Source organism: Cyprinodon tularosa, unplaced genomic scaffold (genome assembly GCF_016077235.1).
Source record: "Cyprinodon tularosa strain WSP-4 unplaced genomic scaffold, ASM1607723v1 ctg12, whole genome shotgun sequence".
Lineage (NCBI taxonomy): Eukaryota > Metazoa > Chordata > Actinopteri > Cyprinodontiformes > Cyprinodontidae > Cyprinodon > Cyprinodon tularosa.
This window is the reverse complement of record NW_024038003.1, coordinates 218,512-328,336: the sequence shown is the minus strand read 5'-3', so window position 1 is coordinate 328,336 and position 109,825 is coordinate 218,512. Positions and strand designations below refer to the sequence as shown.

Sequence of the window (109,825 nt, the reverse complement as noted above, 5' to 3'; positions counted from 1 at the left end):
GGTGAGGTCACTGGGGCATTGGATGTGGGGTCAGGTACTTCTGCCAGGGGGGTGATAGGAGCTTTGCCCTGTGACTTCTGCTGGCTGGGTGCAAGGTCTTAGTGAGTCTGTATCAGTGGGAAGGGGTTACCAGGTTGGAAGCAGTGTCATCCTAGGATAGATCTGGGGTGGGCTTGGGGAGCCTGGGGTTTTATGGGGGGTACTCCCCCATAAAACCCATACCCCCCACGTTACTGAGGGTTAGGGTTAGGGATTTGAGCTAGATGGGAGATTCTAATGGTTAAATACAGGTATGGGCCTAGGTATCAATTCATGGTGGGGAGGCGAGTGTGCCACCTGGGACTGGGCATTGCCTGAGTCATTGCAACTCAGGGTCAGGTTCTGGTACTGTACTGCCCCCTCTGGTTGGGAATGCATTCCTTCAATGGAGTGGGTTTTACGCGTCTTAGGTTTTGGTGTGGTCTGTCTTCTCATCCCCCAGATGTAGGAATTGGCCCATTGAGCAGCCTAGTTGACTGCCAGGCTATTGCTGGCTCTTCCAGTCCCTTTGAATGTGATGGGTATGTGCTCATTACTGCTGGGTTTTGGGAGTCAGTTTGTCCCACTGTTTTATATTGGTAGTGGTTTATCGTCCACCTTGGTGTATGTGTGGGGTCACTCTGGTTGTCTTCTGATCTGACCGTGGCTGCTCTCGGGCCGAACTGGGGATATTGGGGGCAGGGGCAATGACAAACATTGTTTGGGGGCACCCTACAGTTTGCCTTTACCCCTAGTGTGACTCAGAGTTAATCTGCTTAGCTGCTTATTTCTAGGACGAAACCTCCTTTTATACAGTGCTAGTTTATTTTTGTCTTTTGTAACAGAAATTGTTTATGGTCAGACTTATTATGTTCCTTTTGTGTGTCTGCTTCTGTCTTCTTAAACTCCTTGGCTGAAGATCGCTACTGGAGGTTTCTGCCTGTTAAAAGTGAGTTTTTCCTCTCCACTGTTGCTGTATGAATAATCAGTGTGGGAATGCTGAAGAGTCAACAACATAAAGCAGGTGAATATCTAATGTCACCACATCTTCATCCAGGAGGAAAAAAGTCTGCAAAGTCAATTCCTCAATGCAATCCATTGGTTTTTTCATTTTAAACCAATCTGTCAGGAGGATTTGATGTAATGTCTTTGTAAGGTGCCCAGTGGCGTCAGAGGTTTGTTGTTCCCCCAAAAAAACTATGAAGCATTTTTACAACACCAGGGACATATTGGAGGAACAAAATTATCAGTATAGTAAAAAGATAATCCATCCATCCGTCTTCTATCACATTTATCCCAAGCATGGTTGCGAGGAGTGTTGGTGCCCATCTGCAGCTGTCTACAGGCGAGAGGCGGGGTACGTCCTGAACAGGTCACCAGTCCATAGCAGGGCAACACAGAGACAAACAACCATTCCCACACACGCTCACACCTAAGGAGAATTAGAAAAGCCAATTAACCTAACAGTCACATTTTTGGACTTTGGTAGGAAGCTGGAGTACCAGGAGAAAATCCACAAATGCTCAGAGAGAACATGAAAACTCCATGCAGAAAGATCCCAGGGTGTGATTCGAACCCGGAACCCTCTTGCTGCAGGGCAGCAGCGCTACCCACTGCCTTACTAAGCAGCCCATAATAAAGGATAATATATGTTTAGGGAATTCTTTGTCATGCTGTGACACATGTACTGCAATACACCAATCAGCACCAAGTCTAATGACTGGTGCTAACTCCCCCGGTATCCTTCCTCTTTTAATTCAAAAACTGTCACTAGAAGACCCTCCAGCACCAAAGAATTTATCATCATTGGAGTTTAATCCTTTTAAATCTTTCTTGGCTAAAAAGTTTAGTGTAAGCACAAGATGTCACAGTGCTGCAACAACTGATCAGCAATAAATCAGCAAGCCTTTTGATCTGCGCTCTGACCTAAGCGACAGGACAGTTTTATAAGTCACTTTGATGTCAGTAGCAGGCTTGTTCCTTTTTTCTTATTCCAGGAACAGGGACGTATAAATCCATGGAGGGGAGAACCGCACCTCTGCCAATAATAGTTTTAAAAAACTTTATTTGCAGCTTAATTTTTTTACATACATATGAAGCTTTTTTTTTCTTCTTTTTGTGGGGTTAAAGACATATGATATGTGATTGGTGATTTTTCTGGCAAATGCTACAGTGAACGTGACCTTCTTCTCATAGATTATTTAAAAGTCTTTAAACTGTTGGCACACATTCATTTGGGAATACACATGTGAGAAGGATGTACATAAAATGCAATGACAGGGTTAATATTAACCTAATTGTTTGAAACCCAAACAAAGAGACTTGTGACATTTAGCTTTGTGATGCAAAAACTTTATTGTTTACATCTGTCAAACAAGCATGAACACATCCAGTGAAAGCAAAGATAACACTGAGTCTGTCTCCAGGCATTTGATCAGATGTATCATCCACTTGACATTGCACGAATGACTCCGAGCGGATGGGACTGATGCCATCTGTCCCAGTTTCAAAGTCAGGGCCTCAGACCAGAGACCCGTGGTTCTGCAGCCATGTGGAGGCCTTCTACTTGGAGAGGTCCTAGCAAATCTTTTTGACATATATATTTTTACACACCTTAAAAAATTATCAAATTGTTAGAGCAATATTTAAAAAGTAGCACTTAAGATATGAGTGTTGGGAGAATCTTATAATTTCCAGTTTTTAAGCTTTTGATTTCTAGTGTTATCATTATATGTTTAAGGAATTTTGATAGAAAATTACAGCTCTAATATGTAAAGGTTAAGCAAACATACCTTTCTATTCAATCAACAAAATGATAACTTTAATTTAGATATCCTACAAAGATTTTCTCACAGTCAATTTCGCTTTGAACTCCTCATAATTGTGTGTCGTATGGCTTTTTGATACTATTACACTATAAAGTACATTCCTTATCTATGCAGATTTTTGTTTTACAACAGTTTCTCTGAGGTTTTACATTTTTACTAATTTTACAGTCTCAATGAATGTAAACAAAGGCGTTTGTCGTGTGATGGCGTGAGATGATCTTCCCTGTGGACGACAGACAGAAATATTCTAGGTAACTTCAGGAAAACATTTTTTCCTATAGATAATTATTTTCACTTGTGAGAAACAGTCATGATAGGACTGGGAAAAAAACTACTTCAAGTATTGAAAAAAAAAATAATCCACAGGAAAATACACAAGTCTGAATCTGTAAAAATGTAAAATTCTGTTACATTCTGTAAAATTATTTTCTCTAATTTAAACTGAGTAAAACTTTACAAAGAGGGTCAAACATTTGTAAACTCCCCCACTAATACCTGGTTAAATCTCCCTTAGAAATGTGCACCGCTGATAGCTACTTGAAGCATTCTTTATTTTTTGGTTAAACACTGTAATGTTCTTGTCAGAATCATTACAGTTTATGTAAACTAATTGGTTTCCGGGTAATTACTGAGGCTTGTCAACTCAATTACCAAATATATAATGTCCTACCTGTTTTGGATGTGTTTGTTCTCCAATGCACGTTATCCAACTGTTGGATTACTTTCTCAACGTGTCACCAGGTTCTGCAGGAATTTGCCAATACCTCATCTGATTTAGGCCTTTTGGACCAGGGGCAAATCTAAACTTTGAGGGATCTCAAGTACTATTTTTTTATGTTTTAATCATTTAGCTTTTTTATTTATTTTTTTACTACTTTTATACACCAATTTATTTATTGTTTTTATTATTATTGTTTATGCTGCTGCACGTCTAAACCATTGTTCTTCAGGTTTAAGGTCAGGACTTAAGGAAGTCTTACTGATGCTTAATGTAGGCCCATTTCCTCCTTCTTTAAACCAGTTTGGATGCATGTTTGGGAGTCATTTTCCTGTTGAAATTCCCAAGTCTTAACTATCTACGTATTGATGTGCAGTGAAGTCTTTTTATATTTTGTGCTGCTACTCATATCGTCCAATTCAGCAGTATTATACCAAAATGGACCCATAGTATGATACGGCTATAACCATGACATTTTGTAAAATATTTTTCAGAATTAAAGCCTTGCTCTCATGGGCTCCTCTCTTTGGTGGCACCTTCTCAGTGTATAGTTGTGTGGAACTGGGCTCAGTGTGGACAATGACACTGAGGATTCAACGGTTCCCAGTCTATGGCAGGCTCTAGTCTTGGTGGTTCCTGGGATCTTTCTGAATATCTTAACTGATTTGCTTTTATCTGAAGTTGACAGACGTCTGATCTTTGGATCTCAGATGGTCTTAGCATAGCTCAATATCTCATACTTAAACTAAACCATTAAGGCACCACTGACTAAAAGATTTAAATTAGTTCATATGAATATCTGGATTTTGTGATTAATTATTTTCTGTTTTTAGAAGTCATGAAAGTTTGTGCAGTCGTTAAAATCTGGAAACAATTGTTTCACATAAAGATGAGCCACCATTTAATATGACATTAATGCTTTGGAAGAAGGCATGTAAAGCTTTGACTGTAGCTGTAAAAAAAGAAGAATAAAACAGCTTTTCTTCAAGCAAAAGAATTTGAGAGTATTCTACAAAACTGCAGAATTGTACATTCTATTTTACCCTTTTAGGACCTTCTAACCATTCAGCACAAATACAAAATAAACTGATGTTCTCTTCCTACATGTTTAATGACATGATCCTGTTTTAAAACAGGCATCAAACAAGTTTCAGATATAAAACGAGGCTATGCTGCTTCTCTGCCTATGCTCTGTTTTTCACTATTGTTCGCTTGAGTCAGTGACACCTGCCTTGTTCTTGTAAAGCTGGTTTATGTCTCTATGAAACTAGGAATGGATATCAGGTTTCTTCTGTACTTTCTTCATATCAGGCTGTTGTAATCTATGCCTATTTCTAAGTAAAATGGTTATAAAATGTAAGTCAAAAGGCACTGTGGAACCCTTAACTCACCCATGTTACTTCAAACTTCGTCGTCTCCGAGAGATAACTGGAGAAACAGAAATGACTGGTGAGCATAGTTTTAGATTTTTCAGCAGCTTAGTTTAACTGAATATTTTTTTTGAAAAAAGGGATGTCTGCTGAAATGATACTCACCCATACCGGCATTACTTCCTGGGCAGGGAACTAAAAAGTAATAAAAAAGGCAAGTTCTAATAAGAATCTTGAACACACAAATAAAACAGGTTTTAAACTCAGTCCCTAAAGGTCTGTTTGACCTCATCGTCTTAGAAATTATCATTAGTTGAACCAGCTTGACCAACTTATTGATTTCCTGAATTCATACAGAGGGATACTTATATACAAAAATATATATATACAAAGACATCTGATTTTAATACAGCATTCAAGCCCATGATGAGCAGGCAGTTAGTCTTTCGCAGGTAATGTTGATCCCACCTGAGTACGTTCTAGGGAGGCAGAATGTCACTTGGACCCCGTACTCTCCCACTGGTGCTACGACGACCGTGTAGACGTCCCCGCAGGTTCCCTCCTGGATGTCGCAGTGCATGCTGCCTGCAGCTGCAAAGCAGGTATAGTTGGCTCCCGTCCCATACAGCTCCACTGTATGGTTATACGCCTGAGAGTTCGAAGAACGCCAGTACACCCTGAGCGAGTTGTTAGTGCGGCGATAGAGCTTTACACCTGTCGGACAGCAGGCACCTAAAAGAAAGCGACTTTGTTTGAATTGTTTCATTGTATGTTTTATTTTATGTCATTCTGTGTGTGTTTCTCCTTACTGGAGGAAAACCCTCGATAATGGCACTGGGACTTGTGTCCCGTGCTGCTGATGGCATCCAGTTGGACGCTGTAGTTGGTGCCACAGGTGATGCACCCCATCAGGCAGTGGGCGTCCAGGGTGTGACATTTGGCTTTCCCACGCGGGGACATCAAGGAGGCTACGTAGGAGCGGGCTCCGGTGCTGGGCGACCAAGTTACATTGGTCATGGCCTGGGTGACCTGGGTCACGTTCACAGTCGAAGGGCAGCAAGGACCTCAGGCAGAACAACAGAAATCAAGTGTTTATGCTGGAACATTTTTATGTTTATTTTCTTTTCTTTATTTCTAGAGTTTAGAAAAGTTCAGTCAGAGAGAAGGAAAACGATTTTACAGGCTTCTTTTTTTTTTTTTTTTACATAAAACCAATGCAGATGTTAATGTCAGACATTGCTGTACCTGTTTCCAGAGCTTGGCTGTATCCAGGCAGACTTTTCCCGACTGCGGTGGTGGCCACAGCTGTCACCTCGTAGAGCGCGCCACAAGGCAGCTGTGTGAGCTCACAGGAGTCATTTCTGGTCTTGCACACGTGTTTGTCATATCGTCCTGTTGCTGTGACGGTGTAGTTTGTATTGGGGGAGTTTGGGGTGGTTATCAGTACTCGGTAGGTAGAGTTAGAGGTTTGAGTCATATTCAGGATCTCTGGAGCACAGGGAGCTGTAGGAGAAAACACAAGTTTTATAAGTGGCTTTTGGTCTCTACTGAAATTAGTTTCTCAGATTAAAAGTCCCAATAAGGGCCCTTCATTCAACAATTCACCAATATTATTTCTCTTTATGTTCAGAATATATTCAGTTTTAAAATATTTCATAATCTCCCATTAAAGTCACATAGAGCACATCATACTAGTGAAAGCGGACATTAAAAAAAAATAAAAGTCTGAAAAAATTGGCTTGCCTCTTTGAGTCACCAATCTGTAATACTATTCTTAACTTCTTAAAAAAATTGCCCTAGCTGCCTCCACCAGGAATTTTGTTTTCAGATGAATGTGCCTTAGCCTTTTTCTTACCATTTTCCAGAGGCTGGAAGATTTGTGAAAGGAAACAATATTATCTGCATGGACAAAATTTTGATTTCAAAGTGGGAGGGATGCAAGTAACTCTTAATGTAACTACCGTAACTTCAGTGTGTTTCACCATCCAATCACAGATTCCGATTCAGATGTTTGTAAAGTGAGTTTCTCAGGAGTAACAGTGGTGACAGAAAATCACACAAGAAAAGACGATGGGCCAATCAGGAGCTTGCTGGCGGTCTAAACTCAGGGAAGAGAGCTTCAGCTTGAGCTGCGGATTTCCGTTTTGGTACCAGTGTTCAATGAATGTCTGCATACTGTATTGTAACAGTTTGGACAGTAAAATGTGCAGGGGATCAAAACGCACGTTTGAAAAAGTGTAGGGGACATGTCCCCCCGCCCCACCCCCCAAAATGATGTCCATGATTATCTGTCTTGACGTTTTTTTTTTTACGTTTGCCATGGATTTCTACTACATTCTGAGTAATTCCTCCATTCTTCACTAATAATTATCAAACTTTACATCTGCTTCAAAATGCAAAAACATTGTTGAAAATTAAATGCTTCCATAATCCGCTCCTTATGTATCACTTTTATCATTATACCTGTCTCATGTGTGTGTGGGGTGCAGGTGCGGTTGCATCCTCGTAACTCGCTGCAGGGGGTCACTGTCACAGAGTAAGGCGTGTTGCACCTCAGGTCAGAGAGAGCACAGACTGGCGCTGTGTCGTTGCAGTGTAGGACGTTGTTAGGCTGCGCCGCTGTGGTCTCGTACAACTCGGCCCCCTTGACCGGCGACCACATGACCTCCAGTGTCTCTGTGGATACCAGCTCTACGGTTACATCCTGAGGACAACAGGGAACTAGAAAGGATGGAACATGAAGGGGGAGGAGGAAACAACTTGTTAGTGGCTTTTATTTTTAATTCCTTCAGTCTACATGATTGTCTACAATACTCACTCTACAATAGATTACAATGGAATAATTTAACAGATTCCAAATAAATATTTATTGCTTTGTGTGTTTTTTTTCATCTGATATGCATGAGTAAGATGGTCTCAAAAGCTGAAAATGTATTTCTGTGTGGAGGTATATGGATGTGTGCATCAATAAATGCACAATTATCTAGTTTTTTAATCTATTCTTATGAAACACAATGCAAAAGTCTTAGCTTATCCTATTTCTCTATATTTTGCCCATGGGGAAGCAAGATTTTCAGCAGTGTTTTAAGCTGTCTGGGTTTGCTTTCTTTGTGGAATGGTGTGTTTTTCCACGTATGTTCGAGAATCGTAATGGCTTTGTTAATGAAATAATGATTTCAAATTTGTAAAGTGAGGTTCTGTTAAAAGTATATAAGGAGTTAACATCTCCCCTCCAGGTGTCTTCAATTAGTCTAGAGCCAAATTAGGTAGTCCCAGAAAATAAAGCTAAGGCTTAAAGAAACACCAAAGCAAAAAGACACCTACTCTTATTTCCACATAAGCTGATGAGTCTATTGGGCAAGGGGTAAAGGTAGGACACTATGTGTCAAAAATTATCTTGCTATGGAAAACGCCATGAATATAAAAGTAAAGGGGTGTAAAAATGTAAAAAACAATTACAACAAAAAAAGATTAAAGATAACTTTAGAAAATGTATTTCTTTGCAGGTAGCTACTCTAATAAGAATTGTACTCCCAGTGCAGTACTTTTCTTACACTTCCAGTGTTTGTATAAATGTCCTCTGACATGTTTGAATTCAGTTCTTCTATAATGGAAGAAGTCCACTTTGGTGTTTGCTCCTCTGACTGCTCAATTGCTTAATTTATTACGAACTGAAGCACCAGCTATCCGACCAAATAAGATAATAACTTCTTATAAACTCTTAAAGGAACTCGATTTATACCACATAATCCGACCTTTGAATGACTTTGGCTGTGAAATTGAATAAACAAAGGTTTGAAATGGTAAAAAAGGACCAAAGACACTTTGTTTCCCTCATCTATTAGTTGAATATTTTTAAATATTTCTTTTAGCCCTTGCATACAAACTTGTACAGCCATTTTTGTCTTAAATTTTCCCAGTCATGACCTTCTACCCTTCACGTGCTGTTAATACTTTTCTTATTTGTCCTTGTACCCATGTCAATTTTCCTGTCTGTGAAACAAATATTGCTGTGCAAGTTTAAGAAATGCCAGGTTAAAATTAAATAATATACAGCCAAAAATGTTTATCAGATTCCTTGTTTTCTTGAACAGTTTCATGGATGGAGCCTATACTGTCCCAGTAGACTGTGGTCTCACTGGTTGTGTAGTTGCGGACATGTGCGAAGAGGCTGGTGCCGGCCTGGTTGTAGGGAAACACGCTGGTGAGGTACGTGTAGCCACACATGCAGAAAAACGGGCAGGTCGTCTCTGTGGTGTTGCACGACTTCTCATTCCCATCATCCCTTTTTATGAAAGCCACATAGTACTCCACCAGGGGCACATCCTCCCACACCACCGAGCAGTTCCCAGGGGTGGACTCTTCCACCCAGATGTTCTCTGGGGGACACGGGTCTGTCAAGGACACAAAACAATTTAGAGCTAAACAATAAGATTTGGTGATACTAGGCTCTTCTGATGAGCCTTTTCAGTTAAAAAATGCGAGGAAGCAATGTTTTCTACTTGATCATGGTTGCGTTTGTTGAACCCACATGTGATGTACTTAGCCGGTTGTGAGGGGCTGCTGGGTCCAGCGTCGTTGTAGGCTACGACATAAACCGTATGGTTCTGACCGCACTCCTGCGGTACGATGTAACAGTAGCTATTATCTGTGGTACAGTTTTGGCCATTGGAAGTAAAGGCGAAGTAGCCGGAAGCCCCCTGGACCATCATCCAGTAAACAGCAATTCCAAGAGACCGTCCCTGAGTCACCTGGACGTGGGTCACATCTGGGCTTAGAGGACCTGGTGAAGAAACCACACTGATTCTTTTAAGGTTGTAGAATTTAGGATAAAAAACTTTATCCTGTTCATACTCCAAAGGGTTTTGTTCGGGTTTCTTGAATAAAGATGATAGACCAACACCATGGTGCAAATCTTCAATGTTTTGATTGTTAACTGAATTTTTTAAAGAATTTTCCTACATTGCTGCCAGCAGTTTTGTGTTGTTGGGGATTTTCAACTCTTTATCTCCTATCTCCTTGTTTTCCAAGCTTTCCAAAAACTCTGGTATAGCCTTATCAAATGACCCTTTTCTCTTTCCTTACATCAATTGCAGGAAGCTGAAAAAAATTATTTTGACTTTCAGTGCAGTAGCTTTGGTTCCGCCTGTCCTCCATTTGTAGAAGTCACAATCACTAGTTGTGAACAGATTCTTCAAAATGAGATGTCTCTGCAGCTCCCTCTGTTATATTTTTTATGGTAAATCATATAGTGATTCAAATATTTTTTTATCTACTTCTGCTATAAACTCTTTCACAACTTTATTCCTTACCTGTCTTCCATGTTTCGAGTAATGAATAAATAATTTAACTTTATTGATATCACATTGGAGAAATTATCTCTCTGCATTTAACCCATCCTTTTGGGGAGCACTGGGCCACCATTGTGCAGCGCCCGGGGCATAGTGTGGGGTTAAGGGTCTTGCTCAGGGACCCAGAGTGCAGGCTGTGGGGATCAAACCGGATACCTGAAACCTTCTCAGAGCACAAGGGCACTAGTCTAACCACTAGTCCAACACTCAATGTTTCTAGATCTTTGCAATGCTTATGCTAACTAATGTCCTCTAACCAACACAGGAAGTTTTTGGCTTTTTTGTAGGAATGAGTATAAGATATTTAATAGCAAATTATTTTAAAAAATAGTTACTTCATAGGTGTGCCACTAGTTTGTGTTGGTCTGTCACATTAAATTATGATAAAATACATAGAATTTTTGTTTTGTTCATTGACAAAAATTGGAGAAAATGCTTACGAGTTATCTGGCAGACAGTCAGGTCGTCACCGGCCTGACCCTCAGCGTTCCATGCCATGCCCTTGATGCAATAGGAAATTCCTGATTCAAGGTTGTCGAACGTCACCGTGGTGTCAGTGGTGTTTAGGACAAGGCGGTTGCTGGAGCCCTCTCGGATCATGATCAGTGTGTAGAGGACGGCATGCTCCACCAGGGGCCAGGTCACATGGATGGAGTCATTGCTAGGAGAGGATGTGTTCAACTTGGGGGCGATGACGACTACAAAGGACGGGGGGGTAAAAAGCAAAGCGTTAAAAAAATTAATAAATCAATGATCATATTTTCTCACTGTGTCTCTCCATTTGCCCTTTTTGTTGTTAAGTGTGAAGATTTTTTTAAGCAATCATGTTACATCCCCTTTTTTTATTAAGCAGGGCAACCTAGTTCTCATGGTTTCCCTTTTCAAGGAAGGAAAACTTTACGGTACAAAGAATAGATTAAGTTTCCACCATCTTGCATTTGTGACAGAGAGAAACTCAGTGACAATGGGCAGTGAAATGATAAGGCCTTATTGTCATGGCGGAACAAGTTATTGTTTGGGTGGAACAATAGAAGGTCTGCATTTCATGCATCATACTGTACAATGATTATACCAGCCCAACGAAACTCATAATATGCTTAAACAATCCCTACCTGTCTTGGCCTCGATGGGGTATGATGGCTGGCTCCTCCCTCCTGAGTTGACGGACATGACGCTCAGGATGTAGTCCGTGTAGGGCTGGAGGCCGACCACGGTGCCCGGGGAGCCTGGCACGGAGGTTTCAAAGAAGAAATCGCCAAACTTTGACTCTGCTCTCAGGATGTAACTGGTGGACCCAGAAACTTCTTCAAACTCAACAGTGATGCTGTCGCTGTTTTTGGAATATGCCTGATGAATGCTCGGAACATCAGGAGCTGAGGAGTAAATGAAACCAGAATAATTAGGTGTAACCCCTTAAGCCCGAGGGTCTTAGGAGCAAATTCTGCCTGAACATACATATGTGAATTAAAACAAGTACAGCTCCAAAACAATAAATCGGAAATACAATGGTTTGAATTTATATGACAGAAAGACATTGAAGAGTATTTTTCAGGTGGAACCACTATTTTAAATGTCACCATATCTGATTTATAGATGATTAAACATAGATAAAATGAAATATATTTAGCCTCGCCAAATTTTCTTCCAAAGTAAACACTAAAAAACACCATGAAACCCCATTTGAAACTCTGGATGAACCTTCAGACTTTATAGACCCACATCTTGACTATATCAAAGGTTTCAGTGGGCAGTGTGCTAGGTGGAAATGGGATTTTGGCACAATGCCAAATGTGCAAAAATGCATTTTTCCTCTAATACAAGAGAATCTGGCTAGACAAATATGCTGATTTACATTATTGGAGACATCCTGCATAAGACAAAGCCTTGGCTCCTAAGATTTAGCCTTTGTTTCAATAAAATTTACCAATAATATAACCAAACTGAATAGATAATAAGAATAACAGAGCAATCTTATGTAACGCATGCTGGTTACATTAACAGAAATGGTCGCACAATTACCTGCGACCCCTCTTTGCAAAGGTCTGAGCCTCTAGTTTTTAATGATGATGGCCATTATGGGGTGGGGCTAAAAAGGAATACCTGTTGTTGCATTACTCCCGTAGAGTCAGAAATCTCCGGTGAAATTTTAAATCTCATGGTATGTGTTTACACATCTATAAACCATAACGTATTTGGGACAAAATAATTTTGAAACATGTTTTAGTAATTTTTAAGCCCCATTTCAAAGGCGTGTGGATGAAACACCATGTGACTGTGTTTTGGCCATTTCTATAAATAGATGAACATGACCAGGTGTCAGATGGGGCTAAAGCGGTTTTAATCAGATTCAAAATTATAGGAACACAGTAATCAATGTTATAAATAACGTAAAATTTACTTAAGAATAAACTGAATGTTTTTCAGAACATTTATGTTTTTATTGTTGTTTTAAAAAATGTTGCACTGCACGTAAAGGTCCCATAACATGCATGTTAAAAATAGGATTTACAGAACATTTTTAATCCTTTAATTTCAAATGTGAAATATCTAGATATTTAGATGATCTAAGCTTTGTATATTTGAAATCAATGAAAAGATTTTTTACCAAAAGTATTAAACAAGTAGCCTCGTGAGAACATCCTGATCTCGCGAGCTGTCAAAATTTCACTCGCTAATCAGTCTGAAGAAAATTTGGAGCCGTTCACCAAACTAACGTCCAATCAGCGTTGGCTTTGAGGCGGGTTGAGGTGTGGCGCAACGAGAAGCGCGACAGTTCACTCTAAAGAACATGGCGGCTTCAGCCGATGAAACAAGAGTTAGCGTGGCTATCGAGCAAGTTTTATCGGAATTACAGAGTATTTCTTCACTGAAAGAAGAGGTAAACACTGCTCTGGAGGCTTTTCTCAGAGGAAAAGATGTTTTTGCTCTTCTCCCGACTGGTTTCGGCAAGAGTTTGATCCATCAATTGGCTCCTCTTCATCGTCGCTCTGTTACGTCATATGCTTCGTTGATCTGATTGGTTTATTTGGCCCGTCTATCCCCAACATAGGCCAATCAGCTAACCAGTATTTTCGCCCCTTCCCAATATTACTTCTACTGAAGGTTTCCAGATGGATATGCGGAGCAAATCCATCTGGCGGAGTCAGGTTATCAAACAAGTACTTTTGGCTATTAAACAATTTATTTATTTTATTAACAGGGGCGTCAATAGTGAGTGTAGAAGACCTGTCCACAACAAAAACAACCTGACACCTCTTCCTGTCGGACATCAGCTTGGTCACACACTGCTGTGGGATGTCATCCCATTCTTCAGCCATCATATGACTCAGGGCATCAAGTCTGGTTGTGTTGGTTGTCTAAGTTGATCCTATAAGGTCTCAGTGCGACTTAGTTCAGGAGGAAAGGCAAGTTGTTCAATCCTCTACAGCCCCATATTCTGAAGGTAGTCAGATAAACCCGGGTCTGATTGGCAGAGCTATATAAAAATAATAACAAGATAATAATAACTGATATTGATCTCACATTGGAGAAATGTACCCCTGCATTTAGCGTATCCCCTTGAGGAGCAGTGGGCTGCCATCATGGGGTGCCCAGAATCAGTGTAGGGATAAGGGTCTTGCTCAGAGAGCCAGAGTGGCAGTCTGTGGGAGTGGGGCTCGAACCCGGAACCTCAGAATTCCAAGTTTTATGCCCTAACTACAAGACAGCCACTCCCCTTTATATGCCTTTGATTATAGAGTTCATCCTCCAATAAAGGATCCCATTTGGATATCTCTCTACATTTATATTTACTCTATTATGTACAACCTTTTTTTTCCCCAATGAGAGCATTGCTGCCCCACAGCATGAAACTGCTAGCCTGGGTGCCATTCCGAACCTAGTCCCGCCCACAAAATTTGAGGTCGGGAAGTTCGGTCTGGCTCTGCTCCATAGTAGCGCGAGTATGATCGCCCACCCTCTGGCGATCCAATCAAATTGTCAGGGCGGGCTTTATACGATGATGGACAGATGATCAACAGTAACCTAATCAACCACATGACCAATGCGCGCTAGGGTGACAACAATAATGGCTGCCGCTGGAGAGTTTAGGTGAGTAGATTCTGCTATTAGGTCTGTTCTAGAAGATATCGACAGCAAATTAATTTTAAAAGAGGAACAGAGAAATGCGATCAAGTCTCATCTTCTTATTATAGGCGTGCAACTGCACGCTTTGATTTTTGTGGACAACAACTATGCCTTGCTTAACATACGTCACGCACTCCGTTGCTCTTATTGGTTGTACTGTAGGTCTATCCAATTGGGTGCAGAGGCCTTTTTTTTTCTGGTTCGTTCGAAACACGCCCCATAATCGCAGCTCTATGGAGCAGTATCAGACTCATATTCTGACTAGAATTGAGTCGGACTACGTCAGGCTATGAAACTGCCTCCATAAAATTGTTTTTGACAGAATTAAGCATCAGACCTACATAAAACTTTTGTCTTCAACCCACAAATCTATTTTCCTCACAGGAAAAAAACTAAGTTTTTAATTCCTACTTGTTAGGACTAAGCTTTATTTCCTCTTGGTATCAACCTTTTCGTTATAAGTCATTATTTACTGCTTAATAATTGAATTAGAATGATGTTATTAACATGTAATTTTATCAAACCCAATTAAAGAAGTTAAATTCGCATTAGAGATGCACCAATCCATTATTTTTTAGATCCAATCCTAAACCAGGATTCTTTAAAGTTTTCCAGGCCAAAACCCCCAAACTGATGGTGAGATGGAGCGGGGACCCCCTAATTAAATATATTGTATGGAATTGCGTTATATCAAACTGGTCCTATAGTCACTCTATTACAGATGGTGTCATGTAACAAAAGTCATTTTGCCCTGGGATTATTAAAGTATTTCTGAGTCTGATTACTCGTTGATGGGACAGGTGTTGTGAATGAAACGGTGCTCAGCTTGACAGAGCTCCTGTGTGTCGCTGAATGTGTGCATTGATGACATCAATCATCCATTAATTTGTTTCAAACAGGGTGTTGATTTCATGTCAATGTGGATTTAAAGACATTTCAAATCGTGGAAAAAATTGCAGGGGGGAATATAAAAAAAGTCTAATCAACCAAAACTTTTGCGATGCCCATGCGGTATCTCCGTGGACCCCCTATGGGCCGCGGACCCCCTATTGAAGACCTCCGCTAAACCGATAGCTGGCCTGACTGTATCGGCCAATATCCGATACCAGTCCTATTGAACTGTTAAATGCATGAACCATATATCTTACCATGTGAGGGAAGGCTTTAGCCTTGACATATTATTAAATACAAATAAGCGGCATGAACAAAGAATCAACAGTTCTAATAGTTCCAAGTGAAATCCACTGGATTGGATCTCTGATACCCGATATCAAATCACCGATATCCAATCCAGCTGATTAGTCGATATCTGAGCGAATATGTGATCCACATATCTTATTGGTGCATCTCGAATCTACATGTATAATTCATGATCAGACATTTCTCAATCTATGTATTTAAGTATAATTATTTATTTTCAAATAAAACTCTTTTTCTGCTTAAAACAACTTGATCAATATCATAGAAGCCCTTCTTCCATCGTTGAAATGGAAGCAGTTTTTTCAGAATGTTTTCTACTCTGAATCCTTGTAACTTTTCCGTTTTATTGTGTTCGCTATAGGTTGCCACTGACCCGTTGTCTCCTCCGTCTCTGCGCTGCTCAGGACATTGAGAGCATTGTCCATGGCCTCCAGCTGCATGGTGTACACTGTGTTTGGTGACAGCGAGTTCACTGAGCCCATCACCATGTTCCCGCTGAACTGGGCAAAGACCGGCTGCTGGGGAGAGTTCTTGGGGGTGGCTGTGATCTTGTAGGAGCTGGCACCCGAGTGGCCGCTCCATTGCACCGTCATGCTCTTTGATGTCACCGTAAACACTGACAGCGTGATGTCTGAGAAGTAGAAGGAAAGAAAGGAAAACATACCTTATGTTATGAAAATGTGCAGAAGTAAGCATTCCAAACATCCTGTGCATAAATTCTTCTGCCAAAATAATTTTGAGATAACATACCATTTTGAGCTGTGCATACCTGAAAAAGACCAAATAAACTGTTTAATGAGTTAAACAAGGATATATCTTGATGATTAATGGCAAGGCATAATTCAAGGAGCAGCAAGCCGTTGGTATTTCACATTGTATCCTGGGGCCATTTATGCCCTGGATCATATTCAGGGAGCATGAGAGGCAGCAGGCTGCACATTACCTTCACTCATCACAGATTTCATGCCTTCTCAGTCCAGGTATTTCTTTCAGGTTGGAATGAATTTGGCTATTGAGCTAAAGAGGGGCCTGGTGCATGCACTTGTTGAAAGCAGGGACACTCACAAGAACCTGTGTTCATCGATTTTAAAAGTTCCTTGCCTTTACAGTTTATCTAGACGTAAATTAAAATTCAGAAATGGATACACTTTATAAATAATGGGCTATAGTATTTGTTCTATTGATAAAATTACTTTGATAAGACAAATGATAAAATGTCAGCACTTACCCCTGTTAAAGTAAATAGAAGCAAAAGTTTGATCCTGTGTAAGCGCGTCGTTCCCATGCTGTCTGTGATTTCCTGCCTGAAGCAGAGACGTGTGATGCAGTTTCTCGGAGTGACTTCAGGGCAGTGGCTCGGGCCTAAATTCAGTATTTTTTTTCTCCCTCGCAAATGAGACGACAGGTGCTTTATTGTTTCAGCAAATACCAAAAACCCCAAAGGCTGTAACTCCACCCCTCAGGGGGTGTCAAAGTGACCTATCAGAGCAAGAGATTGGACTCATCTTTGTCAGATGAGGATGTTGAAGATCCTTATATTACAAAATGAGTCCTCAGCAGCTTTGCACTCTTTTTGTTGGAAAAAACACGTCTGGCAACTATATCCTGTATGTTTGTTGTGAGCTTTTTTGTTTCTCCCAAAGAAACATGGGTATTATGAATACAGCGATAAGCTGAGACAAAGTATGACCCACATGTCCTGATTATGTTATCTTATCAATCCTTGAGACTTTCTTTCTGATTAAAAGCAATGAAGTGTTTTTCTTTAATGTATTTGTTCTAATGCAATGATACTTTTACTTTACTTAGAAAATGTACATTTGTGTGTAAAATTGAAACTTAAATGGACTGACCATGTCTATGTATCTGCTTCATGATAAAATACAGATTAATAAGCTCATAATAAGTGATAATATCATGTTTCCAAGTTTCTGGGACATTGTCAAGAAATAGCTGCAGTGACTATTATGTGTTTAGAATAAAAACCTTTTACCGTCAGAGGTTATCTGTAACCGATGTGTATCCAATGAACAGGGTGGGGATCCCGTAGGACCAGCATAGAAAAAAACACTATGTTCACAAAACTGTAGCTCAAAAAAAGATTACAGGTTTGCTTTGGATCAATGTCCTGCTTAATAAAGGCTTTTTCAATGTAAGCTTGTGAACTTATGGCTGGATACTTTTCTTAAGAATTGTCTAGTAAAGAGCAGAATTCATGGTTCTATAAAAGCCAATAAGTAATTCAGGTTTCAGAACATCAAGGCGCCAACAGAGAACTACATTACTGCTTAATGTGGAATTGTCAGTTTCATATTTCCTATATTTTCCTGGTAATTCTTCACCATGTTTTGGGTGTTCTGACCAAAACAAACACACGCAGGAGAAAGATCCATGGCAGATCATGTAAAAATCTGTCAATTTACAAACATTGCTGATTGACCTCTGCAAGTCTAATTTACGTAGATAATTTTATAAATAATATTTTATTAGTCTGTCTAGGACATATATTGTATATTGGCCTAACATGTCACAGCCATAGTAGTTATCTCTACAGTCACCACTTTGTCAGATCTGTGCTGCCGAAGATCAAAAATGTCTGCCTCGACAAAGGCAAGACCCTCTCCTATGTAATTATATATAGTAATTTCTTAGGCAACAGAAACATAAATAATGAAACTTTCAGTTCGTATACAGTATCCTAATAAATAACATACTTTTGTATAATATTTTCCTGTAATTATTATAAACTGTATCTTTGAAAATGGCTTTGTTGTACTTTTCAGGTTAATAGATGTAAGGGACTATGTTAACAAGGGAATTTGCAGACATCCCAAGTTCCAAAAACTAATTTCAGGGAGAGGTATAGCCCCCCCCCAACACACACCCACCGTGGGGACCCGCACCGTGCCCAATGTATACACACTTAACTTTGCAACAACTGTTTATTAACTAACAGTAATTTCTTACACACAAAACAGAACAGTATTGGTCTTTTATTTTTAACACTTTCAATCTTGTAGCCTTGAACATAAGTTGTGCTTTGTTTTTCATGGGACTTCAGCATACAGTGCACCTCGCCACGGTGTCATCATTCCTCACCATGGCCGGTTCTAGACAGGGGCCAATGGGGGCCGGTGCCCCTGTAGATCATGTCCTGGCCGCTGTTATGGCCCCTGTACTGAAGACATAATACTTAAAAGAAACTCTAATGATGATATGCGCAGGAACATAAGGCAAGGCAAGGCAAGGCAAATTTATTTGTATAGCAAAATTCAGCACAAAGACAATGCAAAGTGCTTTGCATGATTAAAATATAGGAAAATAAAACAGAATAAAAGCAGGTAGGAAAAAAAAAATGCAGAAACAAAAAAGTTAAAAATATTAAAAACAGTTGGATTAAAGAAAATCAAAAAGTTGAACTAATAATGTTTCAGTTGAACTGTTTAACTAGAACAGTCAAAGGCAATCCTAAACAAATGTGTTTTTAGTCTTGATTTAAAGGAACTCAGGCTTTCCGCACTTTTACAGTTTTCTGGAAGTTTGTTCCAGATAAGTTGAGCATAGGAACTAAATGCTGCTTCTCCATGTTTAGTTCTGGTTCTAGGTATGCAGAGCAGGCTGGAGCCAGAAGACCTGAGTGGTCTGGAGGGTTGATACACTGATAGTTAGTCTGTGATGTATTTAGGTGCTAAGCCATTCAGAGATTTATAGACTAACAGAAGTATTTTAAAGTCTATTCTCTGGGATACAGGGAGCCAGTGTAAGGACTTTAGAACTGGGGTGATGTGCTCTACTTTCTTAGTCTTAGTGAGGACACGGGCAGCAGCGTTCTGGATTAGCTGCAGCTGTCTGATCCAATTTTTAAAGCAGACCTGTGAAAACACTGTTGCAGTAATCAATTCGACTAAAAATAACAGCATGGATTCGTTTTTCCAGAACATTAGTCCTTTAATCCTGGAAATGTTGTTCAGGCGATAGAAAGTCAACCTTGTAATTGTCTTTAAATGCTTTTGGAGGTTCAAGTGTGAATCCAGTGGTAACATAGTAACTGATAGGTCCTTTGGATCTATTTCATTTTTTTTCTTTACAAATTCTGTTTTACTAATTATTCAAAAACCATAAGGTGATAGCTTTAGTGGTACTGAGATAGGATCCCAGATTTCATCTGCTAGATGTTTTTTCACACAACAAATAGAAAAAAAGTTCTAATTTTTACAGATGAATTTAACAATTTTTCTTGAATTCTAATCTAAATTTTATAGAAAACGGCGGTTTTAACTTAAATTAAGTCAAAAATATAAAAATTCCTAAATTATAAATGTATATTGACCTCATAAGAAATAGAATTTTTATTGAACCTCATTGAAAATAAATTTCACTTCATGCAGCTCTCTTAATGTATTTGAATCCCTTGCCCAGTTTTTTATTTCATGCTTTTCTGTGCCCCCATGAAAACACGCTGGTCCCCTCCTGGGCCCCTGGTAAATTTGGTCTAGATCCGCCACTTGTCCTCACCTTCAATAGACGTGGATATACTCTAGTATATTCTGCTGTAAAATTAGTTCTATATTTTCATTTTCACTCGAGGATTCAACCTCTGCCGTTTCACAGGATGCACAGCTTTGAGTGGTAACTAGGTGAGAGTAACCCGAAACTTATCAGACTGATCCAATCAGCTCTCTGACAACCATTCGCCTAGATCACTCACTGAACAGATCACTTTGGACAGATACGCTGCACTATGGCCATACTGCACAGGTTTCACCATCAACCTCCTCCCCACACCCCGCTCTCTGTTGTTTGTGCAATCTTAGTAGTTCTAATCTGCACATGATACATGATTTATTGTGCTGCCTGTTCGCTCTCACTCGCATTAAAAAAACACCACCTCCCATAGTCTGGGATAAATCTGGGATAATTTATCCAACTAATTTATCTGTGAACAACTATCTATGTCAGGGACACTCCCAGAACTTCCGGGAGACTTGGGATGTCTGAATTTGTTAGCATCAAAACATGATGTGCTGATTTTTTAAGCACATAGAATTGTTGATTAGTCTTAGACAGATTTTATTTTGTCATTTTGTACACACAAGTGTAAACAAAAAGGGATGGCCAGGGATGGGCAGGATAGTGAACATTAGTTAGCATGCTAGTTGCTAGTTTTAGCTAACATTGTAACTTTAGCTGATGTAAACATTCAGGTGATGATAGCATCAAAAGATGGTGTTAGCATAGCGGATTGCGTCAGCAGCTTTAATACATTAGGGTGACCATATTTTCATTTGGGAAAACCAGGACACCTTGGAGCAGGTGGGGGTGGCGGGTTGGGATCTCTGTTCCCATGCATAGAGATGTCTGTCTGTGGCATGCACTCACTTAACATAGACCTACGTAATCCTACAATAACATGATATTTACAGTTGATTTATTAAAAATGCTTTTCAGTAAAAGTCAACAGCAATAACTCCAATAACAAACGATAATTTCATTCAAAATGTATTTATTAAAAATGCTTAACAATTCCTGTAATGAATGAATAGCACAATGAAAGAAATAATGTCTCATCTAAACATCCCTCACTTAACAATAAAAGTTAACAATAACTCTCAACTCCCAATAACAGATGATACTCAGCCTCAGCAATGAATGAAATAATGTCTGTTCTGTAGGCTATTGGAAAAAATACATTAACAAATGAGCTAATTAACAAAAAATTTTTGCTACCTCTTGTGTAGCAAAAATTATTCAAAATGTACCAAAAACGAACAAACATATCAATAGACTATCTTTACTTTCGGTGTCCAGGTGGCTTTTCAGATTCCTTGCACCTCCATTGGACACCGAGACATATGTGCCTGCTTTGCACACTGTGCACAAGGCCTCCAATGTGTCTCGACCCGGTCTGAAAGCGGGGAAACTCTTTTGTAAATCGTTGGTAAACATACATTTGCGCTTTTGCATGTTGTTGGCGTACTGACAGCCACACAATCTATATTCTGATTAAGAACAGGGCTGCCCGCACTGACGCAGCTAAGGGATTACGTCACACGCAGCGTCGTGCGCAGTGCCCTAGTGGCTGTAAATTTAATGGTCCAATTAAGGTAATTAAAAAAATTCTTATAAATGTTATTGTTTTTGTTTGTTTGTTTGTTTGTTTTACAACTTAATAATACCCTAAATGTTGAAGGTCAATTATCTTTAACCAGACCTTGCTCAAGCATAAATCATGAGGTATAGCATTTGTGTCTAATTTCAAATAGGATATGTATTTCCTGATAAACATGATAAAAAAAAAAACAACCTATATATTTTTAGACATTATTAGCTCAATTTTTGATTTCTGTGTTGATTGTTTGCAGGTTAAACATTGACATGAACTTGTTCTCGGAACAATCTGAGGAAATAGTTTAGGTGCGTTGTTTGATTTTTATTATTGAAGAACAACAAAGAAACTCAACACCATACTGTAGATTACTTAAAGCAAAATGGAACCAGCAGGATTCAGTGATGACAAAGCAGAAACACTTATCACTGAGCTAAAACTCAGAAAGACGACACTTAGTCGGTAAGACCCAGAGCCCAGCAGGGATAAGCTTTAATGGCATCAAATGCACATATTTGCTAAAAGCAAAGGAGGGTGATATGTAATCAAGGTACAGACGAAGGGTTTTTCCTGAAACACAATATTAGCAGTATGATCCAAGTATAATCATATTTAACTTTATCCTCTGCCTGTGGCTGCATGTGCATCTTCAGTACCTGATGTTATGCAAGCAGGAGATATATTACCATTGTAAAGTTATTAATGTATCAAACAGAGATGGTGGAGCGATGTCCTGCGATGGGCTGGCGACCTCTCCAGGGTGCACCCCCCCTGTCGCCCATAGACAACTGGAGCACCAGCACCCCTCCCGACCCCAGCTGGAATAAGCTTGATGGAAAATGGATGGAGCAATGTTACAATATAATTTATTGTTTTTTTATAAGCTTATTGGTTTTTGTAATGCTGCTATTTGAAGAAATTATTTTAGTTGCTATCAATATCATCATGCCTCCATTTAAATAGATCTCAGATCACATATTTATTTACTTACTGAATAAGAGATAGGAACCTGATAATAATGTACTGTACTTCATGTGAACAAACTGCTGTTAAAAAAAAAAAAAAGTAAGTTCCCTTGGAATTTGAAAAACAAAACTCTTTAAAGTCAAAACCAAAAGAAAAAATTACAATTTTTACAAAAAGTTTAGGCTTTTCAGATTATGTGTTAAGAAACAACTGTTTCACTGATTTAGCACTTTAGTCTTTACGCTACAGTGCTCACTGTTGCAAAGTCATTGACATTGCCTTGTGTTGTTCTTACGGCAGTTTGTCATACTAAGCAAGCATGCAGCAAAAGTACAGAGAATAAACTCCTCTTCCACAGGAATATTAATAAACAGTTCAAAAGAACCAGGCTTAGTGTGAACGGCTTTCTGTCACAACCACATCTGAGAGGACAGACAAGACACATAATTGCCTTTTACCACTGAAAGCCCCGGGATTTAAAGCCCTAGGATTTCTAATATCCCGGTAATAAGAATTCTGGGTAATTCATTTGCGTGATTTACCAATTACCAGGAAAATCAGTCTGAGAGAAACTGCAATAAAGATGGCAGTATCATTAGAAAATTCTGTAATGCCTCTTTAAGGTTTAGGAACAAAAAATGTAGACTCATCTTCATTGGTTACTCACACTGCTGGTGGAACAAAGCACTGCAGCTGTACATAACCCACCCCGTCAACAATCCCTAGGAGATCTAGTCTGTAGTAGGACCAAAGACCCCCGTCAAAGTGAAATCATCCAGATAAATGTGTATCTAAACACCACTTGTGCTTTATAAACGCCCCGCATTTTTGAGTGGGAATGAAAAAGAGTCATAGGAACACAGAATCACTGATATAGGAGTACTTTCTATAGTGCCAATTAGGGATAGAACGGTTTTTGAAAACCGTCCGAACCGTTCGGTTCGACTGTCTCGGTTCGCGTGTGTTTCGTTCAGTACATGCGCTGCTCCTTTTTCTCATAGGGGAAGCGATTACACTCCAGAGCAGAAGGTGGCGGTACTGCGACCAAAGCCAACCCCCAGTAGTAAACAAGAAGAAGAAGCAGCGTAGCTGGGTGTAGCAGAAAAAAATCAGTTGTTGTGGAGAATTATGTGGGTATGGTGCGTGGGAAAGAACAGGAGTTGGAAGACGCGCTAGCAGCACTTTATAGTTCTGCTGTATGGGACCACTTTGCACTTAGAGTGACCTATGATGAAGGCGGAAAGAAAGTTGTGGATAAAAGTGCAACAGTGTGCAAGCATTGTTGCAACACGTTTTGTTTATGCTAACAGCAACATGACCAACATGTCATGCTAACCCCGAAATCCCACATACTCCATCAGCCCTCTGCCCCGCTTCGTCCCGCTGCGCACCAGACCGCCTGGGCAAAGCAAAGCATACAGTCTCCACTAAGGCTCCCGTCCGCTCCGCTCTGAGTTCCTTGGAGATCGTAGAGGCCATGCGCGAGATGATTAAATTCAAAGCAGTAAAACATGTGGAAATGATCCAGGGTTTCCGCGGATCATTAAAAATAATTACAATTCATTAATTTTTTGGGATTTTATTCATTAATTTCATAAATTTTTATTTTTCATAAATTTTTATTATTTTTACTATTTTTTTTATTTTTCGGTATAACAATAAACATATACCGAACCGAAAACCGTGACCACGAAACCGTGAACCGAACCATGGATTTTGTGAACCGTTCCACCCCTAGCGCCAATACATTCTTCCCACTGGACACTGTCAGTCAATATCAATATATATCACAGCAGCCTGAAACAATAAGAGCATAACCACGAGCGTAGCTCAGGATAACCCATATGATAAATTACTGACACATGAAAGTAGTTAACGATAATGTATTTTTTATTTATTTAAAGTTTTTAATTTAATTCAAAATATCACACATATAAAAATTTGTTTACAGGGTGTCTACAAGTATAAACAAGTTAAATGTAATACTTTTTAAGACCTTTTAATACCACTTTTAAATGAAATTTAAGACCAAACGTACAATGGAAATACAAAACAAAATGACGGTTGAGTTTAAGAACATCGGTTAATATGTGTAGGTTAAAAGACAACAAACATAAGCACAAACGCACCGCATTTTTGGACTTTGGTGATGAGCTCTTTTTTTATATATGGCGCCAATCCAAATTTAGCTACGTGTCTGGTTTCGTCTTTTCCACAAGTAAATGACTGTACAAGCCCCAAATCTGGAAACATTGCTTTGAACAGTTCTTAAATCCCGTCATTAGACCTGAATAAAAGGTGGCTTGTCACGGTCCTCAGCACCCAAATCACCTCTGCTCGGAGTGTTGGCGTGGAGCCACAAATTGCTCGGAGCTCAGATGGCACGCTTGTTGCAGGCTTTGGATTTCCTATTGTAACATTCAGCGTTGTACTGTTAACATTGTTGCTTGCGGTGGAAACGGTGGAGCAGAAACTAGCAATTGCAGGCTGCTGGCGTGCTTTTACATAGTCTTTATGTTTTTTACTCTGTACGTGAGATTCAACTGCTCTGATCCCCATTGTCCCAAGCTTGAAATTCTTCCGACAAACAATGCAGCTAGCTTCATAAGTGCTGCCAGGCACCAACCGTAACCAAGAATATTCATTCTTTTCTAGCCATTTGTGATTGAACTTGCATTTCCCCATGTTTAAGTAGTCAAGTGGCTATCGGTGCTGTATTCGGCCTACCTGTAGATGCTTTAGCCTACGCCATCAAGAGCTGCGCGATACGAGCTGCGCAGTAGGCTACGCTCTGATCTAACCATAGACAACGCAGCACAAAGGCTACCGGAAAAAAATATTCAACCTCGCAGAACAGATTGCCCGCATTTTCACGGTGACGTGACACACAAATATTTAAGACCCATGCAAAATTAATTTAAGACAATTTAATACTTTTCAAGGCCTTATTTTGAGGAAAATTGATTTACGACTTTTTAAGACTTTTTAAGGACCCGCGGCCACCCTGTGTTTAATTCCTTAAGGCTTTATATCATAGGAGGAGCATTTTAAATTCTATTCTGGGTTTAACAGGAAACCAATGAAGAGAAGCCATGATAGGAGAGATATGATGTCCCTTTTTAATTTTCATCAGAAAATTAAATATTTTTGGCACAATTAGGGACAGAACGAACAATATGTCTTTTGATGATGTTGATCATTTCATGTGTTTACTGATGAGTAAAGACAAAGCTAAAAGGATGGACTGCATGCTACGCTATGCTATACAGAAACATGTGTTGAGCTGTTGTTGAAGCTTGGACAATCTTTATTTTACTAAGGGTTTAAACACTGATATAACCTAAGTTTTTATGTGTTCCTCATATGCTCATTACATTTCGAATACCAAGTATGACCAAGAGTCATTTAGTGGAATCCTGATGCTATGAATCATTAACTAAAGGTTATTGGTTCAATTAATAAAACATTTTTTTACCAAATGATGTTTTATTCACCTCATGGATTTGCATTGCGAATTGGTCTGAAAACATTCCAATTTCTCTAAATTAGTGAAAAGCTCATTTGATATTATCCTAAATTCGTCCAGGTAAACTTTGGTTTTCGAACAAAAGATCCATCTTAAACTGTAATATGGTTTTCAACCATGCTTCCCCTTCCTCTTTGTACATAGTAGTTTAGTTTAGTTGAGATTCACTAGTTTTAGTTAAGAGTTTTAAACTGAAATATGTTTGACTTGGAGCTGAATGACTTTTGTTAATAAACTCTTATATTTTGAGCCGAAGTTGCGGTGAATTTATTCCATGTATGTGCAGAATTAACTGTTTAACCATGATTTCAGCTCAAATTCCTCTTTCATCTATTGTTCTAACACACAGCTAGTAGGGCTGTGTGTTTGTGGACTTCCTTATAGTAAAGAATTACAGTAGTCCAGCCTTGAAGTAACAAATGCACGGACTAGTTTCTCAGCATCACCCTTGGACAGGATATTTCAATTTTTTTTTTTTTTTGCAATATTCCGCAGATGAAAGAAGGAAATGCTAGAAACCTCTTTGATATGGGATTTAAATGACAGCTCCTGGTCAAAAATATCACCAAGATTTTTACTCTGACTATTATCTGAAATCAGTTTGATCCCACCCAAATTAAGTGACTGACTACTGTAAAGGAAGAAAATATTCTAAAATAGTTAACTTTGGAAAAAGGTTGGCTTTTCATTCTTCCTTTCCCAGGTCCACTCGGCGAGGTGCGTATGGTCACAATGAAAACCAGCAAGGCGTGTTGACGTCACAGAATTAGAGTTTAATCCAAAATAAGACAATGCATAAACTTAGAAATAAGACAATGCACAAACCTACACCAGAAACTGCAGAACAACAGAGACATACATTCAATTACCTGACATGAATGGAGAGAAGAAAAGAAAGCAAAGACGTACAAAGACATCTTTGGAGAGTTGCAAGAGCAAATCTGATTTGTTACTTCTATGTAGAAAGCTTTATCCTCTTGTATCTAATCAATTCAAAAAAGGCTGGCCCTTGCTCCTCCAACCAGGAGCCATCTCTGACACTGCCTAGAGCTTCACCTAATTTACTGCAAACATCTGGGGTCATTTGCTTCTTTGTTTTAACAAGAAAAAGCGGAAAGCTTATCTTGGCCTCTAGAATTCTTAGGGTCATCTGGCTAAGATACGCTTTCACAAACAGCTTGGGGGCCTCACCATAAATCTCAAAAACAAACTTAAATTCAGTATTTTGGTTCAAGGAAAGGTTATCTTCACAACTCAATTTTGCTCTTCTACACCATTTCACCCCAAAAGATTGAATCCTGCCTTAAACCAAAAATAACACATAGAATCAACAGAACATGAGATACAATTCCTTTTTCTCACATGCCATAAGATTAACTGTATTAAAGACTAAAAATAATCATTTTTCTTTAACAGTCCCTCTTTTGAGGTCTGAGACACACAGACCTCACAAATAAATTGATTAAGCCTTCTAATAGAGGAACCAAAAAACTATTTAGTATACAAAAAAACTAAAACATTAGACCAATTATATAACAGTCCCCTTTTTAAACAGCACCTCCTAGTTCCACTGCCAGGTCATGTGTCTGAAGCTGAACTCCATTATCTGAACTTATCAAATGTATCTTGCGCTATCCAACAATTTAATACTCACCTGATGAACCACAAAATTTTAACCAGTAAAAACTAAAACTAAAAATACATTTCACTTATCAAACATGAAAATTCATAAAACTCAGTTATGTCAATAGAAGAAAACACACAATAGAAATACCAGCCCAAGTATAAAATTAGAAAACCAGAGTAAAATATCTCGAAATTACTAAAAAATGCCCAGGAAACTTAAAAGACAATACTCGCCACAAAAATTACAATTTGTCAATACAAAACAATAACAACATAAAAAAAGAAAATAAATCATAAACACATAAAAATTACAAAATACCTTTTTTTTTTTTTCCCCACAATTCAATAATAAGAACTTAGAGTTCGTCTCTATGCTCCTTCAATAGTCCTCCAAAAATGAATATGAATTCTTCGTCAGGAAACGATCCAAAAATACGCGCAAAAAGAAACGAATGTTCTTGAAGAGTTCGCAAAAAACGAAAACACGCAATAAACAGAAGATAAGTTAATGATGATCTTGTAGCCTGATCCTTCACGTGTTCCTCCTCGGTTGTAAACCTCAGGTTTCCACCTGAGTGTCCGTTGCTCACTGAAAATTGGAGTATTATGCCAATTTAACAGTGAGTTTAAGGAGAGGGTGCAATCTCCTTTTCTCAATGGAAGGACACCGGAACAGGATTATTGTGCCTGTCCGGGCCTTTTAAGCCTTTTAATTCAGGAAAATGAAGTAATCATGGCAGGAATCCCTGCCACACTTCTGCCCGGAACCGTAGATCCTCCTCCGCGCTGCGATGTGCCCGCAGACACTCCTCGACCGCAGGTTGAGACTGTAGATTCTCCTGTTTTACATGAGTCACTAAATATCAAAAATGACTTACTTTATTCCAATCATATTTTAAATCCCAAAAATTTCAACCATTTTACCTTTGATCCATTTATTCTTTTAAAAAACTATTTATAAAATATTTAATTGAATAATGTATTACCCTTTTTATGTTGTTTATCAATTATCAATACCTTTTCAGTTTTGGAGAGAGATTCGATACAGCTAAATTTATTAAATGATGTAAATCTTTTGTTTAGACCTTCCTGGATGTCTTAGTTAAACAACTTATTTTAAAACATATGAATAGAGATGCAACAATCCAACAATCACCTTCCTTAGTTTAAGAAACACTATTTTATGTAAATTATTTGATAGGCAATATTTTGTTTAGTATATTCAATTTATAAATTTTACTTATTTCATATCCAAATAGTTAGCTCATCTTTAATGCTGCTAATACACCGTAAAACATTTAATGTATTTTGATTTAACTTCAATAACCTCTTTTTCCGAAAAGTAAAGAGAGATCCAAACTAAAAATTTGCTTATCAGATCAATTCCATTCATGTCCCCCTGTTTCTATAACAGAACAAATGTTCTGTCATAGAATACAATAAAAATCCTATACAACTCATTGAGATGAAATCCGCTATCACCACTAACTTTAGCCTCATGTAACACAGTTGGATGCAATTCAAACATGGTGTCCCAGATGCTGTTACAATCTGCACACCTCAAGCAAAGAATTCTAATGTTTGATTAAATTTATGAAATCAACACAGAACTTGGTGTCATTCGCTCAGTAAGCTCTATAGACACCCATCAATCCACTTTAACACCTTAATTGTAAATTCCATTTAAATTTAAATTTAGTTTTACTGAATGGTAGCCACTGTACTATGCAAATAAAATTTAGATCATCTTCCTTAGTAGATGAAGCGTAACACACAATGCAATTCAGCTATAGTTATGTAATTGCAATAGTTAGTCCCTGCCCATTCTTTGCAGGCAGGAAGGGAAAAAAGACACATTAGCATTTTGTGAGACAAACAGAGTGAACCATGGAGGAAGTTAATGCATTTCCGAGGAATGCAGTGTCGTAACAGTTGGTACACACCAACCCCCAAACTGCATTGTAAAACCTCTGACCCCAGGAGATGGGGTGTCCTCAACACTTAGAATACACTGCAGGGCTTCGGGACGTGAAGACAACAGGGCGCATCAGTGCTATAACTAAAGTAAGAAGAGAACAATGGCATCAAACACTACAAAAATTTAAAAAGAACTTATTCACCACTACCAGGTTTTGTTGGCACCCATTTCGTCTCCAACCTGCAGACTGAAGAGAACCCCAGGAGTGGGCTTTGGCGCCCAGGTCACATGATCAGAGGTGAGAATCCAGGATCAAACATGAGAACACACAACAGGACCACCGCTGAGCGACTTGCCATGCCCCATTCTTTATCTGCTGAATCAGAAGGTGTCCAGAGTAGCAGTCATTCCAGCAGTGCAGAAACATCTGGATACAGTCCCGCTTTGATGAACTTTGGTCAGCCTTTCGTGGTCGACAGAGCAGGACGTAGAAACCAGGAGATCAGTCATCCACTGAAACCCCAGTCCGGGTTTGGACAAAAGGCTATGATCTTTGTGGTCCCGACTCACTGCTGATTCCCAGCCGTAGAAGACTCCCACAGATAACGCCTGAGTCCCTTTTGTGTTCAGCCAGGTATGAAACGCAACACTCAAAGCAGACATCTGTTGCCAGGTCCTGTGAGCAGCACTTTGCCCTCACGTGACAGCAGGAGAACAGTTCGCCTTCACTGACCTTCGTAAACGCTCAACAGCGTTTGGCTTTCATACAGCAGTCCAGCAGAAGATGGGCACAGTTCAGCATCATCATGTCCTTGTTCAGCAACAACAGCGGCCTGATGCGGTAATCAAGAAGATCCCTTCAAATACATCTTCCCATGATCACTGAGCTTATAAGACCCTTCCCCCAAGATCGCCATCAAGTCAGAAGGAAGGAGAACTGCCAGAGAAAAAATAATACAAAGTAATTAAAAAGCAAAACTTATATTTGGCACATTTTGTTACTTTCACTATTATAAATAAAATTTATCTTGTGATGCATCCTCCCGTGTGGCTCTAGATTTGTTGTTGTTATAGCACAAACGGCCAACTGCCCCAAATCCTGAACTGCAAAAAGAATAAACATAGAAATGTGTTAAAATAGTCCACGATCAGATGTGCCAGAATTAAGAAAATAATGACACTTACTGTTCAAAATCAATAAACGTCAATACCTCGATGACATTCACTCTGCTTGTGCCAAATATCAACTACAAATTTTAAAATCACAACCTCACAAAGTCATTAAAGAATTAGAACAAACTCTAGAATGTCCTAATACTGACACTGATAAAAGTTGTGATGGAATTGCACTTTGTCAAATAATTATAAATTTCATATTGTTCTACTAAATACCAAACATCCTTATCATTGTCCCACGCTTCAAGACAAAGTCCTATTTTAAAATTTCAGAAATTATTTACATTTTATTTGAATTCCATAGCAGTTTTAACCAAAATTTTCCTCAAAATTAACAATTTACACCCAACTGTATATAATCAAAGTCAGCAGTGATGCAGAAATCTATCAACAATTTTAAATGTAAATAGACATGGCATAGATGTTATTTGAAACCGTTCAATTTTAGATGATCAAATCTAATTTAGTAGAAGCTTCTATATCACATACACCATATTTTAGCAAAGCAGGAAGGTCATATGACTCTACATTAAAGAAATCCATAATTCACTATTGTTGAATGAAAAAAAAAATCAAAATTATTGATTAACTAATTTACAATTAACCATATCCAAAAATTTACCAGGAATTAGGGTCTACTTCTCCTTCTCCCCCTGTTGATATAATAAAATTATCATTTTGAAAACAATTTAGAATCTATGTCACTGTTATATAATAATTTGCTGAAAAACCAAAATATTATAAGATGTTCCACCATTTTCTCCAAATCTTCCATCTAGTATTCAAACTAGACTGAGATGATGTAAATTTCAAAGTTCCATCCGTAATATCTTATCTTTATAACATCCCCGTGTTTTATTATTTCCAAAAGAAAAACAATTTAGAGGTGGAAAAACAAAAATGGAAGAACTTACTGTACCCCATTATGCTAAAATTTCAACATGTCCAATCAGTTTACCCATAAGAAATATAAACCAAGTTTATTTAGTTAGAATTTAGGTTAGTGTGTTAGTGTTGGTAGTCAAAGTGGATAACACAATTTCCTAATAACTACATCTATCTGCTTTAAGCCAAGGCTGAATTCTCGTTTCATATTAATTTCACTGCACAAGCAGATGATTCAGCCTCAACCAGATTGTGACACCAAAATATGTAATCGTCATTACCTTAAAATTGTCCGTAAAGCAGTAATAAAAACATATTTATGAAACAAAACCTTTACTGTCCCTAAATAGTTTAAAATAAGAAAAATATCACACAGCTACACACTAAACTGAGGTCATATTTACATAGAGCATCCTAAAACCCATCAAAGGCCATCTGCCTACACATTCACTCTCATTCACACTCAAGCAGACTCATCAACACCCCATTGTAAGAAAGATGCAGGATGTTACCCCAGATTTCAAACCAAAATTCGTCCTGTAAAAGTCTTAAACACAATTATTATAACACCATGGTTGAAAAAAAAATAAAAAAGACATAATTATCCAATAGTTCTAATATTGTTCAGTTTTGAGTGAACCTTTTTTAAAAACTCCATATTATTTCAATTCAATTCAATTCAGTTTATGTATATAGCGCCAAATTCACAACACATGTCATCTCAAGGCACTTTACAGTTCAACCAGATCATACAGTCAAATTGATACAAAGTTTTCTATCTAAGGAAAACCAGTTGATTGCATTGACTCATTGACTCAAATACAATCCCCCACACTAAGCATGCTTGTAGCGACAGTGGAGAGGAAAAACCCCCTTTTAACAGGAAGAAACCTCCAGCAGAACCAGGCTCAGTGTGAGCGGCCATCTGCCGAGGCTGACTGGGGTTCAAGGAGACAGAAGCAGAGATACAAAAAGCAGCTGTAAAAGGCGGCCCCGTCCAGGAAACACACAGCCAGGCAGACGAGCTCCAAGGCAGCTCCCATGCCAGAGGACGAAGAGAGCACATCCACTCAGTCACGGTCAGAGAAACAGGACCACACTGGAAAACAGGCCGATCTCCAACATCTATAAACAAGGGTGTTGATAGAAGCAGCACAGCTGATATTTCTTTCCAGGATGACGTCACAGCCAAACAGGAACAGACGAGGCAAAGCTACTCTGAGGAAAAGCAGAGAGAGCAGAAGGTTAGAGATTGAACTAACAGATTCTGCAGAATAGGAGAACAGAGAGAGAATGAAGCAGAATGATGAAATGGGGGTCCCTATGTCCTCCAAAAGTCTAAGCCTATAGCAGCATAACTATAGAGATAGCTCAGGATAACCTGAGCCACCCTAACTATAAGCTTTATAAAAAAGGAAAGTTTTAAGCCTAGCCTTAAAAGTAGACAGGGTGTCTGCCTCACGGACTAAAACTGGTAGTTGGTTCCACAGGAGAGGAGCCTGATAACTAAAAGATCTGCCTCCCATTCTACTTTTAGAAATTCTAGGAACCACTAGTAAACCTGCAGATTGAGAGCGAATTGCTCTGTTAGGAACATAAGGAACAATCAGATCTCTGATATAAGATGGAGCTTGGCCATTTAAGGCTTTATATGTGAGAAGGAGGATTTTAAATTCTATTCTTGATTTAACAGGAAGCCAATGAAGAGAAGCCAGGATAGGCGAGATATGATCTCTCTTTTTAATTTTCATTAGAACTCTGGCTGCAGCATTTTGGATCAGCTGAAGGCTTTTAACTACAGTTTGTGGACTTCCTGATAGTAAAGAATTACAATAGTCCAGCCTTGAAGTAACAAATGCATGGACTAGTTTCTCAGCATCACCCCTGGACAGGATATTTCTAATTTTTGCAATGTTCCTCAGATGAAAGAAGGAAATTCTAGAAACCTCTTTGATATGGGATTTAAATGACAGGTCCTGATCAAAAATAACACCAAGATTTTTTACTTTATTATCTGAAATCAGTTTAATCCCATCCAAATGAAGTGACTGGCTAATCAGTTTCTTTTTCAGAGACTCTGGTCCAAAGACTATAACTTCTGTTTTGTCTGCATTCAGAAGCAGAAAGTTAAGAGTCATCCAGGTTTTTATGTCTTCAAGACATGCCTGTAATCTATGTAATGGGTTAGCTTCATCTGGATTTATAGACAGATATAGCTGGGTATCATCAGCATAACAGTGGAAATTAATCCTATGCTGTCTAATAATTCTACCAATTGGGAGCATGTATAAAGTAAAGAGAATTGGTCCTAGCACTGATCCCTGTGGTACTCCACAGGTAACCTTTGAGCGTGTTGAAGATCTATCATTAACATGAACAAACTGAATTCGATCAGATAGATAAGATTTAAACCAGTCTAGTGCTGTTCCTTTAATTCCAACAAAATATTCAAGTCTTTCTAAAAGAATATTATGGTCAACTGTATCAAATGCAGCACTAAGATCCAACAGGACGAGCACAGATACAAGTCCATTATCTGAGGCCATGAGAATATCATTAGTGACTTTCACCAGAGCTGTTTCAGTGCTATGATGAGCTCTAAAGCCAGACTGAAACTCTTCAAAAAGTTCATTATGGTGGAAGTGATCGCAAACTTGTTTGGCAACTACTTTCTCAAGAATTTTGGATAAGAAAGGAAGATTGGATATAGGTCTATAATTGACCAAGTCATCTGGGTCAAGAGACGGTTTCTTAAGCAGGGGTTTAATTACAGCAACCGTATTTCATGATAGCCCACTGTTATGAAATGGCTACCTAGACCCCCTGTAGGAAAACCCAAAAACCGTTCATGTGGTCATGTAATATGCAAAATGGGCTGCACACGAAGATCGTCCTACAAGAAACAAAGTCATTCATTAGTGTTTCAACATGTTCTACATTAACAGTGTAGAAAACACTGTCAAGCAGAAAAACATCCATATGTTCTCGTTTTTGTTCTCTTGTTCCAATCAGTGAGGGTGTTCCCTCCTGTGTCAGGAAACCTAGAAATTGAAGTGATTGTCAATGTTACAATATTATAAAAAACAATTGGATCATTTCAGTGCTCCAGCCTGGAACTGATGCCACACATTTCTCCCGCTGAGAAAGTAAAAACATCTGTAAATCTGTTATTTTGTACTTTTCATTTCAACACAAAACACAGTTCTAAGAGTAATTCACATCAAAATCCAAGAATCCTGAAAGCGTGAGCTGGAAATGTCAGTGCTAACAGAACTGAAGCACTCCCAAAGTGCAAATAAGGGGGGTCAATCAGTCCCCCTGCTGTGAAACACAACTTGTAACCAAAATGGAGACACCTCTGTCCCACAGAAGCACATTTTAACAGAAAGTTTGTAATACAACATCCAGCAAAAACATTTGACAATATTTCATAACACAATCTTGAAACACAAATCACTTCCACACACTCTCAGCACAATTCAGACACAGACAGACGAATAGACAGTAGCGCGTGGTGGAACATATAACGGGGGAAGATAGACACACAGCAATAGATCAACCCGCAGCCAAGCACGCACACAAACACAAAGAAACGTACAAAACACAGAAACACAGACAACGTCGTAGTTCAGTCAAGAAAAGACAGAAAAGAAAAGGAAATGTCAGGTGCCGGCTAAAAGAATGTATGACGCATCTTTTAATTTTCCAACTTCACTCTTACAAATCCCTTTTATTCTCATTTCAACTTCTCAGTCCTACACTTCAGAGCTGGGTCAAGCTCGAGGCGAAAATAAGCCTCAATTTAGTTTATTCGATCAATCAATCCGCCCAGTGACAAAAGGTTTTTTTTTCTTTTCCAGCTGGGGAGAGCGATTGAACCCGTATTAAATCAAATAATTTATTTTAGTCCTTTATCTTTATACTACAAGCAACCCGATTAAGGGTGCCAAAGAAAGATGATCCAACCTGCTATTAGTCCTGTATTCTCCACGAGTGATACAACTTGGTCCAATTAACCTGCTATTAGTCCTTATTCCATGAGTGATACAACTCGATCCAATTAACCCAAATAATTATAAGTCCACTGGAGATGAGTCGAAATCTCCGGCTGATACAAGCCAAAGCTAACCAATACACAACCACCCGAAATTCTTTTTTAGAGGCACAGTCATGGGTCCTCAGGGTTAAAGAATAAATTAATTTTTATTAATTTATCAATTAATTAATTAATTAATCAATAATTTTTTTTTAAACCCAGCTTAAGTCAGAGTTAACGTAAAGGCTCTGTTTGAACTAGCCACAGTTCCCTGTAATGTGTATTCATTCAAATCCTTAAACAACCGACTCTTTTAGGAGGGATTCTATCTACCTCTGCAGCTTCTGAATTCTGTGAGGCCGCACACAGCAAATCAGCCCCGGTCCAACCAAATGGCGCTTCAGACAACTGAAAAATAATCCAATACTGTCTTACCACAAGCGTCGGGCCGAAACGGATCAATCAGGACCAAACAGCCGCCCGCCGAGATTCCAGAACCGGCACGAGCCCCCAATTGTAAAGGAAGAAAATATTCTAAAATAGTTAACTTTGGAAAAAGGTTGGCTTTTCATTCTTCCTTTCCCAGGTCCACTCGGCGAGCTGCGTGTGGTCACAATGAAAACCAGCAAGGCATGTTGACGTCACAGAATTACAGAGTTTAATCAAAAATAAGACAATGTATAAACTTAGAAATAAGAAAATGCACAAACCTACACCAGAAACTGCAGAACAACAGAGACATACATTCAATTACCTGACATGAATGGAGAGAAGAAAAGAAAGCAAAGACGTACAAAGACATCTTTGGAGAGTTGCAAGAGCAAATCTGATTTGTTACTTCTATGTAGAAAGCTTTATCCTCTTGTATCTAATCCATTCAAAAAAGGCTGGCCCTTGCTCCTCCAACCAGGAGCCATCTCTGACACTGCCTAGAGCTTCACCTAATTTACTGCAAACATCTGGGGTCATTTGCTTCTTTGTTTTAACAAGAAAAAGCGGAAAGCTTATCTTGGCCTCTAGAATTCTTAGGGTCATCTGGCTAAGATAAGCTTTCACAAACAGCTTGGGGGCCTCACCATAAATCTCAAGAACAAACTTAAATTCAGTATTTTGGTTCAAGGAAAGGTTATCTTCACAACTCAATTTTGCTCTTCTACACCATTTCACCCCAAAAGATTGAATCCTGCCTTAAACCAAAAATAACACATAGAATCAACAGAACATGAGATACAATTCCTTTTTCTCACATGCCATAAGATTAACTGTATTAAAGACTAAAAATAATCATTTTTCTTTAACACTACTCAACTTCTGATCCAAAAACTATAAATTCTATTTTGTCTGCATTCAGGAGCAGAGAGTTAAGAGTCATCCAGGTTTTTATGTCTTCAAGACATGCCTAATCTATGTGATGGGTAAGCTTCATCTGTATTTATAGACAGATATAGCTGGGTAATATCAGCATAACAGCGGAAATTAATCCCATGCTGTCTAGTAACTCTACCGACTGGGAGCATATACGAATAGTAAAGAGAATTGGTCCTAGCACTGATTCCTGTGGTACTCAAAAGGTAACCTTTGATCACATTGATTAGATTTAAACCAGTCTACAGTGATGGGCAGTAGCGCCGCTACATGTAGCGAAGCTATTAGTTCAACTACATGTTCCAGTAGCTTGACCGTAGCGTCGCTGCTTTATTTATCAAGTAACTTTCCAGTAGTGACGTTATTATTTTTATCAAGTAGCGACGTAGCGTCCACAAACGCTACAAAATCCAGGGCATAACTAAGTAATGAAAGCAGGTTTTCTATTTTTGAGTTATTCTTCGGACATTCACGCATGAGCCTCTATTCTGCCTCTCCTGTCTGTGTCTACGAAACCTGCGCATGCGCACTGCAGTGGAACTCAAAGAATGACACACACAGACACACGCAGACACACAGAGCCACACACACAGGATGGAGGGGGAGACAGGAGCAGAGCACCTTATCTTCAGAGATTTTGAAACTTGTTGAATCCTCGGATAAAAAGTATGTGTTCAAATTTCGGTTCTTGGCCATAGAGAGCTCATGTGGTCAAGACTAGCCATTTGTTTTACATAGCCAAACGCTCATTAAAACAGTCAACTGCAGTCAATTTTTTAAAATAAAAATGAGAAAAATATATCAGCTTTAACTTTATTGGCGCCTTTAATTTCCAGATAGTTCAATCTGATGTGTGCCACTAAGATACTCTAATTAGAGAGCAGTAGCCAAACTTAGATATTGTATTTTCATGGCCTAATTTACCTGACAGGATGTTTACATAAATCTGTTTTAATGCTTATTTGCACAGATAAGATTTTTTAGGTATGGAGGAACAGCTCTCCCATGTATGAAAATAAATACATAAATAAATACATGCTTAATAAATAAATAAGCATTCAATTAATTACCCCCCCAAAATACAATGAATAAATATGTAGGTAGAAATTAAATTATACAGTGAGACATAAATGTATATATATCTCTTAATTCGCTTCTTTATTTTTTCACATTTTTTGTAAATAGTTTCATTTGTTACTTGAATCGACTGTTTAATTGAGGTCTGAAGAAGTTTTCTCTAAGGGAGACCCTAAAGAAATAAGATGCCTTTTGTAGGGTTTTGTTTTCCCTAGAGATGTCCATTGAATGCAAACTCATAGTCATGTCTCGATGTGTAGAACACTACACCTTTAATTTGGTTCTAATAACAGCAGATTGTTTACTAGTTTGTCTACTAGTAATTACTTCAGGTTTTTTTTATTAAGCTAATCATAAAGCAATTTTTACACTATGTTATGTCATTGGCTGATCTTTAATAAATGTTTTAACCAGTGTGTCAAACTCATTTTGAATTGACATTAGCTTGGTACAACGTTAAGTATCTTCTGATGTAGTTAAGGTACTTTTAACACATTAGTATAACTTAGCTTGCTATAATTCTTTAGGAGGTAGCTTTTGTGTAGTGAAGCTTAATTTATTGTTGAGTAACTGATAGCTTAGCTCACTACACTGGACAAGTAGCTTGCCCAACACTGCCAGTCTAGTGCTTTTTCTTTAATTCCAACAAAATATTCAAGCCTTTTTAAAAGAATATTATGATCAACTGTAGAATAATTTTGCTAACTCTGAAACTTGAAACAACTGGATCAAAGCAGTCTCAATCCGGTTCAGATTCTATGGCTATCTCAGATGCTGCCTCACCTTCCAATTAAACCAATCGTAGATACAAGAGTGCTAATGATCTTATTTTTAATAAGGTCAATCTTATTTATAAAGAATCCCATAAAAAAAATTACTGCTAAGATCAGTTGGAATTGATGGTTCAACAGAGCTATGGCTCTGGGTGAGTTTGGAAACTGTATTAAAAATATAGCTAGGGTTATTCTTATTCTCCTCTATTAATGAGGGGAAATATGCTGCTCTTGCTTTACAAAGGGTCCTATTAAGCGGAGTTTGTATGACGTCATCCGTGTGCCAGACTAGAGTTTTGACACGCAGCCCGGGCCACAGCAGGGCTTCCGCGGGTCCTTAAAAAGTCCTAAAAGGCATTGAATTCTTCAAAATAAAACTAAGGCCTTAATTGGTATTAAATTTCTTAAATCAGTCTTTCGTAGGTCTTAATTTTTAAAACATCATAAATAGTTTTTTTTTATTATGATTTATTTTGTAATCTAAATAAAACATTAAAATTGACAATTTTTTTTTTATAAAAAAAAAATAATGGCTCGCCATTATTGGTTCCTTCCCGATAGCGGAACCAATAAAAGCGTTGCTGTGGCTGGGACATTTGGGTGATGCGCCATTAACTTTTTGTCTGGAAAGTATGAGCAAGTGTAAATGTAACAAAATTTGGTTATCCAGCCAAGAGATTTCTCCATGGCTAAAACCAGGGAACATACATGAGGCACAGTGGATTGTGTGCAAAGAGCGCGATTCAAGCTCGGAACGATGGGAATGAAGGCAGTGGAGTCACACATGCGATGTGCAAAACACAAATCGTCAAAATTGTTTGTGAATTCAGTTAAATAATTATTAAAATATATCTGTCATTTGTGTGTTTTTAGCTTTCTTCCTGTATGGGAAGCTTTTCAAAATTTGAAACAGTGCAGTGGTTTATGTTAAAATAAACCTTTGGGTTAAGTTGTCGCAAGAGGGTTTTTATTGTTTCTTGTGAATTTGGTCTTAAATTTTTATTTCAAGTGGCATTAAAAAGTCTTAAAAAGTCTTGAATTTAACTTGCCTTATGCTGTAGGAACCCTGCACAGGCAGCTACACTCTACCCCTTCTATTCATTTGGCTAGCTAATCTGAGTCGTTCAATTCCATTTCGAGAGCAAGATCATTTGTGGTAGTAGCACTAGACATCTTCCAGGCATGTGAGTAAAACTAGCAGCAGTTCACAGGACAGGATGAATGAATGGTAGCCGATGCGCGCTGATGACATCATATACACTCTGCTTTGTTTTAAAAATATATAAATATAAAAAATATAACCGTGGATGTCTGGGAGACAGTGATTCGCCTACATGTTATGAATGCTGGTGTACCATAAAGAATAAATTATGAACGGTTTAGTTTGTGTTTTCAACTTGTTGCCCATAGGAAGACATTACCTGGATATAATAAAACCGAATATCTTCCGAACAGCTCCAAATGACACAAAACTCATATGGGTGAGTAGAACATGATGTAATAACGTAAAATCAAGGGGCCAATGTAAAAAAAAAACCTCTTTAAGGACCAGCACCAAAAACCAGTCTATGATAAGAAAGAAATGCATTATTACCATGAAGTTAGCCTCTGAAGCTAATAACAGTTAGCTTTGGATCATCAGCTTAGATAGCAGCCATCTATGTTTGGGTGAAATTTTGATTTCATAAGTGGGGGGAGGGACACAAATATTCTTTAAAATAACTAACTTCCAGAGCTAAGATCAGGAATGCAGTGTGCATTTTAAATACTGGTCTCCTGCATGGTGGTTTATAAAACTTTGACCTTTTACATTGTTTTAAAAAAGAAAAGTGAACTCGGTGTTGGACAACACTCCATGATCCAGGGAACCATGGATAAATATGTTATGTGATTTCTTAATGCGGCACAGCAGATTCGCAAGACAAGTTATGTCTTGCGAATCTGCTATCAGTTATGTCTGCACACTGCGCAGTACTGTGCTGTAATTAAGCATTTGTTTCCAAATGTATTTTCAGACTTGTTAAAAAAATGCCCACTACTGGTATCGGTATCGGTGCAACACTGCTTAAACCTTCTACCATCTTCACATTTTTTTTCACAGTCTTAAACTATTTTTACACAGAGGCATAATATAATCAAGTGAAGTTAGATACTGTTGTTGGACAACATGTGGTAATTTATAGATGTTTTAAATCAGATTGGGTACAGATTAGATAGCAGATGGGTCTGGATCCGGACCTCAGTCCGCTGATACGTGACCTCTATAGAGGCTCAGGAGAGCATAAGTTATTCTATCATCTTTTAAAAAAATTAAGTACAAGTCTTAAAAGCAGACAGGGTGTCTAAAACTGGTGGTTTGTTTCACAGGAGTGGAGCATTAAAATAAATCTACACGATGTTAAAGGAAGAAATTATTCTAAAATAGTTAACTTTGGAAAAAGGTTGGCTTCTCTCTTCCTTTCCCAGGTCCTCTCGGTGAGCTGCGTGTGGCCACAAGGAAAACCAGCATTGCATGTTGACATCACAGAAATACAGAGTTTAATCCAATATAAGACAATGCATAAACTTAGAAATAAGACAATGCACAAACTTACACCAGAAACTGCAGAACAACGGAGACATACATTCAATTACCTGACATAAATGGAGAGAAGAAAAGAAAGCAAAGACGTACAAAGACATCTTTGGAGAGTTGCAAGAGCAAATCTGATTTGTTACTTCTATGTAGAAAGCTTTATCCTCTTGTATTTAATTTATTCAAATAAGGCTGGCTTTTGCTCCTCCAACCAGGAGCTATCTCTGACACTCAGAAAAACTTAGAGCTTCACGTAATTTACTGCCGGGCCTCCAAGAATTCTAAGGTCATCTGGCTAACATGAGATAAGGTTTCACAGAATCGGTGTGGAATGCGGGGCCTCTTTCCTGCCATAAAATCTCAAGAACAAACTTAAATTCAGTATTTTGGTTCAAGGAAAGGTTATCTTCACAAACTCAATTTTGCTCTTCTGCACCATTTCACCCCAAAAGATTGAATCCTGCCTTAAACCAAAAATAACACATAGAATCAACAGAACATGAGATACAATTCCTTTTTCTCACATATGAAACATAATATTCAATCCTAAGTATACAAGCTAACATATTCCATTACCCCATTAAGCATAGATCCTGAGCAATTTTCTAATACTAAACAAAACATTTTCATTCAAACAATTTCCATTTGATTCTGATATTGTCACAGTACAATTTTCATTTAAAAAACATGCTATTAATACTTAGAAAAATGTCTTAAAAACTAAATGTTAGTGTTTTAACATTCTACATTGTATTCAGTTTCACACCATCCCAGATGTTTTTATTCTGGAAGACTTTTGGTCTTCTGTAAACCAAGCAGACCTCTCCCCTCGAGGCTCAAATGATATTCGCCCCCCAGGAGATACTCATTTTATGGCCTCCTGTGCTTTGAATACTTACCCATCAATAGTTTATTTTTAAATCATTAACACAACCTTGTTCAAAATTAAGAAATATGGTCAAAATGAGAGTGTTCAACATACATTTTACACATGCCATAAGATTAACTGTATTAAAAACTAAAAATAATCATTTTTCTTTAACAACAACAAGCAAACAAAACTGTGAATGTTTGATCATAATTCACTGATTCACTGACTATCTTTTAATTAGCAGCAGATTAGTATATTCATAAGCTCTTATGGATCCTTGGGAAATGTTTAAATCATATTTAAAATTTTTCTCAGTTTTAAAGATATTCCTCCAGTCTGGTTAAAGTCCTTTATGGGCAGAAAGTTGTGACCCTAAAAACTGAATTTACATCGCCCTGACTGAGACTGAAATTATTTAATTTGAAATGGCATTAGTTAGAAAAATGGATTTCACTCAATTGAAGCCTTGTTTATACCTCATCTTTGCACACTCAACAGTTACACTTGAGATAAGTTAGAGTTGCCAATAAGCGGGAGGAAGCCGGTGCACCCAGAGAGAACCCACGCATGCACGGTGAGAATACACAAACACCATGGAGAAAGACCCTGGGCAAGAAATTTAACCCAGAACCTTCTTGTTGCTAGGTGACATTGCTTCAAACTTCTCCACCATGCTGCCCTATCCTTTGTCAATAAGGAAAAAGCTCTTAGTGAGGCCTTTTTCCAATTCAAAGTTGCTCTACCTTTTCTGAAGACTGACTGAGACTGTAATTATTTAATTTGAAATGAGATGCATTATTTAAAAAAATGGATTTAACTCAGTTGAGTCCTTGTTTATACTACATCTATGCACATTCAACAGTTACACTTGAGACAATTTAAAGATGCCAATTAAGCGGGAGGAAGCCGGTGCACCCGGAGAGAACCCGCGCATGCATGGGAAGAATACGCAAACACCTTGGAGAAAGACCCTGGGCCGGGAATCTTGCTGCCAGGTGATATTGCTACAAACTTCTCCACCATGCAGCCCTATCTTTTGTCAATAAGGGAAAAGGAAAAAAAAAATTCTTTGTGAGGCGGTCTCTGCCTCACCATAAGGAATGCGGCCCTTTGAGGGCTCCTAGGTGTCATGTCTGGTAATTGAAGCAGTGTTCGGTCTCTTGTAAGCTGTGTCTGCACAACGTTTGCAGCTAGTGACATGCCTTTTTTCCAGTTAATAGTTGCTACACCTTTTCAGAAGTTCTCGGTGATGTTTCTCTACCAGCCTTTCAATTTCCCTGTCCTTTTCGATCAGTTCAGCTTGCAAGATGAGGAGTGATTTGTTTTCACGCACCACATCTAATGCGTTTCGCTCAGTTAGTCTCATCAGGCGTTCATTGAGCTCCTCTTCCCTGCGAGAAGCTTCTTCTAGTTTGCTTACATAGTGTTTCTTGACATCTTCCTTTTCTTGGTGATGTTTTTCCATCAAATTTGCAATTTCCTTTTCCTTTGTGGCCAGTGCATCTTCAAGGAAGAATTTTTTGCTGTGGTGCTTTGTAAGCTCCACATCACATTTGTTGTGCTCTTTTAGGGTTCTGAGTTGTTCCGCGAGCTCCACTTCCCTGCGAGAAGCTTCTTCTAGTTTGACAACACAGCGTGCCAAGGCCTTCTCTTTTTTTCGCAGTACCTTTAGGAAGGTGTGCTCTAGTGACTCTTTTTCCTGTTGCAGAGCAACAAGCTCACGGTCCCTTTCAACCATGATTGCAGTTTGAGACGCAATCTCTCTGTCTTTTTCTTTTAGCACGCGTTCCAGGGTATGTTGCTTCAACTCGTCATTTGTCTGTCCCATGCTTGTAAGCTTGTCGGCCTGCTCCAACAGTTCTTGCTGATGTTTCTCCATCAAATTAGCAATTTCTTTGTCCTTTTTGGCCAGTGCATCTTCCAGGAGGAGGAGTGCTTCGCTTTGGTGCTTTTCACGCTCCATATTTAATGCGTTACACTCTTGTAGGGTTCTGAGTTGTTCTGCGAGCTCCCCTTCCCTGCGAGAAGTTTCTTCTAGTTTTGCAACACAGCGAGCCAAGGTCTTCTCCTTTTTTCGCACTATCTTTAGATGGCTCTGCTCTAGTGACTCTTTTTCCTGTCGCAAAGCGACAACCTCACGGTCGCTTTTAATCTTGTTTGCAGTTAGAGTCGCAATCTCATTGTCTTTTTCTGTTAGTATGCGTTCCATGGTATGTTGCTTCAACTCGTCATTTGTCTGCCTCATACTTGTGAACTTGTCTGCCTGCTCCCGCAGTTCTTGCTGATGTTTCTCCATTAAATTTGCAATTTCCTTGTCCTTTTTGGCCAGTGCATCTTCCAGGATGAGGAGTGCTTCGCTTTGGTGCTTTTCACGCTCCATATGGAATGTGTTATGCTCTTTTATGGTTCTGAGTTGTTCCACGAGCTCCCCTTCCCTGCGAGAAGCTTCTTCTAGTTTGGCAACACAGCATGCCAAGGTCTTCTCCTTCTTTTGCACTACCTCTAGATGAATCTGCTCTAGTGACTCTTTTTCCTGTCGCAAAGCGACAACCTCACGGTCGCGTTCAAAATTGTTTGCAGTTAGAGTCGCAATCTCATTGTCTTTTTCTGTTAGTATGCGTTCCATGGTATGTTGCTTCAACTCGTCATTTGTCTGCCTCATACTTGTGAACTTGTCTGCCTGCTCCCGCAGTTCTTGCTGATGTTTCTCCATTAAATTTGCAATTTCCTTGTCCTTTTTGGCCAGTGCATCTTCCAGGATGAGGAGTGCTTCGCTTTGGTGCTTTTCACGCTTCATATGGAATGTGTTATGCTCTTTTATGGTTCTGAGTTGTTCCACGAGCTCCCCTTCCCTGCGAGAAGCTTCTTCTAGTTTGGCAACACAGCATGCCAAGGTCTTCTCCTTCTTTTGCACTACCTCTAGATGAATCTGCTCTAGTGACTCTTTTTCCTGTCGCAAAGCGACAACCTCACGGTCGCGTTCAAAATTGTTTGCAGTTAGAGTCGCAATCTCATTGTCTTTTTCTGTTAGTATGCGTTCCATGGTATGTTGCTTCAACTCGTCATTTGTCTGCCTCATACTTGTGAACTTGTCTGCCTGCTCCCGCAGTTCTTGCTGATGTTTCTCCATTAAATTTGCAATTTCCTTGTCCTTTTTGGCCAGTGCATCTTCCAGGATGAGGAGTGCTTCGCTTTGGTGCTTTTCACGCTCCATATGGAATGTGTTATGCTCTTTTATGGTTTTGAGTTGTTCCACGAGCTCCCCTTCCCTGCGAGAAGCTTCTTCTAGTTTGGCAACACAGCATGCCAAGGTCTTCTCCTTCTTTTGCACTACCTCTAGATGAATCTGCTCTAGTGACTCTTTTTCCTGTCGCAGAGCGACAAGCTCACGGTCACGTTCAAAATTGTTTGCAGTTAGAGACGCAATCTCTCTGTCTTTTTCTGTTAGCACACGTTCCGAGGTATGATGCTTCAACTCGTCATTTGTCTGTCTCATACTTGTGAACTTGTCGGCCTGCTCCCGCAGTTCTTGCTGATGTTTCTCCACCAAATTTGCAATTTCTTTGTCCTTTTTGGCCAGGGCATCTTCCAGGATGAGGAGTGCTTCGCTTTGGTGCTTTTGATGCTCCATATCAAATGCGTTACTCTCTCTTAGGATTATGAGTTGTTCTGCAAGCTCCCCTTCCCTACGAGAAGCTTCTTCTAGCTTGGCAGCACAGCTGGCCAAGGCCTTCTCCTTTTTTCGCAATGTCTTTAGGAAGATGTGCTCTAGTGACTGTTTTTCCTGTTGCAAAGCGACAAGCTCACAGTCCCTTTTCAACATGTTTGCAGTTAGGTTTGCAATCTCTCTGTCTTTTTCTGTCAGCATGTGGTGTAATGCATCAACCTTTTGTCCATCTTGCTCTGTCACTGTATTTTCTTTCAGTCCTTTGTCATTGATCTTATATACTGACTCAAAAACCTCCTGTTTCTTGGTTTGTTGCTCAGGGCTTATGGGTTCCCTTTCATATTCATCACTTTCTGAAGATATTTCAAGTGAAACGTCATCAAAATCTGCCTCCTCATCTAATGTGTCCTCTGATTGCTTTTCTTGGTGTGTCTCACTCACTGGTGACAGACTTGGTTCCTCACCGTCTATGTCACATATAGACGGTTCCCTTTCATATTCGTCAATTTCTAATGATATATCAAGTGAAACGTCATTAAAATCTGCCTCCTCATCTGATGTGTCCTCTGATTGCTTTTCTCGGTGTGTCTCACTCACTGGTGACAGGCTTGGTTCCTCATCGCCTATGTCAGACATCTTATATCCTGACTCTTGTTTCTTGGTTTTTTGCTCAGCAGTTATCGGTGTTCTTTTGTATTCATCCGTATCGGAAAGCAAGTCAATTGGTATGTCATTGAAATCTGCCTCCTCATCTGTTGAGTCATCTGACAGCCTGTCTTTACCTGTCTCACTCAGTGGTGACAGACCTGGTTCCTCACCGTCTATGTCACATATAGACGGTTCCCTTTCATATTCGTCCCTTTCTGGAGATATTTCAAGTGAAACGTCATCAAAATCTGCCTCCCCATCTGATCTGTCCTCTGATTGCTTTCCTTGGTGTGTCTCACTCACTGGTGACAGACTTGGTTCCTCATCGCCTATGTCAGACATCTTATATCTGGACTCTTGTTTCTTGGTTTTTTGCTCAGCAGTTATCGGTTTTCTTTTGTATTCATCCATATAGGAAAGCAAGTCAATTGGTATGTCATTGAAATCTGCCTCCTCATCTGTTGAGTCATCTGACAGCCTGCCTTTACCTGTCTCACTCAGTGGTGACAGACTTGGTTCCTCACCGTCTATGTCACATATAGACGGTTCCCTTTCATATTCGTCAATTTCTGAAGATATTTCAAGTGAAACGTCATCAAAATCTGCCTCCTCATCTGATGTGTCCTCTGATTGCTTTCCTTGGTGTGTCTCACTCACTGGTGACAGACTTGGTTCCTCATCGCCTATGTCAGACATCTTATATCTGGACTCTTGTTTCTTGGTTTCTTGCTCAGCAGTTATCGGTTTTCTTTCGTATTCATCCATATAGGAAAGCAAGTCAATTGGTATGTCATTGAAATCTGCCTCCTCATCTGTTGAGTCATCTGACAGCCTGTCTTTACCTGTCTCACTCAGTGGTGACAGACCTGGTTCCTCACCGTCTAAGTCACATATAGACGGTTCCCTTTCATATTCGTCCCTTTCTGGAGATATTTCAAGTGAAACGTCATCAAAATCTGCCTCCCCATCTGATCTGTCCTCTGATTGCTTTCCTTGGTGTGTCTCACTCACTGGTGACAGACTTGGTTCCTCATCGCCTATGTCAGACATCTTATATCTGGACTCTTGTTTCTTGGTTTTTTGCTCAGCAGTTATCGGTTTTCTTTCGTATTCATCCGTATCGGAAAGCAAGTCAATTGAAATGTCATCGAAATCTGCCTCCTCATCTGTTGAGTCATCTGACAGCCTGTCTTTACCTGTCTCACTCACTGGTGACATACCTGCGTCCTCGCTGTCTATGTCACACATCTTATATAGTGACTCTGAAAATTCTTGTTTCTTAGTTTGTTGGTCAGCAGTTATGGGTTCCCTTTCATATTCATCCATTTCTGAAGGTAATGTAAGTGAAACGTCATTTAAATCATCCTCCTCATCTGATGTGTCCGTTTCTGAAGGCCTGTGACTTAAAATGTCATCAAAATTTATTTCCTCATCTCCTGTGTCCTCTGTTTGCCTTTCTTGACATGTCTCACTCACAGGTAAAAGACCTGATTCCTCACAATCCATGTCACACATTTTATCTAGTGACTCTGAAAATTCTTGTTTCTTAGTTTGCTGATCAGCAGTTATTGGTTTCACTTCTTTTTCCACATCAGGGTGCATTGTTTCAGACAAACCCTTTTCAAGATGTTCGTTCAGTCTCCTGTGTTTTTGAATATTTCTCCTAAACTCTTGTCTTACGTGAGAGAAAACCCCATTCTTACCTCGGGAAGACATTTTGAGATTTTCCTTGCACTTTAAAACCAAAAAAGCTCTGAGCAAAAATATACCAACCTCACTGATAAGATGTCTCAGCTGAAATGACTCAGAGATTCTATAGGATAGGATTCTAAGGAAATGGAATGTATGACATCATCAATGCCTTTATGACACTTTGGTTGCCCCGCCCACTAATGATGTCATCAGGCTTTGACGGCCTGATGACATCATTAGTGGGCGGGGCCTGTTGAAGTTTTTTTTTTTTTATCTATCATTCTCGATATTCTGGATATTTAAAGGATTTTCTTTAACATTATCAGATAGGGATATACAGTGGAACAAGCAGTTACTTCCTAAACCAGAGGGTGGCGACTATCGACAGATTTAGCGTTGGACTCAAAAAGCCTGGAGGTGTTATCTTAAAATACAATACAAAAACACAACAAAAGGAATGTTGTTGTTTTGTTTTTTTTCCCACTTGATCAGTGTACTGTATATCTATATATATTTTTTAAGAATGAGAAGATTGATTTGGCTCTAAAATGCTTTTTTATTCTCAGAATGTTATGGTTAATTTCTAGAAACCACAATCATCCACTTGATGGTGCTAGCTGTTATCTTATGCTTATGCATTCCCACTTATTGTTGTTCACGTTTTATTTTTCTGACTCTAACTAGTCCCGCAGTTCTCAACCGATTTCAACAATTTTGGTATCAAAACGTTCAGCTTGTTCAGGAGAATTATGCTATGTCTTTTGGTAAAGATATTTTTTGTAGTTTTCGCGATATTCAGCTTTTTCTGCGTTTTTTTTTTTTTGTCCCATTGAAATGCATGTAGAATTCTTAGATTTCAGCAAAAATCAGCTAAAACTTCATCATCTTTGACCTTTAACTACTTCAGCATACTTTCAGCTAGAAACACCATTCAACTTTTAAAATGTTTCCGTATCTTTCTGCTATTACTGTTTAACTCAGCTTTTTGCTAACTTTTACAGTTTTGCTTCAGTGAAGCTTCAAACTTTAAAAGAAAATTTAAAGAGTTTCAGATTTATAATGGAAGTCTATAGACGGAATTCTTCAACTGTCAGCGTGTGTGCTCTAGCTTTTAGGCTGTTCTGGTTTTTCCGAACAAAGTCTTCTCACTCCCTCATTTTTCACTCAATTGAAATAAATTATACATCAAAACGTAGGTATTTTTGTCAGGATTCAGGAAATGTTACCCTCATTTGTGTGGCATTTACAGTTTTCCGACAGTGTGGCCCAGACCGTGAAGAAGTCCACACTTCCCCAATAGAAATCCAATGAGAGACTTGCCAAAAATCACATCCGAAAATCCAAAACGATACATATTTTCGTATCGCTCCCATTTCTTAACTGTTTGATGTACAAACATGAAACTTGGTATACGCCATCTCCAGGCGCTTCTAGCACTCACATTGAAGGAATTCTTTCAATATCATTTATGGTTTAGCTGTTTAGCTGACCTGTTTGGGCATAGGAAAACGTTGATTCTGAGAAAAATCCTCATACTCAGAAAAAGCAAATTTTTACATGGCCAAATAGTTTTTAGTAGAAACATGAAAGTTGGCACAGTCGAAGCCGAAGGATGGCTGACGCCAACAGTGAAAGAATTTTTTTTATACCTTTTATGGTTTTGGCTCAGCGCTCATTTGTTTGGAGGGGACGTTTTGCTTTTGAGAGCTATGAGCTACAACCATGAAAGTTACCCCAATCGGAGACAAAGGATAGCTGTCGCTTAGACTGAAAGAAGTTTTTAGATACCATTTACGGTTTGTCTTCAGCACTCGTTTGTTCTGAGCTGATTTACCCATTCAAAAAAGCCTAAGAGGAAAGGAACAATACTGCTGCGCTTTTCTCTCTGTCACTGACAGGCTCCTTAAGCGTTGTCAAGGTAACCAAGCTTCAAAGGGATTTTACCTCTGACACTTTAAACAGCACATTTTAATCTAATGGAGGGAGACAACACTGATTTAACATTTGGAAATGGATACAATATGACTACTGGCCATGACCCTTCCCTACACGCAACCCTGATAGACTTTCAAAATAAGACTCCGGGGACCCTACAAAATAAAAGCCTTTTCATTATACTTATATGTTTTTTGCAACATTATGACCCAAACTCAACCACTTATAAAAAAATAGACTCTAGGGAGCTTTTCATAACGCACCCAATGGCAAATTTCAAAATAAAAGCCCCCCAGTGCCACTTCATATATTGACCTAATACAGGTAAAAAGAGCGATTTACAATTGGAAATTCATCAAGTATCACTGCTTGGTGTGACCCTTTCCTCAACACACAACCCTGCCAGACTTTCAAACTAAGACTCCTGGGACCTTACAAAATAAAAGCCTCTATATTATACTTGTGTATTAATTGATGCAAATGACTCAACATTATGACCCAAAGTCCACCAGCTTGTTTCTATTCGACTCTAGGGACCTTTTCAAAACATACCCCGCAGCGAATTTCACAATAAAAGTCTCCAATTTACGCTCTAATGCAGAATCTATTCACCCAATAACATGGTAAACCAGTGATTTCGTTCTATATCACTCCTGGGCATGACCCTTCCCTTGACACACATCCATGGTAGACTTCCAAAATAAGACTACACGGACTCTACAAAATAAAAGACTCTTTTATATGCACACTCTTTCTTTGTGCCATATGGGTCATAAGTATAACCCGAACTCAACCAATTTCTTGAGATTACACTACCAAGGTCTGTTGACATCACACCTGAGTGCACATTTCTTAATGAAGCTCTAACATTTCTACTCTAATAATGCATCAACTAACATCATAAGCAGATGCTTTGCTTCTGTCAACTTCCAGGTAAACAGATACTTTTAGACTTTTTCTTCTGGTTAATCAACTTTAACTAAATGTTTTTCTTTTAAGATGAGGGTGTTTCTGCCATTATTCTGCCAAATGATTCTACCCTACAAAATCTTCAGATGATTCCACTTTTTTCTGTTGTTTGAAGTTTCTGGTTACTTCCTATCACATTTTCATATGTTCCTCAGCTAATTTGTGCTTCTTTTCCTTCTTTCAGTTTCTTTAGCTAATTTTTCTCTTTTCATTCAGCAAAAAAAGCATTCCCACTTTGCTGTTTCTCCGAAACAGCTTTTTCTAGTTTTAGTTTAATGTCCAAAGTGAGAGACATAACCTAAAAAAAATCCAGAAATCGCAATATATGATTTTATAACTATTTATTCGTAGGATACAGCTGCAAGTAAGTATTTTAACAGCTGTCTATCAGGGGTCTATGTCTCTAACCTGTCTGTGTCTTTGAAAGGGGGGTCGTTAAAGCGACATTGACAGATTTTGGGTATTACAGTCTAGCAAAGAAACCAAACGACCCCCATTCCAAAGGGGTGGACCTGCTCGTCCGGTTCTATTTGTATGTTTTCTAAGCTAATACAAGGCTTTGTTGTAGTCCACCCTATAAAACCTCGAACTCAACACTATTTCTGACATTTTGAATTGAAAACGCTTCCTGGATGGGAAGAGAAGCGTCTTCAAATTTGGAAACAAAGTCCAGTGGATTGTTTTTTTTTTTTTACTTTTTTTTGAATGACTGTGACCTGGATGACTGTGAATCTTCACCAGCATCTGCAGCCTTTAGTTTGCCCAAAACTGATATCATAGCTTATGGCACCAAATAATCAAACATCAATGATGCATTCCTTCGTGAGAAAGGTTGTTAGAACATCAATGTTATATTGTTTCTGAACAGCTAATGATTAAGAACCTGGAACCAACTCAAACTAATGAAACATGAACATTCATAAACATGAACTTAGTCATTGATATACCAGGTCATTAACTGAACAAAGACCGAAACACATGATGCACCACTTAATAACTCAAATGTAGCCCTCTTGACAGTGGTGTCTAATGAGGATGTAGAAATGGATGATAATTCGAAAGGTTGGTGTTTTCTGCCCCCTATTGGTACATGTTGGGAAGCTTCTTGTGCAGCTTTGCCTTGGCCAAGTCAGCAGAAAGTCTTCTGGCCATATGATCTGTGGTCCTTTTCATGATGCGGGCAACCTCAATAGCCTGGTCAAGAGTCCTGTTTATGTCCTCCTCCTGAAAAAAATAGAATCTCTTAGGTAAGGTTCATAATATATATATATATATATATATATATATATATATATATATATATATATATATATATATATATATATATATATATATATATATATATATATATATATATATATATATATATCTGTTATGCTGACATTGAGCAGCAAAGACTGAGCTTCTGGCCTTTTTGGCTCTGCGTCTGTAGGAATCCCTGACAGGAGCAGAGGATGCAGAGAGTGTCTGCTGAAAATACACGTTGCTGGGCAAGAGTGCAGTGTCCGACTGGGTGGAGTGTTTTCTGTGAAAGGATGTGGACTGCAGGTGAAGCTCTCTGACTTTATAGCTGCATTATAAGATAGAGATGAGAGATTATTATGGTTATTAAAATTTCTTTCATATGAAATTTAAAAAACATTTCAGACCCACATTTCTAAAAAGAAAAAAATATTGGCAGTTATGGGTATGAAGATGTGAGTAGAAAATTTTTTATTTGATTTAGCCCTCAACTAAATTAATGATTCTCCAAACCTTTATTTTCTCAGTTTTAAATATCATCTTGCTAGATTTTGAAATAGGGATGATTAAATGCAGTCTAGATTCCTTTTAACCAACAACTTACACGTCAAATAAAAATTTTGCAGAATGGATATCTCAAACCAGATGAAAACGTCAGTTTCTTTTACCTGTTCTGTTGGATCGCCATATGTTCTTACTTTCAGATTTTTAAATAAGCGACGGAAACCCTGTTTGGGTCTGAGTCCCAGGTTTATTCCCTTCTTTAATTCAAACCCTTTTAAGATGCCACCCTGGGTGGTCACCCTATTGTCCCCTTTTAAAAACAGCTACTGTCTGTTAAACGTGTGATTTACTCAAAGTTAAAACATAAAGAAAATGGATTGTCAGTTCTTTCACATAAACAAGACTCAGTTTAACGATTTTTGTGTTTGTTTACATTTGGGTTCTCTCAATAAAATAAAACTTTTTTAAATCAAAATTTGATCAGAAGAAAACGAAAGATAAGCTGTAAAAAATATATAAAACTTTGTGTAGAATATAAACAATTTAGTAAGCTTTAACCATTAACTTTTTCTCATAGTAGTTAGTTAGTGTGGGGAATTCAGGCCTTTAAAATCAAATTTAGGCTTATTAAAATGTATTACAATAAAATTTCCTGTTTAATGCTGTTCCTACAGCTGGTTATAGTGACTGTTTCTGGTACGAGTTTGAATGTTTAGGCGCAATGTTTACCTGGCTGGCAGGCTGCAGGAGGAGCCATAGTTAACCTGGAGGAGGGGTTTCTGGAGAGAGGGATACAACCTCTCCTTGAAATTAAAATCTTTAATGGCTGACAAGAAAAGAAATAGAAGGGTGTATCATAGGTTACTAATAAATGAGAGAAGTGTACATGTACATAATGATATAACAATCCTTCATTAACATGTTTTGATCCTGTTAATAAACTTCTTATGTTTTTTTTTTTATATGTTTGTTTAGTCTTTTTTTTTTATAACTTATAAATTACATAGAACAGACGGAAATTATTTAACCAAATTATTGATATAAAATCTAAACATGCTCACCTTGTGGCCTTTGATTCAAATGTTGCTCATTGAAGGTTCCCACAGTAGCTGCATCACAAGAGCATCATTGTAAGTTTAATCTTTTGGACAAAATAATGAAGCAAAAAGTAAGAAAAAGAAAGTGTCTCTGCAGTAAAATTGGCCTTGACTTCTGTTTGATAGTTTTGTGTACTGAAGTTTATCTTGAAGCTCATGCGTTACAAATACACTATTTAGGGGTGAATCTGGGAATTGCGTAATGATCTTAGAAGAGCTTCCTCTGACCCCGTCTGTGCTTATAAACAGTCATTATAAACATTAATATCCATCCATTTGCCGTCATGCTTATCCAAAGAGGGGTTGCGAGGGGTGCTGGTTCCTATCTCCAGCTGTCTAAGGGCTAGAGACGGGGTCCGTCCTGGAAAGGTCACCAGTTCATCGCAGGGCAACATAGAGACAAACAGGACAAACAACTATTCACGCACACACTCACACCTAAGGAGAATTTAGAGAAGCCAATTAAACAAACAGTCATGTTTTTGGACTTTGGGAGGAAGCCGGATTACCCGGAGAGAACCCACGCATGCTCAGGGAGAACATGCAAACTTCATGCAGAAAGACCCCGGGCTGGAAATCGAACCCGGAAGGCAGTAATGCTACCCACTTGTTTTTAAAGTAATCTTTCAGAAAAAAAAAAAAAGAAATGTAGGATGCTGTTAGACTACTTACCTCTGGTTTTTCTTAATTCCTTGTCTGAGGAAATCGAGTCTTTCATCCTAAATAGACTGGATGTGAGGTCGCTCCTGCTTCTGCTGCATGACTTCCTTAAACTATGAGTAAGAGATTCAATCAGAGAAACAAACAGACCCTCTGTACAGGAGCTGCAGTAGACGTAATCATGTGAAGATTTAGGACTCACCTTTTTGAAGCTGATGTTTGGTCAGTTTGGATTTTAGACCTGTGCTCTAAATCCTCTTGTCTGTACTTTGAAATAAGACAGTCCATCCTCTGTGTGAGGTGGGGGAGCTGGACTAACCCCTGCTCTAGGTCCCTCTTTAACTTCGATACCTCTGTCTGCAAGGCTAGGATGGCCTCGCTGGAAACACACAGGAACAGAACAATTACATCTCTCTTTATGTCAGTGAATAGGATCAGCTCCATGCAAACTGACCTGTTACAAGAACAGGAGTTCAGTGGGCTGTGATTGTCCATAGCACCCATGGAGCTGCTGAGGGTTGGCTCTGATATGTAGTCCCAGGGAAGTGCAGGATGTGTTTGGTCAGCTTCTGGGGGAAGAGCAATGGAGAAATAAATTATGCAATACTGATAGGGAAAGATGATGTAAAAAATGAGAAGGGCTTTACTCACCCTGCAGCCTGACTGATGGCTCCTTGGTGGTGCACTCCACCCACAGCTCCACTGCAGCTGCTGCTTCACAGTACTTTGTTTGGATAGATGGGTGGGCAGCCTCACCGACCGCATGGATAGCTGTCTCCAGATTGGAGGAGGAAGCCTCACTGTCTGAGTTACTTAGAGCTTCACAGTTGAAGCGAACGCTACAGATAAAAAGACAGTTTTGGAAAGTAAGTGTTCCTTGTCATGTGTGGAGAAAGGCTGCAGAACCATAAAAATCCTGAAATGGTTTTCTTGACCTTCCTGTGAGAGCATTTGATTGAAAAGCTTCAGTGGCCGACTGGTGCAGACAGGAGCTTCCAAACCCACTATCTGTCTCTGGACACACAATCCTCTGTAACTCAAAAAACAAAACAATTCATGCACCATATACCTCATTCAGAAGTTTCTAACACTCATATCAGAATGAGTGGAATATTAAATTTGAGTTTGCACGATAAATTAGAATTTCCTTTTATTCAAGGTTGAGATTGGACTATTTTTATCATAGAGTTTCAAGTACTTTGATGTCATTGAACCTGTGATGGAATAATAACCTGCCCATGCATTCAACTTAACCTTAAATTGAATTACTCTGTACTGATCTGTAACGTTCTGCTCTCTCTGCTTTTTCTCATTGTAGCTTTGCCTCGTCTGTTCCTGTTTGGCTGTGACACCATCCTGGAGAGAAATATCAGCTGTGCTGCTTCCATCAACACCCTTGTTTATAGATGCTGGAGATCGGCCTGTTTTCCAGTGTAGTCCTGTTTCTCTGACTGTGACTGGCTGGATGTGCTCTCTTCATTCTCTGACATGGGAGCTGGCTCGGAGCTCGTCTGCCCGGCTGTGTGTTTCCTGGACGGGGCCACCTTTTACAGATGCTTTTTGTATCTCTGCTTCTGTCTCCTTGAACCCCAGTCGGCCTCAGCAGATGGCCGCTCAAACTGAGCCTTGAGGTTTCTTTCTGTTAAAAGGGAGTTTTTCCTCTCCACTGTTGCAACAAGCATGCTTAGTGTGAAGGATTGCATTTGAGTCAATGAGTCGATGCAATCAACTGGTTTTCCTTAAATAGAAAACTTTGAATCAATTTGACTGTATGATCTGGTTGAACTGTAAAGTGCCTTACGATTACTTGTGTTGGGAATTGGCGCTATATAAATAAACTGAATTGAATTGAATTGAAAGTACACAGTTAAAGTTTGGCCACAACAGTGTTCAAAGAGGTGTTGGTCGAAACACATAAAAAATAGTTTTAGGATGGATAAAGCTGACTTATTTGTCTTCTAGAATTACCTCAACCATAAGCTAAGCCTGTAGCAGCCAAATATAAATAACAGCAGAATGAGGCTACAAACTTGTTGATGGTTGCAAAACACTTAGGGGTTCTCTGCAGTAAATATTTACCAAGATAAGGTTTAGAGAAAATCCACAAAACACAATCATGCCTATTTTTGACTTAAAAACCTTTAAGTTGTTTCTTTATAACTAGTTTCTGAATAAAAACAGTTCAATTAATCTTCCAAATATCTAAATCAATAAGTCATTAATGCCAGTGATGAGTATAATTAATGTTCTGACCAGCCCTGTTCATGAAAATCGGATAAAATCAGAAGAAAGGCTCAATATGTATGTAGAACCGACCTGTGATAAACATGAGGTGTTAGCTACAGGCTCTGGGGTGCTGTGGTTGTCTCTGGGAGGATGAGAACAGGAGACCTCCACCGCCAGACTCACACCATCACCCAGCTCACATTCGCTGCTGGTATTCAGGACAACGCTGAAGCAACAAGTTACACATTTAAAAACAAACAGTTGGGAGAGAGCAGAGTGTTTATTACTGACTCATTAATACATGTGAATCGCAGCAGATTAGATGCAGAAATCGAAGCCATCCTAATAAACACTAAGATGCGCTGCCTTATACAGGAATAGACTAACTGGCCACATTTAGCAGTGAGGGTACAGTACCTGTCAGTAGTCCACTGCCTCCAGTTTGATGGCGACCTGGTTCCACTGAGGGAAGCTAAAAACTCCCTGTGGTCTGTCCCGTCTGACAAACCTGAGGATGTCTCCTGCTCATCTTCTGCTGTCTGAGAGAGCAGTCCCTTCTCTGAGCCTGTCAGCTCGCTAAAGCAGGACAGAGAAGACAACCTGGTCACACACAGACCCAAACTATCTGTTCTCCCCCCGCAGAGGAACCCGAAACCAACACTGCACCTGAAACCCGATCTGCAGGAGGGAACGTGCCTTTTATTACAGCACAAAGACACCTTAAAACACAACTCAGGGCATCAAAATCATTATCTTTTTACTCTTTCTTTTTTAGATTTAGATTTATTTATTAATTTGACAGGCAAGCATTCCTGCAAATGTACCAGAATTAGCCGAAAGGCTATTTTTCATCCGTTGTCCCTGAACAGATCTTAAAATTGTCTACCTAAAACACAACAGTAAGAATTTTATAATAAAAATAAAAACAGCTATAACTCTTACAAAATTATTTAAAAATAATAAATGAATGTTTGCTAAACTACAGCTTTTAGGTTAATAAAATAGAATAAAATATTCAAACATTCTATACATAATGTTTGGGTTTAAACCCAGAACATTTACTTGATCACAAAAAAAAAAATGCTGAAATAACTTGGTAAGTCATGTTTAAGTTTAAAATATACATTCCTATTATAAGCAGAGGAAAAGATGAGTTGTTCATACTGTGAATTGTCCAACGTTTCGTCCACAATTTCCTTTTTAAGTTCCATTGTTCCCAGTTCTTGGACTTCACTGAGGTCATCGACTTCTCCTTCATCTTCCCCTTTATGTGCCTCCTCTTTAAAACTAGTCAAAAAACTTTTTCCCTGCAATATGAAATCGAGTTACATACTTTATTTCAAAAACTAATCAAAACATCCCTGTCTTACTGAAATTGACCAGAAAGTGGCAGGATTTCTGGTTCTAGATCCTTTAATTCCAGCTGGCGCATTCAATAACTATAGAAAGATCTTCTACAGGAGAACAGCTTTACAACAAAAACTCTTGCTGTAATGTATTTATGCCAAAATAAATATTTATTTGAGTAAATTTTTGAAAATAATGTATTTTTTGAAGGAAAAATGTACTTTTAGAAGAAATATATATTTACTATACTGTACATATATATTAAAGAATCACTACTTTTACTTGAGTAAAAATTCAGTCTACTCTTGTAACTTCACCTTATGAAAATAAAATTGTTGATACACACCTTCTGCTTTTTGCTCAAAGCTTAATTTTTTTTTGTTATAAGTTACAGTGTAATGTAAGAAAATCATGTTTTTACAGCATACTGTCACCCTATGTCACATACTGTAAATGTTGATTTTGTTATACTTATAACTCAAATAACATATTTTGAAGGGTTCCTTCTATAAAATGTTATTGTGTAATTATTATAATTATTTGCTTATCTAATTTTAAGAAATATTTGAATTTGCATATACTTAATTTAGAATATTTAACTTAAAAATGTTCTGTAACTTTATATATTTTTTTTAAATATTAAATTAATTGTTTTCCTCATGTAGTTTAGTTCATGAGTGATTACATTGCCTTTTTACCAAATAGTCTTTAACTCTCTTGAGTCATATTTCTTTAACTTGAGTAAAAATATGATCAGGTAGCGTTACTCTTACTTAAGTAATGTGTTTTAAGGTACTCTACCCAACTCTGCATGTAATGATTGACATCGTTCTCAGCTTAAACAACATATCTTCGATTTTACAATTTTCAGAGCAAAATATAAATTTGGCAAAGCAGAAAAGCAACTTTTTTGTGATGTGTTTTCTGCAGGTGTTTAAGTGGAAGCAAATTAATTAGAAAACTATTAGAACCAAGAAAAAGACCTATAAATGTGACGTCAAAATGGTAGCCTTGTTCCACCACTTTAATATGGTGCAAATGGAGCAGGTACTATTCTGTACTGGGAAACCTCTTATAGAATTCGCCTGACAATGATTTTTAAATAGCTGTGAGTTATAGTCAGTGGTACGGGGGGCTTATTTTAGGCACTGTGTGTCTTGCATACAGAAGAATGTGCAGCAGCTGTATTGATCTGAATAAATTCAGTTTAAAATCATTTATTAAAATCAGCGTTATCATGCATGCAGCAGCCGGTGTTCTGATTGCAAAAAAACAATTAATAAATCAAGCATTTTAAAGAGCAATGTGTGAGTGATTTTTTTTTTTACCTCATAAAGGGAAGGTGCAGGTGGAGGGGACCTTTTGTGAAAGCAAAGCGAATCGATCTTTGGGGGGGGTGAGGCTCTGATGGATGTGGGAGTGGAGGACGAGTGGGGTGGAGAAATCTGTTTATACGTGTTTCTGTCAATGACTTCTTTAATATCCTCAAGGTGCATCCCTATCCTGAATATGTCTCCCTCCACTAGTCTGCACACAAAACAACAAATGCATAGAAAATGTTCAGAACACGCAGGCATTAATCTGACCGATATCCATCAGCTGCAACGATAAGATCTACTAAACCTGTCGGGGTCAAAGGTGCCGGTGTTTCTAGACAGACCCATATAGTTCTGCATCTCCAGAGCTCTGTGCTCGTCCTTCTTACTGATGTATTTCCTCTCAAGCTCATCCTGAGCCTCCATCATGCTCCTCAGCATCTGATAATGGACAGCTTTTGATTATTTGAAAATATGAAAACATACCAAAATAAAAAAATGCTTCCAAGTATTCAAACAGTCCGTACCATTTGTTGCTCAGCTGTGCTTACAGCCATGTTGGTAACATTACATTTAAATTCTTCAACCTGAAAATAAGAGCCTTGTTAAATGTTTTTTTTTTTTTTTTACTTTGGTGCTGTTGAAAATAAGCATGCATCACATTTAAACTTCCCGTACCTTCTGCATGAACTGGACAATTATATCTTTCAGCTCAGCGGTCATCCTCTCACCATCACTAAGAACATCCTCAGTTGGGTTTGATAAAACTCTGTTTGCTTCCATGGCTACTGGGGGCTGCATTGATTCAAGCCTTTTCTCAACAAGATTTTCTGCAAAAAACACCAACACTGAATTGATACACGCCCATAAAACGTAATAAATAGCATCTGCAGTGTCTTGCAAAAACATTTAACATTGCATAATATTCCAAACAAAAATCTCTATGTGTTTTATTTTGGTTTTGTGTGACAGAAATGCGGAGCATAGAGCTATGATACATCATTTGGAAAAGGTTTCACATATAAAATTCTTAATCTAAGAGTTTGGTGTGTATTTATATTCGGTCCCATTTCCCCTTTTATAGCCTTAATAAAATCCACCTTTACTGAATACATTCAGAAGTCACCCAATCATTATAAATCCAGCTGTATAGGGAAGGTTTGCTACAGAACTTTATAAACATGGTAAAGAGCAGCGCTTACAGCTGACAAGTCAGCAATGCAGCTTTGGAGAAGTTGAAAACCCGCCTGGGTTATAATTAGGCATGTAAAATATCCAGCTTTATCACAATATGAGGTTATCTTAGGGTTTGGATGCCGATAAAGTGTTTGCAGATTATTACATTCTTCCTAATAGGATTTCCATTCACTTCCATTTAATCAAGTTTGTAGGGAGCCCCTAAAGCAGTGGTTCTCAAACTTTTTCTGTCATTCCCCACTTTGGACAAGGGGGAATTTTCAAGCCCCGCCTGTCCCCATCGCCCCAACACAATGCTAATGAAATATTCAACAATCTTAAAATGTTCCAATTTTATTGAAGTAACAAGTAGTATCTAAATACAAACTATCTACATCAAATAACAGCAAGCTCAAAAATAAAGAAAATAAAAATGCAGCTGTGTCAAAATTTGTATCAAGCTCAAAGATAGAAAAAATTAAAGTGGCACTCTGCAATCTGTTAATAAAAGAAAAGAAGTGAAATCCATCTGGCAAGACAGGTCTATTTATCCCTGCATTAGTGGCTGCAATGAGCCTGTTTTGCATTGCAGTTTCTCAAAACGGGGTTGCAGGCTTGATACTGCCACTGTCAAGTCATGCTCAATGTTCAGCTGAGATCTGTATTTTGTTTTCATTGAAGCAACAGCTGAAAAGCCCATCTCACAGAGATATGATGTGGCAAAGGGAAGAAGAATGCACACAGCTCTCTGCCCGATGAGTGGATACTCGCTCTCCACTCCTAACCAGAAACATGAACATGTGGCTGTGTGAATCAAACTCCGTTATTTATTTAAAATAAAATATTTCAAATTCAGTTATTTATGATCAACCTGCGCCGTCAATCCCGGCGCATGTGCGCTTTATTTGCAGTCTGGACGCTAAAGTTAAACATGCTGTGTCTCTGCTCTGACTGCAGCGCTGAGAGGGACTCCTGCAATAGCGGGGGAGAACGGGGTTGGGACGGAGGAGGCGCCCCACGGCAGCACCTGCCGCTGGAGGACAAGAAAAGGAACGATACGTGCTTTCACGTAAGAGTCTCCAAAAGGCGCTAGATTTGTTTTTTTGAAAAAGAGTCGCTGGAGGGGTCTGAAATATAGCGACAAAGTCGCTGAGTTGGCAACACTGGGGCGCGAAAGTTTATTCTGTTACAAATAATATGCCGACGTCACGTCAATCATTATTTTGGCACTTCAGTTCCAGGTGAAATTTTTCTCATATCTAATGTTCTTTTAATTAGACTGCATGTAGGCTAGTAATGATTACTTTGTGGGTTTGATTGGTCTAAAAAGCGGCAACATACAGCTATAAGGACAGTTTGCTCTCACACGTTCTACATTTATAGTCACACAACACACACACACACACACCGGAACTTGGCGCGCCCCACCTGTCACGTCTCAATTCCCCACCAGTGGGTCGCGCCACACACTTTGAGAACCGCGGCCCTAAAGGGACATGGAGGAAAAAATTAACTTTTGCGAGATCCCAAAATACTTTTGCGAGATCTCGCAAAAACTAAGCTTTTGCGAGATCCCGCAATACTTTTGCAAGATCTCGCAAAACGTTTTGCCATGTCAGTGAACTGGAAGTAAAACAGACACACAACAGTGGAGGTGCAAAGTGTACTGCTATGGGAGGATAATACGCCCATGTGTCAGCTACAACCATGGAGGATGATTTGGAGAGGTTCTTCATTTCTAGAGAAGTCCCAAAACACAACATTACATGAATGAAGAGAGACAAGGTCAGTATGCAATCCTGGAGGGAAAAAATAAACTTTTGCGAGATCCTGCAAAACTATTGCAGGATCTCGCAAAAGTTCTTTTTTTTCCCTCCATGTCCCTTTAAGGACTCCGTAAGTTTGTTATCAATTGGATGATTTAGTTCTAAGCTCTTACAGGCATCAGGTTTATTTAAATAAAAATAACATTGTGTTAATTATAAAGATAATAACAATCAATCACCGATCAGCTATAGCCTTGTGGCTTGTGCATTTTAAAATAAAGTCAAATTAAAATGATAATGAGGATCAATATTCCTCTATTTGGCATCAGAAGCACCAGGTTTTTTTGCTGTAAATAGAATAGAATAGAAAGTTCCTTATTGTCAAACAATAGGGAATTTCTGGAAATCTTAATCTAGAATTAAGTTTTGTTTTATATCTTGATATGTTTATTGGAAGACAGAAAATGTGTTAAATCTGTAATTTTAATCCCTGTAGGCCCAGAGCATTAGTATGAGGTCCAGACCTGACAGACTTAAGGCTGTCATACCTGACCAGGTAGGGGGAGAAACCAAGTAGTTGGAATTAGTCTCTTCAGAAAACTTCAGCTCTTTCCCCGGATCATCTGAGGAGGGAGGATTCTATAAAACAAAATCATTGATTCATAATTTAGGACCAAAGGGTAATAATTTCCACAGATTTTTTTTACTCAGTGATTTATTAAGGATCTTATTACTAACATTTGATTCTGGTTTCATTTGGTCCACAAAGCTTTCTGACTCTGCATACCTGGTCGATAATTTGCCATATTCTGTCTAGAAAAATAAAAACGATTATAGTTTCATATTCTACACAATAATCATAGTGTCCTTTATTGAGGAAATAAAGAAATATGAAACCTTAGGTATCGATTCATAATAAGATGAGTGCTACCTTCAAGTGATGCTCGACTGCTGGCGGAGTCTGGCTTTCACTGTCTTTGAAGACATATGGGGGGACTGAGTCCTCCAGGACTCTGCTGATCAACTCTAACATACCCGGAGAAGACTGGACCCTGTGAATGGTGTTTGGGCTTTGGAGAACTGGTCTCACGGGTCCACTTGGAGCTTTGGGAATTTTTACTTTCGGGGCCACCTTGGAGAAATCAGGGAGAGGGTAATGAACTTGCCCCTGGCCATATTTCATCTCAGTAAAGGATCTAGTGCGAATGAGAGGTACTCTCTGATTCGGATCATCTTCTTTTGTCTTGTGTTGCTCAGTCTCATCTGCACTGGTACCTATTCTCTGTTTTACACTTCCAGAGCTGGACGTGTTTTTTTCAGTTTCAGCTAAAGAGAAATCCTCAGTTTTCTTTTCAGGTTCTTCATCCAGGCTTTCGTTCGTGGTTGCATTATGCCTCCTTTCTTGGGTGTTTTCTCTTTCCCCGCTGGAATTTAATAATCTGTTGGTTTTTGGAGTCGAGCTAAAAACAGATTCGTCCACACTTTCCAGCAGCGACACCTCTGGCAAAGTCTCTGTCTCAATAAGCCTCTCTGGTCTGAGCAGGTCTTCCTCTTTAGAAAAGTGACGCAACAACAAATGAGGGATGTCTGTAGAGAGAGGGCATGGTGGAGCCTCGTCCCATTTGGTGTTGGTTTTCTCTTCTTTCTCAGGCAGTTCAGGAGTATTTGGATTTCGATTAAACACGTTTCCTCTATCTAAGTTTCCTAAAGAACTACAAGGTTGGTTAAAGTACGGGCTTCCAAGGCCATCGTCATAAGGCAGATCCTCCTGCTCCTCATCACTGGTGTTTTGTCCAGGGTCCTCAAACGCCTGCTTGAATGATGACTCATCATTCATGGTGTTAGGTCTTTGGGCTGAAACATTCGCTGTAATGCTTTTACTTTTGTCTTTGACAGCATTTACACTATTACTACGGGCAACACTGCTCTCTGAGGAGGACTCATCCAATTCCGATAGGTCTGCACTCCCTGTAAAAACAAGACAAAAAACAAAACACTTAGAGAGTTAAAAATAACAGGATTGTGTAAAAAATAGCAAAATTTGAATATTGGATATAACTCTTCAAAGAGACAATGCCGTTATACATTAATGGCATGCCAAAAATTATTAATTATTTATACAATTATTAATTATTTATACAAATATTAATCCTGCTTAAAATCATCCCCATGTTTAGTGTGTGCTATATTGTATATATTGAAATTCACCATTATAAAAGAATGCAGGACAGAATAAAAATCATTAAGTGAAAGTAACATTACATATACAGTATACATAAAGTATACCAAGCTGTGTGAACTTCATTTGATCTCTCTGTAAATTAGCTGTTCTGAAGAAAAAGCTTTTTTTTTCTGCCAACTATTATGTGTTAAGAAAAATTAACAGCATAAATTATTCTCAACACAGCTACCCCCGGTAAACAAGGTGGTGGCAGCATAATGCTGTGGATGCAGATAGTTAGATGATGTTGGATGGAGCTAAATTTAAGCCCAGAGTTTAGATTATTTTAATTCAACCAAGAAGTTTTGCGCTGCAAAACCGACATTTCTCAAAAGATAATAAAACAATGTAAATGTCAAGATGTTGGCGCTGATGACTTTTTCACCTCCAGTTTCTGTTTCTGTTCATCTGATCCACCTGTTATGCCTCTGTTTAACCAGCCTGCTAAGCAGTCATGCGGGCCTGATTATCCGAGCCCTTGTTGAGAGTTCTACCGTATCTGCTTGTGTTTAGATCGCCGGACCCGTTTTACCTTTGGACCTCTGAGCCTGGCTGTTCCCATTCTGATCTGTTTGCCTGACCTGTTTTTGGACTCCTGCCTGTTTGCTAAACTTGGAACTTTTTCCTGTGACCGTCCTGGATTTCCCTCTGGAACCTCTTCGGACTTCTGATCTCTTCATTCTGAATCCTGAGCATGTCCTCGACCCCGGCTTTGGCTTCGTCCTCTGGATTTTCCTACCCTTCTTCCTCTGTCTGGACCTGGTCTGGACGCTTGTTCTCTGTCTTCCAGGGCTGCAGCAACTGGGAAACACTGGGCGGCGCCCACAGAATCCTGTTGGCAGTCCACTGGATGGATCCTACCTTGTTCTCTGGGCTCAGACTGAACTGTTAAACCAAGTTATTGACTCATGTTCATAATCTTCCTCTGCCAGATTTACATGGTCACTAACCTTTGTTTCCTTTCTGCAGAGGCTCCTGTGATAGATGCCCTACTTCTGTGGATCAGTTTTGAAATAAATGCCTTTTGATTAATCGCACTGTCTGTCTGCCTTCAATACTGGGTCATCCATTCTTAGTTCTGACATTAAATGAGGCAAACATGTCATAAAAAATGTATATAGTTTTATTAATTTTGGCATGCTGTAAATTATCTAAAGCTTTTCAATAGATAATGTGAAAACATATATTGGAATTGCAGGAATGCTTTAATGTCTGGTGTTATCTGTTGGTTCAGAACCGCTGTCCCCTACAGCCAATCAATGTCGAAGAGGGGTATCAGCAACGACACCCCAACAATATCCAGAGACCTAGGCTACTCAGGGCTGCTGTTGGGAATATTACTTAAAAAAGTAACTATTAGTATTAGGGATGCACGATATTGGGATTTTGGCCGATATCTGATATGCAGATATTTTAAAACTCATGTAGCCGATAACCGATATCGATACTGATGTTAAAGCTGGACAAAAATAAGTAGTCATTGAAAATAGCAGTTTTGTTATCCATTTCTGACACTTTGAAAAATAAAATACTCAAATATATTTTCATATGCTGATATCAAATAGATTTTTTAAAACACGGTATCGATCTATTTTACTATTTAAAACCTCGTGAAATTTTATCGTTCTGTTACAAACTCTCGTGATATTTTGCAAATTCTTGTGAGATTTTGTTAGTAAAATAGATTGATACAGCGTCAATATATCAACATATCAAGATATGGCAAAATTTAGTGAATTTTCGGGGGATTTCGCAGCATAACAATGACATATAGCAATATTTCATTAGTAAAAGAGATTGATATGGTGTTTTTAAATGGCAATATATCAGCATATGAAGATATTGTGATATTTTAATGTATCAATATTTTTTCCCTCGTCTTTAGAAGTTTTTAAGTCTGTAAAAAAGAAGTTTTTGAGGTAGAAGAAGAAGTAGTATTTTTATTCTTTTTTTAGACTTTAGAAACTCAGAAGCTGATCAAATATCGGGTTAAATATCGGTGGGGTGGCCAATGTCCGATATTCAATTTTAAGGCCGATACAGGCCGATACCGATAGGGGGCCGATTATATCGTGCATCCCTAATTAGTATAGTAATTCAAGATGGTTCTACAAAGAACTAACACAAGGACTCCGAAATCCCACACCACACTTTTTAAATGTGTATTTTGTAACAAAATAACATGTATGATTTTTCTTTCACTTAACAATTTTGTTCTTCTTGTCTTCTTCAAATCTCTATACAAAACATGAAAGTCACAGGCATTACTTTGTTTAACAACATGCTACTAAATTGACATAAAGGATCATAGAACAATTGGCTACAACAGGATTTTAATCATATCAGCTGCATTGAATTAATTAGCAAAGTAGAGACAAGGAAAGCTACTAATTGACTTACCGCTGAGATGAATGTTTGCTTCTGAGGCAGTTGATTCTGCCTGGGACAGATGTAAACCTAAGGAGCTCTCTAGATCACTTAGGTGGAGACTTTCATCCTCACTGAGCTCAAATACAATGCTCTGCTGAATGCACCTCTCCCACAGCACAGTGGGTTTGCCCTCTCCCTGGACGTCCTCATCTAAGTCGTCAGATTCCTCCATCGAATTTTCCCTCAGATGAAGATATATGTGACTCAGCTTCTTCTTACCTGTGTTTGGAGCAGAAAAAACGGAGAGGGCCATGTAACACCTGTTCATTCCTTAGCAACACAGGTTGTTAACTGACAACATTGGATCATAATGTCTTAAAGGTATGAATTATTCAACAGAATGCCTATAGCAAAGTGTAGCGTAACTATCCAAAGCTATTGTTTGAAATTTATGTGAAGTATTTGGTGTGTTGAAAAAAGAAATTGTGTGAAAGATCCAACGTTAAAATATATGTATGAAACTTTTTTTAACTAAAGGATTCTTGGTCCAATGGACTGGCATCCAGATTATGAAATGTCTCTAAAGATTGAGACTCAGTGAATACAGGGCCTCGCCTTGATGAAAAAAAACAAAACAAATTGACAACAGCTTACCAGCTGTCAGTTTATTGTTTCAGAGCTACACTGTATGCAACAAGAAGACCTTTTATGGTTACAGTGGATGCAGCTGGGATGATCAGTGGGTCTTTTCTTACATCATTCAATAAATCTGTATATTAGCCCACTTAAACACCACAGCCTCTTTCTTCCCTACATCCCTTTAGACCCCTGGTCAAAGGAAACAGAGTCTTTGCTGGTTCGTCTTCATACCTCAGACAGTTTGAATGTCAAACTCTGTTCCTGCTATATTTAATTGAAGACATCCTTGACCCAAAGTATTACTCACCCTTAGCTCAATATTGTAGACTAGAGTCTTTGAAATAAGAACTCTGTGTACACTGCTTTGATTGTTTCTAAATTTGATTGAAATCAGTTCAATTCAGCTTATATATATAGAGCCAATTCACAACATAAGTCATCTCAAGGCACTTTACAGAGACAGTTCAACCAATTCAGAGGAGTTTGACCCTAGTGGTTAGGGCATAGAACTCTGGGTCCCTGAGCAAGACCCTTAATCCCACACTGCTCCCTGGGCGCTGACCAATGGCAGCCCACTGCTCCCCAAGCAGATGGGTTAAATGCAGAGAGTACGTTTTTGTGCTCTGTACTTGTGAAAGTGCAATGACAATAAAGGATGGGGAAAAAAGATAATACAGTAAGATTGGTTCAAACTTTTCTAACTAAGTAAAACCAGTTGATTGCATCGACTCAGTGATTCCAAAGCAATCTCTCACACTAAGCATCCTTGTAGTGACAGTGGAGAGGAAAACTCCCTTTTAACAGGAAGAAACTTTCAGCAGAACTATACCATATATTATAGTTTTTCAAAATCCTTAATGCAGTTAAATTCTGCCACATTGTCTTTTTCTTTCTTTGTTTATTTTTAACGCTGTGGGTCCAAAGAAAAGTTATTTCTCGAGAAACACCGATTAATCAGCCAGAAATTCAAAAGGGATCCATTTCCTGATTCCCTCAGTTTGATTATTGTTTTAAAAATGAACAAAAACATACATAAATAGATTTTTTTTTTATTGATTAAATGTCCAGAATATGAGGTATTTAGTTTATGCTAGAGGGTTTGGGACACATGCTCTCTATATCTTTTTTACCGGTATCAAAGGACCTTATTAAGGGCTAATTATTTCTGTTTTATGTGTTATAGTTCTTTAAATTGAAATAAGAAACTGAAAATTTATTTGGTAGGTCTGAACTTGAATATGATTGGAAAATGGCATTGTTGAGGAAAATATTATTTAGGTGGCAGAGTTAAGAATATGTTTACCTTTAACCTTAAGAGGCTTTTCAATACATTTTCCCGTGCTCTGTATCTGAAATGCTGCTTTACTAGGTTAACAGCAATATAGCCAGACAGACAAATATATAGATAGACAGACAGACTGATGGATAGATAGATAGATAGATTTATTTGATAAATAGATTTAACAATACATGCCAATTAACTTCTTGTACTGTCATTTATCTGTCAGTGAGATAGTTTACTTTTATATAATTGAAAGCATTAAAAAGAAATTACTCAGCAAAGACAGATTTTAAATGTAGATTCTTAAACATAGGAAGCACAATTAAATTATCAACATTACATCTGTCTCAAAACAGTTATTATTTTCGAGTGTCCAAAAATATTTCCACGTTTCTGTTCTGCAGATGTTGGTGTAAACTCACTGTGGTTATGAGCTGCTCCTTCGCCACTGTGACATCACCTTAGATGGATCAACAACCTCCTGCTGCTGTCAAGAGTTGCTACAGTGTTCCCTCCCTTCCTCTTTTGTCTTATAAGTTCTGGGACGGCTAAAGTTTCTGTGGTATCATCAATAATGCAGCCCATACTGCAGCGCATGCCGTCTGGACCTGGAAGAACGCGAGCTCGGTCTGGTTGCTATGGGAAACGAAGGGGAAACCTTCTATGCTGAGTTAGTTATGGGTGTTGGAAAGAACAGAGGGTTTTGGACCGTTAATATTGTTACATCGCGTGTTTACATACATTTATTGTTTTGAAATAATCCTCCTTAATAAAAAAAGAATCGGTTTGTTCTGAAGCTGAAGTATAAGGCGTGTCAAACTGGCACTGACAGCTAAGTTAGTGCAGCACGTCATCTCTTCTCTATTCAAATCTATTGGTCCAATGGCTGCTATTCGGGGCGTGGCTTTCTTTGAATTCTGCTTTCTGATTGGTCACTTCACGAAAACATACATATAATGAATATAATCGCAGGGATTTACGTTTTTAAACCGGAGTTTAAACAAAGTTCTAGCAATGTTGTAAAATAATGTAGCGGTTAGCTGTTTCCGTTACTCCCTTTTCTTTAAAATTAAGGCATTGTATTTGAAGAGGGCCGACGTTCTGATAGTGAGCGAAGTTGAAGAAAAGAAGACAGTTCACCATTGTTCGAGCTGGATCGGTTAACGTAAGTTTAGCGGCTAACTGGCTAACGGTGCTAATGTGTGGCTATAAAGAGAGGATACACTAACAACAAAACGCTTCAACCGGCTGAAGTATTATTATTTTTTTTATGTCTTTGATAGACACACATCTGGAAAGTGAAACTCCGAGCTCTATAGACGTGGTCATTTCAGACAAATATGTTTTTATATTACTTGGAGGCACATAAGTGGCCGAGGGGTTCTGTTCATGCAAACTTTAAAAGATATTTAAAAAACCCTTTAGAAAGTTAAGAGCTATATCTGGAAAATCCCAACTCTGCTTTTAATTAATTAAAAATAAGAGCAATTATATTCCGTATCATTTTGTCATGAAATACATTTATAAAAAAAAACTACTAGGACATACTTGAATTTGATCATACTAGACCTGTTAGACTGTAGGTAAATTGTAAACCCTGGTTATTGATCTTGCATATAGTATTGGCTAAAATGTTTATCAGTCTTGGAAACATATGGTAATGTTTTATTAAACCTGTTGGCCATTATTTTGATTCTGATCTACAAATGAGGGGATTTTGGGGAAGAGAACTAAATCTGCCTGAACAGATGTGTTATAGGCAGTGGCGGTTCTAGACCAAGTTAACCAGGGGGGCATAGTGGGGCCGTTTTTTTCATGGAATAAAAAATAAAATCCCTGCTTTTTGTGGATCATGTGGTTCTGCTGGTTCCCACCTGCCAGGACCTACAGCATGCACTGGGATGGTTAGCAGCAGAGTGTGATGAATCATCTCCTCATGTCCGAGGCCATGATTCTTGATTGGAAAAAGTTGGCTTGTCTCCTTCAGGTTGGAGGAGAGTTCCTGCCTCAATTCGAGGAGTTAAAGTATCTTGGGGTCCTGCTCATGAGTGAGGGGAGAATGGAACAGGAGATCGATCGATAGACAGGTCTGTTGTGGTGAAGAGGAGCTGAGCGAAAAGGCATAGCTCTCGATTTATAGGTCGTTCTACGTTCTTACCTTAAACTATGGTCATAAAATCTGGATCAAGACTGAAAGAATGAGATCCTGAATGCAAGTGGCTGAAAGTACTGTTCTCCTCAGGGTTGCTGGGCACCCATAAAGATGGGGTGAGGAGCTTGTTCATCTAGGAGAGGGTTGGAATAGAGCCCCTTCTTTGCCACATCGAAAGGAGTCAGTTGAGTTTGCACGGACATCTTTTTCGGATGCCAACTGGACGCCTCCCTTGGGAGGTGTTCCAGGCATGTCCCATCGGGAGGAGGCCTAGAAGATGACCCAGGACACGTTGGAGGGACTATAGTCCCATTTACACTACCCCTTTGAAACCGTGTTGAGATCGGTCCGAGCACGGTAACCGAGACAACTGTTGAGTGTAAATGCCACGCACAACTGCACCGGACCCTGTCAGACACAACTGAGCTGCACTAACATGTTACTAGTTCATCAGTAGGACGCGATTCAGTTCTGGCTCAGTTCTCAGATAACAAAGAGCGCATGAGCAGACCAGGCCACCTCCTTACAGTCAGCTTCCGTAATCATGAAATTTCAGACATTCATAAAAATACTGGCTTCCCTACCATGCCACACGATTTCCAGTGATGATTCTGCTTAGCAGTGTGATTAACCTTAATGTAAACCCTGATTAGACTATTGTTTGCCATATCAACTTCCCAAACATCACAATTATAACCAGCCTTCCTGAATGTTATAAGCACTGCCATGTTGGTCTGCTTGTTTACCTCTAAAGAGCAGTAGTACCGTAGTTGTAGCCATAGTTGTAGACTCCTGATCTAAACTGTGAAAACTGGCCGTATCTTAATATGGCTTAAGATTACAGGTGATTCTTATTTTCAAGTAATTGTTAAAGTAAATTGTAAATGTGAACTAATAACTTGGTCATTTACTCACAGCAAGAATTGTCCATCTGACCAGGATCTTGCCAAAAAAAAAATTTTAAGATTCGTACACTAAGCAAGAGCATATTTTGCTGGATTATTCATTTTTTTTTTAAAGATTCTACTCAGAATAAGTTCAATAATCTGCCAATGTAGTGACAAAATTTCGCTTTGGAAAATTTCTTGAAACCACAATATATATTCTCAAAATAAGAAGTATATTAATCCTAAAACATCTTTTTTATCTAAAAAAAAGATAAATAAAGAAAAGCTTTCTGTTTATATTTAAGATGGTAAGACTTTGGTTCTAGACAGCAAGATCTGATCTAAAAAAGTAAATAATTCTTATAATAAGGATATTTCCCCTAAAGCTGAGCAGGTTAATAAGATTATCGCCTGATAGAACATTTTCACTTCCTATATGATGCCAATACTTCATCCTTATTGAATGACACTGATATTAACCCGATATATCATGAACATGAACCATACATATTTTTATTTTATTTTTTTTTTGTGTGTAGAATGGCAAAAAGTTTAATCAAGTGATATTTCTCAAATAGAGAACAATACTTAACATCAGCTGTGATAACAACTGACCAATTTCTTATTTACTAAAAAGTTAAATAAACTTTAACAAAAGTTGATAGAAGCAAAGTGTTTCAATGAGCATTCTAATATATGAGATTTTAGAAGAAGGCCAGTATATACAGATATTAATTTTCTGTCTCTTATTGGACCAATTTCCCAAATCAATATCGGATTGGGGCGGCCCTTTAAGATCATTTGCCAAATTTTTGCACTTAAAATAAGATAAATGCATATTAACCACTTAAAATAAGGTAGTACAGTAGTTGTTTTTTTAAGATAAAAATACACCTTTTTCAAGAAAAATGTACTAAATTTAAGTAGCGGATGCTTTCAGTATAGGGCCCATTGCAGGGGCCAGGGCCCGTTCTCCAGGGGTGTTTAAAACCATTCTACAAGTGGACAGATTACAAGAAACATAACTTAGAATTTGTGTGTTTGTGTTTGTTTTTAATTTTATTGCAAAAACCTGAGGAGGCAAAGGAGTAACGATGTATTGAATGAGTTACTCATGGTCTATTTTTTTCCTTCCAGGCTTCCCAGATTTCCTGTCCCTGTGTGGAAGAATTACCGGTCAGTATCCCTGAACTAACCGAGTTATTTTGGTCTCTTTGTTGTGATGCAGCCTCTGTCTGCCTCTCTGTGTAATAGTGATGTACCCATATTTAGATGTGGTTGTCAGCGGCAGTAGTAATTTCAGAGCTTTGAGGCCAAAAGAAAACAGACCGCAACTATCACAACTACCTTGTTTTTTTTAAAATGAAATCACATCTTTCTTGTGCCTTTAAAAAGACTCGGTCCTTATCTCCAATTATGCCATCATTGTTAGAGCTACTTTTTTTTTGTTTTTCTCTTTATGAGCATTTCCTAAAGCATTGTTTGTCCTGGTATAAACAGAGTAAATAAAAATGGGGAGAGAAACACAGCCAGTTGGCTCATAACAACAGAAAAGGCGGGATAACTCGATGACAGTTACTGTAAGGTGTGGAAACATGTTCAGCAGTTCTTTGATAGAAATAAACAATATTCCTAATCATTGATCAGTGTGCTCTACGAGCAGTCCAGAGCTTTTGTTAGAGTTGAAATTGTTGTTGTAGTTTTGCTCATAGTAAGTTTGATCATAGGCTAGTATTTATCGGATATAAATATAAATCTCTGAAAACCAGATAAATCTAAATAGACTCTAAACACGTCCTTTTTACCGGTATGCTGTAGGATTTATTAAAAGCACTGTTTATACTTGGCAAAATTTTAGATGCCATATCTGAATTATATTCACATAATCTCCACATTTCTGCTAACAAGGTTGACTGTAAACCTATAGCAAAAAGACTAATCTTAGTACTATATGCACAGTTGTATCCTCCTGTCAATTTCTACCTCTTTGCTTATTAAGATGGTCTTTTATGAACAAAATAGAATACTATTTTTTTTTAGTTTTGGACATAAAATGATTAAAGTATAAAACAAAGAAGCAAAGTTGTTATTAAATCTACTTTATATCTAATTTTGTTGGATAAAACCTGCGTTAGCTTTGAAATGATAGCACACATGAATGGAAGCCCCTCCCCTAGAGCTACTTGGAGATTGCAACATTTCTGCATTATAAATGCAAACTTGTTTTGGTCTTCAAAATCGGTATCCAAAGTTGAACTTTTAACAGGGTTTCCGCGGGTCATTAAAAATCATTAAATAGTTATTTTTTTAAATTAAGGCCTTAATTGACATTAAAATGAATTTAATGTGTTTATTTTGGCATTTAAAATGCTTTTTTTTTTTAAAAGAAATGTTTTATAAAAACAATTTTGTCAGACATATTATATCATGAAATATTTGCGTGGATTCGCTTCCAGTTGAAAGAAGCTTGAGTCGGAGAAAATGCTAGAGAATGGGGAAGAATGACAATTTCAACAAAATTGGTTGAAAAACGAGGAATTCTGGGAATGGCTGCAGCCTGTCGATGGGTACCTGTTGGTGAAATTAAAATTATTTCTAATAGCATTAAAAAGCATTAAATTAGAGTTATTCATATAAACCCTGTTTAATGGTTTTCTTGATAAACTCTATAATCAAAGGGACACCAACACTGCACATCACTCTGCACTCATTATCCTCTGAGAGCTGGCAGCATTATGCTGGGTAAACTGGATATGAGGTTCACCTTCCAGTGACCCTTAACATACAGCTGTAGTTTCAATTGAATGGTTTACATCAAACCTATTAAAATAGTTTCCTGATGTGCAAAGCTTTTGATAACATAGCCCAGTGGTGTCCAGACTCAGTCTTTAAGGTCCAGTGTTGTGCATGATTGACATGTTTCCCTTGTGCAACATGTCTGAATCTAATAAATGAATCATAACCAGGCTATTGCAGAACTGGAAGCCATGCTGGGGAGCTAATTTTACTATTAGAAACCTTTTTGGTCAAACAAAAATATATCAAGGTGGTATAAAGCATTGAGTTATGGAGCCTGACATTAAACAACCACACTTTTCAGTCATTCTTATTTAAAAAATGTGTAGTTCAGACTTTAACCTTAGCTTATCTCTGTTAAACAATCATGCATGATTGTGGTACCAGAGAGGCTCAAGCTGCTTTAAGAAAAAATGAATATTTCTCCTGTTTTGCAGTATTTCAGCAATTAGACTAAAGGGTTTAACCCATTTTGTTTAAAGCTTGCCTGCTCTATTTCTCATTGTGTGGTACGCAAAGGGGCGGGGCACCTCATTTTAAACTGGGGGCATTTAATGGTGGCTTGTATGACCTCATGGAGAAATTAGGTAATGGCTGGCTTGGCTCTTTACATCATGCAGTCACTCTTTGGATTTGGCCTAACCTTTTCTTCCTCTGGTGAATGGCTTTTTGACTCTTTTTTTCTTTTTCTCAGTTTCCGTTTGTTTCCTGCAACAGGTTTCAAGACACTTGTTCTTTTTCCACATATTTTCTGCTAGCAAACATTACATCCTAAGACCTTCACAGCTTTCTCACCTTGTTCCAACTTAAGAGGTCTCACACACACACACACACACACACACATACAAATGCACTCCAAGCCTGGATGAACTGAGTCACTGTCTTTTGGACTGACAGCTCGGCTCAACCGGCCCCGTCCTTGTTTTATCCCGCCCCGCTCTCTCCCTTTCTGCTTGCCCCACTTGTCCGTGCTGCTGTTTGGTTGGTGTTACCATGGAAGCGGGTAGCCAGAAAGAGGCTTCACATTCAGCATCTTGTGTTCTCTTCACAGAGAGGCGGTGACGCAAAACACACAATATACGAGAGCAGCTGTGTGGACTCGCTCTCAGGACTCGTCGGCTCTAACACTCATGGGCTTACCTCTCTGAGTTTACTCTCAGCACAGCGACAGCTGCAGGTTTTGTCACACTTGGTGACTTTATGTGACTGTCACCTAACTCTCTTTTTTTTTTCTACTTGAGATTGTGCTATTTTTCAACCGCAACCATTTTGTCGGGAACGAAACTGGGATTTTCCCTCATATTATGCACTACGATGGACAGCGGTGGCTCAGTGGTTAGCACAAGAGCTGAGGAGCAGCCCTTTCATGTCCGCTACAGGTAGGAACTTTGCTTCTCTCACTTACAGACCAGTCGATTATAGTAGTGCGAAGGCCTCTTTCAATGGTTCAAATGTTCCTCCGTTTTGGGTTATTTGTAGAAAGGTTCTCTATATCCACACATCTGTGCTGTTTATTTTGCTGATGATGGGCTGCTGTTTGAGATAAGAACAGTAATCAAAGTTGAACTGTAGCATTGAAAGCCTGTTCCTACAAACTCAGGTAAAGTGCTCTTGCAGCAGGTGTGACCCGCTGAAGGAACTTCCTGCCTGGCATAAATATTTAAAAAGTCCTGAAAAATTCATCCCAATTTGTGTCTGCCCACGTGTGTCCACTTAATCTGGATAGGGGACGCCTGTACTAAGCCATCGTTGGGGGTGGGGGAGTGGGGGCCGATGTCTCTAAACTGGCCGGATGGTTCACGTCAATGAATTGATTCCATTAGACCCCAGCGCAGAGACCGGCAGCTCTAATCAGGCTACTTAGTGTTCTCCAGCTCGGTAATCTGTCAGGTGCATACTTCACGGATGTAAGCTCAGGTGACCAGGTCGTCAGGAGACAAGAGTACAAGGAGGAAAGACGGGCAGATTAGCCGAGAAAGTGCTGACTGAGCAACTTCCTCGCAGCCATGCATTGGAAGTTAATGCTGTGACAACATCCCGGGCATCTCCTTGAACCTTTTCTCGGGCTCAGATATCTCTGTGACGTCAGACGGCTTATGCGTTTGATCTCACCATTTGTTTTTGACCTTTATCTATTTTTCAAATCAGCAATAAGCTTCTTTTTTTCACTTTTCTGTGTTTTTAATGAAGCGGATTACTAGATCAGGAGTAAAGTCGTCTGTCCTTGCTTCAGAGAGACGCAAGGAGCTGCATTCTGGAAGGTTTTCTTTTTTCCAAGAAAAACCTCAGTAAATGCCACTCAGGTGTTCCATGTGCCGCTGCTGTTGTTGCTGTAAGGCACGGAAAGAGGGCAGGTAGGCTGGTATTTGCCACAGCAATAGGTATAATGTATGAGGTTGGTGGAAAACAAAGGTATTGTCCTCTAATTTAAGGATTAAGGCTACTGAGCTGCGCTTTGACTGTTTGGGATATCATGTTTGCTTTTGTTGTCAAATTATAGCTTTGCTGGATGGTGAGAAAAGCTACTGTTGTTGGTGTTTGGCGTCAGTGCAGCCGAACATTTTAGCTTGCATATAGGCCATTACATAGTACAAGTCACCTTGGTCTGTTTTATTTTTATAGGTTTCTAGATAACAAATGGGTATGTTTACAAGAGAAAATGTCTATATCCAAACTGGATGTTTTAAGCAAAACTAATCTTTCGCAACATCTTTTCCTGAGGGAAAAATCTACCTAAAGTTCCAGAATGTTTCTGGACTACTTATTCTTCCATGTATAGATAAAGTACTAATCATTGTCTGACAATCCATAACCAGTTTGTGATTGAACTGAGAGCAACAAGAAAATTATATCCATGTTTCTTCATTCAGATAAAAGACAAAATTCTGTGAAGAACTCCCAATATTAAAGAACTGTTATCAAAGCAGTTTTTTGCCTAAATAAGACTAATTATTTTTCTGATTTTTAATTTTTTTTTTTACTTTTAAAAAATGTTTATGTTTACATTAAAATTTCTCCCTACATGACAACCTTGAAACTATACTTTTTTATGGGTCTGGGATCAGTTTTTCTTTATTTTTTTAGAAATGTCTTTTTTATCATAATGCTTTTTATATCTGATTTTACAGTAGGTTAAAGGTTATTGACTGTTTAGAAGATGAATTTCTGCCCAAGGTTTCACTTTTTGTCATCATGTCTTGAATTGTTGCATCAATGTTTCCAAACTAATTTCTTTCCGGGTGATACCATCTATTTTGTAAAGTTCACCAGTACCAGTAGAAGCAAAACCCCCTACATAGGACCATTCTGCCACCGCTGTACTTTCAGGCTGGGAGATGGCTTTTTTTTTTTTGGCTTTTGGAGTCTTGCTTCATCTTCACCGAGTGGCTCTTCAGCCCTAATCTGTACCACACTTTTTTCACAGTGGGTTCAGAATTATTTTCTTTCAGAAGCACCTTCCGTACTGAATGCTATAAGGGGCCCTCATTAAGCTTCACTGCAAAAATGACCTAAAAATGTCTTAATTTAAGTGTATTTGCCCTTAATTTGAGTAGGTAAACAAGCTAATTTGCCAATGGAATTGGCATTATTTTTACTCTTAAAATAAGATAATTAGATGATATACACTTAAATTGGGCAATATAACAGATTTTTCTTATTTTAAATGTAAATTGTCTTGTTCCATTGGCAAAGCGGCTCACTTGCCTCAGTAATTCAAGAAAAAATGCACTTATTTTAAGAAAAAAAATATTGAGATTAAATCTTTTTTGCAATGTTCTGACAAGAATGAACCAGGGCCTGAAGGTTAACAGTCTTTTTATACAGTGTATGTAAACATCAGATTTTAGCTCTTGAGGCAAATTTAACTTGGTTTGGATTTTAAAACTGTCACCTAACGTAAGAAAAATGTTGTAGGTTTCCATCAGTTTTTGCTGTGACAGAATGGTGAGCTTTCTGGGGAAGGCATACCGGATGTTAAAGCCACCATAATAAACAAGCTCCAGTTGGAGCCATTGTTTCCTGTAGATGTCAGGAAGCAGCTCTGAAAGCCTCCCTGATGAAAAGCCTTTTCGTTTTAAAAGGAATTTGACTTTCCCTGTGGTGAGGGGGGAGTCTAACCGTCTGATTTTAGGTTGGAGCCATAAAAGTCAGTTTTTCTTCTACAGTTTATGCTACCTGATTTCCAGTAGCTTTTTGGGGGGAATTCTACCGAGTTGAACCACTTTGTAGCTTCTTTTCTTTTTCAGCTAAAGCTGACTACCCAGGAATTAGAGGGTTTCTCTTTTCTTCTGCAGGATGGAGGTGTCCTGTCTGGAGCTGGCACTGGAGGGCGAGCGGCTCTGTAAGGTAGGCGACTACAGAGCGGGCGTCTCCTTCTTTGAAGCTGCAATCCAGGTGGGCACAGAGGATCTGCAGGTGCTCAGTGCCATCTACAGCCAACTGGGGAATGCCTACTTCCATCTGCATGACTATGCCAAGGCTTTAGATTTCCACCGACATGATCTCACCTTAACAAGGTTAGAAACACTTCAACAAGACCTTATCTACCCTATAAATGTATACAGTTATGTATTGTACTAAAATACAGAGTCTTTTAGAACAATCGGAGACCTGCTTGGAGAGGCCAAAGCCAGCGGGAACCTTGGCAACACGTTAAAGGTGCTGGGTCGCTTTGACGAGGCTGTGGTTTGCTGTCAGAGGCACCTGGACATAGCGAGGGATATAAACGACAAAGTGAGAAACCTATTCAAACTGATCACCAGATTTCAATGTAGAAGTTCTGTTTGGGCTTTTCACACCTCACCTTTGGCATGTTTTCCTGGCTCACATCAGGTTGGGCAGGCGCGAGCGCTCTATAACTTTGGCAATGTGTACCATGCTAAAGGGAAAAGCATTTGTTGGAGTGGGGCCGAGCCGGGAGATTTCCCCGAAGACGTGATGATAGCATTGAAGAAAGCAGCAGAATACTACGAGTAAGTTCCTAAGACGCTGTCTGGGAGTCCTTCATACTCACTGAGACCTCACTGTCAATGCATTTATCTAAACGGACGAATGTGTTGTTGTTGACATGGATCGTTAGAGCAAACCTGGCGATAGTGAAGGAGCTCGGAGATCGGGCCGCTCAGGGTCGAACTTACGGTAACCTCGGCAACACACACTACCTGTTGGGAAACTTCGGTAAAGCTGTGGCGTCTCATGAACAGGTAAGGGGGAACCTCTGACAGACCTCCCTTCCTCTGTGGTCTCCCCTGACAGTCCTTGAAATACATTCTGCTTTGCTTCTAGCGTCTGCTGATAGCCAAGGAGTTTGGAGATCGCTCCGCTGAAAGGAGGGCTTACTGTAACCTGGGAAACGCTTTTATCTTTTTGGGGGAATTTGAGGTGGCAGCTGAGCATTACAAGTAAGCCGTGGTCCATGCATGCATTCATACATGTTTAAAGTGTAAGAAGAGTATCATGGTTAGTGCTACGCATTGGACCGTTTCAGGAATGCAATTCAATTCCTCGAAGTCTGTGGTTAGAATACGACAGGATGTAAAAACTTTATGAATAATTTAATAAATAACACATATAAAGATTGTTGGAGCAACACAATAAATGGAGCTCTGCATGTTTTTTCTGTGTGACGTTATCACACAGCCTCTGTTTTTCCTGTTGTGTCTGAGCTGCTGAATTATTTGCTCTGTTACTAAAAAACTAATAACTAAAAAAATGTTTCTCTAATGCTGAGAGGAACCATTAAATGGCATCAGAATAAAGCTGCTTTGTCCTTTTTTCACTCGTCAGGAGGTCACTGCAGCTGGCGAGGCAGCTGAAGGACCGCGCTGTGGAAGCGCAGGCCTGCTACAGTCTGGGTAACACCTATACGTTACTTCAGGACTATGAGAGAGCCATAGACTATCACCTGAAACATCTCATCATAGCTCAGGACCTCAACGACCGGTACAAACACACAAGAGTTCATTGTGTCTGCTATGTCTCAACCATAGTATACCAAGAGATTTAGATGTTTTCTTTTTTTCTTTTAAAAGGATAGGGGAGGGCCGAGCATGCTGGAGTCTCGGAAATGCTCACACTGCCCTGGGGAACCACGATCAAGCCATGCACTTTGCCGAGAAGCACCTCGAGATCTGCAAAGAGGTGATAGACTGAACCACAGCAGAGCAATAGACAGGGTTTACGAACAGTTTAAATCTAATTTAGGCCTCAAAGGAGCAAAAAGCATGTTTTAACCTCTTGGTGTGCTGTTGAGCACTGTCTGTAGATCAAAAGACTACATTTTAATGCAACTTTCTATTACAGTCAATAACATACAACGGCTAATTTGGTTATACTAATTATATATACGATGGATTTCTCACATGAAAATCAGACCATTTTGTTGTACAATATAAAATGGATTGTTTGCCTCGTCTTGTCATTTTGATTTACAGTAAAGGAAACAGACTCAAGGTGTTGGCATTCGGGCAGAAAAAAAGAATATTCGTGACGTTCTTGAAGTTTTTGACGATTACTGTGGGTCGCCAACAAGCCCCTCTGGGCTGCATTAAATAATAATAACTGTCTTATAATTAAATGAATCATCAGGCCATATTGAATTTAATCAACTTAGCATCAGTTAAGCCCTGAGTGGAGGCTGTTCACATGCACGAGGTGAACATATAGGCGTGGTCAGCCTGGCAATGTAAACATGAGCCTGGAGAACAGCACAAAGATGGTGTGTGACGTCTCACCATAATCCATCTGAAAATGTCAATTTAGTTCTTCAAAAGACTTTTTTTAAGTCTTTTTTTAAAATAAGAAATTTTTGACATTTTGCTTTTTGCTCCTTTATGAAGTTGGAAATGTGTCCAGGTGTCACATACCAGGTTGTTTGACTCTTTCATTAGCAAATCTTTTCCTTTATTTTTATTTTAATCAATCTTTTTTTTTTTTTACATGAAGCAGGTTTATGTTTCAGAATCTCTCCTACTGCATGTTTACATCTCATTCCTGTTGGATATTTAACAACTGGCTCCTTTGGTTTAGAAAAGTTAATATCTTCCTGAGTTTGGCTTAAAAATGAGGATCTTTAATTATTAAAGTTTGTTGTTAGTAACCATCATTATGGCCACCTATGTGTTAAAATCACTGAAAGCATAAACCCTGACCAGAGCATTTGACAATGCATTATTCTCACTGGACGTTTTGTTTTCCTTCCTTCCAGACTGGAGACAGGAGTGGGGAGCTGACTGCTCGCATGAATGTCTCAGATCTTCAGACTGTTTTGGGTTTGAGCTACAGCACAAACAACTCCACGCTGTCTGAGAATAAGGAAATAGACTACAACCTGCATGGTAAAACCCTGATAATCCTGCTGCTTCAAACAAGAGTGTGTGAGGTTCTGTTGAGAGATTAGCTTTGGTAAATAGTATAAAGTACAAATAATAGAGGTTGATGTAAATCTAGAGGAGTTGGTCTTTGTCTCGTTATTGTAGGAACCTTTAGAGTGACACAAAGTTTGCATCAAGCTATTATTTGCACTGAGGTTTCTAATAATATAGATGGGGGGCATTAGACCTCTTTCTGTTTACTGAGAACAGACCAAATAACTTAGACTAACTTTATTTTTATTTCATATACACAGAGTGTATACAAAATGAAATTTCGTTGCATGCATCTTTTCAACAGTATAATGATATTGCAGTTGGAGTAAGATAAACATTATCAATATAAAATGCAGCAGTGATCAGAATGTAACAATGTGGGAGAAAAGAAACAGATTCAAATAATGTTGCAAGAAGGCATTAATATTAAAAAATTAAGGGCAATGCAAAAATAAACATTTGAATTGTGTCCTATTTAAAAGGAATATAAAAGTTCAGCAAGTTGGTAGTGCAGAATAATGATCTGAGTGTAATGCAGAGTCCAGTTTAGAGTTTAACAGTCTGATAACAGAAGCGGTTACTGTGAAGCCTCTTTCCAGAGGGCTGCAGGGAGAATATTCCATGGTTGGGGTGTGAGGGGTCGCTGATAAGGTTAAGAGCTCAGGACACGCAGCGATAGGATAAAATAAGCTGTTTGCTGTCAGTTTACATGTTTAACATAAGAAAATCCCCAATGGTGCATCATCTGGACCTTTATTTCACCAGTAAATAGTTGCTGCTTTCTGTCTAAATAACCATCTACTGTCAATATCTGCTTTGGTCAGAGACTACCTGCCAGCTTCAGCCTCTGAGAACAAAAAAATCTCAATGTATACTAATTCAAAATGCCAAAAGTTATACACTGCAGGTGGAATAATGTCTGCTGTGTTTATTTTAAATAGGAGCAAAGCCCAGGATGAGCAGACGACACAGCATGGAGAACCTGGAGCTGATGAAACTCACACCTGACAAGATGAATGTAAGAACTACTCACACAGCGCAGCATTTTACTGCTCCTGAAAACAGGATCAGTCTTCTGGGTTTTATTTCCCTTCTTGTGAGGTTTTATTTTCTAAATCAGCTTGGTTCTGTTTTGAAGGGTCAGAAGTGGAGCAGTGAGATCCTGACCAAGCAGTCCAAACCCTCCCTGACCAAGAGCTCCTCTAAGCTGTTCTTCGTCAGCCGTCTGCGAGGGAAGAAGAACAAAGCCGGAGGCTCCACTAAGGTCCTTCAAGACACCAGCAACACTCTGGACACAAGTCAAACATCTGCACCACAGAAAGTATGTAGCGCTGCACTCATTTAGGTCCTTTAATGATCCCGATCGGTTCTCATTTATTTCTTGTTTTCTTTTTAAATCAGCGACCCTCTCCTGACATGCTCGGAGATGAAGGCTTCTTCGACCTTCTGAGTCGGTTCCAAAGCAATCGTATGGATGATCAGCGTTGTTCCATACAGGACAGAGGCAGCAGGTTGTCATTAAACAGTGGAGCAGATTCACCCCCCAGAACCATCAGAAAATGTGAGTCCAAACAACCAATCAAGAAAAATAATTAAGAAAATAAATAATAAGAAAATCCCCACAGTAATGCTTTATTCTAATATTGATTTTTTTTAATCTGTAGCTGTATCGGAGTCTGTGAACATATCAGGATCCTCTGGGAGACGGTTGGAGGAATCGTCAGCAGCGGGAGGAAGCCTGCCAGGCCTGAGACTGAATCAGGGCAGCAACCAGGCGGTGCTGAATCACCTGATGGCCAACGGCGACAATGCCGAGCCTGATGACGACTTCTTTGATATGCTCGTCAAGTGCCAGGTGATCATTCAGAGCTGGGAGAGACTCGGCTGCTTTGTTTAGTTCTCTTTTTCTTTTCTATAAATATTCTATGTTCCAGCCTGAAAACCCCCCCCAAAAAAAGTATTTTATTTTCACGTAATCTTAGAGATGTATCGATCATATATCTGCTTACTATCATTTTTGTGAAAGGTTGTCATTTTTTTTCCTGAAATTAAAGAATAAAGATTAGCTATTGATTTGGATGTTTAGGACTTAATAGTAAAAACTACACATTTTGTTTCACACAAAATGTAATAAAATTGATTGTTAACATTCATTAGGTCAGGAAAATTAACAACTACCCAGACAGTTCCTCACAGAAAACATGGTAGATGATCGACAGCTCCTAGAGGTGAGGGTTCGCAAAAATATTAAACATCACCACAATCGTCATCAGTAATGCATCGCTTGTTTCTTTCAAAAGGAAGGTGATCCTCAAAAGGTCCTTGTGAAAGAAACTGGCACTTCAGTGGTTTATACGAGTACGTTAATGGAAAGTTAAGGGGAGGGGAAAAAGCCTGATCGGAAGAGCTGTGCAAGCAGATCTTTAAGAATTTGAGGCAGATTCACATAGGTACTATTATAGTAGTAAAACAGCGTATTTGCTCTGACTCTCACTGCCTAACAGACTTATCCAGGAGATGGATTCTTAGTTTAAAGCTGCGCTGGAACCAGAGACGGTGGTTTATCATCTGGATTTTAAATTCTGGATTATAAATGCCACAGTTGCTCTGTGGCATTTAAACTAAATGTTAGATTTGAGAATCAAGATCTGAGTCTGGTGGAGGAGTGGAGAACCAATCATCTCTATGCCAAACTGCAGGGATTCAGTTGCTCATGCAAAAGGAGCCTTTGCCAAGTACTGTTGCCTTTAGTGTACATGACATTGACATAATTTGATGTATGCAGATATTTCTGTATTAAACATCTTTTTTATTGGTCTTAAAAATATTCTGATTGAGGAACTGAACTTTAGACTTGATGTATTGTTAAGCACAGGGTGTTTCCCTTTTTTAAATTTCTGAAATAAAATTACCTGTTACAGAATATTACAATTTAACTTCTATGTATGGCAGGACCATTAACTTTGCAGTTATTAATGAGAAATTCTGACATGAAGAATGGACTAAACAGCTGCTGATTGTGACGTCTCCCTCACAGGGCTCCCGTCTGGATGACCAGCGCTGCGCCCCTCCCCCTCCTCCAGTCCGAGGACCCACCGTACCAGACGAGGACTTCTTCAGCCTCATCATGCGCTCTCAGGCCAAACGGATGGATGAGCAACGCGTTACGTTGCCCTCTGCAGGAAGGCCCACCTCCAACACGAACTGAACAAAGCACTAAAAGGGACAAAAATAATCACTTCTTTTGTTCTTTTGCAAAAAAAATCATGAAGTGGACGATGACTGCGACACAAATATCTCGTTTTGTTACAGTTGTTCTTTATGGACAAAGAAAAAAAAAAAGCACTGTAAACATTGTACAGCCTATGGAAAAGATGTTTGCACACCAGCAATTTCAGCAGTAGCTTTAGGGACTCCTTTTGTTGTTTAAATCTCTTTATGAAATTACTCTTTTATGAATGCATTTCATTTATTCTTTTAGTGTATTTTTTAATGCACAACTGCAGCTATGTTTGTATTTATTGTACCTTTTTACTATTCTTTTAACTGCCATCCCAAAATAATCTGCTGATGTTGGTGAATGAGACTGTTTGAGAAAGGTGTTTGTATAGATTTTTTTTTTTTTTAAGCCCCAAAAGTTCTATAAACAAGAATACCTTAAAAATGATCACAGATAAAAGCTCTTAGCTATTTTGTATGAAATGTTTGAGTGAGATCAAAAATAAATAAAAAAAAATTCTGGAGAGATCTTGTTTTGTGTAAAAGACACTTTATTGAACGTACCAGCACTCTGACCTCATCAAGCCTTAGTTCATTTAAGTTACATTTTAAAAACAAGAGTTAGAAAGGTTTAATTTAAGAGCTGCTAGCATTTCAAAAAACAAACTGTACATACATACAGAAACACTGAAATAAATACATCTATGCGTTAGTTTGGCCTCATGTCTGAAAACAATATACTCTATAACATGAAAAAACTTAAATATCGATCTTTAAGTTAATCTGACAGATAAAATACAGTGTTAATGAAAATATATAAAAACAAAGCATATGCCCTAAATAAATAATCCAAACACCCGTGCTTCCATCCAGATGTCATTGTGCATATGGTTAGACCAAGACCGACACCTACTGTTAATACACTACAACAACAGCAGCATAGAAACCAAAGCTTACCACTGGAAAACGCCTGTAAGGATGTGCAACTGAAATCTGAACACTGTACATCTCCTGGATGCTGAATATTAAAGGTCCTTCAATGCAAGCAAGCCACTGCTAGACATTAGCTATAAGCGTTAGCTTGATAAAAACACTGAATTCAAATAAAAATAAAAAAACAGCTAATTTACACATTCGGCGCTGCAGCAATGCACTGGATACAACCATGTTTCAAATCCCCACAGATGGTATAATAGCTCCCAACTCGCACATAAAACGGTACAGGTTACATCGGCTTTTCTCCACTTTAACAAATGCAGCTTTACTGCGGCTGATTACGATATGTAAGACGAGGAATGTAGAATTTTTCTTTTTAAATAACCATAGTGTTTGTTTTAGTTATGGAGACTGAAAAGGCACCATCATAGAAAAATAAATAAAATGAGAGGGACATGCAGAAGGAAACTTTTGTATGCAGAGAGTAACAAAAAAAAAAAAAAACAGGACGACTCGTTCGGTTTAGGAATAGAAGGAAAATAACTCTGTTCTAACCCTGGGGGACTACCGGTATATGGAACATGCAGCATGTGCTTCTGATGTGCCCGGTGTTTTACCCATATTAGTTTTGCACGTCAAACGGAAAGGTTCAGGAATGATTGGATGTGATCGTTCTTAAAAGTAGAGAAGCATCGGTTTAGGTTTTAATGCACATCTTTTCCATCTGGTTTGAATTAAGGGTTTTGTGTCCACAAAGTGACGGTGCGGTCAGCAGAAGATGAGAGGAAGGACAGGTCCTGTGTGTGCCATCGACACTGAATCACCTTGTCGCCATGCTCTCCTACTACAGTCTGGGGCAACGGTTTGGTCAGGTCACCTGCCAAACACATCGGACAGAAATGTTTTGGTTTAAATTTTTCGTTTTTTCCTCACCGAGCGGATAGATTGTATCCAAAGACATACCTTGAAGGTTGGAGACCATGACCTTTGTGTCATAGGAACCGGTGAGCAGGTAGCGTGCTCCGGGGGAAAACCTGACGGACCGCACGTCACTCGTGTGCGGCCGGTACACCTGGACGATCCGACCTCCTCTTATGTCATACAGCATGCATGCGCTGTCTTCCTGTCCTGTCGCTAGGAGACGCCCACTTGGATCGACCGCTACCGAGGCAACAGGACTGCCTGTTCAGTAAAGGAAGAGATGAAATCCTCTTTAAATTCATCAAAGACGGCGGCCATAACAAAAATCCATTCATTTTTGACCGCAGTGCTACATATCATGCTCCGACCACACAGACCTGATCCGTGGAACGCCGTTCCCACCACTCGCACACAGCTGGGCACTCTGAGGTCCCAGAAACGCACCGTCTTATCCTGAGAGCCCGAAGCAATCATCCAGCCTCCCCACGTGTACAGAGACAGGATATGACCTGCAACAGGAAAAACAGCTTTGTTCGTTCTTTGTCCTTCAGACATATAGACAGGTGTACGTGTAGAGGTCGGTCTCCATGGTAACCTGTGTGTCCACTGAGCGCGTGCAGCCCCTGTCCCCTCTGGCAGTCCGTGGTGTAGATGTTACAGTCTCCTGCTCCAGCGCTGATCAGAATGGCCCCTCCACTCTCTGGGCCCTCCATGAAGGCCAGGTCTCTGATGGTACCATCATGCATGCTAAACTCCAAGTCCGGTCCTGGATGAACAGAGAAACAAATCAAAACTTAAAAACTGATCAAGTCTGCGTTTGAGGTGTAATTTCCCACAGAGCTCGGACCTGTGGCGTTGCATGTCTCTGCGCTGAAAGGCAGGACTTTGACGTATTTGTCGTTGGAGCCTGTGGCCAGCAGCTGTCCGCAGTGACTCCAGGCGACGCAGTAGATGGAGCCTTTGTGGTGTTTGTTCCTCTTGAAGCGAACCACCGGCTGCTTAATTGGGCTCGAACCGCTACAGCGAGGGAAACAGGAAGGAGTACAACTATTTAGTTATTATTACGAAATATTATTAATTTATAAAAAAGCGCTTTTTAAGTATTTACTATTTATATTTATTTTATTTATGTCAGTTTCAATCAAATTAAAAAATAAATGTTAACACCAACTCAGTTCACCTCACCATAACCTACCAGGGCTCATTTAAAAACTGACAGTTTTTCAGATTTACTTCCTATAAACCTTTATACAGTTTATAACATGGAAGATAACTGACCCCCAAACTTAATTTTTCTTGTTGGATCATAATCATTTATCTCATTGTCCATTATAAAATGGACATGTCAAATTTAAACAAACATCCATCCATCCATTTTCCATCACGCTTATCCCAAGCGGGGGTCATGATAGGTGTTGGTGCCGCTCTCCAGCTGTCTACAGACGAGAGGCGAGTTGCAACCCTGGACAGGTCACCAGTTCATCACAGGGCAGCAGAGACAAACAACCATTCACGCACACACTCACATAAGGAGAATTAGAGAAGCCAATTAACCTAACAGTCATGTTTTTGTGCTGTGGGAGGGAGCCGGAGTACCCGGAGAGAACCCACGCATGCATAGGGAGAACATGCAAACTCCACGCAGAAAGGAATCGAACTCGGAACCTTCTTGCTGCAAGGCAGCAGTGCTACTCACAGCAACACTGAGCAGTCCCTTAGACAAATTATGCCATTTAAAATAATTATAGATGTAAATAATGATTTTATTTGGAATCAAAACTTTTTTTTTTTTATCTGTGACTGATTACAAACGCTTTAAAAACATTTTTGTTGAATGAACTAATGAAAACCTGTTATCTATGACTCAAAAACCACATCTATCAAAAAGTTTGATAATACAATAAATCAAAGAAAAATATTATCAAAAGGCTTACATTTTTAGATATTTAGCTATGAATCTTTTATAAAAGATAATAAGGACAAAGTACGAAACCTGGTCAGCCAATTAAACCTAATATCCAACATCTGGCTGCACATGATAGGAGATAAAGTTAGTGAGGTAATGTCTTATAGTAAATACTTAAGAAAAATATGTTCTGCTTAGGATTTAGTACAAACATAAGCCCCATTTACACTACTTTTTTTGAAACCGTGACGAGATCGGTCTGACCACAGTAACCGAGACAACTGTTGAGTGTAAATGACACGCAACATTGAACCGGACCGTGCCAGACACAATCGACCCTCGCCAAACCAGTACTACTTCATCAGTAGGGCTCGGCGCGGTTCATTCTGGCTCACAAAAGCTGACTCTGTCAAATAAATTCACCAAAGGCTGCATTCTTCACCTGACTCTCTACAAACAACAAAATATCACAATACCATAGATCGTCACTAGGAGGAGAGAAGCTGTGTTAGCCTGGTGTGTAAATGGCCATAAGGAACCAAGCTCATCAGGGATCAGTTTTCAGATGGTAGTGTAAATGGGGCTATAGCCTAATGACGGTTATTTGTCTACTCATACAGTCTCCAGCACCAAGGCTTTTCTGAATGACCCTACTAGAACATCTGAGCATCTCCATTACACATCAACTAACATACAAAAACAAAACAAGCACCTAGTAGAAGAAAGCTCTTTAGCTATAGCTACGTTACCTCGGGATAAGTTTCTCTGGATAGGCGCAGACTCGCAGTGTTTTAGAGTTGGACCCCACCGCGTACAGAGCACCAGACGGGTGGAAGGCGACGGCTCGGACAGCCTGGGAGTCCTCCAGGGTGTGCACTGGTACAAACAGGCTTTTTGGTTGATCATCCTAAAAATACAGCAATAATATCACATTAGTTTGATGAATATAACGCGTCATGTTGTGCCTGAAAGGCTGTGGGCATTACTTTGGCTTGACTTTAGTGACGCCTCCTTACCTCTTTACTCCGAGATAGAGACCCAGGAGAGTCGCTGGGATGACCTTTCCCTTTCTGACCACTGGAAACAAACAGTAGCGCCTCAGATATATCCTCATTAAGGGGGAAAACAAGCAAATGTGAGTTTAAGAAATCCCACCAACCTTGAGACCACAGGGGACTCATTTGGAGGTGGGACGGTGCGCCCCCCTTCGCCGCGGTGCGGGGTGCTGCTGACCACCCCTCCCCCTCGGCTCCGGTTCTGCTCAGGAGTCACAGATTGGGGGTTGTTGTTCTCCTCTGAGGCGGGCGTGTTCCCATTGCACTGCTGGGTCAGAGATTTCACCTCCTCTCCCAGGTTCTCCATCCCCACATTAAGCTCCTCCAGCTTCTGGATGGACCTGCACAACAGCCACATCAAAAGCTGTTCTCATTCTTTGTGTTTTACTTTGTCTGGAGGTTGTTTATGTTCCAATAGAATAGCGACATCCAGAGAAAAATAAAGCAGAGACGATAAAAGCAAAATAGAGCTCATTATGCGCAGTCACCCTTCTGAATAATGTAGAAGACAAGAGAGACAGGAGATTTAGGGGAGAGGGAGGAGTAGAGGGAAGAATGAACCAAAGAGATTGATTCCTCCTCGAAGAGTTAAAATATATTGATATGTTTTCTTAATTGTGTTTAAATCACTATATTCCAGTAGATCTACTGTAGCATGATCATCGTAGAGTCTCAGTTTGTGACACTGTGCTCATTATTAAGCAGGATTTTAACACAGAGTGAGAGTCCCAGGTGGTGAAGCTGCTCAGGGCAGATGGTGCTGCACAGCCTGCAGTGGGCTGCGCCCTGTGAGGGGAAGCCTCATGGGAACCATTATTTCTAGGACCTTAACATGTCAGCTTCATGTTTTCTGACAGCTGCTCCTCTTTTCTTTGATCGTACTGAGAGCCACACCATAATCAAAGCAGCTCCCCCAAACAAGCCAACCTGAGCAGAGCCGACCCAGAATACCCTGATTGTTCACACTCCTAAAAACTACACAGAGGGAGTTGACTGGGATTTTATTAAACAGACAAACACAAATAATAGTGAAAAAGATATATGGACTTTTATGTCCATTGGAGGTCCTATGTGGAAATATCTCCAACAACTTTACTTCACCGTATTTGATCACAGTAGCCGAAAAAAGACAAAACGCTTTAGCCTTACGTGTTTATCTGAACACGTACTGTAAGGTTATTGTTGGAGACTGTTGCTGGTTTAAAAAGCTCTGAAAAGACAATCTAAAGGTCCCCAATTAATGCTAAAAATAATCCTGTGATCCCAAATCATTGAACATTATGCTGTGATATATGTTGATATGGAATTATTGTCCAACCAAAAAAAAAAACGTCAACTAAAATGCTATGGTTCATTCTTTAAAAAGAATCTGTGGTAATAGTTTTATAAATCTTGTAAACCTGCACCTCAGCTCATAACATGCAACTCCACAAAGAGCACAAATCTACCTACAGAGGAACTTTTTGCTCCTTAGCCGTCTTTAAAGGCATAGTAGAGGATGTTCTTTTTCTGAGTTCGTGATTTAACCCCTTTTGCGTTGTGGCCTGGAATAAACATAGCACAGACAACGCTTCAAAATTAAAAATGTCTGCATCATACCTGGGACAAGTTCACTGCGACACACTGCTGCGGGAGTATGACCAGCCCTTAAGGCCTCCATAAATGTGTTGTGCGCGCTAACCGCTGCGCCACCTGCATGCCCCGCAAACAGCATCTTTTAAAAAGAGCGTGCACAAGGTGCAAGTGCATTTTTTTATTTCTTTTTATTTGAGAGGGCGGGTCTTTTTTAAAACATTTCACGAAAATCCTCCACAATACCTTTAGAGGTTGCACAAGACTTCCCTCTGGGAGAAACGGACTAAAAAGCTGCTGATAGTGGTTTGCAGGGTGGTGATGCTCCTGCGGTGTCTGTACCTGTTCAGGAACTTCTCTGTGAGGCTGTGCTGCATGTCACTGGGTGGGGGGTCCTGCTGGACCCCTCCCTCCAGAAGCATCTGCTGGTACATTTGCCTCTGCTGCTGCTTCTGTTCCAGATGTTGTTGCACCCGAAGTCGCTGCCGGTAGTACTCCTCATACTTCTCCGTTGAGTCGTGTAACTGAGGACACCACACATGATAACTATCATTATTTATCTTAGAAGCATAAGCTGTTGAATCATTGAACATTTTAGGTCAAATGTCCACAGATCACTACTTTTATAAAACATCAGGCAAGCTGTAAATTTCAGACTTAATGTATTCAAACTCTTCTTATCCAATCTGAGCAGTATTCATCTGGTTGACTATCATTGGTTGACTAACTGATCACATACAGGAGATCTGAGAGACCGAGGGTAAAGAGTTGTGTGTTCGCTGCAAAAAACAGAAGATTTAAGAAAATTTGGTGGAAAAAAACTAATACGACTCTTTAGCTAATATCTGTTTTGATAGTGAATTAACTTAGATTAGCTCTGTTTAAAAAGATCCTTAACACAGACTAATAAAATATGGAACGTATAGTAAAACACTAAACATGGACTCTTTCAGGGCAGCGCCTTATTTTCTGTTTGGAATAAAGTGGAAACTCCATATTGTCTCTCTATACTTGTCCAAACCTGAAAATGACAAAGTAAATGTCATACTTTTTCACAAAACTCCAGACGGGGCAGATCATTTTCAAATGGCTCGGGCTGATTCTCTATTCCTCAAAGGCTTCATTGTAAGAAACCCTTCACCTCTCCTCTCAGCTCAGGTATAAAAGGAGGAAAGAGGAGGAAACAGGGAGCTGAGGACAGGTCACTTCCCCGCTCCGCTGTCTGCTTCCTGCCCTGACAATCCGCTGGGAACAGATCTGCTGATCTGTTTTGGGGCGAGGCCAGACCCTGGCTTTGAGCCAGCCTTAGAAAGCCAGACAGAGAGAGCAGGGATGTGACACAAAAACCTTAGAGGCTCCTGGTGACGGCCTGCATAAGAATCTGTCAATTTGACAGTGAATTTATCTCACTGTATTTTATTTTCATATGAAATTATAATTCAGGACTTTTTAAAAAAAATGGCTGGAAACAGGAAAAATAAAGCAGATAAACAAAATAGTTTTAAACACCTAATTCAGATCTGGGCAAGAATACAGATGACCATATATATAGCTTGGCGACCCGGTCACTCATCCCTACTGGCCTCCATCTAAAGGACCCCAGTCCTTCCAGCCCCCACTGTTCTGCAGCCTCATTACTCACAGGTTAAAGGGGCTAAAGATTGTTATTTGAAGTCTAAAAGATGGTATACATTTGTGGCTTAAGGAGGTTTCTTAAATTTTTCAACATTTAGTTTTCACACACATTCAATAATTATTAATAACTTAACTTTATTGATCTCAGATCAGAGAAATTTACCTCTGCATTTAACCAATCCCCTTGGGAGCAATGGGCTGCCATCATGGGGCGCAAGGGGAACATTTGGGGGGTAAGGGTGCTTAGAGAACCACAGTGGCAATCTGTGGGAGTGGGTTTCAAACTCACAACCTCAGGATTCCAATCCCTATGCCTTAACCACTAGGTCTTACTCCCCACTAAATTAAAAGCAGATACATGCGCTCTTATGATAAAAATAGACTGTCTCAGTCACACCATTCCTCTGAGTCAGCTTCAGTAACACTAATTTAGATCCAGTTAGACGAAGCAGAACAGATAACCTCGCTACAAGCAGAACTCATCCATGAAATAAGTATAAAAACATTCATCAGCAGCATTTTAATCAGGGATATCATCACCTCATTCCTGTCAGCAGAGCCGACTGTCGGTGCTTCCTCGCCTGGCGCAGAGGCAGGCCGCATGTTCTGAGCTCCACCAGAGCTCAACATCTTATCTACAGGCGTGTCAGTTCTGGATCTACAAAAAAAATAAATAAATAAATAAATACAGCAGCATTAAAACGCCTGCTAAAACACAGAATAATCCAAATAAAAACAAGAAAAATGCATCTTTCTCTGAAGCAATAACAGATTTTGGCAGCAATAGACAGTTCAAAAAAAGCTAAGACTGAAATAATGATTAAACTGATTAAATATATATTGTGCGTTTAAGCTGAACCAGCTAATACTATTAACAGATTAATATTCAACAATTGATATCATGTTTGCTTCCTTATGATTCCCAACAGTAAAATCAGCTCAACAAGGGACTGAGAAGATCTCTAAATGCATTTCTTAAAATCAAAACCTTTTTTATTCTTCTTCTGCTCATAATCTAACAGCTAATTTTCTTTAACCGCTGCATCTAATGACACATTTAGAATGGGAGCATTAACTTTATCATCGCTGTGCAAAGTCACCTCAGTGAGGCGAAAGCTGCAGGACCCCAGGAGGTGGGTACAGATGAAGAAATGTACATCGGCTTAGTGTTTGAGGACTTAGAGTGGACACAGAGGTTTAGCATTAGGCTTTAAGCTTTTGTGTAGGTGGTCACTAAGAATTCAAACCAACAGCAGATGGTACATTTGCTTTGAGGCGATAGAGAGAGCTGGTGGCCTTACACAGCTGTGATGTAAAAAACATGATTTTACAATATTTTCTAAACAAACATAAAACCGTAATATTCATTGTGCATTAGCTATTAGCACAATTAGCATGATTCTCATTACAGAGTCTCTCTGTGTTCCTGGTCAGGTAAGTAGAGTCTTATTGTAACTGTAAGGACGTGGTTCTCGCCAGAGCATGCGGTTTGCACAATGTCCCTACTGCACCGTTTACATTTTGATCACTGCTGCAATTTATATAAATATAAATGGAAATGTTCAAATTTAACTGCTAAGCTACTGCTCATTAGCTGTGGTAAAGCTGTATCTAACAAAATTTACTTTTGTATACGCTCTTTGTAAAGAAAATGACAATAAAGTTCGTCTAAGTATTTCAGCATAGTGGGCCGTTACACTTAAAAAAAGGCATGCTCAGACTTACTCTAAAAATCAGGCCAATTCTTTTTAGCATAAAGCATCTGGGCTTTCTACTCCGGCGCATTTCAGCAAAGACATCAGTCAGGCTGAAATATTTAGAATTACAATGGAATCTCGCCAGTACCTGATACTACTGGCCACGGAAACTGTTTTAAAAAACATTTACCTCTTTAATTGCACATATAAAAGAGAATAGTGCAGTGAAAACATGAACTCTGCGCCGTTAAGACTTGTCTGTTTATCGAGGAAGGTGAGCACGCTACAGCAGTAAGCAATGTTTTTAAAAAAATGTAATAATAATCCCCTGCTAATAAAAATATTCTGTTAATAACCCTGGATATTTGCATATATACACATCTTTTTCCTTAAAGGACAGCTGGACTCGCTTAAAACGCTTAAAATAAAGCAACTTTGCTTTGTTGCGTAATTTGCTGGAAATGCCAATATGCCTCCATAGAGAAGATCATTTTTCTTTTCTTAAAGTTGCTAAAAGCAAATCTGTAATCAATCGTTTCATCTCAACACCTGTGCGATGCCAAAAATGCCTAATTTGGAGTCATCTTTCTTCGATAGCAACCTCTTCACCGAAGAGTGTTAATGTGACCCTTTACAGACTTGCTAGGGTGTTTTCAAGGCCTGGAAAGTGATTGAATCCCCTGAAATGCTCTTACGTTTCTGGGGACTCCTCAAAGATGCTGTGGCATTCAGAGCTTTCCATCATGAGGCTCCTGCTCAGATTCTGTCCACCTACTCCTGGATAGTGGAAGTTTGCAAACGAGTGAGACATTGGAGAGACCCCTTTTCCTGGCACTATGTCCCCGCCGCTCGCCCTTTTATCCTGGCCTGACAAACCATAGGACAGCCCGTCTAGCGCTGGGTTCAATGACCGGGACATGTAGGTGTCTGCAGACTGAGGTCGACGAAGGGGAGAGGAAGGGTACGGGGAGAGCTTGCTGATGAGCGGCGTAAGGAGGTCGGCGTAACCGGTCTTAGCCGGCTTGACCAAGCGGTCGACGTGGATATTAAGCTGCTTTTGTTCGAAGGCGCAGGTGAAAACGCTGTGGGAGAGGTTCTGCATCCAGGAGAGCAGCGACAGGTCCAGATCATCGCAGCCGTTACCACACAGCATGTCCACACCCAGAAGGACCTCGCTCTCGGTTATCTCCTCTCCCGTCGCCTTGCTCTGCAGACGAAAACACGGTTAAGTTTATCACCAGACACATTTACACAAACAGACCAGCTCAGTGTGTCTTCAGTAGCTCACACCTGACAGAACTCCACACAGCATTCATACAGAACTCCTTTAAGAAGCAGCTGAAAAAGTCGATCCCCGCTGGCCTTAAAACCAGCCTCGCTCAGTTTCCTGTCTGCAGGGATAAACTCTGCCACCATGTTGCAGGCCTCCTCAAAGCACTGCACCCTGGCTGTGCTGGGATTCCAGTCCTGATGGGGGAAAATGGCACATCGAGGCATCCAGGGTCAAACATTAACAAAAACAATCAGGAAAAACAGTCAGACTGTTATCTTCACCCCAAAGAAACATCTGTACAAGACCTTTATCCCCATTAAGCAGCAAACAAAGAAAAACAGTGACTAAGCTGTGAATATAAAAGCTAAAACTCTCACTTTGAACTCAGCGTGGTTGGTGAGTCGAGGCAATGTCAGCAGCAAGCACAGTTTGCTGTAGTCGTCTTTGGATGGGCAGAACTCTTCCAGAGCGTGGAGACACTTCACGGCTTCCTGCATGGTGAACTCTAGCTAAAAATCAGAAAATACACACCATTCAGCAGAAAGAGAGGACATGAAACCACAGTCTTCAGGTTCCCTTTAGACGTAAATTTGATGCAAAAAGCTGACTTTTACATTCAACCAACTGCTAACATTTGTTTCTGTAACATTATTTGACCTTTGATTCTTTTATGAGAGTGGTCTTTGGAAGAATAAGGCCAACAGCATCACAGATCTTTTACACATTTTCATCTATTGTTTAAATGAAAAGAACTTGGTAATATTCAAGATCTCAATCATAAAATAGATCAACAGCTACGAGAAATGAGCCATAAAATCATAAATCTATCATTTGTCAGTGCTCATTAACTTTAAAACCAGTAAAATAATACTTTTTTTATTTTATCAGAACTGTTAGGGCTAACAATATGTTGTTTTGTTATAATTATTTCTACAGAATAAACATACACAGATTAAAGGTTGAAATGCCTCTAATATTTTAGATATCCGATTATGCTACTGTAACAACAGATTGCTTTACATATCATTAGAAGTGGTACCAGTAAATGTCTAAGGTTCTATAAAACATCATATGTAGACTTGGACTTACATGCTGCGGCTCTTCTTCTGCTGACATGGCATTATTTACACACAGAGCCTCCAGAAACTTCTGCTTCAGGACGATGTAGCGAAATCTGTGGAGTTAAACATGAATTATAATAGCCAACGGCTGTATTTATTATGTTTTAAATAAAAAAAGGGTAAATTATTTAGTGCAGGAACTTTTTTGGTTCCTACCTTTTCCTGTCAAACTTATCCATACACTCAAGGGGCTGAATGAACTGGAGGACCTCATCCCACTGGCCGTCAAGGATCAGCTGCCTGAAAAAAATCCAACATTGACTACTCACATTTAGCTCCAAAATATGGCGGCTGATTTAAAATTAATCTCTAATAATCTCAAATATGTGACCAGTCACGACATATAATGCTATATTTGAATGTTTTGTGCAAATAGTGAATAGTGGATCTCCATTGTGTAAAGTGAAATAGATTTTATTTTACTTTTGGCTGCACATTTCACAGCTACAGATACCTCATACTTTTACTTAATAAATGAATCTGATACATTTACTTTGACGTTTGTAAATCCTTGGCAAGAATATAAAGTAGTAATTCCTCCACCATTGGCTAAAATTATTAGCATTACATTTTATCAAAGAATGCTGACAAGCAGGTTTAGGTGGGTAATAGCTGACGCACATGTTCTTAGAATGAACACAAAACAAAAAAACTATAATGTATGGAAACTGACCCCATAAGAAAGAGAAACGTATTTTATCAAGGTCTTACTGCCTACAATGAAGTAATCAGTCTTCATTGTAGGTTCTGATCTTTTCAGTGGAAGTAATCATCTCTAACCTGATAAACCAAACTAAATGCAAGAATAAATGTGTAATTTAGTCTGGCCCTGATGAATGAGACATCGGAAGATTGTTGATGAGAACAACCCGTTGTTTTTCAAACCATGTCTGTGCCTATTGGCCAACGCTCTGACCAATGAGCGCAACTGACTGTGACGTAGTAAGCGTGACAGAAAGCTCGTGGGGGAATCTAAACGAACAGTCTGTTGGTAAAACAGCGAATACAGCCTTTTTAAAAAATGAATGAGCATGGAGCCTCTTCCTGCTCATGTTGCAACAAAAACCCCAAGTCTAATCCTTCTAAAACTGATTCCAAAGCTGAGTCAAACGAGAACTGTTCAATAGTTGTTGCCATCTTTCTTGTTGTGCTTTCTCCAGTGTCGTGCAGCTTTGCCGTCCCACCCTCAAAACCCCTTCCACTTTGCATCCAAAAACTCAAAACACATCTATGCGTTCTGATTGGCCCGCCAGCTGTAGGACCTGGGGTACTGATCGAGGCTAGACCACCTGCAGGCTAAAATGATTTTTGCTGCTGGGGGGTGGGGCTAATTTACTAGGCTAAATCATCTCCGAAGTTTTCACTGTGCATCTATTTACCTCTAAATGTCAAAAAATTTGCATATCAATCTTTGTAGCATCCATCTTCAGTTGATATTACTACATCAGTCATTTTTGCTACCTTATATCAACCACTTTGCCACGAGGGGGAAGGAGGGGGAAATAACAAAGGAAACAGAGGACAGCTTACAAACAGACGATGATACACTATATTGCCAAAAGTATTTGCTCACCCATCCAAATTATTGGAATCAGGTGTTCCAATCACTTCCATGGCCACAGGTGTATAAATTCAAGCACCTAGGCATGCAGACTGTTTTTACAAACATTTGTGAAAGAATGGGTCGCTCTCAGGAGCTCAGTGAATTCCAGCGTGGAACTGTGATAGGATGCCACCTGTGCAACAAATCCAGTCGTGAAATTTCCTCGCTCCTAAATATTCCACAGTCAACTGTCAGCTGTATTATAAGAAAATGGAAGTGTTTGGGAACGACAGCAACTCAGCCACGAAGAGGTAGGCCACGTAAACTGACGGAGCGGGGTCAGCGGATGCTGACGCGCATAGTGCGAAGAGGTCGCCAACTTTCTGCAGAGTCAATCACTACAGACCTCCAAACTTCATGTGGCCTTCAGATTAGCTCAAGAACAGTGCGCAGAGAGCTTCATGGAATGGGTTTCCATGGTCGAGCAGCTGCATCCAAGCCATACATCACCAAGTGCAATGCAAAGCGTCGGATGCGGTGGTGTAAAGCACGCCGCCACTGGACTCTAGAGCAGTGGAGACGCGTTCTCTGGAGTGACGAATCGCGCTTCTCCATCTGGCAATCTGATGGACGGGTCTGGGTTTGGCGGTTGCCAGGAGAACGGTACTTGTCTGACTGCATTGTGCCAAGTGTAAAGTTTGGTGGAGGGGGGATTATGGTGTGAGGTTGTTTTTCAGGAGCTGGGCTTGGCCCCTTAGTTCCAGTGAAAGGAACTCTGAATGCTTCAGCATACCAAGACATTTTGGACAATTCCATGCTCCCAACTTTGTGGGAACAGTTTGGAGCTGGCCCCTTCCTCTTCCAACATGACTGTGCACCAGTGCACAAAGCAAGGTCCATAAAGACATGGATGACAGAGTCTGGTGTGGATGAACTTGACTGGCCTGCACAGAGTCCTGACCTCAACCCGATAGAACACCTTTGGGATGAATTAGAGCGGAGACTGAGAGCCAGGCCTTCTCGTCCAACATCAGTGTGCGACCTCACAAATGCGCTTCTGGAAGAATGGTCAAAAATTCCCATAAACACACTCCTAAACCTTGTGGACAGCCTTCCCAGAAGAGTTGAAGCTGTTCTAGCTGCAAAGGGTGGACCGACGTCATATTGAACCCTATGGATTAGGAACGGGATGTCACTTAAGCTCATATGTGAGTCAAGGCAGGTGAGCAAATACTTTTGGCAATATAGTGTATATTGCATATGAGGAAATCTCTTTATTCTAAAATGTTAACTTTTAAATATAGCAATATTGCTTTCTCAAACACAGAAAGGCTTCTTCATGACTTAAAATAGCAAAAAAGCGAAAATCACCAAATTTGAAAAAAAATAAATAAATAAATAAATTATAATTTTTTTTCTTTTTTCATTTTGCTCGAGAGTCGTCCGGGAGACATGTGTCCCAGGATTCCATGACGGGTCACATATACTGTCATTATAAGATAAATACAATTAAAATGAATTAAAAGATAATTCAATAAAAGGTTGATAATAAATGGCCGTTGGACTCAGAAATCTGATGAACCATAAACATTTCAGGTGAGAGTGAGAAACTACCTGAGGAACAACATGTCGTCTGAGTAGAGTCCATTGATGACGCCGCTCTCTTTTTCCAAAGCCAACATGCTGATGTGCAGCTTCCTGGAGTGGAGAAAGTCCAGGATCACCTTGATGATCTCCACCTCCTTCACATTTATGGTTTCTTCAGCCGTCATGGTGATCGACGCAGAGGAAAGGAGCAGGAAAGCTAAACATGAAAGACAAGAGAAGCAAGCAACCATGTTAGGCTATAGACATCAGCCTGAACCCACTGCAGCAGGCTGGGGAAATAAGCAAGAAAACAGAAGACTCATTAAAGTTGCATCTTATTCATTGACTTTTATTATCTGTTGTGTCACTTTAGTAATCTTATTTTTAAAACATTATTGAAGCATAAACAGCCAGACCCCAAAGACTATCACACAGCACTGTAAAAGTTTAACTAAATTATAGGATTGTAGGTAATGATTATTTTGCCATAAATTAGTGATTATTTTTTCAATTAATCGATTAATAATCTGATAGCAAGAGGTTCCTTAAAGAAGATTTTTTACAGAATTTAACCAGGTGGAACTAAAACTTCTCACTTCAGGAGTTCTGGATAGAGCAGAATGACAGACGAAAAAATTTTTTATCGAAAAAGGAAACATTTTAAATATTTTTTTTACAGTTTTGGTATAATTATTACCCTGAGTGGGTTGCTCCTTTAGCTAAACACATGTTATACAGTCTGTATTCTCCAGTTAACGATTAACTGCTGTTTACTAAATTAACCGCTGATTATTTCAATTATTGATTACTCATGATTAATCTGAATAATTGTTTCAGACCTATTAAATAAAAATTTCTAAATATGGTACAAAAAGTTAGCAGCAGGGCACACGGCATACATTACTCCCTGAAAACAGAAGATTAGTTTCATTTCTAAAACTGACAGAACCATGATACTTCAGTTCTGCATAAAGCATATTCAATATGCAGGATTTCAGGCCATTGTTTCTTATAAATCCAGGTCATATAGCATTTATTATGGTTTCCGACATGGTTTTCAAGCTTGAATATTTCTAGTGGACCAACTGATGCTGCTTGTGCTTCAGATTTATGGTACAATAAACAGCAAGTACAAAAGCTCCCGTTTGGAATTTAATATGTACACTTAATTGCGTTCATTTTTATTTCTACATGTTAAAATGTTTTTAATTATCCAATTTAATGCATTTAAAGTCAAAGCCTTAATAACAAAATAATTAAAACAAATTTCCAGGAAATTCTGAACAGACTTTTAAATGGATATAAAAAGCAGGTGTCAATGTGGTAAAAACAAACTTCCAAATGATTTCAAACATGAAGAAGCAAAATAAATCAAACTTTCCAAATCAACCATTATGTAAAAAAAAAAAAAAGAAAAAAAAAAAAAAAAAGTGTTTTTTGTAAAACAGATCTTTTTGGGTGGATGGTTCTTGACTTTTGTTGAATCATGACCACTGACTCTAACCAAGGCCTGCGGTGCTTTAAACATTTGTAAACAGCTTCAGCTGTTCTCTCCTGAATGAGTCAGCAATACTATCAGTGTAATGTTGGAAAGCGGGGCAGTGCTGTGAAGGTTCACCACCGTTATAGAACAGCTTTCCTGTACAGACCTAAACACATTAGACCTACAAAGTCTCTCATCTACAGCTAAATTACCTTTGGACACCTTATTATTTATACATATGTTTTGCCATTTTTATTGCAGATTTTTTATGGTAAAACTGGTTTAACCCAAACTGCTACTATGCATTACTTCATATATCATTGTTTAGTAGAACAACCCTAAATTTAATTGAAAATAACAAAAAAAATTAAATAAAATAGAGACACAGTAGTTTAACTTAAACTCCTGTTACATATAAATCCCCAAAAAGTGCATCTGGACAGTGGCTGTCTCCATCAAGGCAGTTAATGCTTTAGATCAGGCATGTCAGTCCTCGAAGGCTGTTGTCCTGCAGGTTTTCTAGGTTTCCCTGCTTTAGCACAGCTGATTCCAATGAATGTGGTTCTGTAAAAGGCTGTTAATCAGCAATCAATGAAAATCAGCTGTGCGAGTGCATGAAAACCTCTAAATCCTGCAGGACAGTGGCCATTAAGAACAGATTTTGAGCATACCTGCTTTAGATAGTAACCCACATTTCATCTCACAGCTGGTGTTTCTCAATCTAGAAAACAGTGGCTGTAATTAGGTAAATTTAGCAATTCATTTTAAAATAATGGTGCATCAGAGTATGCTTACATGTGGGTCATTTATGACAAGATGATGTCATTTTAATTACTTTACATTCAACTTTTATTCTTCCCAAATTTTTTTCATGGTCTGCCCATATAAAGGCCTACATGGATAAATCTGGCATGTTTACACGACCTACTGAGGAAATCATGCTGATTAGTGTTCATTGTGTCCCTGTTAATCACAGAGATCGAGATGGGAGATACTCGAGTCCAGCAGAACAATAGCAGTAGCTCATACGAGGCATAAGCTTTAGGACTATATATGAAGAACAATACAATGTTTGCTCATGTATAATGGTGAAGAGAAAGAAAACTGAAGTTCAAACCAACTTTGCAGGTCAACAGAAACTTGACAGCAATAGCTTTATCCCCCTCATTACAACAGCCCAACAGTGAAGCACAGGGAAAGCTGCATCATGCTGTGGGCATCACTTTCTTCAGCATGAAGAGAACCTGCAAGAGGCTGAAAAAGACTGATAGAGGCTCACTTTCTAGAAAGACAATGACTAGCATAGAGAGAGAAAGAGAGCTGCAAAAAGAATGGTACGAATCAAAACCTATTTATGGGTTAGAACCGCTCAGTCCAACAGTAGTTCTATTTAAAAAAGATGAATAATGGATTCATGCATGGGCGTAGGTTTGCATAGAGACCATAGGGACATGTCCCTACCAACATTTTGGACTGACCTATTTGTCCCTACCAACAATTACATGTGAATAACATGTTTATAATTTACAATACAGCATTGTTGCAGCAGTAGATGAGTTCTGGATGGAGAATATTGACAGACAAAAACATGTTTTATCTAAAATGCAAAATTTTTGTTAATTTTTTTACAATTTTGGTATAATTCCTGCTCTAAGTGGGTCGCTCTGTGAGCTAAAGACATGTTTTAGAGTCTCTATACTCCAGTTAACGATTAATTGATTACTAAATTTGTTGACATTATTTCAATAATTGATTAATCCAATGAATTGTTTCAGCCCTAAATAAAATACATGGAATGGGTAAAACAGAGTAACTACATCCTAGATGTACAACTTGTAGAGTGAGGTTAATATATTAAACGCTCAGTGGTAGTTACTCTTCTAGTACCAGGGCACATAAATACAATACATTTATATGGCGTCCCTTGAATCTATTATTTTGCTTTTTTCATGATACAAAGAACATTTAAAAGAGTGGGTTTTACCTCTATTTAGCTCTGCACAATTCTATATCTTTAAAATAAAATAAAAAACTACAAATCAACATAGACATATTTGGACTATATTCTGTTAAATAGGCACAGATTTAGTGGACAAAAGTCTTAATTCCTCATTCATCAGAGCCAGTTAATCTTCAGTCATTGATAAACAGCATCTAGTGAGTGTAGTGCTTATAAGTTATGTATAAATGTAGCAAGAAATGCTGCTTTTCTATTTAAACGAAATACACCCTTATTTCCTGTCAAGCATAAAAAACAAGCATGCATATTTTTGCATAGGACCAATGACATCAGACCAACAGTGTCCCTGATTTCAACCAAAGCTGAAATTAAACTTGGATTCATGGACCTTATATTTAAGGTCTGTGGGTTATTTTATATTTTTTTGCAATTTTCCTCCCACATAAAATCTATGAATTTTGTGTCGATTAATCAAAATGAAGAAAATACATAATAGATTTTGGTTTTGTAATAAAATAATTTTAGAAAAAACCCAAACAAGTCTAAGGGGTGTAATCCCTTTCCACGTGTCTGTGTAAAATCAAAACAACAAATCGGAGCAAATCTATTTTGCATAAATCTGTGAGTTTATCCTATCTGTATGAAACACCAGAGCTGCTCTATATCCAAGCTGTTTGACAGCTCAGGTAAATAAATGCTTATTTTAGTGGCACCAAAAACTTGTTTAATCTGGATACTTGTTGCTTTGCTATTTCAACGAAACTTTGGTAGGTAAATATTTAAAGATATTTCCATAACATGGTGTAAAATGAAGCAGAGCCCCAGAGAAAGCTGTGAGCTGTCAGTCAGAAAGCCTGCAGCTGATGGAGCAGCAGCTCTGCTAAGCTAGCCTCAGACATGGTTAGCCAATAACGAGCATTAAGCCACAAAGTCAAACAGCATAAGAAGCTTAAGCTGCTTGTTATCTCCATATATGCGCTGAATTTAGCCGCAGGATTAGAGCGGAACCGCCAAACAGCTAGTTAGTGTCAGGGCTCCTAGAAAGCTGCCTAATTTAAGCAGCGGTAGGAGGAGAGCTAGCCAGGGCCGAGGAGGAGAGAGGCAGCATCCGTTAGTTAGTTAGTTAGTTAGTTGGTTAGCTGGGCGCGCGCGGGGTGACTCAACACTAACCTGCTTCTACAGAAACATGGGAAGGAAAAACGAAGACCCCCGGTGTGTTTCCGCGCTGTTCACAGGCGGTGTCACGGTGGTCCTGCTCGGTAGTCCTCCGTGTCTGTATCCTCTTTCTCCGCCGCGGCTGCGCTCACTGACTGCGGTCCTCGGAGCCGCCCTGCCCAGCCTGCTGCTGCCTGCAGAGCACCGCCTCCATCCGTCCTCCACACCTTCATGAGCATGAGGAGCTTCTTTTTTTCTCTGTGAGCAGAGAAAGGAATAAATATTCATGAGTTAGATTTAAATACACATATGTGTATGAAAGATTTCAGCTGAGGGGGGCCCTTTGCGTTTCACTCAATAAAACACAACATGAAGAGTTCTTATAACAAACAAAATCATAACTGAAAAGAAGCAAAATTGAGTAAAACATATTTGCCACTATTCGTTTAAACAAGAAGAAGTTGTCACCCATACACAAGATAACAAAGGATTTTTACAAATACAGAAAACAGTTTATCAGTTGTCATATCGCTTCATCATCAAAAGTTTCAGGTTTCTTTTAAACAGGGGCGTAGCTAGATGGGGGGCCAGGGGTGGCCATGGCCACCCTTAGCCAATTATTTGCCACCCCTTCCAATTATTTGCCACCCCATCCCTAACCCTTCTAATACAGACAGAGGCTCTGTTCGAATTCATGGGCCGCGTTTCCAAAGATGTGGTCTACCTGGACTGGATCCTTCAAAGTCCTTGAAAATAAGGAGACCGGAAGAATTCAAACAGGTATGCTTCGTCGGGTTTTACCGCTGAAGGCTATGTGACGGTCGACACACAAAGGAGGAAAATAATAAATACCAAACTTTTCGAAACTGCTGTTTTTTTGTTTGTTTGTTTGTTTTTGGTTTTTTCTATTGTAAGGTGAAAAAATACTACAATCACAAGAATCCAGAGCAGAATAAAGGTGCCAACCACCGGGAGCATGAACTAATAAAAGCAAATGTAATAATATAAACCTTAGTCAGTTAAATAACATGCTACTGTCATTTTGCACTTCTCTAATGTTGTTGCTATTTTCAAAATACTTTACGGTATTCTATTGTTTATATTTTAATGCTTCCCTATTATGTTATTCTTATACATTGTTTTAAGGTCCACATTTGTGTGACCATTTTCAATAATCTTTCTGCTGCAGTAAATTTGCCCATTGTGGGACAATAAAGAGATATTCTATTTTATTCTATAAAAGGGGTAGAAAGATATAAGCAGAGATGGCAAAAGTACTCACTTTCTGTACTTGAGTAAAAGTACAGATACTTGTGTTAAAAAATACTCTGGTAAAAGTGGAAGTACTGATTAAACTTCTTTACTCAAGTAAAAGTAACAAAGTACAGGCTTGTAAATTTACTTAAAGTATAAAAGTAAAAGTAGAAACCCCTTTTTTCATGCCGTTGCCTACATTTTAAATGGATGTCTGCCAATAGGACTAGATCTCCATTGTGTTCATTTTCAATCATCTCGTCATCCATACTACTATGCTAACGCCACCGCCACCAAGCTGCAATGATTTGCCGCCAATGAATACCGCCGAATCTGTCGATTCATCTTGTAGTGGTGCGTCAAATGCAACGTAGATTCCCATCCAATTAGATTGCATTTGGTATTGATGACGTGAAAAATAATAACGGTAACTCCATTGAAATGATTCAAAACTAAAGTAACGAGCCCTTTTTTTTTTAAAATGTAAGGAGTAGAAAGTACAGATATTTGTGTAAAAATGTAAGGAGTAGAAGTAAAAAGTCGCCATAAAAATAAGTAGTAAAGTAAAGTAAAAATATCAGAAAAATCTACTTGAGTACAGTAAAGAAGTATTTGTACTTCATTACTTCCCATCTCTGGATATAAGTAAATCTAAACAATGTATGTATAAAAACAAATCTGCAAAATCTCTAATATCCAACAATAAAAAATGCTTAGTTAAGCATATTGTGCAAAATAGCAATTAAAAATAAAAATCCTATCAGATTTATAGTCCCCTCACTGCAGATATATTAGAATCTGTCCTTAAATTACAGCTAAACCCATTCACACAGTAATAGATAAAAACCTTTAGATAAATCAAACATCACCACCACATATCTGACTCAGTAACCATTAAAACAACAGTTTTCATTCATTCAGACGGAACTATTCACATACATTATATTAAACTGAACTTCCATTATTCACCACTGTTAGGCACCAAGCACCATTACCTCTGATCACGGAGCAGCCGGCTTGCTTGGTCTTGCAATGAATCCTGGGATATCCAAGGATAGCGAGGATACATCGGACCCATCCTTCAAATCGGGACAAAAGAATGACGCATTTTAACGTTGCATAACAAGTAGTCTTGGGATCCGACCAGACCTTGGCACCACGCTATGTCGTAATCGTCCTTTGAATCTGGCCTACAGAGGATGCAGCCCATGAATTCAAAAAGGGCCAGTAGCAGCAGTAATATTCTCAAGTGAAATATTCTAAACGTTTTAATTTTTCATATATTTTCATATATTTACATTTATTTACTTTTGCCTGGCCACCCTTATAAAAATTTTCTAGCTACACCTCTGCTTTTAAATTCAGAAAAGGTTTTTGATTGTTTTAACGCAATATTTATACTGAACTATGTATTAACACCTTTATTAGAAATATATCTTTCCATCGTCACCGTTCTATGTCTGGATTTAAAATAAAAACATCTGTTCCTGTTATCTAATTACTCTTTCTAAAAATATAATTTGAAATATTGGGTAGGACTTTCTATGTGCCTTATGCATACATGTTAAAATGTTATACTCCATCAATTCATTAAGTTTTAATATGTTTAACTGTATAAATATTGAATTTATCTGATCTCTGTATCCACTTATAACTGTTCTCTTGTGCAACAACAACAAAAAAGTTCTGCTGCAGGGAGCTGGGAATGTTTGCTTTGCAGCAACCTTTTGAGGAACCATTGCAGTTTTACAGCATTGCCATGGTCCAATCAAAAATAAATTTCAACATGTAAGATTAAAGTATATATACTTAAATTAAATATACTTTAACCTTACAGATTTAAACTTTGACCTGATGGCTCAATTCAATTTACATATTTTATTACTTACTTTAGACTTTAAGACAATACTTCATTATACTATATTTGAAAAGACAGACTTCTTGCAGTGATCTGACTTGGAGATGAAATTTTTTTTCATAAACTGACTTGATTCTCTTATTGGAGCAACAAAAGCTACATCCTGAAGGTTTCAGTCCATTGCAAGACTGAAATACTTCAATATTTAAAGAATAGCTGGTGAATAAGACTTGTTAATGACTTGAAAAATAAACCATAAGACTTGGTCTTAACTCGGAACTTGTTCTTCAAAGACTTGAGAGTTACTTGGGACTTGGTAAAACTCAATCTCACCTGTCTTTGTTACATTTAAATTCTGAGAAACAGAAGAGCGTGATCATGATTGTTGATCATTTGTGAATTATTTGATGTTTCAGACAAACAGCTGCATGTATGTTGTTTTTGCTAGATATTCTGTGGCTAATAAGAAAAAAAGAAAGATCTTCCAACACATTATGTGAGTGACACACATTGGTGCTCAGCAGAGGAAAACAAAGCAAAACGGACAATAAATGCCTCATTAGTCTGATCTTAATATTTTTTTCATTGCCTTGTAGCTTCCTTCTGAGGTGCCATGAAGATATCTGTTCTTTCAAACTGCTACGGAGGCCAGAGTCAGGGAGCGATTTGTATAGAGACAGACCCCATTTCAGTATCCACAAAGAAACATACACAAAATACCAAGAGAATTAAAGTCAAGTTCCAGAGAAAAAATAATCCAAAACACTGGAAATCTGGATCTTTAAGATATAGGTTGCAGATGAAGAGAGCCTAATTTGCATTAGAAAATAGAAAAGACATTCCACTACACCTTAACTTTTAGCCCTGCAGTCTCTTTTCTTTCAGGTAAACTTAAACAAGGTCTTCATGGTTTTCTTTAAGATCAGAGGTTAGCTCCTCCACACCTTCCATCAAAGTTCTAACCTATGCAGTTTTTCTCCGATTGTGGAGCCATGCAGGAGTCTGCTATACATTCTATGAGGGACAAAGGGTATTTTAAGGCTTCTTTAAGCATCTTACTCTCTGCTTTTGGGTAAACTTGCTCGCAGGATGAGACCTAAACACACTGATACTCTTCTCACTGTCCTGCACTTGTAAACCACTTCCATATACGTAAATGTAAATCACTTTGTCCCACAAGG

The 109,825-nt window shown here is 39.0% G+C and overlaps 5 protein-coding genes across 9 annotated transcripts; 1 reads left to right on the top strand and 4 right to left on the bottom strand.

Annotated features, from left to right (window-relative positions):
* Nucleotides 1-2,354: 2,354 nt before the first annotated feature.
* fndc7a (fibronectin type III domain containing 7a) lies at nucleotides 2,355-17,017 on the bottom strand. The gene is made up of 14 exons (XM_038269799.1): nucleotides 16,839-17,017; nucleotides 16,361-16,379; nucleotides 15,984-16,241; nucleotides 11,398-11,658; nucleotides 10,726-10,983; nucleotides 9,466-9,717; nucleotides 9,074-9,328; nucleotides 7,398-7,655; nucleotides 6,180-6,437; nucleotides 5,744-5,998; nucleotides 5,403-5,666; nucleotides 5,100-5,129; nucleotides 4,956-4,992; nucleotides 2,355-3,069 (listed from the first exon to the last, which is right to left on the bottom strand). The coding sequence occupies exons 1-13, from the start codon at nucleotides 16,893-16,895 to the stop codon at nucleotides 4,961-4,963; spliced, it is 2,457 nt and encodes an 818-aa protein (XP_038125727.1). The 5' UTR covers nucleotides 16,896-17,017; the 3' UTR covers nucleotides 2,355-3,069; nucleotides 4,956-4,960.
* Nucleotides 17,018-42,473: 25,456 nt separating this feature from the next.
* Nucleotides 42,474-48,073, bottom strand: LOC119774325 (putative leucine-rich repeat-containing protein DDB_G0290503). Its single transcript, XM_038271772.1, has one exon. It carries the CDS (start codon nucleotides 48,071-48,073, stop codon nucleotides 43,724-43,726), a length of 4,350 nt encoding a protein of 1,449 aa, XP_038127700.1. The 3' UTR covers nucleotides 42,474-43,723.
* A 4,000-nt stretch (nucleotides 48,074-52,073) lies between these two features.
* Nucleotides 52,074-70,014, bottom strand: LOC119772987. 3 transcript variants are annotated; one of them, XM_038269733.1, is made up of 21 exons: nucleotides 69,690-70,014; nucleotides 67,377-67,625; nucleotides 63,687-64,723; nucleotides 63,494-63,568; nucleotides 63,304-63,394; nucleotides 60,492-60,643; nucleotides 60,341-60,400; nucleotides 60,121-60,254; nucleotides 59,826-60,024; nucleotides 58,315-58,457; nucleotides 57,568-57,726; nucleotides 57,241-57,376; nucleotides 55,860-55,954; nucleotides 55,576-55,763; nucleotides 55,379-55,490; nucleotides 55,127-55,303; nucleotides 54,937-55,037; nucleotides 54,229-54,276; nucleotides 53,897-53,993; nucleotides 52,832-52,991; nucleotides 52,074-52,645 (listed from the first exon to the last, which is right to left on the bottom strand). In XM_038269733.1, the coding sequence occupies exons 2-21, from the start codon at nucleotides 67,576-67,578 to the stop codon at nucleotides 52,502-52,504; spliced, it is 3,510 nt and encodes a 1,169-aa protein (XP_038125661.1). In that variant the 5' UTR covers nucleotides 67,579-67,625; nucleotides 69,690-70,014; the 3' UTR covers nucleotides 52,074-52,501. The 3 variants fall into 3 exon arrangements, with proteins under 3 accessions (XP_038125661.1, XP_038125652.1, XP_038125673.1); XM_038269724.1 differs by having other exon boundaries at nucleotides 55,379-55,493; nucleotides 69,690-70,010; XM_038269745.1 differs by lacking the exon at nucleotides 53,897-53,993 and having other exon boundaries at nucleotides 52,497-52,645; nucleotides 55,379-55,493.
* Nucleotides 70,015-70,211: 197 nt separating this feature from the next.
* Nucleotides 70,212-86,217, top strand: gpsm2 (G protein signaling modulator 2). Of its 3 annotated transcripts, XM_038269771.1 has the most exons (16): nucleotides 70,212-70,432; nucleotides 73,444-73,482; nucleotides 76,154-76,481; nucleotides 79,398-79,619; nucleotides 79,701-79,836; nucleotides 79,936-80,075; nucleotides 80,183-80,306; nucleotides 80,389-80,504; nucleotides 80,890-81,045; nucleotides 81,135-81,243; nucleotides 82,310-82,439; nucleotides 83,411-83,487; nucleotides 83,608-83,790; nucleotides 83,871-84,030; nucleotides 84,134-84,324; nucleotides 85,507-86,217. In XM_038269771.1, exons 3-16 carry the CDS (start codon nucleotides 76,417-76,419, stop codon nucleotides 85,675-85,677), a joined length of 1,980 nt encoding a protein of 659 aa, XP_038125699.1. In that variant the 5' UTR covers nucleotides 70,212-70,432; nucleotides 73,444-73,482; nucleotides 76,154-76,416; the 3' UTR covers nucleotides 85,678-86,217. The 3 variants fall into 3 exon arrangements, with proteins under 3 accessions (XP_038125699.1, XP_038125709.1, XP_038125715.1); XM_038269781.1 differs by lacking the exon at nucleotides 76,154-76,481; XM_038269787.1 differs by lacking the exons at nucleotides 73,444-73,482; nucleotides 76,154-76,481.
* Nucleotide 86,218: 1 nt separating this feature from the next.
* wdr47a (WD repeat domain 47a) lies at nucleotides 86,219-105,736 on the bottom strand. The gene is made up of 17 exons (XM_038269758.1): nucleotides 105,548-105,736; nucleotides 100,962-101,151; nucleotides 97,961-98,044; nucleotides 97,773-97,857; nucleotides 97,061-97,192; nucleotides 96,701-96,877; nucleotides 96,106-96,617; nucleotides 94,254-94,371; nucleotides 92,421-92,602; nucleotides 90,611-90,847; nucleotides 90,468-90,528; nucleotides 90,201-90,358; nucleotides 88,393-88,562; nucleotides 88,141-88,311; nucleotides 87,923-88,054; nucleotides 87,588-87,806; nucleotides 86,219-87,501 (listed from the first exon to the last, which is right to left on the bottom strand). Exons 2-17 carry the CDS (start codon nucleotides 101,117-101,119, stop codon nucleotides 87,359-87,361), a joined length of 2,739 nt encoding a protein of 912 aa, XP_038125686.1. The 5' UTR covers nucleotides 101,120-101,151; nucleotides 105,548-105,736; the 3' UTR covers nucleotides 86,219-87,358.
* Between the last annotated feature and the right edge of the window lie 4,089 nt (nucleotides 105,737-109,825).

Coding starts and splice junctions, on each gene's coding strand:
- fndc7a (XM_038269799.1), bottom strand. CDS start 16,895: ATGGGAACGACGCGCTTACACAGGATCAAACTTTTGCTTCTATTTACT. Junction 5,999..6,179: donor CAGCCAAGCTCTGGAAACAG/GTACAGCAATGT, acceptor GTTCTGCCTGAG/GTCCTTGCTGCCCTTCGACT. Junction 4,993..5,099: donor AGGAAGTAATGCCGGTATGG/GTGAGTATCATT, acceptor CTGTTTCTCCAG/TTATCTCTCGGAGACGACGA.
- LOC119774325 (XM_038271772.1), bottom strand. CDS start 48,073: ATGTGTGACATAGACAGCGAGGACGCAGGTATGTCACCAGTGAGTGAG.
- LOC119772987 (XM_038269724.1), bottom strand. CDS start 67,578: ATGGAGGAATCTGACGACTTAGATGAGGACGTCCAGGGAGAGGGCAAA. Junction 64,724..67,376: donor AGCAAACATTCATCTCAGCG/GTAAGTCAATTA, acceptor TTGTTTTTACAG/GGAGTGCAGACCTATCGGAA. Junction 57,727..58,314: donor GAAACGTTGGACAATTCACA/GTATGAACAACT, acceptor GTCCTGCTTTAG/CGAGCTGACAGGCTCAGAGA.
- gpsm2 (XM_038269771.1), top strand. CDS start 76,417: ATGGACAGCGGTGGCTCAGTGGTTAGCACAAGAGCTGAGGAGCAGCCC. Junction 76,482..79,397: donor CCCTTTCATGTCCGCTACAG/GTAGGAACTTTG, acceptor TTTCTTCTGCAG/GATGGAGGTGTCCTGTCTGG. Junction 79,837..79,935: donor CGAGGGATATAAACGACAAA/GTGAGAAACCTA, acceptor GGCTCACATCAG/GTTGGGCAGGCGCGAGCGCT.
- wdr47a (XM_038269758.1), bottom strand. CDS start 101,119: ATGACGGCTGAAGAAACCATAAATGTGAAGGAGGTGGAGATCATCAAG. Junction 88,563..90,200: donor CCAGAGAAACTTATCCCGAG/GTAACGTAGCTA, acceptor CCCTCGCTGTAG/CGGTTCGAGCCCAATTAAGC. Junction 87,807..87,922: donor AACGGCGTTCCACGGATCAG/GTCTGTGTGGTC, acceptor TTTACTGAACAG/GCAGTCCTGTTGCCTCGGTA.